The 144,179-nt window shown below is 39.9% G+C and overlaps 2 protein-coding genes and 1 long non-coding RNA gene across 6 annotated transcripts; 1 reads left to right on the forward strand and 2 right to left on the reverse strand.

The window, feature by feature from the left end:
• Window positions 1-6,508: 6,508 nt before the first annotated feature.
• LOC121900244 (cadherin-2-like) lies at window positions 6,509-105,935 on the reverse strand. Of its 3 annotated transcripts, none has more exons than XM_042416388.1 (16): window positions 105,605-105,935; window positions 100,619-100,760; window positions 53,439-53,671; window positions 46,833-47,006; window positions 44,277-44,432; window positions 40,941-41,085; window positions 40,658-40,830; window positions 39,051-39,188; window positions 38,519-38,704; window positions 36,885-37,138; window positions 32,862-33,004; window positions 28,807-29,040; window positions 26,794-27,027; window positions 21,500-21,639; window positions 13,424-13,585; window positions 6,509-7,307 (listed from the first exon to the last, which is right to left on the reverse strand). In XM_042416388.1, the coding sequence occupies exons 1-16, from the start codon at window positions 105,644-105,646 to the stop codon at window positions 7,101-7,103; spliced, it is 2,763 nt and encodes a 920-aa protein (XP_042272322.1). In that variant the 5' UTR covers window positions 105,647-105,935; the 3' UTR covers window positions 6,509-7,100. The 3 variants fall into 3 exon arrangements, with proteins under 3 accessions (XP_042272322.1, XP_042272323.1, XP_042272324.1); XM_042416389.1 differs by lacking the exon at window positions 105,605-105,935 and adding an exon at window positions 103,857-103,880; XM_042416390.1 differs by lacking the exons at window positions 100,619-100,760; window positions 105,605-105,935 and adding an exon at window positions 99,689-99,707.
• A 17,409-nt stretch (window positions 105,936-123,344) lies between these two features.
• Window positions 123,345-134,845, forward strand: LOC121899929 (formin-like protein 6). Of its 2 annotated transcripts, none has more exons than XM_042415710.1 (2): window positions 123,345-123,669; window positions 134,114-134,845. In XM_042415710.1, the coding sequence occupies exon 2, from the start codon at window positions 134,119-134,121 to the stop codon at window positions 134,563-134,565; it is 447 nt and encodes a 148-aa protein (XP_042271644.1). In that variant the 5' UTR covers window positions 123,345-123,669; window positions 134,114-134,118; the 3' UTR covers window positions 134,566-134,845. The 2 variants fall into 2 exon arrangements, with proteins under 2 accessions (XP_042271644.1, XP_042271643.1); XM_042415709.1 differs by lacking the exon at window positions 123,345-123,669 and adding an exon at window positions 128,980-129,139.
• Window positions 129,440-131,279, reverse strand: LOC121899930. The gene is made up of 2 exons (XR_006096826.1): window positions 130,561-131,279; window positions 129,440-129,809 (listed from the first exon to the last, which is right to left on the reverse strand). It is a non-coding gene; the product is annotated as an uncharacterized LOC121899930 (long non-coding RNA).
• Window positions 134,846-144,179: the final 9,334 nt, after the last annotated feature.

Below are 144,179 nucleotides of genomic sequence, written 5' to 3' on the forward strand. Positions count from 1 at the left end.
TGTTCTTGCTCCCACCTTAGACACAACTAACCAATGAGCTGAGTTCTCTCATGGCTTTTAGTGATGCACTTTGGTTAATTTGTATTTTTCCTGTATGAAAAGTGAGAGTAATGAATAAGTCATCAGTTTTTGTATTGCTTGACCTGTCTGCTGCATTCGGCATAGTGAATCACCAGGTCCTCCTGTCCACTCTCTCCAGCCTAAGCATCATGGAGAGTGTGCTCAGCTGGTTTTGAGTCCTGCCTCTCTGGGAGATATCTGAGCCTAAAATGTCTGGTATACCAAAGTACAAGGAGACAGCCAGATGTCTTTTTCATTACTTTTTAAATTGCTCCAAACCATCATATTGTTAACAGAGATCATGGCTGTTAGGGTATCTGGGTAGTGTAGTTGACACAGATGCATATAACCAATATATTCACATCAAGTCCTCATTGTAAACTATAAATACTACAAAAAACGGTAATGACTCATTTAGTAAACTGAAGGCTGAAGGTCTCTGCTCTGTCTGTACGTTTATACTGCTGTAAGCTGTTTGCATAAATAGAGAGAGGTATTTCATACTAAACAGACAACATTCTAAAAGTATTTTCAACCACCTGAAATGAATGATGACAATCCACAGGCAGATCTAAATGTTTCTGGGTCTTTTGGGCTCTAGAATGACATCATACAGTGTATACTGAGTGCTCTGTCCTCTGTGTGAGGGCCAAATGTATTGATTAGGGCTGTCAATCGATTAAAAATATGTATTATTATTAATATAATATTTAATATATTATTAATATTTATCATGATTAATAACACATTTTTTATTGGTTCAAAATTTACTGTAAAGGGAAATTTTTTAAGTGTTAATACTCTTATATGCTTGCTTTATGCAAATATATGCATTTATTTTTGGAAATCAATTAACAACACAAAACAATGACAAAGATTGTCAGAAACTCTCACAGGTACAGCATTTAGCTTTTTAAAAATAGGCTCAAATCATATCTTATGGCACACTCCAGCTCAACAGGCAACAGATGGGCACATTGGCCAGCGAAATTTTGCATTACTTGAGTATTGATCAAACATCACTCCCTGGATCCCTCACTTCAAAAGCAAATCACACCATGTAATGGGAAAAATAAAGGCTAACGAAAACATCCCCTTGTGCTATGGGATACAAAATAAACAAACAAATAAAATCTATTGTTTCTTGCTAGTTGCCATCTGACTTAATGCTAGAGGCCTAAACTACAAGTGAGGCAAGGGATCATCATAACCATAGACTGTAAAAAATATGGACGTAGTCACAGTGACGTCACCCATTAGTTTGCGAACTGCCATTGAGCCTGGAGTTTAGCGATTTGACCATGGCCATCTTAGATTTGATCGTCACCATGTTTGATATTTGAAGCCAGAAATGACCATATTTGGACAAGAGGGTGGAGCTGACCATAGCGCTAGCTGAAAGCTTGGTTAGCACGTTGCTAATGCTAATTTCTGCGCAAAATAGATAATAAAATATAAAATAATAAAACCATTAAAACAAAATGTACTCACCAAAAAAACTGAACATCAGACTCCTTAGAGGATATTTTATCACAACCAAACTTCACACTGTGAAATAGCAGCAGCTACACCTATACTCTGTGAATCTGGGGTTACACCATGGTTACATTACGTAATCAACGTTGTTGCCGTGGTATCAACTTGTCAATCACAACATAGCCATGCCCTAAAGCGTATGCTGCTTTATTGTCTATTTCAGTCTGCCATAATTTACAAAATGAACATCATGATGCACTGAAGAAGACTTGAAACTAGCGATTGAGACCATAAACTCATCAGGAAAGTTACTGGGATCATAAATCAAGTGAGAAGTAGGGTCATTTTCTCATAGACTTCCATACAATCAAACTTCTTTTTGCAGCCAGTGGAGTCGCCCTCTGCGAGCCATTAGAAAGAATGCAGGTTTAAGGCACTTCCGTATTGGTTTCACTTTTCAAACCCGCTTGATCATAACAGAACCTTCTTTTTCTTTTTGTTTCACAATGGTATCCAGCTTATTGGTACATTGCTGCCACCGTCTGCTCCGGAGTGTGGATTAGACAACAGCCTTACAATCTAATTCCCCACAACAGAACCTGCATCAATGGCATCAACAGAATGAGTTGCATTAAAACAAATTTGTTTTAACGTTATTATCATGTTAACTGATTTTACATACCAAGATCAGTTTACTCTTCACGAGTGTAAACACTCATCCTGTAAAAACAGTTGTAAATGTCATCTGAGAAAAAAAACATGATGATGTCTTAGTGTCATACAAATTTATAAAAGAAAGCCTGCAATCTGGATGCATCAATTCACAAGAAGTGTCCAGGCAGGGAGTGCCAAATGAAAGAAGCTATGGGGTTGCATTATGGGAAATGTTGGATCCAATGTTTTTTGAGTTTGACTCATTCTTGGACTACAAGTCAGGATTTCTCTGCAGTTTTGATTACAACAATTATTTCTTTAATGTCTCCCACAAATCCCCAAACATTATAGAAGTGCAATGCTAAATTAATTGAATACTTGTGAATTACTTTACTGACACTGTTTTCCTTACCTCAGTGATGACAATGTTGGTTTTTAAAGCAGCACTAATCAATATTTTTATATGAACAATGGGTTAAATTACTACATTTAAATGTGAAAGGGGTCACTTGTACTGACGAACCCAAGGAGGAAAATCACCAACTCTGCAGTTCCCCTCAGCTCTATAGAGCGTTTTAGCCTCTTTCAGTTCTTCACTGTTTTGTTTTCTTGGCCTGCAAATTCACTGTTTTGGCTCAGTCTCACAGCTCTCATCAACGTGGTTTTCAGTGAAAAAGCTCCGATAAACCTACTGCACACTACCTGCCCCGCACCAAACAGCAGACAGACACAGTTAGAGACTAGCTGATAAACATAGTGGAGCATTTAGTAGCTAAAGAGACATAGACATTTTTTGCAGGAGTTGGTGGAGACCAAAGCAGAGGTAAAAGGAGAGTGAATATTCAACTTATAATCAAGTTTATAAGGTGTTAATATATCACTGTTGTGTTTACAGCTTGTTCTGCTGACCCTACGTGGATAAGGTCCCTAAGTGGAATGAAGGCCAAGCGATCTCTGTGAGCTTCTAACACATTCTGAACCAGGGTCAAGCTTTGGATCTTCTACTGTGTGTGTTAGAGTGTCTGACTGGTATTTAATGTGCCTGCAAAACATCCGAAAAATACTGTTTTCCCATAATGAAAAGATAAAAACATGCAAAAAATGTTTAATTTGTAATCCAAATTACACATATACAAGGATTCAGAATATTAGCATGTCATTTTCAGAGACCACAGCCAAAAGAACAACAAGAGAAAAAAATACAATCTGTACATATTTCAGTTTACAGTGAGTAGCCAGCTGGAGAGTACCAGAGAACACTAAGGCAAATCATCAGCAGACAGAAGAAACATTGCCTTTTTTGTATTTAATCCACCACAGCAGAGTATCAAGAAGTATCTTTGCTACAAAACAAGGACTGATGACTCCCTTTATTAGCAATCAGCTGCATAAGTTACATTGTGATAAAAGCAAAACAAAAAACAGAAGGTATCTATCTAGAGTCTAGCATTACTGTACATGTCTTCTCAATAGCTTTGGAATACCAAACTGGCAAAAATATGCAGCTCTTTTGTACAGCTCTGGGTATGACCAGTGTCTGCTCTTCATGAATAGAAACCCACAACAGGTTCAAAGGTTGTGATTCAACAGGAAAAAATGCTATTCATACATATGTAACATTGGTCCTGAGAGTTGTGTTGGGCTCATTAAAATGAAAAGGGTTTATCCCCTTTGGAGCATGAAGGTGCTCAGTAAATTAAATGACAATCTGCTCATTAGATTTTAAAGGTAAAGGACACTCAAAATAGTGAATTTGTAAATAAATAGGCGTTGATTATGTTTGTGGTCTTTTTTTTCCCTTAGGGGTCGTATTATATTCACAATAGCAGATGTTCTCATTGAATAGAGAGAGTACCAGCTCCTATAGAGCCTGTTACATTAAGAGAGTGTTGCATTATAGGTTGTCTGTCAGCCTTAATGTTGCTACACTACCAAGTTTCTCATTTACCATTTTTACTGTGTGTCTTTAAGAGTTAGTCAGCCCTAAAAGTGTTTTGTTATACAAGTTCAACCTACAGAAGTTTCTGACAGCTCATGTAGCGTGCTTTGTTGCCATGGAGGAAATAAATTAATGACAAATGAAAACAAGTGGAAAGCATCTCTGTACGTCTTTATCGCAGAAACAGACTGGGGACCAAATTATTTGTAAAGTTTCCAAAAATCACGACTGTCACAGAATGTCATGATGAGGAGTCTGGAAAATGATAACAGCCAGACACAATCATTCTGATGCTTCCTGACTGTAGAAAATGTGACTGATAAACAGAATGAACAACTAACTGTGCCTGAAAAAATATTTAAACAAGCTACACGCACTTGTGATTTGTGTTATTGGAATGATTTGATGTGGAATGATGTTTCACAGAGGGAAAGGCTAATAGAGAAGAGAGAAGCTAATAGTATCTCAGCAAAACTTTCCCCTGCATAACGAGTGTCTCATAAGTGTCTCAACATAAGTGTCTCATATATTCATGTATGTATGTATGTATATGTGTGTGTGTGTGTGTGTGTACACAAACACACGTACATATATACATACATATATAGGTACGAAAGATATGGAAAAATTCCAAATCAGGTTACCTGTACCATTAATATTACATCAATATATATCTCAAATTTCATGTACATCTAGCCAGAAATTGTCAGAATGAAACTGTTGGATTAATGGATTTTTTTGCTAGCATTGCTAAAATATCTCCAGATGGTTCCAAATTTTAAAAAGCAATAAAGAAATGCTGCAACATATGCAACTGTTCCAGTGCAATAAGCAAATTCAGTGAACTTACATCAACTCCATTTCTGAATTTTCTGTTTGTCAGGCATAGTTGTTTGAAAGATGTATTAGCAGTTCATTATCTGATATCAGACAGCTTGTTGTTTCACATTCTGGTCTACCACAATACTGTATAACTGGACATTATGGGGCGGCTGTGGCTCAGGAAGTAGAGCGGGTTTTCCATTTATCGGAAGGTTGGTGGTTTGATCCCCGGCTCATTCATATCATGTCGAAGTGTCCTTGGTCAAGATATTGAACCCAAACAGTGTGTGTGTGAGAATACTTAGAATTCCTCCTGATGAAGAGGTTGGTACCTTGCATGGCAGCATGCGTGAGTGTGCCATGTAGTGTAAAGCACTTTGAGTGGTCGGAAGAGTGGAATGGCGCTATATGAATGCAGCCTGTTTACCATTACAGACTAAAGGTGTTGGATATTCTGTTCACAAGATGGTCACCAAACACACATATGCATCTGTAAAAGAAATCGATCCACAATGCGTCAAACCTACACAAATCCACTCTTGCTCTCGCTGTCATACTCATTACTCACTTCACTCTGTTCATGATGGGAACTGTAATTTGTCATTTCAGAGATCTTGCTGTTTGCCTCCAGTTTCACAGATTGAGTTTTCTTTGCTTGTCCCCTTGAAACTCTGCTGCTGTTTTTGCTTTCTGTTTTCTTTCATCTGCACAAACACATACATGGAAATTATGTTTCACCACTTTGCTTCTGTATTTTGTCATCCTCCAAATAAGCTAAACTACATCTCATTTAAAGTTCCCATTTGTGAAAGCGCAGCAGGGACATAGCCGCAATATTTCAACCACACTACAAATAACATTTCTGCTTGTAGGAACCTCCCGGATTGAGAAACAAAGCTATTTAAATTCATTGTGGCACTAAATGTTCTCGACTATGTAGGAATGTTGAAAGCCAGCAATTCTTTATAGCAATTCAATCAAAGCTTTGATGTGATGTGGTGTTGAATGATCAGAGTAAAATCAGTGTGGGAGAGCGGAGAGGAAATTAAAACTTCTGATCTCTGCAGGCTTTGTTAACACAGGCAGTCAGTCACATTAATACCAGACCAGTGAAGTGAAATGAACTTGCTGTTTATGCATACAGACATGTGCTTCAAAAACCACACAGATGATGTAACACATATATCTGCACTACTGCAGAGAAAGGTGCTCCGTTGTGTCTTCCATGTAAAAACAGCAGCTATAAAGAAGGTCCGGTGAGTGGATCGTTTCACTTCAGGGATTATTCTCATGAAAATACAAAACTTGGTTAGCTCAAATCTAAATAAGTGTATTTGATCCTGCTAATCTCTGTAAAACATATTTTGGGTATCAGATGGAAAAAAAAAGACCCAGAGCTGTACAGTGAAGCCATGTTTTTGCTGGTAATATCATCCAAAGCTCCTCAAGATAGGCTTTGCCCTTTAGAGTGTCCATCCAGTGTGTCTCTGTGGAAATGACTATCTCTCTCTCACACACACACACACACACACACACACACACACACACACACACACACACACACACACACACACACACACACACACACGCATACAGGTAATGAGGTGGAACCCAAAAACACACACACTCATTATCATGGCGAAGCGCTCCTCCAGTTGCTGTTGCAAAACACTGGGAGCTTTAAAGCAATGTACAGAATCAAGACTGAACACAATCAAAAGAATGTACAAAAAGGCACATTTGACCCCAGTGCTCCTGTACTGTGAGATTCAAGTGTAAATGAGCGTCTGTAGCATGGCTGTCGTAGCTCTTAACCATCATAGTGACAACATCCCCCACTGAGCGCACTGTTCTGGCTGCTAATGCTCCCGATGATAATGTCCATCAGCCTGTGGATGCTAGCCGCTGCCAGGCCTTTCTCAGCCAGGAGTCAGCATGGTCCCTAGTGTCATCAACTGTCCTGAAGAGGCAGCGAGTCTCTTTACAAGCTGTCCCGTGGTAATACAGAAGTGCCGCTTGCGTATCCCAATTCAAATCCCCGTGTTTACCCCATAATATCCTCTTTCCTTATCCCCACCCCACCACCTGAGCATTCTAGCACGGGTGGGGGGGCAAGGGGTGGGTGATGTCGGTGGGGGGGTCGAGGGTGCTAGTCGTCCCCTCCGCCGTACAGGTCGGCCAGCTTGCGGAAGCGTGGCCCCCAGTCGCCGAGGTAGTCGTAGTCCTGGTCTCCGCAGCTTGAGGACGAGTGCAGGGAGCTGAGGGAGCCAGCGGTGGAGCCGCTGCCCTCGTAGTCGAACACCAGCAGGGAGTCGTAGGGGGGAGCGGTGGGGTCGTTGTCTGCTGCCTTCAGGCCCTGGAAATAAAAAACGGAGGAGACGGGGAGGTGAGCAAAGAGCATCGCAGCGGCAAATGATAGTGGCAAGAAAGGGCAACCTTGTCCTGCTGAAGATGAAAGTACTACTTCTGGACTTCCAGAACGTGGAGGAGTGAACACGCAACTGAAATTAACGGTCGATCCGGGGATGTAAGTCAATAATCAGCTCCTTTGTTTTACTGATATTTAGGTTTAGATAATTAGCTTTGCATCATTTTATAAAAGAGTTGATTTCCTCTCTGTAAACTAAATCATTTCCTTTTGATATCCTATGACTATGCATACAATCAGCTGTACAAAAATAAAAATGGAACACTGCAAGGATCAGTTTTATCTCCCTTTTTATTCACTGAATATTGGCCTGATATCAAAAGGAAATGATTTAGCTTATAGTGAGGGTGTCACCTCTTTTATTAAATGATGGAAAGCTAATTATTTAAACCTAAATATCAGTACAAGAAATGAGCTGATTATTGATTTTAAGAAGAAGAGGGAGGAAGTTACTCCTGTTTTTATTGATGGTCAAGAGGTGGATTCTTTTCTTATTCTTACAAATATGTGGGTGTACATTTGGATAAAACTCTAAACTTGATGGAAAATACCAACATCAGTTCAGATTGTTTTTTCTGAGGAAACTAAGGTCCTTTGATGTAAATAGAGAACTACTTCTTGTTTTTTTCTTTCTTATTTTTTTTCTAACTGCTCTTATTTACAAAAAAAAAAAAAATCAGTGGAATTTTCACTGAGAGCAATACTCTCTTTTTCAGGAGAGAGTTGGTCACATTCACTCAGTTAGACATTCATACTTGGAAGCTTCCCAGTACAACCACAGTCTGATCTACTGGCCCCTGAGCAGCTCCACTGGTTAAGGCTCAACAAGGGCACCTCAGTGGTGGTAATGAGGGAGGGGAAAGCTCTGCTTCTTTTAAAAAAACAGTTGAGGACCATTCTAAAATATGAAGAATACCCACTCAATAGTGTCTTTAGTGGACTGAACAGTTCCTTTAGTGCATGGCTGCTCATGCCCCAGTGTTCACCAGAAAGACTGAGAAGGTCCTTTGTTCCTGCTGCGGTGAAGCTTTTCAGTGACAATGAGTATTAAGAGGCCTTTATGATCATTTATTACTGCTGGCTGGTTTTTAAAAAAAAAATTAAATAACTTTTTCTGGCTTTTATGCCTTTATTTGATTTGATTTTATAGGGACCATTAGACAGTGTAGGGAGACGGGACACATAGGGAGATAAAGAGAGAGGTATGACATGCAACAAGAGTCCCCTGGTTTATGTGGATTATGTGCTACGCGCTTTAACCATCAGGCCACCGGTGCGCCTGCTGTGAGTGAAAAAGGTAAAAATGGATCAGAAAAGGATTTTTCATTTTCTATTTTAACTAGGCTGTATCATTCTCATATTTTTTTTTTCATAAATTCACTGTGACTTTTCAAGGACTCCAGTCTACTGTCGATGACCACACATCCATTGCTGGATCAGCTCTATTGAGGTGCTCTATGACATCTCAATAGTACTTGCTGAGGCTTTGCAGTTATATTACTGATAAAAAACCTTCACATACAGAGCCTGCGTTTGATGTGGGATAATGACCGTGCACCGTCATATCAGTCTGATGTCACAGGTTAATCCCTGGAGTTCCGTGCTCATCACTTCTACACCAGAGAATTCAAAAATTGTATTAAAATATTTGCTAAGCAGAGCTGTCAACCTTCAGTTCATTAAAAATGAACATTGCCGCGTTTGCATCGGAGATTTAGCGCATGACGGTAAAACAAGGCACAGATTGAGAGAAGCTGAATTTATGGTTGAGAGAGCAACAAGACTCAGACTATATCTAATGCAGGATTACAGTAATCCTATAATACTTGTATAGTAACTGTATAGTAAGGTAGTATAGAAAGCTGTGTTCACACTTTCATACCAAAGCAGAGCAGTGTAAGACCCACGTTAAACCCCTGAAACCAGATCTGATTGCCCATGTTGAACCATTCAGAGCATCTCAGAGGAGCAGAATTCACTTTCACGACTAGGATTCAAAATGTCAAACTTCCCATCAAAAGCCAGAATCTCTAACCTCCAAATTACCCTCCTTTACGTCAGTCCCTAGAGGACAGGCACCAGAGTGGGAGATGGAGGAGATCAGAGTGTGTATGTGTGCTACGTTTGGGTGATTGTTTCCTTTTTTCATATCATCCAATCGTGGTTACTTGAGATTACCGATAGGCGACCCGACCGCCAGGGGCCGGTGGTAGTAGGGGGGGGAGTCGGGAGAGTTATATCACAGCATCCGTCCTTGTGTCTGTGCTTGGTGCAACAATATCACAGCATCATGTTCCAAATCAATCAATCCAAATCATATCTATAATGTTAACTGCTCTTATGTTTTTTAACCTTTATTAATTCAGGGGAGTTTCTCTGAGAGCAATGCTCTCTTTTTTCAAGAACATCCTGATCACACCTGGAAGCTGCCCAGTACAACCACTGTCTGATCTGGCAGCCACTGAGCAGCTCCACTGGAGCAGTTGGGGTTAAGGGTCTTACTCAATGGTGGCAATGAGGGAGGGTGTGGTTGGCAAGTGCTGCTTCGTCACCTTCCCCACCCAGATTTACCCTGCCAGTCAATGGGATTGAACTGATGACCCTCCGGTCACAAGCTCGCTTCTCTAACCTTCAAGCCACCATTGTCCCGATGGGATGGCAAAGTTTTGGTGAGCAGGCATATGGAGAACAGAGAAATTCGCTCGTCACTCTTGCTGATTAATGGGGCTCAGCGGGCGGACACGCCGCTCCACCAAAAACATCTCTAAATGCACAGTAAGGCTCAGATTCTAGAGTTTATATTTATAACATTTTATTTATGTAAGTTAGTTAAAATTTCCTTAATATCAGCGTAAGAAAAAACAATTGTCAATCATCCCTTCAAACGTGGGTATACGCCTAGTGTGTGCATGTGTGTGTGTGTGGGGGCGTTGAGATGGACAGTAGGGAGTGCTGGGGGAGAAGGAGAGAAGGAGGGATTATAGAGGAGCGTAGAAGAGAGGAGGATTTGGGTCAGGCTGGACAGATGCTGCCTCTATCTCTAGGAGGAGATTCAGCAGATTACCCAGCGTAGCCTGAACTTAAAACCACCCACCCTTCCCACGCATACAAACGCACACATACGTAGTCACGTGCACAATTTCTAATGACCTCACTCTAAGAATTTCAACCTGTTCCAGTGCCATCTACAATTAACATCTAAACATTTTTTTTTTTTCCAAAACTAGCAGTCCAGAAAATGGGTGTTTCTTTTCCCCCTTCCTCACCACTCAGAGTGGTTGGAAATGAAAGCAATAAATCTGATAAGCTGTGGAAATGTTTTGTGGGCCGCGTCTGTCGTCTGACTGAAGACGCTCCTGTCACTCGGAAACTCAATGGGAGGAGAGAATTAACGCGGAGAGGGAGAGGGAGAGGCAGGGCGAGAAGCATCGGCTTGTCATGTCTGCCGGATTAAGCTGTCTAGATCAGCTTGCCATGTCTGACAGCTCCCGCTCATTATTCATAGCTCCGCTTGGCAGATGTCTTTATGCAGCCCCGACCAAAAGACACACACACGCACACACACACACACACACACGCTTGTGCACACAAACAATATGGAAGCAGATAGCGCACAGAGAATGCCGTGCGTCAGCTCACGTTGACAATGATGACTCTTCACGCCTCGGAGGTGCCTCTCCGCCGTGGAGCCATGCACTCCAGATGTGAAGACGGTTCTCGGCCCTGTTACAGGAAGAGTTCGGTCTCTTCAAGAAGCCTATGTGATTAACTGTGAGAGTCATGTTCATCCAGCTAAGTGTCACACTCAGAACTGATGAAAACACATTTTCAAATTCAGGATGTTCACCTTCTCTCTAGAGCTGCACCAACGTATGTACGGAGTCAGCGCTCAACTTTTATGAATTATCTTTTACAGTCCAGTCAGTCTAGTGTTGGATGATAAAGGTATGCTTCAAACAAAGTGCTTGTCTAACGGCGTCTGCCACAATCTCTGTATTCCTCCACACAATCCAACAACCACACCCAACCTTCTCTCTCGGGCTCTCTCTTTGTTTGTTCTCTCTGCAGCTACTTTTGTCACTTTTCATGACTATAAACAAGTGAAACACCATGAATGGCTTCGAGGAGAGACTGTCCAAAAGCGTGTGCGCCTTTATCCCCATTTGAACACTTCATTGTGTTGAGACTACAAAGACAGAGAATTCTTGGAGCGAGACGGAGAGGCAGTGGCCAGGAGGAAGCTATGATGGCAGGCTTTTTTTGCTTTGCCTTTGAGTGTGGCCTGGATTCATCATATAGAGATGAATCTGGGTTGTAGGTGGTAAACAGACAAATCGCTATCACTGTGGTGGCACCTCACTTATACACCCGTGTGTAACACTGTAAACACTTTTGCTAAAAACTGTCAAAGAGATCCTGTAGAACATATAGACGTAGTCAAACAACACATCATACTAACTAGTTTGAAGCTTACGGAGGCCTGAAGGTTCTTTCCTGAACACTCACACATCTAAACAGAGACATAATACTAGAACGTTATCAGCAGATTTTACTCAGCAGTATCTGGTTTTGGTTGCTTTAGTCCCATAATATCTGAATTGGCCTTCAAACGCCCATATGGACAGATCATAACCAAAGCACCACACAAATCCTTTAATGGCACCAGTAGTTTGTTCTAATGCCTAAACATCATGTTTACATTTCACTGACAAGGAAACTCTGTGAAGTTGTTATAGTCCCACAAAAGTGGAAGATCCTGTTTTTTCTTCTTCCTGCTCATTTTCAATTGTGGAATTTGTATTATGTCGTTACAAATGGTAGCTTACATATAAAAAGTGTGCACTGCTGCTTCAGCAGTCTGAGTTAGCTACATCGAGTCGTATCTTCTAAGTTACAGTCTAAATTTTTGCCTGATTTTGGCTTCAGCTGAACTTTGGGCTGGATTAAGGGCAGTGGATTTTTGCCCCCATTTCTTACAGTGTAGCTAGGGTAGTTAGAGAGAGCAGTTTCAGGGTCAGTATGGAGAGTAGGAATTGTTACACCAAGACCCATTTACATAATGACATGTCAGTACTGTATTAAGACAGTAAATAGTAAAAAAGTGGGACACTCTAAAAGACTTCCCCAAACTGTCCCTTTAAGGGGCTGAAGATGACCTATAACCAGTCTGTGGGATTAACTAAACTCAATGGATTTACCTCCAATTAGGTGTCCAGGCTGTGGCCATGTCTGAGGCCAGCTAATCCTGACCACTAGCAAAGCTAATTAAGAATTACAGACACTGTTCTGTGTGCCACTCTCTCTAGCTACAGTATGTCTGTTTCTTAAACAAACTTGAGTTTGCATATAGTGTCCTTCTGCCAACCATCATCACCGTCATCACTGACACTTGTGTATTGTTTCATACCAGTGAGGCAGACAATGTATTACTGAGCTTAACACTGAATACATTTGAAATCTGCATCGTTTTTATGATTTCTGTGTTTGAATATGAGCATTTCATTCTGTTTTAATTAAGTGCAATCAAAGTCTTTGAATGTTACAGTGGGTTGGCTCCAAATAGCTGTGAGGAGCAACTGTTTGAAAAAACTGTCTGAACTACAATATCCCTAAATCCTGTAAGGTGATGAGGTAAACTACACACATCCCGGCCAGTCTTTGATGCTTTACAACAAAGGATACAAAAGGGATGAGATGAGCAAAAGATCCAAAGAAGATTGGCAAATCCAGCTTATTCTGAACAATGTTCACCAACTGGCCAACAGACTGTTTGTATTTCACTCGAGTTGTGATTCAATACTTCTGGTGAGCAAGTACATGTGCCCGACACCTGAATTTAACTTGGGTGAACAGAGTGAATCTCAGTCAGTGAGGATGGGACACCCTCCTCTGCTGTGGTCACACTTGCTGGTTTAGACTGACAAGAACACTGAATTTTTACACAAAGATGTTGCCTGGAGAGGTTTAACTTGACAAAAGACAGACCTCTCCAAACACACACACACACACACACACACACACATACACAGCCTGTGTTGTCCTACCTCGTGGATGAAGTCTCCTATGTCTCCTGGGTGGGGGGCAGCAGAGCGGAGGGGGTACTGGTGGTCATGATGGAGGGGTCTCTCATCCAGACGTCTAATCCCCACCTTGACACACTCCGGCTCCAGAGCATCAGGCTGCTGCAGCTGACTCAGATCATAGTCCTAAACATACACACACAAAGCCACACATATAATTGTTTATGAAGACATTCAACTGACTTCAAACTCACAACATAACGTTTAAAACACACTACTACTAGGATTACCTCATCTCTGATTCCATGACCTTTTCAAAACTGTACATGATGCTTTTATGAACCAGAACTGTTAAACCTTCCTTTGTTGTTTTTCAGCCCGGTTTCCAGTCCAGTGAGGCTTAAAACCATGTCATGACTGTAAGACAGAAATGATTGCTGGAAAATCCATGTGAACCTTCCTCGAAAAAGGCCCTGAAATTTCCATATGAAATGTACAAAATTATTTGCTGTGTGCTTTCCTGTCTTAACTTTAGGGTTACTCCAGAAATCATGACCACTAGGAAAACAGGTATTGTTTAGGAGCTGCTGGACCAGGAGTTGTTCTGTTTATGTTGATTGGGTAAGGAAAGTTATGGAAGTGTTTGCTAACCTGTTCGCAATTTGAAGTTTAGCTCGACTAATGCTGGATGTTTGAGGACAATGCCATACTTGATTTTGGATTTTTGAATTGATAAAAATATGTTACCTTGTGAGGCAGCTGGATTCACAAGATCACAACATCATTACATCATGTGAGAATCCATCATGTCAGGCTTCAAGTTATGCGTTTGTGTCCAAACCACCCATGGTTCGGTAAATAAGCATTCCTTATATATTTGGTGACCTAGCTATGTTATGTAGTGAGTGGGACATAAACTTGTCAGTGCTCTCTTGTGGACTAACTATATATACTGGAGACACTGTTTCTAAATAACCTGAAACATATCTTTGACATCACTGTAATGACATTTGTTACTGTATGTCTGACATTTACATTGACACCAGCAGCTTGGGTGTTGGGCATTAATACAATGTTGGTCGATGATAAGTCTGCTTTAAGAAAAAAAAAGAGAGATCAAAATAGATACAGCAGAACAAGAGATGTTCTTTTTTATTCCACACATTCTTCTTCCTTGTATCTGAGTGATTACCGCAATGGGGGGAGAGTGACAGTAGGAGGATTTTGCCTGACAATCTATCACACACAACAACTGACCACATTTTGTGCCATCAAAAGCACTTCATACAATGCTGTACCCTCTTTTGTTTCCCTGTTGAGCATCAGTGGAGGGATATGGAGGGAAATTTATACTAAAAAAGACAGTTACTTTGGAAGATATACACTTGATTTAACTAAATCTGAAGCCTCATATTATTTCAGATAAACTTTTGAATACATTTTTGCACAAAACGAGGACCATGGAATATGTCCCCCATCACTCACATTGAAAAGGCATTGGGAAGGGACTTAAAGAATTGTGAACCTATCCTACTTTCCTGTTTAAATTCCGTAAAGATTTCTTATGCAGACACAGTGAGTTCTGGATCATCCTGAAACATGAATTCAACTCTCCAACACTTCTGCTTAAAAAGAGACATAATCTCTCCTTGGCAGCATATTTGGGTTGCTGTACATTCGTACCTCAAACTAAATGAGAAAAATCTGCTTCTTGGCTTCAGCTTCATTACCAAACTCCAACAAATCTACCTATAATTGCATAATAATGTATTCTTCATAACTGCAACACTAATGGCAGTATTTTTGCAGGCTCTGGTTGTGCCAGCACTCATAAGAGACTTAACTGCTTCATGGAAATAACAATCTTCATCAGGACAGATTTGGAGGAACATACACACATACACTTACAGTAAATGGAGCTATAACTTGACACTAACTACCTTTATGTTCCTGCTGTATTTAACAGTTGATGTAGTGAGAATTTCAATGACTCAAAGGGGCAGCATGAGCTCCTCTGATGCAACGTCTACCATCTCGCCTGCATCATCCGTCCTCAGGGAGGAGTCAACCCCATTCTAATGCGATCTAATTAGCATCCACAGTCCATCTCTCACCTTCTCTTACACCACATCAGCACAGTCAGCCGGGCAGAGGGGGAGTGTGTGTCACGGCCTCTGATCTGTTCATGTTAAATGGTAGTGTCTAAATCACTACAGCAACCATCCAGAAACCATTTCATGCTCTCTGGTCTTCAGGGAAATCGACTAAAGCAGTCTTTTCAGGACAATAACAGCATGCTGTGGACTGACCTTGGGCTTTATTCACAATAATGGCCGACCAACAGAAAACTTTTCACTGAAGAGCTGCTGAGAGCCCTGCTATAACCTGACAGGATTTGTCAAGGACTCTATATTTAATATTTTGAATGAATGGTATTGTCCTACAGTAGGCTACCTGCCATTAGTTTTTGTTGATATCTGTCTATTCTTTTCTTGTTCGTGGTCGCACAATTGTACATGCAGACCAAAGTGAGAGCCCCAGACTGCATTACCACACTATTATAAGGTAACACTGATACACATAAAAGCAGATACAGTGTCTGAGGTGAACGATTAAACTCAAGGTCAAGTTTAAAGTGTTTGTAAGTTTTATATACTTGTATGGAAATGAATAGGAAACTGACTTCTTAGACGGTAGGAAAGGCATCCAAAATTGAAAACACAATGGTGTGTTTTAGTTGGCAGTAATATAAAGTGTATAAAGTTTTACAATATGGGTTAAATTATGCAAGAACACAGGCATTGCTCTTCAGTGGATTTTTTTGGCCTGTTACACAGCAGATGCTTTTTCACCACTTGACTTTCAAGACATTTCCACTGTAGAAGTATGGCCACCAAAAGTTATTTTAGAGCTTTCGAGACCAAATACTGGCTGTTTCAAAATTTTAACAATTTAGGCTCAGGAGGTAGAGCGGGTCGTCCACTAATCGGAAGATCGGAGGTTCGATTCCCGGCTCCTCCAGTCTGCATGTCGATGTGTCCTTGGGCAAGATACTTAACCCCTAATTGCTCCTGATGGCTGTGCCATCAGTGTATGAATGTGTGTGAATGATTAGATGTCTTCTGATGGGCAGGTTGGGACCTTGCATGGTAGCCCCTGTAGCCATTCAGTGTGTGAATGTGATTCGTAGTGTAAAAGTGCTTTGAGTGGTCGGAAGACTAGAAAGGCGCTATACAAGTACAGTCCATTTACCATTTTAACATGAAATGACACATATTGAGAGTCCCTATCGACACATACACACATATACCACCTTGGTGTGTTTATATCTATGCTAAGCAGCATTTTTGAATTAAGTTTAACCAAAAATAAAAAGATGCTAGTGTTATGGTCAAACATTGTCTTTTGCTGCATTTTCAAAACATGAGGGTAATGAGTTGAGATTGCATTAGACTTTTATTATTATGTTACTAGCCCTTTCTCACACATGAGCCTGTAAGATTGCTGTTACGGCAGTGACAGCGCATAGGGCCCTCAGGTTAGATGACCTTTAAACAGCAAGAACACAACCTCAACATGCTGAACGGCAGCAGTCTGTGGTGAAAAGTGTCCAGGGGTTCTTTACTTTGTTTGACTCTCTGCTAATCAGAAACCTCTGCTGATATTTACCAGTCATATTCTGCTCCAGGAGAACAGACATTTCCATTCCATTTTATTATGTAATCTTTAATAAAAGGTTTGAGGTGAAAGTGGTATTTAAGGTTATAGGTAAGGATTAGAGGTGAGCGAACAACTGCAGTGAATGAAGGTCTAATAAGGCGTATTTGTGAGTGTGTTCCTGGGAACTGAGTCTGCTTTTTATCTGAGGCTTAAATCCAGACAAATAAAGACCCAGCCTGTCAGTGGATGAAAAAACCCACCAACATGAAAATCTAATCAAATAAAATAGATCCCCGACACTATCCAAGGCCTGTGTTACTGTAAGCAAACCAAGATTTCCTTTCACTAATTTTATTTATTATATTTACTGCAGAGAGATTACATGAAGGTTGGTTCCTGGTATTTACTTTCATGTACTGAACTGTGTACACAGTCTGAACACAGAAAATAAACTATTAACTCAAACCCACCACTGAATTATGCAGTCATTTTATGTGTAACACTTATTTTAAAGTGTTATATAGCAGATTATGATTTGATCTTTCTGCATGTAGACTGTTGCCATTAATTTGGTTTAATGTCAGAACAAGTTGACATTGCCTAAGAGACATTAGCCTTACTTGTTTCTCCACACCCTTACTGGCTGCTCCACAACAATGCTCTATGAGATACACGTCACCACTGCTATTGGTCCAGAGAATAAACACACAGCCAGTGTGTGTAGTGTTAATTCTGTCAATTATTCTCAGATTAAGTCTTAGTCCTGAGATCAAAAGTCCATGTAAATTTTAGTTTTATTTGTTCATCCTTCTTATTTTAGTCAGTTATCAACAGAAAAGTGACATTTTTATCTAGTTTTAGTCTAGACCAAGTAGCCTAGACTCCAACAGTAATTGTAGTGCTCAGTTTCTGTTATGACCCGTTAAACATATACATTAATTTCACAACGTTTTGTGTGTTGTTCTTACATAGTGTCACAGTGCATGCCCATGCCCTCTAGAGAGTAATGACCCCGGATGACTAGACAAGCTGGCCATTTGCCAGGAGCGTAATTCTTTGGCTGACTGGTTAGCATAGCTGTCTGTGGTCTGGGAGACCTGATGTGGGAACCCTCCTTCACTACACATAGATTTATTGATATTTTTCTCACTTTACTTAAAGCACCCAATGACCACTTAGAGTAACTTATAATCACATTATAATACATTATAACAGTGATTATAATGCATTATAACATGATTATAATGCATTATAACATGATTATAATGTATTATAACTACAATACACTTACAATACACTATGATCCTTGTAAAAAAATGTCAGTGAGTGACCACCAACTATTAGTATTATGATACTTGACATTATAAGTCATTATAAAATGCTTTATCATGTGTTATGATTATTGTTATAAATCATTATGAATATTAATAAATACATTTAAATGAACTTAGAGCCTGTCATGTCACAGCAGTCATACCTATTAATCAAATATGATTAATATCCCAAGTCATATTTGAGGAGTTGTGAAAGTTTCACTATAACCATTATTTGTTTAAGTCTGGTGTATCTACATTTTAATGAGAGAGCCGCTTGTTTCTGGATAAATTAGTGTGAGGAAAGCAGTGCTTCTGTTGATCAGTATATCAGACAGTGATGGGTGCAGTCTGGTCAGGATCAGCCAACACAACGCAGACTATGTTTAAAGTTTATTTAAATGTATGTTTTTCTTGGCTACTGAGGCCTCAGGGGGGGGCATCCTTCTGTACACAACACATTTGATGAACAATCCTGCTCCCAAGTTGCAGACCTACACAAATAATGTCAAGATTCCACATAATTCTGATAGAGTAACAAGTCTCAGTGAACTTTTAAAGCTATTTTATAGACATGGAACATCTCTCCTGACACTATGTCACACTCTTTCTTTCTGTGGCAACAGCTGCTCCAAATATTGATTGAAATATTGCTTCTTTTTTTTTTTTTTTTTTTAAATCTCTGCCTAATACTTCTGTTGATTTTTTCCCATCACCTTCTCACTACCAGGAAGATGCTCAGAATAAGAGGTCATGGAAAGTTTTGTGTAATTTTGTATTCTCTTTATGCTCTTTAAAAGAATTATATTTTCAAATATTTCAAGCAAGTTTTTTTTTTAACATATAAAGATTTAGTCACACTTTTGTTTCATAGTCAGTTTGGCCTTGTCAACATTTCATCTACATGGGAAAAAAAGGTTATTAATGAATGTATTTAGTCACAGTTTTTGTAGACAAAATATTGATTTTGTGATGTTGGACTTACTGAATTCAATATGATTCAAACTTACAATTCCTCATCTCTGATCATGTGTGTATTTGAAAGAAAACTCAACTGGCGAATTCTGATATGAAAAAAAGTGATATTTTTATGTCATCCTGATCTTGACATTAAAGAAAGGCATGTGTGAAATGGCCATTTTTTGGTACATAATGTTCTGATTTATGTTTTCAAATTTTAGTTTTAGGATGAACTCACTGACATTCAGAGGCATTTTGGGTGCTTTTTAGTTCCACATGGTTTGTATCAAAACATATTAGCTCATCCTCTTCCCTTAACCAAAAGCTAATGCTGAGTCAGTCACTACCAGTTCCAGGTACGCCCCTAAATTAATCATCCCTCTTTCAGAGGAACAAGCTCAGTAGCCAGCAACAGAAGCTGCTCATATCAGCCAAGTGTGACACCATCTTGGAGGTACAGTGAAGAACTGGCTGTCCTCGAATTATGTCTAAATATAAAAACAAGTATAATATATCAAGGAAAGTGGTGGAAAAAAGTGTTTGTGTGGGTGTAGATTAAACCAGAAACAATATCAGATTCACTCTTCAAGTGACCCACATGAGCAAAAGAGCAATAACACAGATGTTCCACCCAGATGAAATACATTATTTAACAAAGCTGAAACTGTTATGACAGAACAGTGACTGTAATGGGAGGTGCCTCCTATAGATGACATGAATCTTCAGTCAAGAAGCCCCTCCCCCCCGAGCACAACAACAGCACAGCGGGTTATACACCTTTACAAACCCAGTCTTATATCAAAATCACGTCAGTAGATAACAAACAGTGATGGAAACAGAGAGCAGAGCAACTCATTTCTGTTCACTGCTCTGATGCTCTCAGCTCTGGTGCAGAATGCTAGTCATGTCAGCAAAACTGAGGATGCTTATTTTGTCGCTATTGTCTTTATAGCATCTTTTTGTCGATTCTGAACCTGTCACTACACTGGTTTCAGAACATTTTTACTAAAGGACTGCTGCTGAACATTAGCCATCTGGCTAACACTGACACATTTACACAAGTTTTGATAAATGTGTGTTGTCCTTACAAATAAATCAATGAAAATGCAATTAAATGAACTAGACGCTGATTTTCCTGCTCTCTCTCATAATCCTAGGTAAGGAGTATTAACCAGGATTTATCTATAAAGCAGCCCAAATGTAACAATGTCAAATATAGTGTGATTGTCTCAGTTCACACACATAATCTTACCTCAGTTTGCTGATGAAGACTGTGAGATGTGGTTGAAAAGCTCTGGAAAAAGCTAGTAAGTGACCCATGAGTAAAAAAAAAACAATTTTGGCAGTCTGAATGTTGCCTTAGGAACACAATCTCAGTCTTTGTTCCCTTAAAGCTGAGAAAGTCTACATCTGCCAAACACTGCTTTATGTGAGCGTCAGTACAGAAGTGTAGGTGTAACAGCACTTCAGGTGTGTATATGTTCACACATATACAATAGAAAGTCTGCAGCCTCTCAATTGAGCCTCTGCTATAAAAACATGCTCTTAGTGGAGTCGGCTGGTTAAACCAGAGTTAAACATCTTTCCAGCAGAAGTGCGGAGCAGCTTATGTGCTTGGCACCAGCAAGAGGAGCTGCGTGGAGGGACACAGGATTGTTCTCCAACAGAAAGCAATTAATCCTGTTTTGAGGTCCTCTTTTGTAGTACACTTAATCTTAGCTGGAGGACAGATGATTGAAAACTGTAGAGAAGGGGAGTGTGTGTCTGTGTGGCAACATTATGTGTCTTTTATGGTTGTTTTCTGAGAATATATGTTTGTGTGTGTGTGTGTGTGTGTGTGTGTGTGTGGGTGTGATAGGGGGAGGAGAGCGTTAGCATGAATTGTTAAAAGGATGTTTGTTTATTTAGCAGTGATAAACGTAAGTGCAGCTTGAGGCAGATTTCTGTCACAACCGTCAGTGGCGTTAAAGATAAGCTTCGACACAAAGCCACCGATCAGATATAACCTAATACTAACCTATAGTCAACTCAGCTAATCAGGAGTGACACACCAATTAAATAACTGTAAAGACTGCACAGCAGGAGTGATCAGTTTGGATGGCTTCCTGGGCGTTTTTATTGTCTTGTTATTTTTCTAGTGTGTGTGTGTGTGTGTGTGTGTTTGTACCTGATCTTCCTCTCCGCCTCCCTCTTCGTCATATTTGAGGATGTTGTCTCGGACGTCGTCCTCTGGGTCGATGAGGAGCTGCTTGGCCTGACGCTCCTTATCCCTCCTCTTTATCCACATCACAAACAGCAGCACAAGCACTGCAGGATGAAAGAAGATGAAGATGCTGTTTAATACAGGGGACAACTCATGTTTTCACTGTACATCACTGAGCTTCCATAGCAGGTCTTCTGAGACCATCCAGTGGTTAATGAGAGGACCTCCAGGGGTCCAACATCCTGCAGTCTTTTGCTAGACACCCCAAAAAGCTGAAACGTTTGATACATTTCACAAATAAGAAGGAAACAACACTGTACTGACAATTATTATGTGAAAAAAAAGTGTGTGACCTCAGCATGGCACTACAAAACAGCCTATGGAATCATGTAATTCAAAACAGTTCCTCTTCAGGGGAGCATGAATGTGCTTGGCAAATATATTGGAAATCTGTTATGTGATACTCGAGGCTGGTTAAGCTTGCAGAATCATCTAAATCAGTAGAGTCATTCTTCTGGGAAGCACATATTTCTACAGCAAAGTTCATGCCCTTCTCTCCATTAGTGATTTTAAACACAAAACTGAAAATTAGGCCCGACAGTGGTGCTTAAGAACAATTAGGAGTGATCCTCTGCATAGCATGAAAGTTTTTATTAAATATTATAGTAATGCTGTTAAGTAGGGATGTCTTAATCAGGTTTTTTATCTATAGACACAGCTACCCATGCTTACATGAAGTACAATCCGAAAATGAGAAAATATAGTTATTATAGTTAATTCATACAGCAAAGAAAGGATCAGCATTTTATCAAGTTTGAATGGGTTTAACTTTACAATACAGCTCAGGACTTCCCTACTGTTACACAGTATATATGTTCTAGAACTATTTCCACAGTTTTCATTCAGTTTTACTACTGAATCTAACACTTGACATTAAGAAAACCACGTCAATATGTTTTTTCTTCCAACAGTCGTCCCTTGCCAGAAGCCAAAATGAAAGATTAATGGACAATGTGTGGAGCAGGTCTTGGGGGGTGAAATATCTCAGTATTATATTATATTACCATCTAAAATGAGAAAACATGTACAAATAGTCAGTAGGGTTGCAAATACCAACTAACATGCATTTCAACGCATTGGAAGTTGTTTATACATGACAAATATAAATGTAAATATGCATTCCATGATCTTTTCACATTTAAGTGTTTGTGCAACATTGCGGTCAAAAATGGCCTCAACAACAATCAACCCTTATAAGATGACATATAATCTTTAAAGTGAAAGTTTGCATAGCACACTAAGAGAATGTCGTCACTGTCTTGTTCTTCAAAAGCTTCATATGTTGCTAAATGTATTAATATTGAACTTATCCATGAATTCCTTCATACCCAGCTCCTCAGCTGCTCAGTGACATGGCGAGACCTCTCAGGGTTTCTGGCTCAGTAACTCAGGGTGTGTTTGTGGGGGAGCTGTAGTTCTCTGCTCGGGGATCAATGTGTGCAACTAAACACAACTCAAAATGGATCATTTTAAACTCAATTCAAAACAGTTTTTAAAGAGGGATCAGCCACTTAGTGCTGAATCATCTGTTGGTTTTTACGATGTTTGTTATGGTATTTTTATTGTTAGGGCTGCTTGATTATGGCAAATATCATAATAACGATTGTTTTGGTCAATATTGAGATCACGATTATTTAACATGATTATACTCACTGACTCATGGAACAGAAATGCTTCCATTTTATGAAATATATCAATCCACACAGACTCCGAGACACGCCTGAGTGACGGCCGTCTTTTTTTAAGCTCCCAGTCTATTTCTGTCGCATTTAATGAAGAGTAATCTGCACAGACAGCTGTTTAAATCACACAAATATCCTGCTGTATATGTGTTTTCAACTTATTAATGGTATCTACATTGATTGGTCAAGGCTCCCAGTCTGTGAGCCGCCTGTTTCACTACAGGAAGATTCCCCTCACTCACTACGGTGGGCAGGGAAATAACATCAATGTGTCAATAAATACAGACACTGTCGATTTCTTCCTGTGGAGCCCACATGAAAACTATTTTGGTTCAGTAAATTTCTGCTGTCAGTCAGCCTGGTGAAGGCAGTTTGTCCCCAGGAGCTGCAGCTGACAGACGGCAGTTTCTGTGGATAGAGACCCTGAACACAGGTCAGAATCGGTGCCGACAGGCTGCTCACATCTTGCTTACTATGTGGATTCCCAGTGAGAGAGGGTTTGGGTTTTTAGGGAGGGGTTAAAGTGCACTGCTGTAAAGGAAAAGGGTGCGCTGGATTTCTTACACCACAAGACAAATCGAGAGCATCATTGCGAAACGGAATGTGGTACAATAACCATTTTAGATGATTATCTTGTTTTCATAATTGTTGGAAGCCAAAATTGTAACTGAAAATAAAATTGGATTAATCGCCCAGCCCTACTGTTTGTGTTTAGTATTTTCTTGTATGTTGACTTGTGTGTAACTCTTGAAAGGTCCATCAGGGGACAGGCATCAGAGAACATCAGAAATCTTCAACCATCATTTCCAATTTTACATGATCTAAAACTCTAATTGTCAGATGATTTATGTATTTAATGTTTATTCTTGAGACAGTAAATGCTATTGCGAGGACCAACATCATTTATAGGCTAAGCGGTGTTAAGCAGTGTACTGTGTGACAGCAAACATCTCTCAACATTTGGAAACACTCATGAAATTCTAATATTACTGACTTCTATACCCACAATGCAACACTCTTATCTTACACATCTTACAGTATTTGTGTTTTTCTTGACTAGCTCTGTGTTCAGACACTATCAACTAACTCCACCAGGAGATGGTGCTCCAGGAGACCTTGTTCACCATCATTAATGCAAGATTTGTATCACAACTGCAAAGCCTCTCTTATGTCTTCAAGAAGGTTGTAAACAGTTGCAGTTCAACACCAGACAACAGCTGAAATCCCCTCATAGGGACTAAGTATTTTAAAGAATGACAGTAACACACAGCTCTATTTAGTATTTTAAGACAACTGGTGGTTTTTAAAACTCAATGTGAATCTCTCTTTTTGATCATATTAATCTGCATTGATTTATGAGGCAGGAGAGCTCAGGCTGTGTGCACGTGTTTGTAAGCCCACACTGCTATACCTGCAAGGGCCAAAATACATTAGGACACTGAGTGAAATTCTAAGTGAAGACAATTTAAACCCTAGAGAGGCGATTTGAAAAATGGCTTGTCACCATTAGTAACATTCCTCTGTGAAACCAACAGGGAAGGCTGGCTGCTAGCAGCCTCACAGCCTTTCAACCAGACAACAGACAACACATCTAGTCTATTTAAAATAACAAGACTGCTGCTTGTGCCAGACTCCACAATTGGCCTCATTCTATAATGTGCTCAGTGTGCCACAAAACATGCTCATGTGATTTTATTCATCCATACTATTGTGAAATAAATGAATGCATAATAATCATGAAACTGTGGTTTTTACTATAATATACCATCAAAATCTATAATCATTGCATCCCTAACAGGTACTTGAACAGTCTTTGCAAAGCCTTTCAAAAAAAGTTCATGATCTGATGCACTTTATATTTAATGTCTGATACAGTAAATCCCAGTACAGTAAAAGCCATTACTTGTTCATAATCATTCATCATGGTCCCAGCTGAGCACTCAGTAAGTGAGTTCCTTTGTTTGTCCACTCCTGGTGATGTAGTATTATTATGAGGAAGCAGCTCATAAGGGGCCCAGTGTCCAAGCACATGAAGTGCTACTTGTTAACAAGCACATAATTCATGAAAAACTGCAACCAGTTTGACACTCACACTTGGGATTAGAGCCTGGGATCTCTGCCATGGCAAACCTATGCTTTACCAAACAAGCTCCACTCACAGTGACTGATGCTACTGTAGCTGCTGGCTGCCACATTTGGGGGAAAGTTGTGATTTATTTTTCTTTAAATTTAAATAATAGAGTAAAATGATACCTTCGCTTCCTCTTCAAGGCTGGGTTAAGGTATCAATCTGCAAAAAAAAAGCTGCTTGGCCGCTACTGAACAAGTACAGTTGAACATTGAAGCAGGAAGTAGGTCTGTAATATGTGAGTGTTGATTACAGCAGATAGTTTGGGTAGTAATTTTACTGTTCACCTTTGTTTTCTCTTCCAAGTAAGTCTGACTAACCTTTAGGCTGGCTTACAACCTACATGATCATCATTTGTTACCATGTTGGACCTATTTTTTACAATGTTACCACATTCCCAAAATCTCAGCCATTACTTTGGTCAGTACAGTGTTCCTGTTTTAGGCCCTTATTGGACAACAACAGTGGAGACATAAAGGAAATGAGTGGAAAGAGAGATGGGGAGGGACATGCAACAAACTAGGGATGTTGTGGTTCACGTGAGGGGCCTTAACCCTGAAGTTATCTTAACTGATAGACCCAAGCTTTGAAATTATGGTACTTTTTTAATTGACTTAAAACTAGGTTTTGACACAGGCTCCCTCTACAATACAGGGCTGAGACATAACTTAATAATTCAGGACTCATGTTAGTTCAAATTTATCCCTAACCAATATGCAAATAATCAAATGGTGAAAAAATGAATAGACCCAGCGTGAACCTGGAGCTTTTGGGGACCCTGACGGTGTGGGACCTCTAGTTGCCCACTCTGCCCAGTTGGTAATCCAGCCAGTTGGGTTTAGGGTTAGCAGTACTGGTGTTAGAGGTGTTTCTATTGTTTTTTTCAACAATAGTTACTCTTTCAGTCAAGTTTCAACCCAGTGGAATCACTCTTCACCGGCTATGTTCCAGATTTAGCAGGGACTGATTGAAATAAACTGCAGGCTTTCATACAGCCTTCCACAACAGCTATAGATTTAATATGATTGTACTTCTTACCGCTGGAAACAGCAACAGAATGTTGAAAGCTTTATATCTAAGCTTGATTTTCATTCACATTCATTTCTTTCTTTCATGGTTTGTAAAGTCACAGCAGAAAATACTGTTACAAAACACTGTAATAATTTTTTCACACTCTCATACAATTCAAAATGTTTCACTGCTGTTGAAATTGTTGTGTTGTTATGTTTGAATACCTTCTTTCGATTCTACTCTGAGTCAGGTTCAACATTATGCAGCTCTATCCTACTAATTGCCTCTACAACAACCCACCTCCCCACATTACCTAGTCTGCTTGTATGTGTGTGTGTGTGTGTGTGTGTGTGTGTGTGTGTGCATGTGAGGCTCACCTAGCAGTATGATGATACAGATAAGGATGGCAATGATGGCTCCGGTGCCCAGTCCAGCAGCGATGATTCGCTCCATGTCCACACAGTCTCCATGGTGATCACACTGGCAGACCTTGACCCGCAGGTAGGATGTGTTGGACATGGGCAGGTTGCCAGAGTCTGTGATCATGATGGGAACCTCGTAGATTCCACTGGCCAGGGAGCTGATCCGCAGACGAAGCTGGGCATACTCGCCTGAGAGTGCCAGAAGATGGAAGAGTAGAGAGATGGAGAAATTGAAAGATACAGACTTCATCGTGCTTCACCCTTCCATTCAATTACACTGGGAGCTGCACAGTATGGCTAAAGTCTGCTGATGATGGTCACTGGAGCAGCTGGGCCTTCTTTGCTTTGCCAAAAACATTTCAACAGTAGATGCTGATGAAGAGAGGAGTTCTACAGATTTTCAAAAATACTAACTAAAATAGAAACATACTTTACCCAAACCTTACGCCAAGCCCGAACCCACAAAAATCCATTAGTTACTGTGAGGTAACCTGCACAAACTATTTAAGTGAAAAGTAGAGTAATTGATTCAATAGGGTCCAATGGGCCCAGATTTACCTTGTTATGTAGCTCTTACCTAAGAGAAGAAATTGGTTAATTTCTCTTTCTTGTATAGTGTTCTGAATGGAAACAAGGAAATGGGCTGGAAACAATAGCCAGTAATAGAGAAAACAGTTTCCGGTCTAAATTTGGAAGTATACTTGGAACTAAATCAAACACAAAACGGTCACATTGGCTTCAGTCTTTGCATGCTAGTTGGCTCAACCAGTTGAGGTTCTTACACCATCACCTGTAGTTTCTCTGGTTTATCACATTCTGTGCATATTCTTCTTCCCCCCAATTAATTCAGAGTCTCAGACCACATGCCATCTATGATTTGCAAGTTCCTGTCAGGCTCAGGTCACATTCCGTGTACAGCAGTCCAGCAGATGTTATCATCTGCTTCTGCTTTATTGTTCTGGCTGACATGCTACACAAATAACAGATACAATCAGAGCTCTTTTGAAGTCTTTCGTGACAGATATGAGTCGAGTCTCAAGTCATTAAGACTAGAGATACATTCTTGACCTTGGGAACACATATCTGTGGTTAATATTGTGAACTCAAGGTGCACTTGATAGCTTTTTCCAGAGTTTTGGACCAAAAGCCTTTCTCAGCAAATGGTATTTGCTCAAGTGTCATCATGTGACTTAAGTACATAACTTTGGTGAAGAGGAGAGGGAAAGTGAGGTGCAGCAGATCCGGGGGGCTCTCCAGGCCAAGGGGTACAAGGAGTGAATGGTGACAACCCATCATGACTTTAGACCAAAATGGACTGCTAACTCAGTGGGGGCCACCAGAAGCATCCCAATGGGAACCCTTATGTGGAACCCTAGGACATCAAGTCACAGGGAGTCAGCACTTAGCACAAACCATCCAACACCTTAAGATCTCTGCCGGTACACCCTAAAGACAGAACTCCCCCCTGACAGGGACTGTGGAGAGCTGTGGGAAACACTACATCAGTGAAACAGCAAGAATCCTGGACAAGAGATTGTATCAAAAGTGGAAACAGCCAATATCAGCTGTCTGTGAACACCAGACCAAAATCACTACAGCTTCTATTGGAAATATGTCAAAGGTCATGGACCAGGAGTCAATGGACAACCGAAAAAAGTTCAAGGAGGACATTCCCATCCGACATCAGAGAGCAATTTTAACAGAGACAGTGGTTACCATATACAACCACCTGTTATCATGTGACCGAAATTCCACATGATGACAACGGCCCAATTGCATCTTGCGACGCTGAAGTTGAGTGAAGTCAAACTACTGTTTAATAGGTAAAGAAAGTACTTTCATGCTCAACCACATGACTAAATTTCCTTCACAAGGAGGATTTTGATATTTTACTCTTCCCTTTAAGCAGCTACAAAAAATGAAGTCAGGGAAAACTGACTTGGCACAGACACATTATCTCATACTGACCACTGAGGCGACTAAGTGTCCAGTTGCGGCGTACGTCTAATGGACGATTGGCCAGCTCGAAGGCGAAGGGCCCAGCATTAGGGTTCAGGTCAGGGTCGCTGGCTGTGATGTTGATGGCGTTGGGGTCTGGCCTCTCACACATTTCCACCTCAGGAGGGAAGACGTGTGGTGCATTGTCGTTTATGTCCATCAGGTACATCTGAAGGGTGCCTGTCCCGCTGGCAGGTGGGATACCTGGACATGCAGAATGAAAACATGTTCAATATGTCTCCATTTCATACCAACACCTTCTACTTGTTTCCCCTTCGCTCATATCTTTGGCATTACTAAGGAAGATGGTGGAAAATGTTTCTCTCTATTGGCCTGAAAAAAGAGTAAAACTCTAAAAAGATAGGTAAATGCTGTTCATTACAACTCATAATGAACCACATAATAACTTAGTATTGAGTATTGTGGTAGAGAAAAAGGTAATGGGGTCATTATAACCAAAGGTGTTTATTCCCATGGTTTGACAACAGGTCCTATTAACTGCCCTATTAAACTTAAAGCTATCGTATGTGTAAAGTTATTTTGGCCTGAGAGAGGCACAATAGCTCATGGAGTTTCCACAATGACAAAACTTCATTATCTGAGGAAGATGCCTATACCCAGGACATTTCATAGCAATCTGCCCATTAGATTTTAATGTTTTTTATGTCCAAATGGAAATTTCGGCCTGATGGGGATCCCAGAGAATAAGTCAGACCACCAAAATTATTAGTATTCATCCTCTGGGGCTTATGGACATCAGTAGAAAATTTCAGGGAAAACCGGCCAGCAGTTTAAGAAAAGGTTATGAAAGAAAAGTACTGCCCAAAGGGTATATTTGGCCTCACTGTGGAGCTACCAAATAGGTCAGGTGGTCACCAAACTCATTCAACACCATATATTTCTTACAGTCAACAACTCCCATGAGCAGACCCAAATCAACAGCGAATTGTTCTACTAACAAGTATTGCGTGTGTATCAAAGCCTGATATATGTTATTCCTCTGTGTCACTGAGCTCCGTTGTTGTTCAAAAACTATTAAAAACACATCAATGAGCCAAACCGTTGCACTGGCTGACAATATTCCTTCATTACCATGAACACACACACTAGTTTATTTTAACTCAATCCCACACACACTGTCCTGCTGTCAGAAATACTCACTAGAACACCAAATGTGGATTATTCTGACTCTGAAAATAGTCCCCAACAAATGCACCATTTCCTCCTGTTTGAGCAACGTTTTCTAAAAACTACAGTCACCAGCTGTTTTAGCAAATTACTGAGCCCTTTTTAAAAATGGAACTATATATTTGTGAGCTGTTTTCAAGGATGCACTCACTCAGTAGGAACCCAAGGGCTTGGGGCTGAAAGCCACAGACAGAGTAGAGAAGTCAGACAGTATTGAGAGACAGACTGACACATTGTGGTTTTGGTCTCTTCATGGGATTTGTTGACAATAAATTTACAATATCACCAGCCTTATTTTTTCAGTGAATGTCTACTTTCATAACGCTAAACGTCAGAATACACAACTAAGACAACCAAATCATCCCCAGTAGATTTTTGGACACAGCATATGGGAGATAATCAACAATGTAGTTATTGAAAAATAATGTATGCAAGCTTGGCTGCTACTGCAGAATATGCACAGCCTTCCAGCTATGCATATTATTATTACCAATGACAAGACCACTACATCAGTTTTCTGAAATTAATGCATGCCCTCCAGCAAATCAAAAATGTATTCTTCATGGACACAGTATAAACTACAGCATGCTCAGTAATAGTGGGTGACTGGTGAGCATATGGTGACTGCTGAAAAACTGCAGACATGTAACCTCTTGCATGAGCTTGCGTGTGTTTGTCCTTGTGTCTGAGTGTGCGTTTGTATCAGTGAGCTCCTTACAGTGTGTGTGTGCTCAAAAAGGGCAGGGAATTTACTAAGACAGTTAGCAGGAAGCTCAAAGCACAGCGGGGTCTCTGTATGGAGAGGGTGCAGGGTAGAGTGGATGGGCTGGGTGGAATTGCTGCTGAATGACATTCCTCTTCAACAATTTTCCACTTTGAACAGAGAATGCTCGTTTCTGTGGCTATAAAGCACATTTGTGATCTGAACAAAAGGGAGACTCTGGGAATGATGCACCAAATAGGCAGGAAAACATCTCCATTAGAAATGAATGGGAGTACTGTGTCCAAAACACTGTCTAATCCTACAAACCTGCCTTAGGAAATCTCATCCCTGATCAGGACATTTGATTGAGGGAATAAAGTATTGAAATGTAATTAAAGATGGACAGTACAAACTGTTGTCTACAGGAAGAAGTCTTCCTCTTCCCATTATGTGGAATAAGAACTTGACTTCAACATAGTGTCATGATGTGCAGGATCCCAAATTAAGAGTTTCCTGTATTCAACTTGAATGGGCCATCATGGCAAAAAAGCCTGAATAAAAGAAAAAACCATATATATTCATTCCATCAGAAAGACAAATGAAGTTGTGTTTAGTGTCACTTATGCATTTGTTAGGCAAATACTAATGTGGCATCCTACTGAACGTTAGTGTGGTGTCATATTATTGTTCAAACTATTTTAATGATACCTGGAATCAAATTTAAGGCAAATTTAAGGCAAACAAATAAACACAGCCAAACAGTTTTTTACTGAACATTAATTAAATTTGACAAGGACAAATAAACACCACTCCACAAAGTCAGCTCTTCTAGTGAAAAATCCTATCAATGTAATCTTCAAAATGATTGTGTAAATGCTTTGTTATTCAAAGGAAGAAAAAAAAAAATGTCCTGGAGATGCATCTGAAACGCTCCTTTACCCTCCAAGAGTCTGAGTGGTGGGCTGAATGTGTTTGATTAAAGAAAGTGTTCATGTTTGTAGATGAGAAGCAGACATAAGCTAAAAAAACTCATGTTGATTGTTGTCTGAGGATCTTGTTGTGTTCCGTCTCTGTCTGGCTATTAGTTGTTGTCACTGTTGGCTAATCATAGAACAGTGCTTTACATTCTGACTGGTTATTACTTAGATAGAGGGCTCAGAACATGCAACTTATTGACCAGATCTGTTATGCTATAGCAGGAAAAATGTGATTTAATTCCAGCTGAAAGGCTAAACTGGGAGTCTATCTGCTGGTTATTTGTAGGTCTCAACTGGTGACCAAATGTGAGCGGGCCTTTGCTGTTAGAGCACCCAAACTGTGGAGCAGTCTGCCTATGAGGTCATCCTTAGTGTCTTTTAAATGTTTCCTTAAAACATTATTTTACTGGAAAGCATTTATGGATGTTTGACATGTTGCTGTTTTATGATCCCACTTCTGACAATTTATATTTTTGTGTAACTTCATTTTATTCCTTTGTTTTATGATCTGTTTTTCTTTTGTTTTAATTGCTGTTTTTAATTCCTTTTTTCTTCCATCTGTTAAGCTCTTTGTAACTTGGTTAAGAAAAGTACTATATAAATCAAGTGTATTATATTACTATTATTATTTAAGATGCTTCTAGACTTCTCAGGGTCTTGTAGATACCCAGCGTACATTGCTGCAAGTTTGACTTCATTTCCTTGTAGTCTTTACACAACATAGCATTCAAGGTAGTGTATCTATTTTTTTTTTTTAGCAATTTTATTCCACTAAATAAAATTTCATTTTCATTTGAGGGGAAAAAAGTCTGCTTATCATTTGGTTATTTTAGTGCAATAACAATAATATCTGTAATAATATGTCATTTTGTTCATGTTTCTTGATGTGAAATAGCTTCAGTATGGTAAGCTGTCTTTTCTAGTAGTTCAACAGAAGTGAAGTGTTGCTGTAGTTTAACTATAGCCAATGGTGAAGAGCTCCGCAGCTATTTCCTACCTAACACTGCAGATATTCTGCAGAAGCTGGACTGACGCTTCAGTGTAACCAGCACTACTGCAATTCTTGCAAGAGCACTGAGGCGCAGTGAACACAATCCACCTCTGTATGTGGGGGGATGGGGTTACTGCAGGACACCAGTGCAGCCGTTGTGTCTCACCGTTATCAGAAGCCATAAAGGTAACGTTGTAGAGGTTGTTCTTGACGTAGGGAGACTCTCGGTCAAGGATGGCGATGGTGGAAATCCGACCGTTAACCGGGTCAATCTCCAGCCAGTTGGCAGGGTCGTACATCTTGGCGTACCTGGATTTAGTCAGAGAGACAGCATGAGAAACCACCACAGAGAGGCTTCTTTATCTGCCTCCCTGGCTGCAGCCCAAACAGCTACTGGGGGAGCTGATATATGGAGGCTGCAGTACTCTCACGAGGCAGCCACAACTCATTCATTTACATTTCGTCTCACTACAAATGATTTTTCTTTTACCAGCTTTGACAATTATATAAAACATATATATTTGTCACTGAAAATGTGTTTTCTTAAAATCTGTCTCATTTATTTTCTAGACTTGGAAACATACCCATAAAACAGAGTGAAGCTTTGCAAATCACTGTGACTTGCCATGTATTTCAGAAACGACTGCATTGCTGTAACAGCAGAAATAGTCATGTATCAAATATGGCACACGGTTGAGAAATAATGTGAATAAACAGGGAACTAGCACAGCTTCCAACAGATGCTAGCAGGGCTGCCATAAAGCCACCATGAACCACCCATCAATGAGGAATATTGTCAAGTTTGTATATTTTTAATTGGTGAGATAAAGAGTAGAAAGGCACAGTTATGAATAAATGTAGGACAGACACCAACTAAAAGACACAAAGCAACTAAAAAGAAAAAATCACAAAACCAAAATGCTCTCCCTGGCCTGCTCTATAGTACACAATACAGTCGCTTAATGTCTGTGTGCGTGTGCGCTCGCATGTTTTTTGTGAACACAGTGTGAGTCCACCATTGGCTGTTGCTAGGCTACAAAGACTTCAGGACTACATTTAGAAACAAATAGTGGGATGTAAAAGAAAGAAAGATGGGGACAAAAAGCAGCAGTCCTGCAGGCTCTCTGCACTCTGGTCTGGTTGTTGTTGTCGTAAGCTCACTGCTGCAGGATCTGGAAAGACACATTTTCTGCTAGACAAGATGTTTATAGAAAACTCAGCCATCTTATCAGCTTTTATCTCACAATGGGGGCTGCAACATAGAGCCACATGCCACCCTCACTAATTGAGAAGGCAAATGTTCACCCTATTGCTCAAATTAAATTGTGCTATTCAGTACGGTCACTGGAGGGAAATCTCAACACGGGAAAAAAGACTAATCCCAACTCCTGCTTATTGGGAGAGAAACCACACACTGAATATTTCTAGAAAAATAGAGTGCAGTTAAAATCTATTAGGACAGTGATGTTTTTCACTGTGTAAGCTCTGTACTCCAGCATTCAGCAATCAAACAGTAACTACAGTATGGGGTTGACGTGCTGACTTTCAGTTTAAAAGGGAACTCTACAGATTGTAAACATCAGTGTGTGTTTCTAGGTATTGGGGAGTACTACTGCATATGTGGAAAAAAAAAGTAGTACAAAGCCTTTTGTGTCTCCAGAGGGAGCTGTGTGAAATTTGATAAACTCCCTCTAGTGATGTCCCTTGAGTCAGCGTGGGTTGGGGCTGAAGACTACAAGTTGGAAAATAAAAAAAAAAAATCTGGGGGTTATAAAGAAGTGAGGTCAACAGTCTCTCTGTATCTCCTCATCTCTGCTGGAGAGTGAATCAAGTCAAGATGTATTATTGGTAATGAAAGTTATCCTTTTTTTAAAAAACTGTCCATCGTGATTCTGGAAGTGTTATAGGAGGCAATTCTAAATTTGTGGAGTACTCTTTAAAGCGTATTGAGGGTGTTCACATCCCTACTGAGGGAACAGTGTACAACTTGTAGTCCTATAGGAACATATATCCCATTTTATCAGCCAGCCATCTATTTATTCTTGGCAGGGAGAAGAGGAGCCTTTCCCAGCTAACACTAAGCAGGACAATTCAGCAATACAGCAATCCTAAACATACAGCAGTGTTTCCCCCTATACTCATAGTATGAGTATGAGTAATTTCACACAATCATTAACATCAACAAGCTACACTCGCACATTGCGCAAGCACAATAACAACCCCAGTTACCGGAATTGTGTTGAGTCATCGACTAGCGCATCAAATCCCAGAATCCTCCCTCTCCTCATTCCTCAAATGGTATCTACGTGTAAGGTACTGTTATAAGAGTAATGTAGCTGTGGTTGTGTGTGTGGTTGAGCGATTGGAGAGGGCAAGTGGCAGAAAAGTGACGGTGATGTGAGCGGAGTAGAGGAAAAGGTTAGCAGTAAGTTGTCAGTCTGACAGTAGATGTACAGTACAGACTACAGCGTGTCAGTTAATAAATGCTGCAGCTTCTCAAGACCAAGAAAAGTCACATCTGTTGTTTCCCCAAAAGTCTCATCTGGAAAAGTGAAGGGGGTTAGCTCTGAAGTTAGTCACAATTGGTTAGCCTAACCTGACCAGGCTCACTTAAGGTGGATTGACCTTTAAGGTGGACCAGCTATTGTCATTTTAGTTATAATCTCTGCCGCTCCTACTGTAAACAAAGAACGGACAAGTGTCTGGCTGCTGAGTCTCTTCCGAGTCAACCTAGGGCAAACACTGTACAGACAACCCAATCAATAGGATTTTATGGCAAAATGGTGGAACATTCCTGATCAGTCACCTGACCTCAACCAATCATGTGCTTCACTGCTGAATACCAGACTGAAATCACAAAGTAAAACTAGCAAAAAGAGAAAATGGTTGCAATGCAGTCGTGGCAGAGCATCAAGCAAAGTGTCTGCTGATGTGTGGGGGTCATAGCCAATTGGCGTGTTGGTGACCAAGATGATGAGTGTCCTTAAACATGCTTTTCCAGTGAAGACAGAAATAAGTTAATTATTTAAAAATATAACTGACCAATCACTGTTAAATTTGATAAACAAATCTAGCTAGGTTTAAAGTAACAATTTTGCACACTTGAGGTTTTTTTCTTATTTTTCTTATATTGGTTCTGCATGCAATTCCAAGTCTTACTTTTTATGCTGTCCATTTGCTTTATTTCTCTCATTTTTATTAGTTTAATTCATATCACGCATCTCTTTAAACCCTTGAGGGGTCATTATGGAGTACATCATTGCCTCTGTAACTGAAGGTTTTTGGGGCATAACAGTTGGTCTTTTCTGATGTTTTTCACACACAGGAAACTTGAAATGATCATTAGTAAAGTGGATATGATAGCTGAGCAGGTAGAGGCAATTATTTTACTCTGACTATTTTCACTTTTAACTCCTAAATAAAGTTGTTGGATGTTTTTTTTTCTCATTTTGTATTTCTTCAACATCATTCATTTGGGGATAAACTCAGATTCCACTGCTCTTTTTTTGTGAAATGCTACATTAAAACAAGTTTACAAAGGGTAAAGATGTGCAATATATTTAATTGGCTTGTTAGCAGCACCGCTAATTGCTCCTGTAGCGCAGTTAGCTAATGTTCCCAGACTGGCATGCCAAGAATGAGCCATATCACCACTCCTGCAGTCGCGGGAAAGTTTTAACGAGCTAAATGATCACTGCCATGTTCACAACCTCATACATCACATACAACACTCAGGTGTCACCACCATATGAAAAATACCTCTTTAAACTAGCAGGAGAATGGTGCATCTTCCCCTACATGCTAATTCTGCCTTTAATCTAATCACAGTGTTTCAGCTACATGAAGCTCCACTGTATGAATAGATAAAACATATTATAACTGTGTCCAAGGTTGTATTAAATACATACTAATAAGCTAATTTGGTTTCAACTGTACCTTGTCAATGACAGTGTCTTCTGAATTAATTTTAATAAATGCAAGGCTAATTTAAAATATGATAAACTGAAAAGGCCTTCAGGTATTTTAAGGATCTATATCAAATGACATTGAAAGATATTTTGATCTCTACTTGAACCACCTCAACATGTCATAATTGAATTATTTATTTTAATCACAAAATATTTATTTATTTATATATATATATATATATATATATGAAATGGCTTCCAAGGTGCAATGGGTGCTTTACCGGATGGTTTGTCTCATGAAGCGGTCGGGGTCCTGGGCAGTGAAGGTGGTGAGCAGAGACCCAGCAGGTAGACCCTCCTCCAGTTTAATGGGCTTTGGGTTGGGGCTGAACTCCGGACTCTCGTTGATGTCCAGGATTCGTACGGAGACGGTTGCTGTAGACTGGCGAGGCAAGTGGATACCGCGGGCCAGCAGGGCCTCGTTCTCTGCCTCCACAGTCAGCATGAAAGAGCGGGTCAGTTCAAAATCTATGGGCTAGACAGAAAAGGGAAGGGAAAAGAGGTGACACATTGTTATACTGAGTTTTGGGCTATGTTAGTAGTTTCCCCTACTGCCAGATTTTGTGCTAGCTGGGGTAAATTACACACATAGCGCAGAGGTTAAACAGCAAGTTGTCCTTTGGTATCCATTAAGCAATGGTTTTATGATTTTCAGATCAAAGACATCTTACATATCTAGACTAAAATTGATCAGTAACATTTTAATTTGTCTTAACATTTTAGTATTAGTCATATCTTCTATCTAAGACCTACTTCACAAATTAGCTGTTTCAAATCCTGTAGTCACTTAGTGCCTTGAACCAACAAAAAATCTGGGAAGGATCAGAAGCTTATTTGTAAAAATGTTGAAATGTTCCTTTAGAGTTATAATCTTTAAGATTTTTACGATATCAAACCGAATTTTGATACTGTTCTGCAATAGCCATTCATTGCATTTGTATTCCATAAATACCTCTCCATATAGTGCTGTAGTGTTCATTGTTACCGTTCATGCACATGATTCAAACTACCTGCACAAGAGATTCACACCTATTCCAAAATGAATGTTCACATTAGGCTGTTTGAAGCTTCCCTCCCTCTCCTACAGCTGTGTCAGTGCTGCATTTGTTACTGCTAATGCAAACCCAACATTTCCCACTGCTGTTGCTTCACATTAATAGCATTCAACTGACAAACCACAGGGTGGCTTTTATTGTGAAGCAATCACAGCAAACGCAATGTATTTGTCATTGAGGTTAGCTCTTGATCCATCTACAAAACATCTTTGCAAATTTTTGCATATTTTTGTTTCTTTTTTTTTTTTTCCAACATGTCATCGAGGCAAACCAGTCATTGTACTATGGCATGCTGTTGTATGGAAACTACTAGCACTGTGCCTGCAGCATGATATCAGATTGCAGTGGCTCACAGTATGATGGTAAAAATTCAATTATTGACTTTCTTCTTTATTAAAACAAAGTGGAGCGATGAAGCATTGTGTAGTTTGTTTGACAGTGCTGTAAACAGAAACACCAGCTGTTCCAGCTTCTTCTGTTGCCTTTGGGACAGAGAAGCCACTCCAGGTATTGATACACCTTCCAGTGGCCAATACACATGTCTTGTCCAATGGAACTCTGGGAACTGTAGTTTTAAAACACACTTGCTGTTACCCACAGGTGCTGCCAAATAAACCAGGAATGAAATCTTAAGTACTAGAACTTTACTGGAAGACAACAAAAAAAAAAAACCCAAACATGGACAAAATGGAGAACAGCACGCACAAGACATGCACATCAAATAGGATAAATCAGTATAAACATGCTTTTGCACTTTTATTGGTTTAATTCCATTGTATGTGTGAGTGCGTTGTGCCCACCTTGACCACAGTGAGCAGGCCCTCGTTGGAAGTGGGGTCAGTGGGGATGGAGAAGCGTCCAGTGGGGTCTCCAGCGATGATGCGGTACACAGCGCTCCAGGCTGGAGTGTGAGGCTGGTCTTTATCTGTCACAGTCAGGTTAGCGACGATCACATTCACCCTGTTCTCATGGACCTCCCCAAAGAACTGACACACAAGACACAAAGAGAAATTTGTTATTAATGACTGCTGCTGAGCATCAATAGGTGACTGTAAAATGAACAGCAATAAATGAACACTGTGGTAAAAAATTACTGCCATTACCACATTTCCTACAAACACTGCCGCTTCCTGCCCAACCTGTTAGATTTTACTGAGGAAGACAAACATATTGGACGTTTCATTGGCTTTTCACTCCTCCACCATCTGCCACTGCCAATAAAAGCTGCGAGAGCTTTAGTGCTGTTTAGAAGAACAGTGCCTTGCCCCTGTTTGCTGTTTAAGAGCCATTAGAGTTCCTCTGTGCATGTGTGTGTGTGTGCGTGGACATTACTGTGTCTGTGGTGAATTCCGGGGGATTGTCGTTGACATCGGTGATCCTGATGACAGTGGTGGCAGTGTTGGACAGGCCATAGGTGGGGTTTCCCTCCATGTCTGTAGCCTGGATGATCAGGGTGTACTGGGTGACTTTCTAGAAACAGACAGAGAACAAAGAGGCTGAACAGTTGGAAACATGGACTTTTAATTCTTCCTCTTCTTCTTCTTCTCCAGAGAGCGGGGCCAAGTACAGACAGATGAAGAGAGGAAGTAAAGATCAAGCATCCCACCATCCATTTTTCACATTCGCACAACTTTCACAGGAGCTAATGAAGTGATTTTTTATATATATGATATAAAATATATTTTCAAACAAGCCTGAATTAAAATATCAATATCAAAGATCATAGTTAGATATAAGTGTAATTAAAGCCATTTGACAATTGTAAAATGCCTTTTTTGTCAGAACACCATTATAGCTGGTGAGTCAATCAGTTCTGCTGTGTGTTCAGAGCACTAATGACTGCTAGATTTAACAGGTTCTGCACACTCCCTTCACAAATGTAGTTACCTTTTCAAGACCTCAAAAAGGATAATTATATTGTTTCAATGGAAAAAAAAAATCAACAAGGACGCACAATGTCAAGTAAGGCAAATTAACTCAAATACGTCATGCTACAACTTCTGGTGTGCTCTGGTGAAGGGGTGCACTTCTTCAATTGATCTGATAATGATCACTGCCTGTTTTGGTTGTTTGATAAACTGATCAAGTGCACCCCTTCACCAGAGCACACTGATTGTTGTGCATGCAGAGTCTGTGTATCACCTGCCTGTAAACATGCACATGACGCAGCTGCTGTCACAGATAATGTCGTCTGGACGCCAGAGGCAGGCGTTCAGTTTGAGAGGCAGCTTTTGAGCGTGTTTATTCCTGTTATCAGTGGCATCTTGTCCCGTTGCTGGTTAAAAGTTAAACAGTTACTGTCACAGGGCTGGTCCATGCCCTAATGTTAGCAGCATAGCTGTGAACGTAGCAGTGCAGTGTATGTACAGTCTAGTTTATTTGTCAGTGAATAAATGCTACAACTATGTAAGACCCGAGCCAAGATCCCATGTCTTGCTTGCCATCTGCTGATTAAAGTGAAGCCCCGAAGGTGACAAGCAAAGTTAGCCTCTTGTGACGGAGCATAAATGAGCTACACTGGTGCCCATTGGAAACTGACCAAGCTCACTTAAGGTGGACCGACCTTTAAGGTGGACCAGCTATTCTCATTTTAGTGACAATATCAGCCGCTCCTAAACAGAGAACAGAGAAATGTCTGGTTGCCTAGTCCCCACCTACTCCAAACACAATATATATCACAGAAAAAAAGGATATGCCAGTTTCTTCCAATATCGTGCAGCCCTAGTACAAATAGTGTGCCCTCAGAACAGAGTAAGGACGTTTTGTAGGATCTACTGATGTCAGAATATACTAAAATGAGACACAATCTGTCTTAACACTGTAGGAAACACTGCAGGCTTGAAAGATATTCACAGGCTGAGAAGCAGCTGCTCCATATGGATTTGGGGATGAGCTTTTACAAAATGTCCAGCCAAACACATACACACACATACACACACCTCCCGATCGAGGCCTGCTGCCACAGTGATGATGTCACCAGTCTTGTTGTTAATTGTGAACATGTTGGAGGAAGGGCTCTGGGGATTCTGGGATAGGATCTTGTATCGCAGCATCCCATTAGCTGTTTTTGGATCATCCTTGTCCACTGCTGTCACTGTCATCACAAAGGATCCTGCAGGGAAACAACACAAGTCAGTACAGACATGTCAGTGAAGCAAAGACTAAATCGACAAGGTGTGTGTGTGTGTGTGTGTGTGTGTGTGTGTGTGTGTGTGTTGGTACCAGGCTTGGATCCCTCTGGTACAGAGCCATTGAAGGTGGTGTGCGTGAACTCTGGTCTGTTGTCGTTTTGGTCAATGACGTTGATGACGATGTCAATGGGGTTCTCCACCTGATTCCCATTCAGGTCCACAGCATGGGCCCGCAACTGTACACACACACAAATACACTCCCTATCAGGTCAAGCAGTAGGGTTAGGGCCACTTTTAACTCAAATGGCAAAAGTATGAAATCTCCATCCATGCTAGCGGCTCTGTGAAGCTGCGCTCAGGCACAGCGGTTCTTGCTAACACCAACATGCTAACATGCTCACAATGGCAATGCTAACATGCTGATGTTTAGCAGGCATACTGTTTACTATACCATCCTAGTTGTTAGCTTTCTAACATTTGCTAATCAGCACTAAACAGAAAGTACAGCTGAGGCTGATAGGAATGTGATTTGTTTTTGTGGGTATTTGCTCATAGAGTTGTTTGATCTGTTGGCAGCACTAGAAGAATGGGAATGTTGACATAATTCATTGCAATCCATCCAATAGTTAGCAATCACCAAAGTCATTAGGATTCATACAACAGGGAGCATGAATGTCTGTAATTCATTCCATAGTAATACAAAAGACCGACCAACCAGTATTGCCATCCCTAGAGCCACGCCATTAATGTTTCTAAAAGTATTGTAATCAATATTAGGTGGCAAACACATTTAAATACTTAAGAAGCTGGTGTTTCTAAAATAAGGTGCCTTCTTCGAAGTATATGACTCATTATTAAGTGCTTCTGCTTCTCTGTCAACTTATTATACGTGTTTGCTTCCAATGTTCATCAGGAAGTATTGTGTAGTAGCGCAGTGATTCCCAGCAAGGGGTCCATGCTGGTGCCCAAGAGGAAAACTTGGACATATTGTGTTGTGCCTCAGCTAATAAGAGAAAAAAAAAGTGATTTGCAAAAAAAATAGATATAAAGTATATCCACATATTTGTGTTTAGGGGAAGAATCAACACAAATAGGATTAAAAAATGGTGTGCAGCTGATATTTAACCTTTGATAAGTCATTGAAACATCCAGCTTCTGCTACATAAATGTTAGTAATACAACTCCAAACTTGACCAAACCTACTGAATAAAAGAGAGAGACCGAGCCTAAATATCGATAATTCCAGACTCGTCTTGTCTTGTACGGGTTCCATGCAGGCACTTCCATCTATTGAAGAGATACAGTAAAGGAGTACTTGACCCCAACTAATTGGGCTGTGGGGGTACATCAAACAAAAAAAGGTTGTGTGCAGCAGAGCATGACCCCTGCAGGTCTGACAGTTATCTACACAATAGAATACATTATAATCACGATTGGCCTTTAAAATCAGCTGATGTGCATACAATGTATAATATGAAATATCAAATTAATGAAAACTACTGAAAAATGCAAAAAAAGCAATCTCCATAGAGCAGTGAAAATCTATCTAAGAACAAAAGATTTCCAGTTTTTATGTAACTTCAGTTAACATAATTCAGTCATTCAGTCTTTGATGCTCCCAATTAAGATGGCAGAATAACAAGATTTATTTATTTAGCATAACATGGTCAAAGATGCTGAATATAGCTATTGATTGGCCTCGGACCCTCGATAAGTCATTCCTTTACAGTGTATGTAGCATCTGTATGAGGCTCTCAAAGAGCCAAAGCCTCCCTCATGCATAAACATGTCGGCCAATCCCAGCTCCTAGCTCTGACAACTACATCCAATCACATGAATATTCATCAGACGGCTTAAATGCAAATCACCCTGCTGCGACTCCAGATTTCCACTCCCCTGTGTGAGTTGTGTGTGTGCATTCCTTCAGATCAAAAGGTTAGACTCGGCTCTCTGAGGTGTATGTGACTGTATTAGATATAGTGAGCAAACACCAAGAGTCTTTTTTTTTTTTTTTTAATTTCTTCTTCATCTCTGTGCATGAGAGAGAATATCTCCAGGAGAGAGTGACAGCAAAGATGAAAATAAAAACAGAGGGGGGGGTAGGGGGGGCTGACATGTGAGCGAAGGGGTGAGGCAGACTGGAAGAAGATTCACCCATCAAGTGAAACAGGAAGCCCAGAGGTAAATCATCTGAACTGTAAATATGTGTGTTTTGGTTGTGTTTCAGTTGAATTTTTATATCATCTGAATCTTGTTTCTGTTTCCTTATCAAACATGTTGGTTTGGCTGTCAACATTTGTGAGTCACCAAAGTTACATTCAATTAAGATCAAATTCTGTTGAATCAAAAGGAAGAATTACTAAAGTTTTGACTTTAAGGCTAATTAATGTTCACAAACTCTGTTAAATTAAACAGAGATGAGACACATAATACAGAACTACTTACTTCTGAAGGCCACATTTTTCATGACTTGCTCCAAATACTGTTGATCCTGATGCAGAACTATTAAGATTAATTCATGAGAATCTGGCTAAAGAAAGTGATGCAATCAGCTGGATTATTTTAGTAGAGAAGACTCACCACTCTAATGTTAAACTGCAAAAAACACAGTTCACTCTTGATCATTGTTTCTTTTACCTCCAAAGGATCTTGTCTGACCTGCTTGCAGAGTGCACACTATAGACAACAGCCAAGCTCCATTCTGGCCTTCTGGCGATGGAATTCACTTATTTAACTTATTTGTTACTAAATTTAGCATTTAAACCCCCAAAAGCAACGGTCTGCGCCAGCTAAAGAATAAATGCCTGCTATGTGAATGTTTTGTATTTCTCTTTGGTTATGTAAAAAGAACAAAGAGAGAAACCTACAAATGAATATGGAATAAATAAACAGGATGTTGTTTGTTAATTAGTGAGCTTCAGCTGTTTGGACAGAGCCGGGCTTGCTGTGTTCCCCCTGCTTCTTTATGCTAAGCTAGGCTAATCGCCTCCTGGCTCCAGCTTTGTGTTTAACAAACAGATGTGAGTGTGGTATCGATCCATGGAAAGAAAGTGTAATTTCCCAAAATGTTGAGCTGTTTTGTGTCTTTACAACACTCCAAGGTCCCTGTGGTTCTCTAACAAGGATATCTTAGTTTCTGGAAATAAACTGTGAGCACACTCACTTCAGCTTTGCTCATTTTTAGACCCAATTTGAGGGCTCAATTGTTATTTCTATATGTTTTCTAGATTTTCTACTTCTTTTTCACAATTTGGACTTGTTTATTTTCCCATCGTCTTCACCAAAACACTGTGAGGTGCTTGGCAACATAGTACTCTGTGTTTAAGGTGCAGTAGAGGTAAGATGATTCAGCAGTAAGAACAAACAGTATATATCCAAACATACAGTGAGCAGTGTTAGCTTTGCCACCTAGCTATCACAGTCTTACATGGAAGTTGGAGATGTGCTCTCTGTCCAGAGGCTTGGTGACGGACAGCTGGCCCGAGATGGGGTTGATGATGAAGATGCCCGTTGGAGGCTGATCGGCCCCGGGGCCCGTCACACTGTAACGCAGCATCCGGTTCTTATCCCGGTCTGAGCGGATCTGATGCACAGAGAGGGGAGGAGAGAGAAAGGGCGTGGCAGGGAAGTATTTACAGTTAATTTACTATACACAGGCAAAGTAGAAGATCGAGCTGAAACATCAATTAATGTGGTTTAATGTGGAGTAATTGAATAAAAAGCATGTCCTATGTGAAAGTACCTGCACAAGATAAACAGCATTTTTTTTCACTTTTTTGTGTCATCTGTTGCATCTACTTCTGTCTGTGTATTTTGGGAAATATCTCCTCCCAGTCAGCACAGCTGCCTATTTAAAAGGTAAGAATATGATAAAATACAAGTGAAGCTAAACTTTCTGAGTTTGACCTGGATGTGTCTCATATGTCAGTATGACTTTAGGCTTGCACAGGCAACACTCAGCAAATGCTTGAGGCTGCTGCTACGTAACTACAGAAAACCTGATTTGAGCTGAAGTCAAAATAAACTGTGATGCCTGGTGCACCGTTAACATCCTGCATGCTGTCCATAAGATTAATACAGAAGAAAAGAGAGGCAGCACTGTGAGGACAGGTCTTGACAAACACACAGACATGTTTGCACAACAGGAAAAAAAAAGAAAGAAAATGGAGAAAAGTGTAAAATCCAATCCAGCACCTTTTAACTAGAATCGTCATTTAAGTTTTAACTGCAACTATATAATTGACTTATCCTCTTAAAGAGAAAACAGTAACCAAAGTTATCAGCGGGCTTTTGTATGGAATTGGGAGGGGGAGGGTATATGTGGAAGTACTGCTCATACCTGTGTTCATGCTAATAGAAGTACTGTAACTTGCGTGAGTATGCACACACTAATTGTTGCAAACCATGCGCACACATCCACAGGAGATGGTGTGTGGCTTAACAGGTACTGCCAGAGCTTCTTCTGTAAGAGATTTGAGAGGTGGGTAGATGGGCCTGTCTGTGTCAGTGTTGTGTTTACATCCTACCTGGCAATATATATTTCTGCATCTGTTCTCTATGTCTGGAAAGTTAGACATTATAGACGGGGTCCCCCAGGGGTCTATTCTTGGTCCACTGCTGTTTAGTTGATTTTTTGTCTTGTGTTGGTTGAACATGTTACTGTTCCATGACAGAGTTTCTTCAGTGTTCACCAAATTAAATTAATTAATACTAGTTTTTGCAAAAATCAACACTTCCTAGCTACTGTAGCTACTGAAACTCCACAAAAAACTATCAAGCAGCTTCCTGCAGCACAATTCACTGTTGCATCAGTCTCACTTATAGTTTATAGAAGTAGAATGTCTCCCAACAGCCCGCAAAAACACATACAAAAAAAGTTATAATTAATGTTGCTGTCTACAGCAGGAAAGACACAATATTCAGCACCATTGTAAATGAAATGTAAGACTTTTTAATACCTTCTAAGGCATTTTTTGAGGGAACTGAATTCAGTGTTTTTCTAGACCTTTCAAGACCTGCAGATACCCTACATGACTCATGTTAAGTTGTTAATTGAGTGCATTCAAGACAAATAAATGGATGTCCCGCAATGTCCTGCAACTTAACAATTACACAGAAATTCTTGTTGTTGGTGCCAAGCCTTACTGGCAAGAGATATGTTCATGTTTGGCCTCCATGTCCTTTATACGTACCAGTCAGAAATCTGTGTAATTGCTGATGGTGATCTTACTTTTCAGGCTGTGTCAGTGACTATAAACTGCCTTTACATGTATCTAAGGTGAGACTTGTCAATAGTGGATGCACAAAAAAAAACCTTGCATTTATCTATATTCAGCTTGCCTACTGCAATGCCCTTCTCAGTGGTGCACCTAAGAAACTGTGCCAACTACAATTTATTTAGAATGCTGCTTCCAGAATTTTACCAAGAAAGAGAAAATTTCATCACATAAGTTCTCAGATCTCTACATCAGTTTTGTAGAATTAATAATACAATTTCACATCTTGCCTCCGAAGCTCTGCACAGCCTTGCTTCGCAGAACATCTCTGACATGCGTGTCAGAAATCAGACCTCTAAGGTCATCTGGTACATGCCCTTTGGCTGTTGCAAGGGTTAAATGCAAAGTTGGTGAAGCTGCTTTTAGTTTTTATGCTCCCAGCTGCTGGAATACTCTGTCAGATTGAATTAAATCTGCTTCACTGTTAGCATTTAAAAGAAGACTAAAAAACATTCCGTTTTTCCTGTGCATTTGATTTGTTTCATTTTGTTGTGGTTGTATTTTTAAATTGCATTTAATTGTTTTAATTACAGTTCGGCTTATATGTGCCTTTAATGTTCTTGGCTTTCCTGTTAAACTCAATTTATTTCCCTTAAAATGAAATGTACTTATTTCCTTGCTTTAGGGTTAGTCAGTGAAGGGTCCTCACAGCTACAGTAAGAAAGGCTATGTGTGTGTGTGTGTGTGTGTATGTATGTGTGTCTTACTCTGACTAGGTCCTCGGGGAACTGTCCGCGTGAGTTCTCGGGGACGTTGATAGGCGGAATGACCCAGTCCCTCTTCACCCGCCTTAGAGTGCCATCACCCTTGACAACCACGCTGTGCCATGGAAACAAGATCTCTGGTACCCGCTGAGTCAGTGTTGCATCACTGGGCTTTACCTGCAGAGACAGTAAACAACCGTTGTATATTGGGATACACACACACACACACACACACACACACACACACACGTACATACACACAGCACACGGCTGAGTTGCGGAGACATCGTACTGGGACGGCTTGATGACTTGGGGTATTTCTGACCTCATTCCAGTGGCTTGGATTAATGATCTCATTATAGTCCGTCTGATAAATGACCACCACCTGTCACTGTGTGTGTGAGTGTGTGTGTGTGTGTGTGTGCGTATATGTGTGTCCTATGCAACCACAGATCTGCATGACTGCCACTGAGCAGTACAGTACACTGCAGGATTCACAGAAAGAAAAAAAGAAGAGAGCTGCTCATTCACTCTCATAGAATTCACCTGCAGCTCAAGGAAAATGAAGCCCTGACCTCGGAGGTAGGGATGGATATTTTCAACAGTTTTATAAGTCGTTCATTCAATTAAATGCTATTTATGAAATAAACAAAATCTGATACCATCCACCCTTTATGTAAAGAATAAATAATCTGTAGTACACTTTGTAAAAAGCATGTACAAAACAAGAATAATTGAGAGATCAGGGTCATTATATGCGAGGTAATCCTGTTACCAACTACATCAACTAAAAACAAAACAAATTAAACAAAAAAACATGATCAATCCAATCAGCAGAGCAAAGAAATTATCTAATGTCAAAGAGTGAAAGAATTGATTTTTTTTCTGTAGTTTTATTAACAGATAAAATGATCTGACACCACTGGAAAAACATAACTGCACACAACTAAAGAGAGGATGACTTGAACAGGCTTTGTCTCACATGAATGTATGTTAGCTCGGTTCAAAATGAATGTAGGGCAGTCAAAGTGATATGACCCAGATCATTCACTGCATATCTGTTTAGTGTTGCTGTTGTTATTGTTTCTATTCCTTACTGTTACTCTTCTCGTCATTTTTAATTCCTCCCCCTAATATCTCTTTCTTTCTTTGATTTTTCTTCTTCTTTATCTTCATTGACCTGTGAGCCAGGAACGCTGAGGGAAATGTATACTTTTTTTTTCTTTTCTCATGTGCTTGCCTGAATATCCCACTGATCTTCCACTGATGAGTTGATTCTTTCTTCTATTTCTCTGCTGTGTAACTGAGATATTTAGTTTCTGTTATTCTGTTATTTTTTGTTTCAGGGTTGTGTGGTGGGGGTGTGGGTGTGTTTATTTGTGCTTTAGAACGTAACCACCATGGAAACAATAAGAATATAATGTTTTATTTATCTGAGTCACAGCTTTGTTTTCGTCGGCGCTGCTCGCTCTCTTCATTCGCTCTCTATCTTGCTCGACCACTGCTGTTCTCTCTCTCTCTCTCTGTCTCTTTGAGCGCATGCGTGAGCATGGAGTGAGTCGGTCTACGGAGTGAGCGGGTTTTCCATCTTTTCTGTCTTTTTCAGTCATGTGCTTTAATTTAACATAATTTTTGTGTGGTGATTAGTTTATTTAGTTGATTGTTGGTGTATTTTGTTGTGTTTAGTTGGGTTGGGGAGGTTGTGCTTGTGCCAGTGTCTTGGCTGGTCCGCTGGTTGGCTGGTTCGATATGTGTGTCCCCTAACCTTAACCTGCACCCAACCTTATCCATAACCAGTCGTCTTCTGAGGTACTTCACCTGACCCCAGGCTTACCTTAACCCTAACCACTTATCTCTGCTACGCCTAACCATAACCATAACCATAACCTAAGAAGTCCTAACCCTAACTGTGGAGATGGTGCTACATTAGGGGAACGTTATTCGAGGGGGGAACAGACTGCTTTCCATGGAGCATGAAGTTGTGTTGACTGTTAGGGAGGTGGTCAAACTCAGCATGAAATCCTTTTCCTGGACCAGGCAGAGAAGGTGAACCAGGTCATAGAGACAGGTATTCCCATCAATGGTATGTTTGTGTTGGTGCTGCCACTGACGCAGCCCACGACCAAGATCACTATGTCAAACGTCCCTCGAATTGTAATTGTGAGTTCCTTAGCAGAGAGCTCTCCCAACACAGGGAAGTTGTTTCTCTTATTAATAAGATTCTTTCTGGCTGTAAATCTCTTATATTGAAACATGGAGTGTCTGCCAAGAGACAATTTTACATATCTTAAACGATCGGGATGAGGAGCTGAATCTCACTTTCATTTGAAGGTTGAGAACATTATCTTTGCTACCTCGTCTGTTATGAAATGTTTGGGTTGCGGTGAGTGAGGGGAGCTCGGGTGGAGTGACTGGTGGTGGCGAGTGGTCCGGTACTGCGCCCGGTTCTGCAGAGCATTTCTGCTGTGGCACAGATGGAAATGGTGTGTGTGAGACACAGGTAGGCCTAGGTACGACAGGTGAAAGTATGGTGCGAACAGGTCGAGGATGCTGAGATGGTAGAAGAGGAGGCAGCATGGAAACCTATTCCATGTCTGCGTAATCGTAGGAGTAAAGTTGTAAATGTTTGTTGTGAGGCAAAAGCAAGCAGAGTGGGTGCAGACAAACAGACTGCAGGTGCAGTCAGACAGCAGTGATAGTGAGGAGGAGTGTGTGTCTGACAGCAGTGATGTGTCCTTTGTTAAACTGAGTGGTAACCAGGACAGAACGTCTTATGCGTCCAAAATGTTAAAATCTTTTCTCCTAGAAACAAAAAACTAATATTTTCCTGATGGCGACGTTACTTATACCTCAGTCAGATTCCACATGACCTCACTGATCAGGAAGTCTTTAGACTGAAGAAACTTGTACTCAGCTGATCAGTGATGATGAGAAAGGCTTCACTTTGCACGTTACCTTACTGGTTATTTTGTTTTTCATTGAATGGATATTTTTAGAGTGGGAAGTCTGAATGTAAATTGAACCAGAAAAGGGCCAAAATATATGAAACAGCAACAATTAAACACAAGAAATGCAAAATGATGTAAGCAATAAGGCAGACTGGACTAGAGAAAGGGAGGGGGAAGTGATTTTACACCATAAGACAACACTCAGTGGAGGACTGGCTTTCCTCTTTTCCAGAACTTTCACTCCAGCTTCTTCAGTAACGTAGTAGAGCTGAGGTTTCTTTTAACCAAAGCTCATTTTGATCGTTGTTTTTATCAACATCTACGCTCCAACCAACAGCGCAGAGAAGAAGCTGTTATTAGGTTAGTGACAAATTGAATGGCTGTGGCTCAGAGGATTTTTTATTTTTGGGTTGGGATTTTAACTGTAATGAAAATGAATTTTTAGACCATAACCATGCAGAGCCTCATCCGGCTTCCCAGAATGCTCTGAGGCAAGTGGTCTACTCTCATGGCCTGGTGGATGTGTGGAGAAGGATGCATGCGGAATCCAGACAGTACAAATGGTCCTACCTACGGGAGGATAAGATCTCCTTAGCCTGACCTGACCGGTTTTATTGTTTTTAAAACATCATTTAAATATATTTAAAAGGTGTAAAATCATGCCAGTTGGCTTTACAGATCATTTCCCTGCTTTTATGTAATGTTTTTACTACAAACGTTTTACCTAAAAGTGCATACTGGCATTTTAATTCAGTGTTAACGCTTAGTAAAAAGTTTAGGAATGCTCTTGGTTATTTCTGGACTGCTTTTAGACAGAGGTAGAGTAATGTTACCTGTCTTAGACAGTGGTGGGACCATGGAAAGACTGAAATTAAACACACACTCAATGTTACATGAGACATCACCAGATCTATAAAAGATTTGGAGACTGATATCGTAGGACTAGAGACAATGAGTGAATCCACAGGATATCAAGGACGCATTCAAATCCTCAAATCTAAAAATTGGCTTTAGCCGACCTGCTGGACACTAAAGGGCACTGAGGGCCTGACTGTTGAGTTTTACAAAGCCTTCAGGGATATTTTAGCAAATTACCTTTTAGATGTTTTTTATGAAAGTCTGGTCTCAGGTTCACCGCCACTGTCCTGCCGTAGGGCTGTTTTAACCTGCAGGATATCAAGAACTGGTGCCCTGTGTCTCTCCTCTGTACAGAGTACAAAATCCTGTCCAAAGCCTTAGCCAGCAGGTTAGAGAGAAGCTGTGGAGCAGGTTATCCATTGGGAACAGACATACTGTGTGCCCGGCAGGTCTACGATAGACAATATTTTTAGTCTTTGCCATATTCTATAATATGGGAAAGACTCAACACTTCATATAACTAAGGTGTTCTTACAATGTGGCCATTTCTGTCAACCAAAGAATGATTTTACTGACATTTGGAGCTTAGTGGGCTGTAAATGTGATGCCTGTTTGTCTCAGTCTTCAGTTTCATTTGATAATAACCCTGGTCCTGGCTCTCAGTTGAAGGACACAGTGCTGACACTGCTCCCCTGGCAAATGACTGGCTGTTAACCGCCATGGCTGCCCCTCACCAGTTTTCCTTATGAAGGATTGTTGACAGCTTCTTTCACTCTCTGTGATTCGCCTCCTCACCGACTGCAGCGAGCGATGCTGATAGCAGCTAAAGCATATGGCAGCCAGCTATTTCTGGCCTGTGTTTAGAAGAACAGCCAATCAAGGCCAGTGTCTTGTCTAAATACATGCAGAGGGCCTTATTATCGCTGTTGTACATGAAACAAACTAACAGATGGCCCGTTTGACTCGCTTTGTCTCTGCAATCAGCACTTGGCCAACCTCAGACGCCTGCTGGGCTAGAAAAGCTGTGATTTTATATCTGTACATAGTTCATCCAACATTACTGAGGCCTTCGGGGGAGATAACAGTCCATCATTCTCAGACTGTTTAATGATTCTGCCTGTCAAAAATCACAGTTCTCTCTCTGAAAGGGTTCACACACACACACACTGGCATTTTCAGACTCAGATCCAGGTATGTGTTAACACTGTCACTTTCTGTATGTGTTAATGAACTGGTGATTCACGTATCTAATTACTCAGTGACAGGTGATTTGTGTGCACTGTGTTTTCACCTGGAGACAGTGATGGTTGTGTTCTCACAGTGGATGATTAACATTTACTTTAGACTTAACAAAATATGATAAATAAATACAATAAGCGCTTAAGGTGCCCAATGCCCTGCCTTAAATACTATCATACATAACCATGGGTATATTAAACAAGTTAATCAATGCATTAATAAGCAAATTAACACTCAAAATAATCATTTTATTAATTGATTGTTGCTTGTTTTCTCTATCAATTATTTTTTCCATGAACTGGTTCATCTAAATGTTCTCAAAAAAGTTTAAGATGCTTTTTTTGCCAAAACTGATAAACAGAGAAAAGCAGTAATTTGTCACATTTTAGAGGCTGGAGCCATACAATGTTGGATTTTTATTTTTGATAAATGACTCAAAACAATCAGTTATTAGGGGTCTAAGCAGCAAAGCTTCACTGCAGGAACACTGTTGTTTTTGTTTTCATTCTTCTTATTATTATTATTATTATTATTGTTCTCTGCTAAAAGTGTTCAAGCAGCAAAAACCCTAAGACAGAGAAATACCAAGATTGGCAGGTGGGTTGCAAACTTCATCCACTAAAAGTTTATGTCTGGCCTAGAGTCAGATTCATTTCATCATTTTAATCTCTCAAGTCATCTGGTCTTCTCTAAAAATATCAGATTGTATGATTTTTTTCTAAATTTTCTCAAAATCCTATTTTAAACATCTCATCAGAAACCACTGGGCTAATTGTCCCCAAACATAGACAGATCATCTACAGACTTCACTGATCTTAAGTTGTTAAAGAAATCTTGATACATCAATCTGTTTCAATTAAACAAGCCAATCAATTTTTTTTTTATCAAAACAGCAATAAATGTAGTCATGTGAAATGTGTCTTCACTGAAGATCATAAACTACATCAAATGTTTTTGAAAGTAGATTTATAAACCTCAACAGAGCATCAGCATAGGGTGACGACCACAATGAATTATTTTAAGAAAGTCAAGCACAAAGACTGGAAGCAGTTTTTGTGCAAAGACTGCAGTGTCTCTAGTGGTCAAAGAAATCCTGGATAACAGCCAACAAGAGTACATTTCCACATTAAAAATCAGCATTCAAATAGTGTCAAATAATAGCTTGAGGTGTGCTCAGGTCGTACTGCTGCTCCCAGTTTCTCTTTTAAAGTGACATACTTTATTCTTTCAACAGTTGTATTTTTAATTGCTCTGTTTCTGTAAAGCTATAGTCAAGGAAAGTCAACACTTCCTGAAGAATTTTCACAATAAAAGAATATCAGGAAATGGTGGGATTATGATCTTAGAGATGCTTTATGAATAAAAACAATATTTTTGTTAAATATGTTGTACTGATGGAATTAGTTCTGTGGAAATGTATGTTATACTGAAAACCAAATGCTTGATTGAAAGGCTTTGTCCTTGTTATTCACAATATAAACGTTTGTACACTCCATGTATCATTATGAAAATTACAAATGGAACTAAATGGGTACTATTTTCTATACCTCTGCTACTCTTTTACCTGTTCAGATCCCGCTCTGTTACCATCTGGTCGGAGAAGAAGGTGCACTCTGGTTTTCCAGATCTGTTTGGACTGCAGGTCTCGAGCGTAGACGACCACCACCACCTCTTTTTCCTTTCCCGCTAGGCTGAGGCGCCGCAGGGCGTAGACCACACCGTCCTCACTCATCCTGAAATCAGACGCATCTCCGACCTCAAACCACAACTTCCCTCCACCGCAGTTCATGAAGCTCACTGTGGAAGACAGAGACACAGAGACAGAAGTCAGCCTGAGTAGAAAAACACATCAATCACCTGCGCGATGTGCTATGCGCTGTGTTTGTGATAAGGTTAGATGTCTAAATACACCCAGCAGCAAGTTCACAGGGTGTTTAACTTTTCCATTCCTGCTGAGCCCACCAGTGGGTTCATGTTTACATATTGTATTTTATTTAAAGATGTTGTCAAGACTTCAGACAGATACCACACATGTCAGGTTGAATTTCAGGAATGTGTATGTTACAGGATGTACAAGACATCTGGGATATTCCCATCTGTGCCATAAAAACATGCTCTCTTTGGTGTGAATTATTCAACCCATCAAGGAAAAGCAGATACACAATATCTGCACTACATTGCCAAAAGTTTGTGGACATAACCATGGGTATTAATCTGCTGCTGTAATAGCCTCCACTCTTCTGGTTTCAGGCTTTCCACCAGATGCTGGAACCTGGCTGCAGAGATTTGTTCCCATTCAGCTAAAAGCATTAGTGAGGTCCAACACTGATGTTGGGTGATAAGGCCTGGCTGGCAGTCAAAGGTGTTGGATGAGGTTGAGGTCAGAGCTCTGTGTAGGCCAGTCAAGTTCTTCCACACCAAACTGGGTAAAGCATTTCTTTATGGAGCTGGCTTTGTGTATGGGGGATAATGTCATGTTGAACCAGGAAAGGGACAAAAACAAATTGTTAACACAAAGCTATTATATACACTGTGATCTAAAATATTATTGTATGCTGTAGCATTAAGATTTTTATTGATTTGAACAGCCCCAGACCAAAAGTATCTAGAGTATTGAACATTCATCCAAATTCATTTTCCACCACTCCTGCCAGGTTGCTGTAGCACGAAGCTAAGCAAGGTTGCCCTTCTCCCTATCCACGTTCTCCAACTGGGAAATATGGTCTACCACAGTTCTCCTCCCAGTTGGACTTGCCCAGAATACCTCCTGATTAAATGCCCAAACCACCTTAACCAGCTGTGTTTCTCAATTCTACTTCAACAGACTAACTCTAGCTAGGTCTGCTTGATAATGGCAAAAATCATACTCGTGATTATTTTGGTCAATATTGAGATCATGATTATTTGACATGATTATACTCACTGACTCATGGAACAGAAATGCTTCCATTTTTTGAGATATATCAATCCACACAGACTACACAGAAAGAATCTGCTGTATATGTGTTTTGAACTTATTGACGGTATCTACATTGATTGATCGAGGCTCCCAGTCCATGAGAACTGACAGAACATGCTCACGTCTTGCTTACTATGTGGATTCCCAGAGAGTTTGGGCTGTTAGGGAGGGGTGGAAGCACACTGCTGTAAAGGAAAGGGGCACGCTGGATTTCTCATAACACAAGACAAAACAAGAGCATCACTGTGAAACGGAATGGCACGATAGTCGTTATAGCGCGATTATCTTGTTTTAATACTTGTTGGAAGCCAAAATTGTAATTGAAGATAAAATTCGATTAATTGCCCAGCCCTAACTCTAGTCCCCCATTAGCACATACTGAATTACAAAACAGAGGGCCAGATGATGCAAGTTAAGGGATCACCAAAGTTATTACAATTCATCCCAAGGGGGCCATGAATGTGTGAACAAAATTTCATGACAATCCATCCAACAGATGTTAAGATAATTCAGTCGTAACCTCAAATGCCTTTAACAACTGTTTGTTACCTCAAACCTCAATGGATCCTGGAAGTCATTAGGATTTATCCTCTGGGCACCCTGAATATCTGTAGTGGTGGTGCATGGGAACATCTTACTAGAGGAACTGACTGGTACAGTTGCAACTGGAGAAAATAACTTCCCAATCAGAGCTGAGTATGTAAATTACAACATGCCTACAAGTGTGAGGTGTGAACATGTGAACTGGTGGTAAAAGGGTGATCCCAGCCATCCTACGAAGGAAACGTTTTGTCAAGACCTAAAAATGTCCCAAGATACCAAATATGTCAAAGTGAATTTAGAGCATGCAAGATTTCTCCAATATTTCCATCTGACCCATAAAAAGACATGCTGTCTTGGGTTTGAATTATTCACTCATCATAGAACAGATACAGATACAGAATGTACAGTGTATGTGGAGCTGCCATACAGTGCAGGAAAAGTGAGTTCTTTCCTTCTCTAAAGCTGCTTAAGGGGACATTTAAGGGATAGAATTGGTTTTAAGAGGTTGAAGGAGAAAAAACTGGATGCTGGAGTATCAGAGTGAAGAAAAAAAGTCATGTAAAACCTGACTTGCTTTTAGATGAGCATTAGAGGAAAGATCCATGGACCTGGCCAGAGAGAGTTTAGCCTGCCTGTAAATCCCAAAGCTGAAGACGGGATTTGCAGAAGTAAAACCATAAACGGGCAGAAACGGGAACAGCTTTCAGCAGAAGCAGCAGGGTTGTACTCTCCCTGCAATTTTCTCCTCTTTATTTGTTTGCCAAGTATAGCCTACCTTCAGAGAGGAAATAGCTTTTGTGAAGCCTGGGGGGAGGTACGCGGCGCTGTGACTGCATTTTGCCGGAAATCATCGCAAGTTTGTCTCCGGTGTGATATGAGCCGGCACAGCACACTCATGCAGAACAAAGCTGTCAATGGCAAATGTCAGCTCATCACAGTCGGCACATTAACGACAAGTCAGTGCATCCAGAATGTCTTCTACCTCCTCTTCAGCTGGGAAAGAGAAGAGGAAGGACGAAGGCTGCAGCTTGGTTTCTGTCCAAGTACTTCTTTGACAAGATGGAGTATCAAATCAGAAAAAGAGAATGGAAACAAGACATCTGATAAAATTTATACAGTAATACAAAATGCTTTGATGCTCAGTTCCAGCAGGAACTGCATAAAAAAGCTTTTATTTTCTCAGATGTCTTCAGAATGTCTGTCCAACGCAGCCTCCGAAATGTCTCTGTTAACGTGTAAGTCTGCAGTTGTATGCAGGGCTGCAGTTTAGGATTGATGCCATTTATACATTCATCTTTTGATTACTTTTTCAAAGAACCAATTTATTTACTTGGTCTTATTTAAGTTTAGTCTTATTTAATTTGGTCTATAAAATGTCAAAACATAATGAAATGTGCTCGTAACAATTGTGCAGAGCTCAAGGCGATGTCTTTGAATAGCTTGTTCTAACCTCAATATTTTCAATTTACAGTCAGATAAAATAGAGAAAATCAGCAAATCCTGCCATTTTAGAAGCTGGAACAGGAGAATGTTTGGCATGTTTGCTTGATAAATGACTTAACAAGTAATCATTTCATCATTTTTCTGTCAGTGGACTAAAGGCCTAAACGTACTGGAAGCGTCTGACGCAGGCGTTTTGAAGTACACCCATTGTTTTTAATGGCCGAACACTCAGTAAAAGCGTTATGAGGCGCGTCAAACTGCCTCGACGCTCCAACTCCGACCTTGTTTCGATTTTAGAGCGTCAAATGAGGACCAAGCGACCAAAACAGTTTTTTCTCTGCAGCCGAAAAAGAGAGAGAGATAGCGCAAATCAGCCGTGAACGGGCGAGCGAGAGAGAGAGAGACAGTGCGGCGTTGGTCGAGTAAGGAGAGCGAGCGGCAGTGAGAACAAAACCTCTGAATGAGAGAAATAAAACGTTATATTCTGGTTATTTCATGGCAGTCACATTTTAAAGCACAAATACATAAGCATCAAACAGTCAACAGATGATTTACTTTGGACATAAAGACTCTTAGTTTCAGTTTCATTTCCCTCCTCTGAATTTCTCCTTTTCATTCATTCATTACATCCAACTACTGCAGCGGTTCATACAAAGAACAAAATGACAAACCTGAGTTGGAATTTCAAATCTGATGCCTGCAGTGCACCATGGGAGCATCGATTCACGCTTCCAGTGTGCTCGGGCCTTAACTGATTAACCGACTGAATCTGTGTAACAATTTTGAAGCCTTTTGAATTTCTTATGAAATCTAATTAGGTTTGGCTTTTAACATTAGGAAGTAACTAAAGCCATAAATAACTTGACCTACTAGTGAGATACTGCAGTTTCCACTGTTAGTCTTATTAAAGTTCACAAACATAAGCTACAACCTGGAACTAAGATGAACAGCAGAGGATAGAAAACGTTGATTACCTGACAGATTTAGTCAAGTAACTTTGTACAACTTATGTTTCACAGACTACATCATCCAAATACTTGAGCTCCCAATTTAAAACTCTTGGAGTTACAGTAAAAATAGTTACAATAATGATATGATGATGCATAAAAGTTGAACTGGGAGATTCTGAAGGTGATGTGATGTGTTAGATTGTTTCAGTAACTCTTCACTCTGTTGGTCTTGTTGAACTACAAAAACACTCATAGTCATACGCGCTGGTGTTACGGAGTGATGTTTCTTTTTCCTCACAAGCAATCTTTGACAAGTGCAGACACCATCTTGCAGAGAACACACTAGACATCAGGCAATAGTTTCTGTTTGGCCTTTGATCAAGTTACTTATGACATTAACGTGAAACAGCTACAGCTGACTGCTGATGTTTGTGACTGGAACAGCTGAAAATGAGAAGCCTGCTAACATTACCGGAATTAAAAAAAGGAGCGAACAAAAAAACAGTAAAAAGATTTGATAAAGATGTGTTACTTAGCAACTACAGCTATTTTGCCAGCTAGGAATAACAGGCTCTAAAATGGAACCTGCTGTTGGAACACATCCCTTAATCAGCACTAATGAATCACCATTAATTAGTTCAAAATATACAGAATACCTTACAAATACATTGGTTGATTGGATCATCAGTACCTATTTTTGTATTACCTTATTTTCACATTCAGGATGCTAATTTATTCCCTTCTCCTCAGCTGATAGAAACACACCTAATTCACAGTTTATTTTTAGTGGTATTATAAAACCTGATTTGAAACGTGCTTGATGGTTGGATGGAAATAGCACTTACCAGACAGAGGAAAGAACGTCAGGAGGAGAGAGAGACAGAAAACTAAGAGATGGTGATGCTGGAAAACATTGTGGTGAGCAGCGATAAGAGCTGCTGAGATTCAGTCATTGTGTATATGTGTGTGTGTGTGTGTGGATATAACTGCATTGTTTATTGTAATTATTAAGGTGTCGGACCATGCACACAATGTGACTTAAGTTCAGTTTCCACCACATGATAATGTAGCTTGTGTTCACATGATATGAGCCTGATGACACATATATAGAATGCTTTGGTCACTGTTTCATCCACAGAAAATGTTTCAATAAATGACAAAAAGATTGATTGTGTAGCATCCTGTTTGACCAAGAATTGACAGAATTGTACTGCTGTGCAAGAGTTTTCATATTAAAATGTTTAGTTCAGCCATGAAAAATATGTTTTTGAAGGAAGATACTATGAAGTATATACTTATAAAGTACTAGATCAATGCTATGGCCCAGTTAAGGGAGCGTATAAATCCATACCACTCCCCCCATTAAGCACGGCAGATCACAACATCTTATTCCAATGTATGGCACCTGCCTACAGAGAGGGAAAGTTCTCACCAGAAAGGTGAAACTCTGGACAGAGGAAGCTACACACTGGTGTTGTGAGGCTGTCTGGAGGAGTTCACTGAATCATCCCGGGACTTGGATGAAATCACAGATGTTGTCAGCTCATGGATATCATACTGTGAGGACACTGTTTGTCCTGACAAGATAGTTAAGATCTACCCTTACAGCAAACCCTGGGTGAACAAACATCTTAAATTATTATTGAACAAGGAAAAAAACATGCTTTTAAGATGGGCAATCTCTCTGTACTAAACTCTTTACAGGAGATTAAACATGAAATAAGGAGGGACAAACTGTGGTACAAATAAACAAGCAATAAAAAGGCTCCAAGCTTTGTACAGTGTCAGAACAACGGTTGGCTAAATGACAAAGCAAAGAAAAGGTTAGTTTTAGAAGGCCTCACGTCTTCTCATCTGCTTTCAACACCATACAGCCCCAACTGCTGGTGCATCTATATGGACTGTCTCCCCCCAGGCTCTGTCCTCTCCCCCCTCCCCCACATATATTATGTACACCAATGACTGTCATAGTGAGTTTGACAACCAGCACATTATGAAGTTTGCAGACGATACATTTACAGTGAGCCCGCTGAACAATGCTGAAATGTCTCATGGTCCTGTTTTCAACTAGTTTTGAATTGGTATAATTAAGCCTTTTTAGAATCGAATGTGACAAATACCGAGGATATGTGCATTGATTTCAGATGTCACCACCCAACTACTGAAAACACTATCATTAACGGACAAGATGTTGAGATTAAGTAATAAAAGGCAGCAGCATCTTTTTTGTCTGAGGAAGCTAGTCATATTCCAGGTTGACAGATCCCTGATGACATTGTTTTATAGAGTCAGTTTTCTTTCATTTGCTGGTATACATCTCTCAACCTCAAACAGAAAAACTCATTAACAAGGGTGATGAAAGTTATTGGCACTCAGTAGAAAAGTCCATTTGAATTGTACAAGAAAGAGTTGTTAAAGAAAGCAAGAATCCATTATATCTAGGGTTGGGCATCGAGAACCGGTTCCAAATTAGAACTGGTTCCAAAATTCCAATTCCAAAGGAATCGTTAAAAAATTCTAATTTTGATTCTGCTTATCGGTTCCTAAACGTGCTACATATCTGCCAGGACCTGTCTCCATCCTGCTTCAACACAACAGTGTGTCGGTTTGTTTACATACGAGCATGCATGGCTAGCACAAGCGGCAACCTCCGTGGCTGAAAAATGAAGCCAATGTGGGAGTGCCAAAAACTGCAGTTCCTTGAATGGCCACTTGAGGCTGGCTCCAAAAGCGAGTCAAGCTAATTAGCTGTAAGTCAGGTTGCACATCAAATCTTACCAAACATTTAAAGCAGCACGGCGTTTGTCTCCTAGCCTGAGTGAGAGAGAGACAGCAGCTGTGGTTGAGTGAGCTAGAGGGTGAATGAAAAGAGGGAGTGCTGGTAGTGAGGAAGCCGGTGAATCAGATCAATAAAGGTTACTTTCTGATTGTTTCACAGTGCTTACGTTCTAAAGCACAAACACCCTCAAACACCTCCGCTCAACCCTGCAGCTGTACGCCACACCGCCTGATAACACAAAAGCGTCAGCTCCCTGTCCTGCTGTGCTCGCTGTCCCATTTACACACACAGTCGCTCCAGCTCTGACTACCTCCATAGCCGGCTTATTGGTGGAGCAACTCTGCCCCTCAACTCCGTGTCCGTACCTTTTATACAGACGAGTGAGGCGGATTCAAGGCACAGTATTCCTGCCTTCAATGGGCTGTGTAAAGGGGACTCTACATACTGTTTCCTGTTGTCATTAAACCGTCGCTTTTCTTTTTCAACTTTTTCTCGTTGTTCAGCAACATACAGAACTCCTCAGCTGCATTCAGACTAAAGACAGCGCTGTGTAAAACAGCTGTGTATTAAATCAATTAATCAATTAGTTGTTTGGACCATAAAATGTCAGAAAATGGTGAAAAATGTCGATCACTGTTTCCCAAAGCCCAAGATGTCGTCCACAAATGTCTTGTTTTGTCCCGACTAACAGACCACAACCCAAAGATATTCAGTTTATTATCATAGAGGACTAAAGAAACCAGAAAACATTCACATTTGAGAAGCTGGAATCGAAGTATTTGGAAATGTTCTTCCTAAAAAATGACTCCAAGGATTTTCTGATTATCAAAATAGTTAATTTGATAGTTGGCAACTTATCAATTAATCGACTAATCGTTGCAGCTCTACATTTGACATTCCACCATCATCAGGCTAAAACACTGAGAAGTTGGAATTACAGTGATCAGACCTTTTAAAATCCTGTCTCATTACAATATCATAACATATCACATTTGAAATACTTTGAACACACTTTTATTCTCATCAAAGTCCCTGCAACACAGTTTAGGTCATGGTTGACTTGTTCTCAGTCTGAGTCTTGAGTCTGTGAGATACTGTATGAGATAGAAAAACAATTTTATAAATTCACATCATGCCGCTTTTTTCTGTTTTTTCCATGTTCTTTTGAAATATTCAAGAGTTTTCAGCCTCCAGGCCTCCTGTGATGATGAATCAAATCAAACAAGCTGAAAAGGCAAAATCATTTTCTGGCTGAGTTGTTCACCATATGCACACCCTGACAGGGTGGAAATTACTTTGTTTTAAGGCGTCACGAGCCCAAAAAGTTTGAAAACCAATAGCACACATAGCAGAGTTCTGCTGCAAAAATCTATCAAATTGTATCATAGCCATCGGAACAAAGTACATTAGATGTCATTTAAATATGATTCTTGTTTGATGGTCTCACTGTGACTGTGTGGCTGCGGGGTCAGGAGGGTCGTATTGTCATTTGGAAATATTAGGAGGAAAACTATTGGTTTTATCTCATATTTGATCTCACATATAAACAAAAAAAATGATAATTTGCTGTTTATTTCAGCCTATAAACTAGGGTTTATCTAACCTGCTAACCTGCTGCAAGTACAAGAGAAGTCTGAAGTCTTGGTGGCTGTCAAGAGACACTGAAAATAACTCCAGTTCCATGCCAGTGCCTTCGTCTTGAGGGTGGCACTTCAAGAATGGATGAATGGGTTAAAATCAAAAGGGTTGATGACTTGGGAGCATGAATGTGATCCGAACATTACATAGCAATCTTATGCTATCAGATTTTATGTATTAAGTTGACCTTAAATTGCCCTGAAGGTGATGTAAACACAAGAAACAATGTGGAAAAAGTTCATCCTCTGGGGAGCATGAATGTGCTCAGTAAATTTCATGATTAAGAGCCAGTTAGAATTTCTTTCTTTATGGTGATGATGGTCACAGGGTCACCAAAAACAATAGGAGCCATCATCTGGGGACCATGAAAATCCATACCAAACCTCATGAAAACAAATCTTATCATAAACTGTCATTTTTGTTGAGGGGTAACTGTGACCAGGAAGTGGGACTAGAAAGTCAAGGTACAAAACCATCAGGAATCATCCTAGTATTGCACTTTCCTGAATGGATAAAATGGATGCAGCAGAAGCAGAGATCCATTTCCCATGATGCAGCTGCAAATAGGTAGAGTAGTACTCCTGACGACAAGTAAACTGATCTTCACGTGTAAAATCAGTGGTAAAACCAGTGCTTACCCGCCAACCCCTCCCCTCACACATCCCCTAACATCCTCCACTCTCTCTGATGCTCTCTACCTGCTCACTGTACTGTAAGTGCTCATACATTATCTATGGTCATGTTCAAAAACACTCATGCTGCTACATGATGTTAGAGCTGTCTGGTTTAACACCCCCCCTCCTGTCCGCCACAGAGGGGGGAACTGGGGCAGAACTAAGCACAGGGCTTTCAGATGTTGCTGGGCAGCAGTGGGAGGTTCCCAGTTCATCCTCTCATATCCAGGCAGCTCAACGCAACCATCAAAACACCACACATCACAGAGTGAGATAAACACAACCAGGATCATGTGGAACAACATCAACAAGACAGAAATGTAACCCGAAGCTGCTGCAGAGAAGACGAAGTTCACTCAGTTTTTCTTCTATCCTATCGTGACAACTATGTCCCCTAGAAATTACATTTACAGACGATTCAATTGTTTCTCTCAATTATGTTGCATTACCAAAATTAATTGCTGCCTGGATTATGTTCACAGGCTTATGTAACACTGAAGTCATAGAGAGGTGGTCGGGGTGGATGTGAGTGCAGAGGATCCTGAAAGTTAGTGAGAGAAGATGGTTTCACTTAAATGTTAATTAACATGTAGCGCTTCAAGTCATTGCAGACAGTTTTAAACCAACACCATGATATTTCCCTAACCTCAACCAAGTGCTGCAAGTGCCTAAATATCCATAAAAAAATGAAGATCTGACATTTAGGTAAAAAAAAAAGATGTTAATTAACAACCTTTTCTCATTACGTAGACAGGAAGCATAATTTGGGCGGCATTAAGCTTCTTTCTAAACATAGGTGCGCTTGTAGTTTAGTAGCATACTGTACGAATGTAATTGTTTGGAGACAGGGTTGATTACTATTTGCTGCTTAAATAACTTTCACACTTTCATTACAATTTCTATTCTAATGTGTTATTTAATCATTTCTACACAACCCGACCAATAATGGATATTGGAAGCTGGTGCTGATATTGATACTTGAGATTAATACTAGGGTTATACTAACCCTAATCCTAACCCTAACCCTAACCCTAACCCTAACCCTAACCCTGGCCCTAACCCTAACCCTGGCCCTAACCATAATAACATTATAATAATGTCTTCTTCTTTTTACCTAAACATAGCATAAATAATGAAGAGAAACATCAAGATAACATGAATATTTCATGATTAAGATATGTCTGAGTAAAGTTATTTTACAGTTGAACAGTAAACTATTTTATCAAAGTGACACTAACAATAAATTCAAGATGATAATTGTGTGTTAGTGTTAGGTTTCATTGACTAAACAGCATTTTTTTAAAATGACACACTGATACTGATGGAAGTAGTGCAGCGGTAATGTTCTGTACATTATACTAAATGTATCAGGATAACAGGCAACCATGGAGGAGGTATTGAGTTTGTATTACCAGTTAATTAAAACAGAAGGAGACCAAAGAATTCTTACTTAAGTAAGATTTAATTAAGTATATTCTTTTAAAACGGGGAAAGCCTTTAATATAAGCCTGTTTCAAATGGTACTGATACCAGCATATTTGTGAAAGCCAGATATCGGCTCATAATATTGGCCTCTCAACACATCAGTGAGCCTTTACTTTTTTATTTGCTATCTAAAATAGTGGCTGATAACAGAAAAAGGCTATTATCAAATTTTCAAGTCTTGTGAATTGTGAAAGAACTTTTGATATTTTTGAGACAAAGTACTGGCAGGAGAAGGGCGGTGAGATAAATTAGTATAATCAACTGAATGGAGGCCCTGCGTCTAATCACAAAGAGCTGCTCGGTAATGACGGAGGCATATTTCCCAAGAACCCTCCCCAATCTTCAATGTGCCACACGAGCAGCTTGATCAATGCGCTACCGGGATCTGATCAATAACCTTGCTAGGAAAAAAGGCTCAATAACAGTTCTCCTCTGAAAAGAACAGCACACACACACACATACACACACTTCCTCACTACAAGCCTTACATTATGATGGGGAAGACGGAGGAAGCAAGTGTTTACCATAAAGATACAGCAGTAGAGAACAAGACAGAGCAATAGATAAAAGCAGGTGATACAGGTGCTCCAAACCAAGATTTTAATTATAACCAGTCAACTGGAAATGGTTTGAATATTCAAATTTGACAATAATGATCTCTGTGTCACATTATGCAAATTTCCAAGAGTTTCCCTGTTCTCTACATGCACTGACAACTTGAGAAGCCAAGTGCTAACAAGTTGAGTTGAATTTTTCAAGGTGAGGAAAGAATAAGGTGAGACTGAACAGAAAATTCACAGTCCTCTACATTCTGATTTGAAATGATATCTGTGTCATCCATTAAAAAAAAACAAACAAAGTTTGCCAGGTTGTCTCATCAAGCAAGTTCCACTTCTTTTGTGTGTAGTACGGTGGCTCAGTGGTTAGCACTGCTGAATCACCGCCAGATCAATCTCTCTGTATTTCACAGTATACAGAGTTTTTAAATCTCATGTTGGGTGCAACCTTCCCTCGCTGGCGGCTCTTCTAGACTTTCCAAAAGTTATAGGACTGAATGAATCTGATTCTGATAGTGAGACGAGTCATTTCACGGGGGTTGTGTCACACTCAAAACCATTTTTGACAATTCCACCGTTTTACAGCCACAACAGTAGGTGTAGTTACTGGCCATTGGGCATAATGGGGCGAATCCTATGTTTTTGGGCCAGTGGACCATCAAAACATATCGGTGTTTACTGGCCCTCTCTGTGTACCTGTCGTTTGAGGTGCACATGACAGCGTGCTGCATACCTGTGTCAGGTCATCACAGCTGAGCCCCCCCTTACTCTCACTGCCAGAAGGGGGAGACAAAAGTGCCACAATCCAGCTTTAAGGAATCTGGATTCACTAAACCCAAGATTAGTGATCTTGAATATTGTGGTTACACCGGACTGGTTACCAACTGGCTCCGTTAGCCCTAGCATTACCAGTTACCAGTCCATTTATGAGCCCGGGTACAGGTCTTTACAATCAAATTGTATTTTGAGTTAAAAATTTTCAATGGGTAAAAGTTCCAGACTCTCATGTAAACTACAACTTTACTGTTTGTTTTACCTCAAAACAAAATGACTTAGAACATATTTTCCTATTATTCATGTCGCTCTTGTGGGAGGTTTTTGAGACTCAAAACCAAAAATATCAACCTGCTGGTGGCATTAGATGAAAAGTTGGGATCACCAAAGTCAGTAGGATTCACTTCTGGGGACCATGAAAGTTCAGATACGTAAGTCTGGACTGGAAGTCTGCTTACAAACTGTCCAAAATGCTGCTGCGGGGCTCTTAACACGATCCAACAGATGGTCACGTATTACACCTATTTTCACCTCACTGCACTGGCTTCCTGTTCATTTTAGAATTCATTTTAAAATTTTGGTGCTCACTGATGGAGCCCAACATGGCCAGGCTCCACAGTATATTACGAACCTTCTGCACCCCCACAGCAAGAGCCGGGGTTTTCTTAGTGTACCTCGGACACATTTTAAGACTCAGGAGATTGTGCTTTCCAGTCAGCAGCCACTAAGCTTTGGAATAGTCTCCCACTAAGCTTGAGGTCCTTGGACACGGTGGACTCTTTTAAAAAGCAGCTAAAAACTCATCTGTTCAGACAGGCATTTGGGTGGCATGTGATATTTTATGTTTTAATTTGTCTCTTATCTCTGTTCCCCTTGTATATTTCATCTGATGTCTTTGTTCATTTATTTGATTTGATTTAATTGTATTTGATTTGATCTCTTTGATTGTGAAGCACTTTGTGACTGGTGTCTGTGAAAGGTGATATATAAATAATCTTTGCTTGCTCGCTTAGTACCACATGTATGGCTACAATCTAATTGCTACTAGCCTTTATGTTTTTAGAAAACTCTTATCAGGATCAAATTCAAGTGCTTTAATGCTTTAATGGAGCTAGCTGGCTGCTTATATTAAGCAATGATTAACATCAGCACTGGTGATAATTATTAAAATTAGCTCATATAAATATAAAGACATAAATATAAAATCATCATCACCAGTACTGATGTGGGGCTAATCTTCCACACACACACACTGACAAACATTAACTAATGCCATGAGAATAAAGCAAACAGTGTGTTGATCTTGTGTCTGCTGTGAGGGTCAGCTTGAGGTGATTGAACTGGGATGGACGTAGACTTTGACCTGAGGGGATTTACCATCTAATCTGATGGATTCAGGAAGGACTCGGACTGCTGATCAAGAAAACACATGAATCACCGAACCTGCCGCGGCTCACCGTGTGACCTTTGTGTGATGATTGGCACATTTGAGAACGTATTATATAGCTGAATATTAAGTCATGAACGGGACATTTTGACAGAGACAGTCAAACCCACAATCCTGTGACACGGTGTGGAGGCCCGGCTGTGGCAGTGCTGTGACAGGCTTAGTCCAAATGCTGATAAAAGGACACACACATTTACATAAATGAACCCGCACATGCACACACACACACACACACCAACTCCAGCAAAGATTAAAAGACAACAAAGAGAACTGAACGAGATTAAAGCCTCACTAGTGAATCTTCCAAAACAATTTTCTGTGTGTTAAACGCTCACAAACACTGCTGAACTTCGAGGCTTGCGGCATTCTTGATACGTGTGTGTGTGTCTGTGTGTGTGTGTGTCTCATAGTGACAGCTGGGTGTTGCTAGATAAACTCTGTTTTGAAGCCAAGCCAGAGGCCAAGTTCCATCTCCTCTCTGTCAACCCAACCCATACACACAGAATTCAGAGAATATAATATTTCATGAATTTAAATTAAATTAAGATGCTCTTGCCAGGCCGTGTCATTTATAATGACAACTTATCTGAAACACTGGAGCTGACATTTCACACAGCATGTGCTTGTAGCAGTATGCCTATAGAGATGATGGAGCTGACCGCAATGTACACTCATGGCCAGCTGCAAAGAATCATTTTAACAAAATGTTGCTGGTCATCACTAAGTCATTAGACTTCATATTATCTTATAATAACTGAATATCTTATGCCACATTCACGACATATGAGAAGGATGGTGGAGACCAACACAACTCCAATATTTATGATTTGTGAGGGTTATTAAAGGGTATTAAATTGGGGTATAACTGCATTGGACTGGCATACATGTATGTTTGCTCTACACGCACCTCCCTATTATTAAGCAGTAGTATATAACCCATCTTTCAGAAAAAATTCAGTCTCATCAATTCTTTGACTGGCAGTTACAGTAACTCTGATATATTGTAGGGATGCAACTAACAATTATTTTCATTATCAATGAATCTGTAGATTATTATTTTCTCATTTAATCAGTTAGTTATTGGTCCATAAAATATCTGAAAATGGTGAAAAATGTCACCGTTTCTCAAAGCAACCTAAACCAAACCTAAGCAAAGATGCAACCTAAAATGTCTTGTTTTGTCCAGACCAACAGCCCACAACACAAACATATTCAGTTCACTATAGAGGACGAAAGAAAGGAGAACATTTCACATTTGAGAGGCTGGAATGAGAAAATTTCTTCTTCAACAATGACTCAAAACAATAAATCAATTATCAAAAGTTGGCGATTAATTTAATAGTTGGCAACTCATTGATTAATTCCTAAAATTAATTAGTTGCAGCTCTAATATAATATGAAAGACAAATTACTATTCCAAGACTCTAAATTTAAAAGAAACCTACAGTTAAAGAAATACACAAATAATATATCATTTCATCTGAGTCCAGTATATAGATATGAATGGAATGTGTTAGCTAGCTTAGAACAATAGCTAGAAGCAAGAAAGCTAGCATAGATGAAACAAAAGTCAAAGAAAAAAATACATTGCCTTAAATGTTGTAATTTCTTAGCATGCAAGATGCTGCTACGCTAAGAGCTGAAAAAAAACACAAAGTCTCATTTTTATTCTTCTATTTTTACATATTAAATAAGCAACGGAACAAGACCCACCTGAGCACAATTACACTGGTTTACAGTTACACCCATAAAGACCTCTCCTTCCTGCTAAGCTAGGCTAAACATGCCCCAGGCTACAAGTCTGACCTGAACTTACGCAGCTAATGAAACATGCTAATCTACATCTATCATTTATTGTCCAGCTATGTAGCTTAAATAAACCTTTTATTAACTAATAATTGAGCTCTAAATCACATTTAGAGACTTCAGAAGAACCTGCAGATTGCTACTCTCTGATAGTACTACCAGATCTCACTTCACTCCTCCATGTTTGTCTTATTTTTCTTTTTGATTTGCAAATTCACTTCATTACAAGCATTCAAATTACATGATCTAAAAGGTGAAATATGTGGTATCCCCCGCCCTGAGTTTAAAACCTCTCAAAAACAATACTCCCTCACTAGTGGAATGTACAGTACACGGTTTCTTAGCGCCACCCTGGTTTCCCCTGGCAATTGCCCCAGTTTCTCCTAGCAACTGCCCCTGCTCAGGCAGCCGGTGTTTTTCTCTAGCCTCGGTGGGCGGGGCTGCATCCCTCACCGCCACCCCTCCTGAGAGAGAAACCGGGAAGCATGCAAAATCAATCAGCTACGGCCCTGAAAGGCCAATATGGTGCTAATAAACACACACACACACACACAGACGGAGCAAGGCTGAGCTGGTGGTAGACAAAAAGAGTCAGAGCTCCCATACCTGCATTACACACTCTGTCAGGGTATTACCATGTGAAGAGAGCACAGGGCTGATAGATGAATCACAGGCAATAAGAGCTAGCGGCCTCTGAGAGGTCCACGGCTCAACCGCTATCATCACCTGCTGTTCACAGGTCCATCCATTTACTGACCAACCATGCCTTCCTGCTCAACAGTTGGCAGCCTCAATGCGCTTGGATATGTGTTGAAAGGAAAAATCTATCCTTAAACACACTTCACACATGGCTGCAGTCCAGCAGAGAGGCAGCTTTACAAAGAAACTGGGTTGTTTTCTGCTGCTGGTATTCATGCATTTTTAATCATTTCAGAAACAGTATTACGACAGCAGTATGTTTAATTTAAAGAAACATTGTGGCTGTAGGTTTCTTTTTGGCACAGTTGAATCAAAGATTTACATTATTCATTGTTTTTTTACCCGTTGCTTTAAATAGTGAGAGATGCATGTTGACATGTCACAGTATTGTAACTGATCATAAATACAAATGATGAATATTATCATACTTCCTTGGAATGTGTAATGTGTAATGCATATACATATGATCATAGATTGCTGACTGTGTTGTTCCTGCCTCTCAGCCACTGCTTTACATTCACTGCAGGTTAAAAATGTACTTGAAGACACTTCAAATGTTCTTGATAAAATTAATTCATCACAGTGAACATTAAGTCTGCTTTCATTTTTGTCAAAATCATCTTTGTGTATTCACATTGTTATAATTGTATAGTACAGTAGTGTCCTGTAGTAATACAGTAAGATGTTTGCTTCTGAAAGTGTTACTATGAAGAAGAATCTCAGTGTATATATGATGCTTTTATTATCTAAAGCACATTTTTTAAATGTTCTCAGAATGAAAATGAAAATGAAATGAATGGAAACCAACGGCTGCATGACAAATAGGAAAAGACTATTCATTGTTATAATTATGTACTATTCATTTGCAGCAGAAAATATGGTTGTTGTGATGGCAGCCTTCCTCCACAACTCCTACTCTTGAAGAGCAAAGTTCTCATCTGGATTATAACTGTTTGGACTGAGGCAAAGTTGTATATGACAATGGATTATTTTGAGAAGTTACTGTGTTACGTACTAGTATACTAGTAATTGACTGCAATGTGTGTATTGCTACTGAAGCTTTAGCTTACTGGCTAGTAGAAGCTATAATGCTATGTGCTGGTCAGCTGCCAGGCCATACTCTGTGTTGTTCTGTTGCCCTTGTCAGAATAACCATCTTTTATTGTTAAAGCATTTCCAAAGCAAGCATATAACTTTGAAATAAACAAAAGCCTCTGGTCTCAGGTTGAGTTCTGGTCTCAAATCCTACCAGGTAGGTACGAGATGGGTTCAGGTCTAGGTTTTAGACCCTTTCAGACCAGGCACTATAACCCAGTACTTTGCTGGAATTTGAAGATGACAAGGAGCATAAACAACACACAGAGGGGTCTCTATGTTGTGTTTTGCATCATGCAGTGTGTTGGGTTACAGTGTATTGTATCGTACTGCTTGGTGTTGTGGTGCATCAGCATAAATTAACACAATCACACTGAATCGCTGACTTGCTCAGAGATATAAATCTGCTTTATGAATGTGATATAAATCTGCTTTACGGTGGATTTTCCATTTAACACACAGACGCGCACACACACACACACACACACACACACAGTGAGATCAGGAGTGCTGGTGAGCTTGCAGGCAGAGTACATAGTGAAGTGGTTTAAGGAAAGCCTCATCTTAAACAGAGCTCCCATCTGTTATTCCTACAGTCCTGGACAGACAATCGATATCTGTAGCGCAGATCTGTGACAACTGCTGATAGTCTTGGTGGACTCTCACAGCTAAATGAGATTTACTTCATTATACTTCTTTATTTAATTGTAGCAGCGCCAGTACGGAACCACAAAATAGCCCCCAGAGAAATCTAACTGACCACTAGACCTGCAGTCACTAAGTGTGTTTCCAATCCATTTTTAATAGAGCAATTCCAGAAACTGTCCATTTACTCTCAAGGTGAATAATATATTTGATCTATATTGTTTCCTTCACTTCTGCACTCTTGAATTAAGTTTCAGACTCTCAATGTTTTGTCCATCAGAGCTTTTTTCATCGACATTCAGGACAGCAGTTATTTAGTTAAAAAGCCACATTCTTCATCATGAATGTGAGAGAATGAGAACCTGGCTACTTTCCACGGTATACAATCTTTCCACTCAGCAAACAGCCCTACAACAATCACTGAGCATATCCACTCATTATCAATTCTTAATGTTATGTTTGTAAAGGCTCTGATCAATCCTCGCATTGATCTGCCACTAATCACACTACACACACACATTAGACATGCAAACAGACTGATGGATTAGCTGAGTGGCTTAGAGGAGCACACAGCAGCCATGTTAAAGGCTGATCCATCCACCCAGCCTCCTGTCTGGTCAGCTGGAGCAGGGGAGGAAAATGTAGTGGGGAACGAGAAATTTGAGTGTGCAAAGGCATCATTTTTATCATGCTACTAAATATGTGTAAATATGTTTTAGTCTATTAGTCTAGTCTTTTATTTATTTGTTACCATGAAGGCAGTTATTGACTGTATATTAAAACACAACTAGAGCTGCAGCCAACATTTATATTCATTATCAGTTCATCTATTGCTTTCTTTCTTAATTCCAGAATCATTTAACCGACAGTATGTCAGAAGATGTCCATCACAAGTTCCCACAGCTCAGTGATGTCTTCAAATCGCTAATCAACAATCCAAAAGACAAAGGCTCCTATTTTAACCATCTAAAGTGCACAGTCTGAAGCGCATAGCGCAAGTGCATTTAGGGTGTGTCCAAATCCACTTCTGCTATTTTAATGGCGGAAAAATGGTCACAGCGCCAGGCCCATGGTTCAAAAGGGTTGTCCTTAGTCTCCTAATTAATCATGAGTGTGTTTTGGGCGTAACATGCAATAAACCAATCAGAGTGTCACCTGATGTGGATTGCTTGGTGGATTGCTGTTATAATGGCGCATTTGCCAAGTAGCAAGAAGGAAACGGATCTGCTCATACGATCCATAACGAGCACACTGGCCCCTGCTGCTCCTGGACCCTCCCGTGGCCCCAGATCACCAGTTTAAGATCCTGTTCATTCATTTATTGCAAATGTATTTTCATTTGGTTTTTGAAAAGGTTTATTTTTTAATGACAGCTTTGGTTTCTTTAAAATCATTTTGTTCAGTAATAGAGTAACAGTTCAAATCAGCAGGGTTTTAATTACTGAAAGTATGGAAACTTGATCACTGTACTCTCAAAAATGTTAAAGAATATTTGTTCAATATTGTTCACAAATTAAATCATAATTTTAATCATGTGAAGAATCATCATACACAGTTATCAGGACTTGATCAGCTCACCAAGGTTCTGATCCTGCTGCTGGCAGCAGCTAGAAGCTGTGCAGATTTATTTCCTTCTTTAGTTGAATCATTGTTTTCACCTCATTTATTTCCTCATATCATCATGTATTGATGCAGCAGGAAAGTTGATCTGTGTCTGATCCGTCTGTTTAAATACTGACATGTTTTTCCGCGATTTGGTCAAAAAATTAGACAATTTTATCCGTCATTACTGCAATTAGTTAATTCTAATAAAACCATTATGACATGTATTTTTTAAAACAAGTTAATGTACACAATAATAATCTTTCACATTGTAATCCTTTTATTTGTAATCTTTTGCACATCCGTGTGTAACAAGCAGAGTTACGCGTGTTGTTCAGCCGTCTGTGTAGGCACATATTACTGTCCTGATAATGCGCCCTTAAAACAACAGTGAAACACTGCACCATTGACTTCACACCAGGGTTTTGTTGGTCAATAGCGCAGTCACTCTCTGTTGCCTCAAGATAGCAATGCACCAACAACGCGCCTGACCACACCTCATTTAAAGACCAAACACCATGGACGCTCTGACGGGCGCAAGTGCATTTACTATTTAAACAACGTGGGTGCTGGAGGGGAAAATGACAACTGCGTCGGTCTTCAACTAGTAAAGACACTTTTGTCGCGCTTGGCGCCGCTTTGCACCGGGCGTAAGATAGAGCCCACAATAATTTAACATAAAATATGCTGGAACCAGCTAGTTTTAAACATGTTTTGCTTGATAAATGATTGATCTTAATTACTGAAATTGGTGATATTTTCTGTCATTGTTTCAGCACTAAATGTATTAATAACAGAACAGTTTGCTCATTTTGCACATCAGTTAGCCCTGCTGAAGAAAACTGTGGATAGGACTGGATGACAATTACATTTATATCAGTATGTCACAATATAAATCAATTCAATATGTCTATTGTGCTTAAAGATCATATAAAAATACACAGAAATCTTCAACTCATCTTAGGTGAGACACACAGAGGTTATTCTTTACATTGAAGTTTTTTGTGACTGATGAACTCATGCTGTCTTTGTTGTATTCATGTCCATTCTACTGCCCAACCCTAACCATGGAGTACATTTCATGCTAATATTAAAAAGTCCGACTATGTGAAACTGTAACATTCCTACAAAAAAAAAAAATCTATTCTTCCATCTCTGCACAGCCCATGCTTCAAGTCCCAGTACCTGTTTAAATTCGGCACACAAGTCAGTCTATCCCATCAGAGATAGAAAGAAGGTCGGACACAGGAGAGCACCAGAGACGCAGAGAAAAAAGGCAGGAAAAAAAAAATGAAAGAAAAGAGAAGAGACAGAGACACACACACAGACAGCCACGGGGGAATCTGGGATCTCAAAGCCAATGAGACAGTGAAGATCTCCACTTTTAGATCTGTGCCTCGGCAAACATGAGACTACTACCAATTATCACCTCCTGCACCTGCCAACACACAAACACACACACACTCACTCACACACGCGCACGCACACACACACACACACACACACGTAGCACTCCTTGTTCCTCCCTAGTCTACCAGTGGGGCTCCCCTTGTCAGCAGGGCTGCTGGGTGTTAATGAACCTCCTCCGTGTTAATGAAGCCATTCACAGGTCTTCTCCCTCCTCTGTTCCCCCCCCTCAAAATCCTCCACAACCACCTCTTGAATTTCTACATGGCCCTGGAAACAGAGCACCAATCTGTCGACTAAAAAGGAGTTTCATGTGAAATAAACCTTTTATCCACCCCAGGAACAGGCATTTAGATTCACCGTGAGCACACACACACACCCTCTCTCCTCTCTACTCCGTTTGCCTCTGGGCACTGCAGCATGTACCACACAGATCCCAGAGGAAAACGCTTCAGGGAAATCTTTGAGGTAGAAATGAGTCTGGTATCAGGTTGTATGATGCAAACAGTATGAGTGTGTATGACCTCAGAGTAAGTGACATAAGTCTAGTTTCTGGAGGAAATCGATTGCAGCGCTGGAAGGAGCTGACACACCACGAATCATCACAGTGATAAACACAGCGTGTCTGCACCTCAGGGGCTGACGTGCTTTAGGCAGTGGATAATACAGCTGGGAAATATGACCTGAAATCCATACTGCTATTAATTGTCACATTTATCTCAAGGATATGAAGGGATAAAACGATAACTTTTTGAAATGCAGTTCTGCAAATGATTCTCCATCTTCACAGTGGACCTAATGCTAATTCTTTGTACTGAACAGTAAGCTGAAAATCACCGATTATGAATCTGAGTAGCATTTATTTAACATAATCGGTAGTTAACGCTGCATTTATTGATTTTTTTCGCCGCTCGAGAGCAGCGGAACCAGCTGTAAACAAAACACACACATACACATTTATATAGACATATCATGATCCTAAAAACACACAACTTTAGCGTTCATTTCAATGTCGATTTTTGGACGATTCTGCAAAACTGTGGATTACATTCAATGACAACATTTTTAACATTCTCTCTTCCTACAGTTACTGCACATGGCAACTATGGTGTTGTTAAGATTATGGACAGATCTTAATAAAAAAAAGCCAAATACTTATTGCAATTCGGTAACAGGAGGCGAATTCCAGTCCTCTGCATTAAAGTCAGACATGGTACATGCCAATCTAATTCCCAATTTCCACACACATATGGACATAATTATTCAGAATACTGGGTACTTTGGAGTCATGTCCCTGATGCCTGACAGATGTAAGTTGTCAAAAGTATGGACGCACTATCTTATTCGAGGGAATAGTTGTGTCCAAAGGTTTGTCCAAACTTTTGACTGGTACTGTATATATCATAGTATCAATATAAGTGTGCCTGGTTTAGCTAACCAGCTAATTTGCTCTGCTTTGGTCTCCACCAACCTCCTCTCTTCAGCTGCTAAATGCTCCACTATGGTCACCAGCTAGTCATTAAATGTGTCTGTCTGCTGTTTGGTGCTGAGCAGGTAGTTTGACAAATGAGCTTAATTCAAATAAATAGATTTAATATCACATACATATATGGTCTCTATATGGAGTAATATAAGTTAATAATGCTTGTGTAATAGACTGCTGCATCTGAAATGTTCCCTGGTCCAGTGTCCAATTTTCTGTCAACACTTTTTTTTTTTGGCCATGTATTCATCATGTTATGTGACATCAGTGTTTCCCCTATGTTCATAATTCTGCAGTGTCGCTGCTGAAATTTCACACGATCATGAATATCATTGGGCTACTTAACACCCTACGTTACCCTGGAATTGTTTTGAGTCATCCTCCCTCTCCTCCTTCTTCAAAGGACATCTACCTGAAAAGTACTGTTAGAACAGTAGCGTAGCTCTGTTAAGGAATAGGGCAGTGCGTAATGTGTGTGTGTAGAGAGTCTGTGGTTGAGCGAGTGGCAGAAAAGTGACAGTGAATGTGAGATTAGCAGAGGAAAAGGTTAGCGGTAAGTTCTCAATCTGGCAGTAAATGTACAGTACAGGCTACAGAGCTGCAGCTTCTCAAGACCAAGAAAAGTCACGTCTGTTGTTTCCTCAACTGCTGGAAAAGTGAAGGGGGTTAGCCCCGAAGCTAGTGACAATGGGTTAGCCTAACCTGACCAGGCTCACTTAAGGTGGACTGACCTTTATGATGGACCAGCTATTGTCATTTTAGTGTCAATCTCAGCTGCTCTTCAACAAAGAATGGAGAAATGTTGCCCCAAAACAGTCAACCTAGGGGAAACACTGGACATGGTTGTTTGTCAGGTGATGGAACAAATTCCTCAAGTTTCCTCTCAAAGCCGCAACTTTTCAGACAGTGTTTACATTTCACTTCATCTTGTTCTGTTTTGTATTGACTGATGCCAAACTGTGCTCGCACAGCCAACCAACTCTACTCATCCACATCCACAGTTGTCAGATATTCTATTTGGGAGCTATATTTTTTTGGTTTATTGTCTGTCCCTAGCATTTTTTTTTTTTTTTTTTACTTTTAACAATGAGAGATTTCGTACAGCCTGTGTACATGTGAATGTCCTATAGGCTCCTTGATGACTGGAGAGTCACGTTTTAATTAATAATGCCTCACAAAGACATAGCTGACAATGCCTGAAGTGGCATGAATGCAGAAGAGCTTCTAAATCTCTTCTTTACACAGCTTTTGTTGCTGATGTTTCAGATTTGTGCTGTGATAAATGATAATAATGTGCACAAAAAAAACCCAAAAAAACATTCTGGTAAAATGATGTCATCCCCCATCAGAAGCAGCCCAGCCTAGTCTACATCTACTGCCAGTTTACTGCAAAACCATTTAACAATGCTAAAATTACCATTTGTCCTAGCCAAAATGACTTCCATTGTGTTTGAATATTTTTTATATATTAAGTAAATCCTCTATTCTTTTACTAAACTCCAGTTGTTTTGCTCTTTTATAACCAGACAAAAAGTAATCGCTGCTATGTGAATCATTTGGAATAAATTACAACACTCTGCTTGTGTTTTGTTTAACTTTTAACATCACATTTATTTTCTGTCAGAGACATAATCCATAATCCATCATAATCCATGCTTCAGTTTTTAGACCCTTACTAAATCAAATCCTTCATTGTTTTGCTTTTTTTTTTATTCACTGGTAAGTGTGCAAACCACAGGTCACATCATGCTCATTTATTATCAATCTACAAACAAGAAAAACAATCACTCCCATCCCAGAATATCATAGCAGACTTTTGAACTCACTGGTCATCTTCCTACAGAATTTTGATCTGATCTGATTTTTGGTTTGTAGTTTCTGTTGGCTTAAGTCAAAGTGAATAGTCTGCTAAGGCAGATTTAATTCCAAATGTAGGTTAGTGTGACACGCTGTCTTCAGTTCTCATGCTAAACTCTCTGAGCTGGAGCTCCAGCAGACTGAGCTCAGTCATCCTCTACAAACTTCACATGCAAACTAGCCAACAAGTCTATTTCGCAATCAGCCAGTTTTAATTTAGGGCGACTGGCAACTGTCATGACACACTGTCAGCCATTGTCTCATGCTCTCACACTACAATGAACATCTCTTTGTTGTATACCTCAATATTTTTGGGTGATTTCTATTACAGCTTGATAGAAATGAGACAACGTGAACAACACATGGAAAAACCTTAGCAGGCTTAGCTTACTGCAGACTGAATCCCTGGATTTTGTCTTGCAGGGAGCATTTCTACATTTACCTCAAGTTTTGGAACTTTGACCATGCTTAGCATAGATATTGGATGTTATAACAGGATATAAATAACAGAAAATCACAAAAATCATTAAGGGTTCACAAGTCAAAAAAGGTTGGAAACTACTGCATGAAGTGTTTCATGCTTACAGTCCAACAGTACATTGGACATGCAATGTAAGGAAACATCCCAGATGCTTGCAGAGTGCACCACTGGCACCATACACCATGCATTTACCAGTGATTTCTACCTGTCAAGCAATCTCAAGAAAACACATTTATACAAGTATTAATTTTGGCAGGTATTAAAGAGCATGCCAAATTTTCAAAGGTTTCCTCAACAGACGAAGACAGACTGCAGACATAACAACAGAGTACAGTGTTTCCTCTATAATTGCGGTCAACCTAGGGGGAATAACTGGAGTGCACTCCAGTTAGTAATGCTTTACAATACAGTATGTTGTGAACATAGCTTCAGCCGAAAGCTTCATTTTTAAAACCATCTAAACATGTCTAAAAACATGCATTTAAGACCTCTATACCTCACTGTGCTGCTATAGAAAGACTCGGATTTGATGTTTTTACTGGAGGCTATTTCTATGTTTAGAGCTATAGTTTTGCTTTAATGACAGGTTATATGAGTCACACTTTATAGCTACACTGAAGACTGTAAGACTGAAGGTTAAGGATAAACATTTGAGTGCATGTAAGTAATTATGACTGAAATCTGGAGGCCAAGATTAGAGAGTCAGCCTGTTGTCTGTTTGTCTGTCTATGAGGAGCAGACTAAACTCAGAGCGACAGGACATGCACACTATAGACACACACAGCTAATCCTCATAGGACAGCTGTCGCCCCGTCCTCATTGATCTGATACACACACACACACACACACACATACAGAGACTTCACACAAACAATGTGGGTGAGGGCTGTTTCCAGCCATATACCACACAGTTGGATTATGGATGTAATGAATGCTGGCTTTGAAATTGCATCATCATAAAATCAACAACCCCCCCCCTCCCCTTCTCTCCATGCCCCTCCTCTTCAAGCACAATCCCGTAATCCTCCCTGAGCCAGGCCTTCCCTGCAGACATGGGACCACACCCCGCTTAGCTTTGGACTCTGGTACAAAATATTTGGGTATTGGATGCTACGTCCAAGACTGAAACCTCCACCAGCAAGCATCACATCACATTCTAGAAATGAATCCCATGTCTTTGCTTTTAGGATACACTGGATATCTCTGTTTATGTCTGATTCTCAGAAACCTCTTTCAGGTTGGTAGAAGCAGTGAATTGGATGCAGCTTAACTCTAACACTGACAAGTCCAAGGTTGCTGCTGATATTGATTTTCCAACATGTAGGGCGGATGAACTGTGACAGAGGTGAGAACAAGAATTTTCCTCAGAACCTAGAAAATGAAACCGGTCTCATTTGTGTGTGTGTGTGTGTGTGTGTGTGTGTGTGTGTGTGTGTGTGTGTGTGTGTGTGTGTGTGTGTGTGTTGGAAAAGATAGAGGGAAGGGTCTGACTCGTTTTAAGGTTAGGTTTAGGATTTTTGGGGGGTCTTGTGAAGTCCTGCCCACCTCAATTGATGTCTCCAGCAGTTAATACAGGACCACACATAGGGCACAGGCTGGCGCTTGTCAGCTGACTAGCGAGGCCTGTGGGGAAACCAGTTGCCCATTGAAGCAGATAAATATTGAACAAAGGAAGATAGAGAGGGCTTCTAAATCCCAGCAGAAAAGATGATGTAATCAGACGGTCAGAGACATAAAACTCTGAGGTAGGGCTGTGCGATATGATATGATATGTATCATGTGATGATAGCAAAATATCTACTGTTTCATATCATGCTCTATCGTTTATTTCGTGTTGCAAATCACTCTCTTTACCGCAATATTTTTCATCATTTGGAATCTGTTGACCTTTTGCACTGATTACATTAATTCATTCAGCTTGAAACCTCCAGAACAACTAAGTCACTGGACCTTGAGGTGAGATTGTTTTGTTAACTGCTGTTTCCAAGGTCAAGAATTAACTGTCAGATAGAACTGCAACAATTAGTCAATTAATCGATTAGTTACCATCTATTAAATTAATCTCCAACTATTTTGCTGATTGATTAATCATTTTGAATCATTTTTTAAAAAGAAAAATTACAAATTCTCTGTTTGCAGCTTGTCAAATGTTAATATTTTCTGGTTTCTTCAGTCCTCAGTGACAATAAACTGAATATCTTTGGGCTGTGGACTGTTGGTCGGTACAAAACAAGACATTTGAGGATGTCATCTTGGGCTTTTGGAAACAGTGATCGACATTTTTCACCATTTTCTGACATTTTAGAGACCAAACAACTAATCAATTAATCAAGAAAATAATCAGAAAAATAACAGATGTCCAATGGGGTCATTGTCTGAGTGTGCGATTACTTCGTTTCACTTCTTTTAAATTGGCAATAAAAACCATTAATGGCAAAGACATCAGTTCCTATTCCCATCTTGAAGGGCGTGGAATTGTCTGACTGGGAATTCCTTAATGTTAATTATGCTATATACCCGTGTGTGTGTGTGTGTGTGTGTGTGTGTGTGTGTGTGCGCTAACGTGTTTCCAGAGTCTAAGGTAGGACAATGACAAGGACGGTGGCAGCAGAGCTCTAATAGACCATGACAGGCCCTACAGATTATATTACCTCACTATTAGACAAAAACATACTAGCATACTCACAGGAGCACACACTCACAGACAGACAGCTGAGTTCTCTCGGGTTTACAAGGGAGCACACGATGCATTACACACACATGGGTACGACAGAGCTGCTGTCAGTCACAGGGCAGACACAGACCTGTCTGAATCAAATAAACACATCAGAGTGGACTGATGGAGTTTGTCTCTTTCTGTCTCTAATACACTGCACCACATAAAGCCATGCCACTAAATGATCATGACTTCCAGGTTAATAGCTGAGTCCATTACAACATCTTTATCAAAGATGAGTTCAAATCTAATCTCATACTTGCTTGTAAGGCTGGGTATGTTTGAATTCCTTGACACAAGGGCCGATGCAACACCTGTGCATCAGTACAAATACCAAATATTTTTTTCAATACCTTATTTTAGGGAATATAAACATGGTCAATAAGGTTGTCTAAAAATAAGCAGCTATACAAGGACTTTGCCTAAAAACAATAGTGTAAGATTGGCTAAAATTTTTATGTAAATATGCAAAAAAAAAAAAAAATTGAATCTGATCAGATCATGTGAGGTAGAGAGGTGAAATGGTGAGGTTGTGGAACCACCTTATTCAGTTGCCAGAACGACTGACTGAAAAGATTTTTAATTGGGATCGATAACACAATTATCCTTGGTCGAGAGAGGTCGCTGCAATATTTTCTCTTTCTGACTTGAATTTTATTTTCAGGAATAACTTACTGCATAAATACAGTCAAAAAAAATGATGAAGATGTATAAGGAACAATAGGAGGACATTTGTAAGAAGTCAAAGCTTAGAAACTACATTCAAATGTTTATATACTGTTTTGTGTTATACGTTATATATGTTTTTTATACACTGTGTTTTTAACGGTACCATGCTCATCATTTCGTTCTGCTTTGCATCACTGATGTTTTGCTGAATAACAATAAAAGGATCTTGAATCTTGAATCAAATCAAAGACGATTACTATACAGAACCACATATAAAATGAAATTTACAGAGAAGGCAAAGGTCCTCAGTTAAGAACTGGTACTTTACCACTGGCTGTTGAGGTAGGCTGATATAAAGGTATTCCTGAAGAGCAACGTTTATGTGTGTTGGTGTTGTTGAGGATAATGTCATTTTGTATTTCATTGCCCTTTTACAGTGACTTGAGGATTTGTTTGTTTGAAAAGATCCAATTGATATTGTCTGGGCACCAGAAAGGTGCAGGACACTTGAATAAACAAATCAATCAACCAAATCAGAAATTCAATGCCAACATTGGGTACTAGACAGTTTTTGAACAGACATATTTAGTCAGTATCAAAAAAGTAGCTGCAATCAAACTAATCTAGACCTAATATTCCCAGGATGGGGATGAGGTCTGGTCCAGGCATTTCTGATGGAACGTGTAGACTACATAAAAAACTATCTGTTTCCAGTCCTGTTGTTTGTTTGTTTCAGGTACACTAGCTGACAGAAGTGGCTATACGGACCAAATATAAACACTTTTGCATTCAGACATTTTTCAGACAACATGCAAACTAGTTCTTAGCATAACCCAACCTTAGGCTTTAAGAGGAACAACCACACAATCTGTCATTGACATACAGTAACACTGGATTTAATCATGTTAATGTTATACTATTTATATAAAAAAAATAGTATGCATAAAAAAGTAGGAGACACATTGTGTCAAGCAGTTCAACTTCTAAAATGAAATACATTTGCATATTCATAAATTCAGGAATTTGTAATGAGGGAGAAGTAATAAATGTCATTTTAAGGATTTTAAATTGGTAATGATGCTTTTTTGTGTAAAAACCATATCAGACTCACATTATTGTTCTGAACAGACTATTTTTATATATTTTAACACACGCCTGAGGGGACTTTTAACAAACACAAAACTCCCTGTCTTTCTGGTAGTACTACATAAACGGATCAACAGTCTCCCAGAGTAAGATAAGCTAGACTCCATTGATTTCTCTGCATGCTTTTACCCTTTTAATACATGTATCATTACACTGTTCCAGACTGCACCATCAGATTGACTCCTGTCTGCTCCTGTACCTGGTATCAACTTTGCTGCACTGCAATGTAAGTGCATTTAAAGAGCATGTTTTTATCAGGGAATATATTACAGACCTTTTTAGTATGTGACTGGCCAGCTCTGTTGGAGGTGAAGGATAGGAGCACAGAGGGAGACCACAGTACTAAAAGTTAGCTCTGTGATGGATGGGCTCATGGTGAGCCTAATCCTTAAATATGTGCAAAACTGGGTTTCTCTTTGTCTCATAAATCATCCAGGAGAGCTGAGAGACAATTGGTGGAACACGCAGTCACCTGCAGTGGTTTAAGAAATTCAGAAGAGGATGACTGTGTGGGGCCAGTTCTTAATTGATTTATTATTAATTGATTAATGAAAAAAAATCGTTAGTTGCAGCCCTAAATTCTATGATTTCACTCTACATCAGTTTAAGCTGTGGAAAAGTACATCTTCTCTGCAAAACATCAAACAGCAGATGAACAGCAATTTTTCCCGTCATGCTAACACTGAGGTACCCACACAACCATGAGCTCCACTCATACATGCACACACACACACACACACACACACACACACACACACACACACACACACACACACACACATTCATTAGTCAGATGTGAGGTCAGGCATGCAGCCATCATTCATTTAACAGAAAATGGCTGAGAGACAGAGGGAGATGGGAGGGAGGCAGAGAAAGACAAATGGGAGGACAGGATTTAGTAGAACATGAACAACCACAACTGGAAGAGCACCCGTGGGAGTACACACACTTACACACACACGCAGCGCTCACATTCCAGCCATATCTGTGGAGTGGAGAGTGGCACTGCCTGGGTTTTGTCAATTCAACATACAGACATTATAATGAGAACCAGACCCGGAATCTCCACACGCACACACACAAACACACACACACACACACACATACAGTACATAGACACACACAACGCAAGTTCTGGAGAAAGCGGGCCTCTTTCTGTCTACACTATGTGGTCAGTCTGTGGTCCATAACTGTCTCTAGCTGGGTCTTGAGTATTTTTACGTGAGTTATGATAAATAGAATTAGAAAAGCAGAGCGAAAAAAGATAAACCTCAACCTCAGCGAAACCATTTTTACAACAAGTAAATTGGATTTATCATTGAAGAAATGTTAATTTATGCCATTTGTCAAGTATGGTTTAGTCCCCTGGGAAAAAGTTAGAGTAGCTTCAGACTGTCTGAGATGTCAGTGAAATCTATGACCTCTAGAAATATCTCCGCTGTGGCTGTAAGACTAATTGTTGGCCTGGCAGCTACCACCAGGTTTTTTTTTCTGTTGTTTTTACCTTAAGATGGAAGCATCAATTATGGTTTACATTAGAGCTGCATTACTAAATGCTCCACTGTGTTCATCAGCTAGTCTCTAACTGTGTCTGTCTGCTGTTTGGTGCTGGGCAGGTAGTGTACAGTGGGTTTATCAGAGCTTTGCTGTCTAGACAACCAAAACAATGAGCTAAAAGAGACTAAAAAGCTTATTATAGCTGAGGGGAACCAAATTCTCAGTAGATTGGTCACGGAAAGAAAAGCTTTTCAAATTGCAAATAGTCATTTGTGCTAGGCTTGGGCAGTATCAAGGTACAGTGGAAACTGCTTATAGTGATCACGACTACAGTGATCAACCGCTTATATGGATCAAAAAGCTCAAGACTGAATCATTCCTATACAAATTAAATAATTTGCTTATAGTAATCATGTAGTCCCTTGACAGTGTTCATTTTTGGTCTTTTCATACATGATTGTTACATGGAAAAAAATTTGGAAACAACAGTAATTCTATTTTACTCCCATGATTCACATATAAAACGCAATTAGCGGCTGCAGCAGCAGCATCAGGTGTTGTGGTACACCTCCGCAGGGTTGTGTGGAGGTGCGGGGTGTGGTTGTGAGCATGTTTATTTGTAACCCGCCATGAAACAATCAGAAAATAATGTTTTATTCCTCTTATTCACCAGCTTTTGCGACACCACTGCTCGCTCTTCTCATCCACTCTCTAGCTCGCTTGGCCACTGCTTCTCTCTCTTTCTCTCTCTCCACTGTATTATGGTATATAAGGGTATTTAGACATCCTGAGGGTATGATTTTCAAAACGGTCAAAAATTCAGATGCTCTTCTTTCTGTTAACTGATACAGAGATGTTGTATTGAGGTGATATACTGTAGTTCTGGTGGAACAGGCAGCTAAGCTGAGAAAGATGGCGACTGCGAGTGGTATGAAGTCATGAAAATATCAGCACATATAACATTATCTTGAGATGACTTCTTCCAACTACAAAAGCAGTTTATTAGCCATATGATTTTATTCAACTGCCAGTCTGCCACCACCACCCGAACATCATCTCCGTTCAGCCCACTAATGTGTTGGCATCCACCGTGACAACAAGTGTCAATGGGTCCTCCAGCAATAATCTATGGAAGAAAGGCGCTTATTTCCCATCTATTCATTATTCTATGGGCCATAAGTATTTAAACCCAGCAAGACTTGTCTAAGTAGGCTAATTGCATATTAGACACACAGCATTGTAGGCTAGACAATGTCATACATGCTACGATGACTTCATCCACCAGCAGCTCAGCTTTTATGTTTTTTTGGGGGGGTTTTTTAACACATTTTTTTCCTCCTTTTGTTTTATCGTGCAGGTAGGTGCTGGTGTTTGTTTTAACAGGGTGTCTGCATTAACATTTTCTGACAAGAGGTAGCTCATAGGTCACTATATTCCCAGAAATCAATACAAATATAGGCCTTACACAGACTGCTCATGACAGACAGACTCGCAGACAGACCACAAACCGATAGACTGTTTGCAGCACACACCAGTAAAACACCAGCCACAACTAGCTAAGTAGCTATCAGCTAACCAACTAAACCAACCTGTTATCATCAGCCTATAGGCCCATATCCCTATCTTTAACGTCAACACACACGATAAATGTATTCAATAACTTCCCTTCCAGCTAACTAAGTTTTACATACATACACAACCATCTGTTTTAAGCGAGAAGTTAGCACCATGCAGCTATTCTGCCTGTAACCATAAGTCTGTGGCCTACTTCTAAGCCGGGCAACATACAGCTTTTCCCGAGCTGAATTCAACTCAGTTGGGCCTCTTCTCTCAAACAGAATGCTTGGATGTAACTCACTAACTAAAGTCTAATTGCTAAACTGGTTTTATCAAACATTAATAGCTATTGATCTTCAAATATATCCCAGACAAGCCTCCAAATTATATTACAGACTAGTCAAGTCTAGGAGTTAAGGGCTAAGTATCAATAATAGTCCTAACCTGGAGTGTGTAAAAAAGGGGAAAACGAGGGAGGAAACAGAAATAGATGGACTGATTTCCAAGACCAGAGAAATAGCCGGGAGGTGGTTTAGCTTATCGAGTTCGTGGGCCTGTTAGCAGGTTAGCAGTTAGTCGGTCCCTCAGACACCTCACCAATGCTGGTCTTTGCTCTCAAGAGCGGCAAGCTCTGTCTGGGCCTTTCAGTTCAGTTTAGATTATTGGAGGATGGATCCCCAAAATGAAACAGCTGGTTTTCCACCAAAGTCCATGAGCAGGAAAGGTATTAAGCTGTAGTGTGTCCTGAGTAGCACTTCCAAAAACTGGCGTCTCTCATGTTGACTCAATTTGCACCACTCATTCAACTGTCGCACTCCCCCAGCTGAGCCTCATCACGTCATTAGATAATGATGCGCGTCCTTTTTATCAACACACAGCTTAACCACACCTCATTAGTATTTCTCAATGAAAACCAGTAGAAAGTTTTTAGGAAAAGGAAAAAGGAAAAAGAGGAACCACAACCTCCCCATCACTCCAAACACTAATTTGTGCCATTGTTAATATAAAAATATTGATTAGTGCTGCTTTAAATAGCTACAACTTTGACCATCATCACTACAGATGAAGAGGTATTGTAAAACTTTCACAAATTCCTGGAAGATATATTTTCTGTAAGTATTAATGCTATTTTTAAATTCAAATGTGAAGAAGAAAAAATCGACTTCATTTAGAATCACTGAGAGGAAGAACTCCAGTACTTCTGTTATTCTCCTTCATATCCCTCTCTTGCTTTCCTTTGTATGTTCATGAATTGTAGTCATAAGACCTCAGGCTATGCTCAAATTTTGCGCTCAAGTTTAAACATTTTCAACGCAGACTTGTCATAGCTTCAATTTGTATAGCCCAGGATGAGTCCACTTGCATCTTTGCATTCACTTGTGCCACCTCTAAAATTTCTCTCATTTATTTTGAGCACATCATTATAGCACAAAGCGAGCTTTCACAGATTTCTCTAAAGGCAGATGGTAGGACTAAAACTAGGCAGATGGCAAAATTACTTCCAACAAGTTTGTCCTCTTCAAGTGGGTAGAAGTAACATGGTTCAAGTTCATTTGGACTATGGTCTCATTTGTTTATGGTAACTTTATCTGTCTATTGGCCCGAATGGTTGCATGGCAACACGGCTTAGCTCCCCTTGCTCCAACACACAGACACACTCCTCCAGTTTTACCACATACATACACGTTCTGCTTCATTGAACTAGAGTGACCTCCCATTCACTCCTCACACTGTAGTTTCTAACAGCCTAACTCAGCCAGGGAGACTTTTCACTCATTCAGAGCTGGACTTTAATTTCATCATTCTTTGGCAGAAACCATTCATTGTAGCACCATAAATCTTCACATTTAGCTGTGATTTCAGTCTCTCATCCGTCGCATGCACAGGAATTAAGAAACGGTGTAGTGATGAGCATAAAACAAGAAAAACTATGGCTGCATTCCATTCAGATTAAATGTCACTAACTCCTGGATGCTAGGCTGTAATTACAACCTCTGCATACCAGTGGTCCAACTCGGACACCACACGGAGGAAACACTCACTGAGGAGAATACTGTAGGCCTACAGGAAAAAACTCTTCCTCATTTACATGCTTCTATTATGTCAGTGATGATAACATCATTTGGCAGCATTTTCAATGAAACTACCTTCTTGTGCTCAGACACAGCCACCCAAAAATTCACATACAATCAATATGCATTAGAAATGATGCTGTCTATATGTTTTCAATTACAGTGTGCATTACAGATCATATTAACATATTCCAGGGTTTATCTGGAGGCTGATGGATCTCAGTGGTGAGATGAAATTGTACAGATAATGTGTTAAACTGTGATGAGGTTCATGATCTCCCCATCTTTTCAGTCTAGCACCAGCATTGCTCATACGGCTACTGCCATACCACATCGCTGGGAAACTAGAGAACAATATGGAACATTTTTAAATGACAGTGCAGAACAGTGGGTCTGAGAAAGAGAAACTGACAGCTGACTGACAGCATTCTCCAATTTGCTGTGAGAACATCCAGCGACAGGAAAAGCAAAAAAACCCCAACAAGACCGAGACTGAGACAAGCTCAAGATAACAGAGAGGACGTGTTTAGACCAAACTCGAGACTGTTCAATGTCAACGTGAAATGTTTATACAGAATATATATGCTAAGTTTTCCTATAATATCTGCTCCTGACAACCAAAGAATGATTAACATTTTCCTACTTATGTTTAACTAACTCAAAGCAGTTACCAAGGTATGTTTAAATATGACTCCCATTCAGAAAACCTCAACTTCTCTCTAGAAATACCAAGTCAATCATTTTTTTCAGCGAGTCATTATGGTCTCAATCTCTAAATTCAGACCCTCTAATAAGTGTGCTGGTGAAAGTAAATTATTGCTCCGTTAATAAGATTTGAAGACTTATAGTAGCTTTTATGTCTGCTGTGTAGGTGTTTATCAGGGAGTAGGTGTGATTGACAGCTGTGATTGACAGTTGGCTCACCTGCTGCTCTCCCCAGCTCCGGGCTTCACACTGAGTCAGATTATTGTCACAATATTTCACCAAATTACTTGATTATGATACCTGCCCTGTTAGCATAATTTATCTAAAGCAACTAATGTTAGTCCAAGTGTGCACCGCTCGGTGTTTCCAGGAAGCTATTGTTAGCCTGGGTCCAAGTTAGCGGGGTGTGTTTCCTGAGCGTGAAAGGCACCCCACACTCCTTATTTGGAAGTTCCTGGCTCCAAAGGGAAAAGATGGCGCTGACCATAAGCAGCAACTCTGGCCTTCAAACGGGTGATGTCACACTCTCTACGTCCATCTTTATATACAGGGTGTGCTTTGAACAAGTGTTTTAGTGCTTTGTAGGCCTCACCATCCACCAGACCTTCTCCCTACTACCTCTGAGCAATATAAGGATGTAAATCACTTTCTAAAAATTTGTGAAGAGCATATTCCTTACATTGATGGGACCATGACCTTAATGTTGCCTAGGCCACATCCTGTTTGCCACCATAAAAAATCTCAGCCAACCACAGCCACTCTCCTGGCACCTCGAAACAGGAGGCATCACACTCACATTCACGTAGACTGAGGGCGTGGAGTTGTTCCACCTGTTTATGGTTCACTGACTGTAAGTGTTTTTTTTATTGATGATGATAATGATGATATGATGAAAGAGGATAGTTTTGGTTTTAGCCAGTGAGGACATGAATGAACCCCTGATTGGCTATGACAGGAGGGGCCCTGCCTGCTGACCACTGGCAGTAAAATAAAAGGCCACTGTTCCTGATTGGTGGTGACAGAAGCCTCCCACCTCTCTGACAGCAGTCCCCTTTACTACATTTATTAATTTCTCTCTCTCTGTCTGTCTCTGATCCAGCAGTATTTCCAGTGAGTGCACTGGTAAAATAAGTTTCTAGATCACTGGATAAAAAATGTGCAAAATTGTATGTAAAGGTCAGTTAGTACTTCATTTTAAAGACAATTCTTTACATGGCAGAAATGATAATATACAGATATTTTTACTCAGGTAAGCTTGATAGGTGTAACTGATATACTGTATACCTTCTTTCTTCTTTGCTCCTGATTGATGTAAGCTACCATCAACTCAACACTTCCTGATATTTATTCACATTAAAAGCCTTCCTATCAAGGGGAGGCTAGAACACTTTTAATGCAGAAATTCTGGAGGAAGTGTTGAGTTTCAGTCATGGTAGCTTAACATTGTTTGGGGAAAAAGTCAAAAGTTGGACGTCTGACAGGACTCTTGCTGCACTGATGGTTTTAGTGTTGTGAAAATGAACATTATACTAAATTTATCAAGACAACAGTTGGGTTTGCAATAACAAGGGAACAGGGGAAATTAGAAATAAAAGCCTGACACTTTACAGTAACACGTGTACAAGGCTTTGCTATTCTTAAAGCCTTATTCTGAGTGGGGCCAAAACCAATCTTTGTTCTGACAGTGGTGCTAGAGGAAAGGTCATGAGGTTATTCAACTGAAAAGGGTTTACTGTCTTGGGAGCATTAATATGCTCAGCAAATTTGATGTCACTCTTCCTTTTATTATTATTCTGTTATTCCAACACGTTTTCCCATATTAATATCCTATATTGACTCATTCTAATGTGTTACATATAGAGCTGCAACAATTAGTCGATTAATAAAACAGTAAGAGAAAATTAATCACCAACTATTTTTATAATCAATTAATCACAGAATCATTTTTTAAGTAAAAATGCCAAAATTCTGTGGTTCCATCTTCGTAAATGTGAATATTTTCTTGTCTCTTTAATCCTCTATGACAGTAAACTGAATGTCTTTGAGTTGTGGACTGTTGGTTGGGACAAAACAAGACATTTTAGGTTGCATCTTGGGCTTTGGGAAACAGTGATCAACATTTTACTCCATTTTACTCCATTTTCTGACATTTTGTAAACCAAATGACTGATCCATTAATCAAGAAAATAATATATTAATCATTAATGGAAATAATCGTTAGTTGCAGCCCTAGTTAAATATACAGTAGCATTTTGTTAACATGTGAAACCAGACACAAATAAAAAGTATACAGTTCATTTTGAGTTAGCTGAATTGACTGAATAGTACATCATTTTACTAAGATGTAACTGTCAGTGATGGAGGCTTTACAGCCATTTGGTCCCCAATTTGTTAACACTTTTGTAGTTCACTACATGGGAGATATTGTAGCTGTCTGACATTCCCAGTATCACCATTATAAGTATGAGGCTGACTCAAACTGTTTTTCCCACTCAGCTGCTCGCAATTACAATCTGAACAATATGATGCAAGCACAGCATTAGTCTGTCCAGTAAATTTCACTTCAATCCAGCAGTTAAGATTTTGACATTTTGTGTGTACTGTGGGTGAACATGTTTGCTTCATGATGGCACAAAAGCCAAATGTCAGGGGATTGCCAATAACACTAAAGACATCTAGATCAATTTTAACAGCCATCTGGCTGGCAGCAGGGGCCGGGTGACATGACAATATACACAGACAAATGACAGAGATTTGTCAAAGATTTATTCCATTTCTACCGAATAGCTATCCCTTTAATATCTTTTAGACCATTGCAGACAATGTCACAAATCAGTGAGCTGGCCTGTATGGCATTGGATTTACAGCATCAATGTGATAAAGTACTTTGATTTATCACATATTTAACTCTTTCCCCACCAGAGTAATTTTTAAAAGTTGCCAGCCACCGCTAGCACCACAGACTATTCAGTTCTATGATTACGTAAACAGGGAATCTTCTAGTTTTAGTCACAAATAACAATTTTGTTCTAGATTCATTCATTCATTTTTTATATTTTTTTTTTACAAACACTTGAATGTTGGTCATTTTCAGCAACTATTTTCAAGCAGAATATCAATTTCAATAGTTCCCAGGCTTGATCAGCCATAAACCTTTTGCTGGGCATTTTTCTAGGTGGGCTGGTGCAAAATGTTCTCCATGCGTTAGGCTACAAGTAGCATTAGCCGTACATAAAAGACCTCTTCTTCCTCTTCCACTGCATTCCGGTGGTCCTTTTCTTGTCCGGGTGACCTATTCTTGTCAGATGCTAACCCTAACAGTGCCCCCTATGGTGTAGCAGTGAAAACGTCAAATCTCTTCAATGGCGGGGAAGTGCTCTGTCATAAATGACGGGATATATCAATATCAATAGCAGGAAAAGAGTTACTTAAGCAGATATTCTAATCAGGTTAAACGTGAAGATTTTTTGTCAAAATCTGTATCACTATGTATATCAGTATCATACATATTATATATATATTTATATATAGCTTGTTGGAAGATTTTATCTTACAACTTGACATGGTACAAACAACAAGTTTTAAGTAACAGACACTACGTTACATTAGATACAGAAGTGAAAACATTTAGGAGCAGTGAGCATCCCGTTGCTAAGACGTTAACAAGCCTCTGAGAAAAAAACGACGGCAGGAGCAGGAATCAATTGCGAGGGGAAAAAAGGAGAGTGGGACTGATTCAAATGAGTGAGAAAAGGGGAAAAGAGAGAAAAAGAGAGAGAGCTCTCATTCTGTATCACGGCTGCCCTTCCCGAATCCGGCTGTGAGGGGAGACAGTGATATATGAGGCTAGAATAAAGTAGGGTAATCCCCTGCATGACAAGAGAAAAGAAAGAAATGGGAGAAGAAAGGGAAGAGAACAGAAAAAGAGGGGGATTTAGAGGGAGGATGTGGGGAGATGAATGTGTTTGGTGTGTACTGGCTCATGGGATGGGGGGTTTTTCCACGGCTGTGTATGGCAGCGCTGACCAGCAGCCGGCTGAATGAGGCCGTATCACTGACTAACACTCACTGCCTTAATAGGAAGGATGGATGGGAAAATGGGAAGGTCAGAGCAGTCGGCCCTGCCGCACTCCACAGGAAGTACAGGATAGCAACTGACCTCAGCTTGACTCATACACACACACACACACACACACAGATACTGTACACACATGCAAACACAGCAAAAGTATTGCAGCTCAAATGTTCACACCCACGTACTGTATCTGGAGAAATAAAAACACACACAAATACGTACACATACTGAAGATGACAAACAGGATGAGGACCCACACACACACACACTTCCATGGTAGCTATGAAAGTAAACAAAAACCATCATCTCTTTCTCAACAGATAGATAGTCATTATAAACACACACACACACATAGGGAGGGACTATCCACTGACTAAAACACTGACAACAGCTGAATCAACTTTCCATTCCCGGATTTATTTTTGTTCCTTTTGCACGGAAACAGAAACCTGACTAAGTCACGAATACTTTCAGGCAGTTTCCTGTAAGTGTTGAATGAAAAATTCAACTGCTTTTTTTTTTGTTTTGTTTTAATTTTAATTTCGCTGATACTAGTGCCAGGAAGATAGCTGAGTTTTGAGCTGATACCAAAACAATTTCACTTTTTTTACTCTACATTGAGGAATAACATCTTCCTCTACAAACCCATTTTTTCGTTTAGCAAAAGAAGCTAAACTTCTCAAATTTTAAATGTCTTAAAAACAAGCAGCTGTACAAACAATTAATCTAAAATTGGCAACATTTTGACCTGAATCAGGAGGAATCTGTGTTGAGGTTCAATACCCAGCTTGACATTTTATCTGTAATAATATAAAAAAAAAACCCCCAAAGATCAGGATTGGACCATTTTTTTTGATGGATCACTGTAAGCTTTTTATAAAATTAGAGAACTCCAGAAAAACGCCAGAGGACAGATTTCCAAACAATGGACTTTATCATATAACCTTCAGTGTTACTTCCTGTTTCCTCCTACTCTTATCAGTCTGATAGAGGCTGATCTCACCTCTAACCTCCTTTCCCTCACAACCCATCCCCCAGACACTCTGTCTGTCTGTTTTTAATTATGTCTCTCCCCTCCATCCTCTCATTAATAATTCAGTTTTCCTCTGCTCCAATTAAATAATTAACAGCACCCAGAGCCATCAGATTGTAACCCAGCAAAGACACCATGCACATGCCCCCAAATTATCTTCAAACAGCTCAGTGAGTCCCTTACATCCTGCTACAAACAGAGCAAGGTTATCATCCATCATCATCCAGTCTTACTGTGTTTTTGAAATTATGGTGAAGCAGAGAAAAATTCTATTTAGTTTGAAAACATACAAAAAAGAAAAAGAAATGGAGCAAAAAGCTAGGTTTCTGAAGTTGGTCTAATAGCTAATTGAACTTATACTGTAACTATTGGACACACTCACTTCTGATTGGCAGGTAGCTGTCCATTAAAGTTAAATAGTGGGACACCTAAAGCGAAGTTTGGGTCAACAGTTTAAACACTACAGTACTTTTTTCTAAGAAAGATGAGTTCACCAGCTAATTTTACCGAACAGAATTTAGCTACAGTACATCTGTAAGACAATACGCTTAAAATGAAAATTTGTTAGACTCCAGTCAAGTTTTTCATCACACCAAAACTTTATTTCCTGATTGTTTCATGGCAAACAAAGAGAAACGTCCTCCCCGCTCCCTAAACTGGTCCTAAATTGGTACTAGAGTACTTCCTTGTTTTGTGAATGAAGCGGTATACAAGACAATACAAGACCATCATTGCGAATCAGATGTAGCACAATAATCATTTTATCTCAATTATTTTGTTTTCATAATCACTGGAAGACAAAATTGTGATTGAAAAGAAAATTTGATTTTGAAAAATTTGAAATTGATTAACTGTTTACACGAGAACAAAATGCTAACCTGATAAATGCTAAAGTGCAGGCTAGCGTGACTATCTGTAACATAACAACTTACAGAAAAACGTTACTAAGGCTAATGCTTTCGTCAGATCTAAAAGGCTAACTGACAGGCTAACGTAACTTATGCTAACCTGAGAATTACGAGAACTCTCATGCAGGCCAGTAAGTTGTTATCATGACAACACAGCATTGTTAACTCTGCATTACCTATTAATATTTTACATGACATTAATTATTATAGTACAACATATACATTTAGCCACATTTAAAGTCAGTGGCCAAGATTCAACTAGTGTTCTTCATATTGGTGAGCTAACAATGATTCCCTCTATATGCATATTTAAGTATAAATGGTGAGCAATGTGAGACACAGGAAGTCAGACTGATGGATTGAAAATGACAGACAACATCATTTCTTGGTGTTTCTAGCATCCTGACTGCATATGATGTAGCAATTAGTGTTTGTTACATTGAATAAACAACATGGCCTTGTAATTTGTTGCTTAGCCAGCTCACCTACACACACACACACACACACACACACACACACACACACACTGACAAACACACTGAAACACTCTCTCTTCTTGTATCTGTAGCCGCTCTGTCAGCTTCAGTCACTGTTGCCTTGTTACACTTCACAGAGCCCATACAAGCCCACTGAAGCACACAAACGGGATCACACACACACACACACCATCTCAGCTATGTATTATTGTAGGATTTTTGCCTGGTCCTTGCTTTGTTTACGTATACATATTCGCTGTGGTTAGAAGACTGGCTGGTCAGCATTGTTTCATACATTCCTTCAGAATAAAATCACAAAATCACAACAAAAACAGATGAATTCCAGCAGAGGAAAGTCACTTTCTGACCTTAATTTCTCCAGGGAAACTTAACAGCATAACCCTGCTTCATATTCATACAGGGTTACATACATGTTCACACCGGGAGCTGCCCTGTCCTCTTTTAAAGAGTTTCTCAGCTGTAGAGGTTGTGAGACATTTTTACAGTCAAGGGATAAAAACTGGCAACCTTCCAGTCAACATAACCCTCATCTGAGCAGACTGAAGCTAAACTATCTGTGTTTGGTGCTGCAGTGAGTCTACTAACACAATCAAGCTCCAACACAATAACTACAATTCCCATTCAACGATATTAAAAGGCAGAATGCTCTCGACAGTGACAATTTACAGACATCAAGGCATTTCTTGTATGGAGAGAATAAGCAGAGGCAGCTGCAGGCCAAGACATTTGTGTGGAGATATTGATTATCATCACACATCTCCTAATACAGACACGTGTAGACACAAGGCTGAGAAAAACAAGTTTTTGTCCAATTAAAGTCGGGTTTCCATGGGATGTCATCAGTAAAATATGGGGAAGTAGAAACCAAACCAGAATGTATGAGAGCATATATGAGGATCAACACATGAAGTTGTTTTTGTGCCTTAAACTGCAAGAATTGCAAATGTAATAGTTGGAAAATGTTTATTATCCCAAGAAGAAAAGCTCCAGGTTAGCTCAGAGTGCATGTTTAGCTATTAACTTCAGCAATCTGAAGAGCTTGCCGCGGTTACCAGATTACCACGGTAACGCAATCACGTCAAGCCGACCACAGAAGTCAATCTGATCACCTCTTCACTGCTGAGTGAGTGGCTCAAGTGATGAGACATTAGTTATTCTGTCAGGCTTGACATAAAGAATGACGGCCTGTTAATGACAACACTGGAATTAAGACAGACATTAAAACTATAGAAGCTATAAAGAATAGACTACTACAAGAATAAATGCATTCGAAAAGTTCACCGTATTGGTCCAAATATAAGATTTTTTATAAATTTTATATAAAATATAAGATGTTATATGAATTTTTTTCCTGGCAATACATCTGAAAAAGTGGGGTCATCTATATTCTAGACAATTATGTGTTCATAACATCAGATATTCTTTTTGAATGGATAAAGTAGCGGTGTAAAACCAACTCCCACACAGTGTTGCATTATAGGCTGTTTGTAGCCTTAATGTTGCTAGGCTAGTACGTGTCTTAAAGTCTGTTTATAGTGAGTGTGTTAGTCAGTCAGCCCTAAAGAGTTTCGTTAGTCCAGTTTAACCTGCAGGATTTTCTGAAGGCTTGTGTAACGTATTTTTTCTGCCACAGAGGAAATAAATTCATGACGAGTGAAAACGAGTCCAAAGAGTCTTCTGATGTTTCTACTGCAGAAATGGAATATGTCAAGCTGCCAAATACCACTGTCACAGATGATAAGGAGCTCAAAAAGACAAACAGGCAGTCTTATGAATTCTCACTGCTGGAGAAAATCATTTCCAAGAGCCTGGTAGGAGAGTGTGTGAGTCTGTAACTATACTATGATGTAAGTTATGTTCATGGACGACCCGCTCTACCTCCTGAGCCACAGCCGCCCCAATGTGCACTCATTTCATTTCAGCTCAGAGCGTCGACTGCATTTTGTTGTCATTTATGTTCGTGCAAAGTTTCTCTCCTCTCCTGTTTCACCGTGGGCGGGGCTGAGCGCTCCATGCATGTTTGAGTGTGTGTCCTCTGAGCGGAGCAGAGGAGAGACAGTGAACCAGATCAACTTGACGACACCTAACTACACTTGTTGCATTACTGTAAGTGCAATAAAAGCTTTGTGAGTAAAAAGCCAATAAGAGTAATGTAATCCACGCAAAAGATGAACAGAAGACGACGGAGAGCTTTTAAATCATGATGTTACGATGGTAGAGCTTCAGTGGTTGAGGACTGTCATTCATCAGCGATGGATAATGGCATCGCCCATTGGCCCAACCCTACTTAACGCTTTGCAGTCTTTCTTCTTAGAGTTTCATTTCTGGAGCTCTCAGGGAAACCACCACTTAGGTTTGGCTGTCTTGATATGATCTTTTATATCCGCATTATATCTGCATTTTTGCAGTGTGTGTGCAGAACACAGCTTTTTGGTTGCTGAGTAATTTACAGAGGAAGGAGTAAACCTCCTGGAGCTCTTTAGAAAAGACCGACTTTCTCTTCAGCATGACAGCTAACCATTAGCATACTGTCATAAAGAGCTGCAAGTGTCATAGGTTAGCGACAGCCTTGACAATGACACATTAAATGACTGACACACATACAGACAAATCAGTGTTGAATTCAGATGCGTGGTGCACTTTTTCTGTTTTTATATTGGGTTAGGTAATAATGAGTGGGACAAAACATGATAAATGTCTATGTAAGCGCTGAAAACAGGTATAATATTATAATTATTATTTTAATTATGGTGGAAACCAAGACAATTTGGTAGTGAATGCTGAAAACCGGAACATTTCAGTGTTTTACAGATATTTGTTGGGATTCAGGACACTCAGCTTGAAACTGGGACAATCCGGGACAAACCAGGACGTCTGGTCACTGCTCATTAAATCCTATATCAACATAGTTTCTTATGATTAAAGCTTTGCTGGTATACACTGCAGTGAAGTGTCTAGTATATTTTGTGGAAACAGCAGGATTTTCATACATGCTGATCTTACAAACATAACCAGAACTTGTAAAGAAGTCGAACATTAGGAATTTCATGCTAACGTTAGTTTCTTTTTTTTTTTGTGCTAACGGTATTTGTGTTAGGGGGCTTCAGTGCTTTCACTCGTGCTATCAGTTGATGGTTTGGGACACTCACTTCATTTCTCACTACATGTAGAGCTAACTTCCACGAGGTTTGTTAAAAACAAACGCAGATGTAAGATTCAAATCAGCATCTTCACCAGTGGGAAAGCCAACACCATTCAGGTTCAGCAGAGCTGTCTCTCATCCTATCTACAAATATACACTGCTTATTGATCAGGCTGCTGCTAATACCCCGAGGTCCAGTCAATGATACTGATCACTCCAACCCCTCTGACACACACAGCATACAGAAATATCACGCTCATTGATTCTGGTTCATCGGGTAAACAACAACTGGCTGTGTAATCCATGTTAACATATTACTGCAGACTAGGGTTTGACCTATATGGGTCTAAGTCTATTTTACAGTGAGACTACATAACATTTGAAAGAAGACATAACACAGTCTTCCTCTAGCAAATGAAAAGTTTCATTCATGAGCAATAAAATGTCCGTTCAATTCAGTACACTCAAGGATTTGGTGCTACAGACTTACTTTATCTGGTAAGACCAGTGGCCTATGGTGGCTAACGTTAGCTAACGTTACCTAACTTTAGATAGCCTAGATATTGCTGTATAACTGATATCAATGAGTCAGTTCCCTTACATTATGATTCTTCTCTGCTTGCACTTCAATTTACCAATGTCTTGTAGTTGCCACACTGGCCACTGTTCAGCAGGAGTTACATAGTCTTTCAGAAAACATTTATAACAACTTGAGTTTACAGTTTTGGGACAACCAGACCGTAACGGACAGTTTTATTATGTGAACCACTTTTTTTAGATGTACGTTTTTCCCCCCAACCTATCTGATTATCTGACTGCTCATATTTGTTGCCCCATCTGACGTACTTTTAGCAAAGTTGCCGCAAACCAACATCTCCGCTATTACTCTGGGGAGTAAAAAGTTATCATAACTGGAAGCTGCAATGAGAAAAATACCATAGCATCTATATAACCTTCTCAAACAACTCCTGCAGCATAATCCTCTTCTCCACTGTCCGTTTGTGTGCTCATTATATTTCTAACATGTCACCATTGGAATCCGTTTTAACCAACAAGAATTCAAGCTGACCACAGCAGCAGTTCTCCACAAATGAAGAAACTACAACCTTTTTGCAGCAACCTTTCAATCATGGAGTTTGAAATTCCAAAGACAGATTTTAGGTGGATTATTGCTTTAATCTTGTGCCAGACCATGTAGTTCCTTCTTTTTGTGTTCTTGGTATTAGGACTGTCACTTTTTTTTTTTAACAAAATCAAGTTTGAATGAATGAGATCTAACATGGAACTCATTCAATTTTGTTCGAATTCAACCCACCTTATCCTAATCCTAAACTACTTTGTAAAATTGACACGGTTCCGTTCATCCTTTCCTTCATGCTGCTTCACTTGAGTGTCTAACAGTTGACTTCAGGTTTGTTGTTATGGTAATGTTAAGGAAATTGCATTTTTTAAAAAGGCAGCAAACAGCCTTACCTTAATCTAAAATTTTTCCATCTGTTGTGTCAAATCTAAAACGCTTCCACACATTACTCTTCAGATGGTTTGGCGCCGAGATTATCTGTTCACGGCTCGCTAGTTTTCTCTGTTTTGCATTAACAAAGAGAACAACAATTGCTTAGTTTACTGATAGAGCAACAGGGCGTGGAGTAGATCAGACTGACATGCAATTAACGAACGCCCCCCGCTGGAGTACAAGGCATGGCCTGTTGCACTTACATACACTATGAATTTCTAATTCAGACAGTTCATTACAGATTGAATATTTTATTTTTCTCACACTCAAACATTAGTTAGAATAAAAACTACTTGGTACAGGCTAAAAAATAATCAGATTTAGCATTCAGATCATCAATCAAAAGCTCCACAAGAAAAACAAGAAGTTCTCCACAAGTTTACTTCTTAATACTCATGATGCTTACACCAATATAACATTATCTTTTCTTGGGTGTTGAAGTAATAGAGATTCCCCAAGAACTATGCACTTGTCAGGGGATAAAAACGCTCTAAAACCACCTCTAGACCACCATCCAACATCTAAACCTTCCAGGAGAAGAACAAGAAAACACTCAGCCATGCTTTAACAAGACAATGAGAAGAAGCTTGATACACCAGTCACAGTTGTGTTTCATCACAGTATTTAAATTATAGTAAGGACAACGCAGACTAGACCACATTTATTTTAACAGAGGGACAGTATCGGCTCAGTGTATCAATCTAATCCTACTCCACACTCAGTCTTTGCAAAGGTCAGTCCTCTTGAAGCTCCATTATGGTTCAAATATCAGCGGGACTCTTAAACAACCCCCACCCAACAGCAGGGGATTATTACTGGAGCTGTCCTCTCTTCAAGTCTGTGTGCGCGTGTGTGTGTGTGTGTGTGTGTGTGTGTGTGTGTGCACGTACACTGACTGTTGAAGACGGCCTGTCCCTCTGCCAGCTCTTGGTCCATTTCGATGATGTATTCCTCCTGTGTGAAGCCCCTCATGCATGGCAATGACCCCCGCTTGCTAGACGAGCCCTCAGCCTCTCCACCCAGAACAACAACCTGAAAGGAAAAGACAGGAAGATGAAAGAGAATGAGAAACAAATTCAGATATCTGCACGCACATTAGACAACTGAATCTCGATGCCCTCACAACCTTTTGTAACTTTTTGTCTTCTTCAAACAGAAGGGTGATTCAGAAACCTCATTCAAAACTCACATTTGTAATCTGGAAACATGTACAGCTGATAATAAAACAAGTTTGCAAATCATAAATTCTTCATAAAATATCTACTTTATAAAAGCTGAGTTCTGACTGAAGCAACATGAGCTCTCTGCCGTTGTTAAGGTTGAAGGTAAATATGGCAAAAAAAATAAATAAATAACGAGGAGAGAAGCAATTAGCACAAACCAATGATTTAAATTTTCCACATTTTTTAAATTGTATCTTTCAAGAGTGAAGCAGAAGGAAAATGGTCTCTGTCAAGGGGAAAATAAAATCCAGTTCAGCACCAGTCCAAACCAAGAGACCAGTATTAATCACCATGAAGAGCAGGAGACAACTGGGTCAATTAATTTTGATGATAATTAGCGTCTAGACTTTTGTCTCTCCTGTTGTTCGAACACAGACCACCACTCCCCTCCCCTCCACCTCCTGTGCCACATACACACACACACACACACATATCCCCGCTCCTCGGCTCCACAGTGCAGCAGAAAAGCATCTGCTGTAGTTTGCTAGCGTGTGTCAGTGTGTGTTAGTGTGTGTTAGTGTGTGTTAGTGTGTGTTAGTGTGTGGCGGTGTTCCTCTGTGATTAAAGCAATGAAGCCAAGAGGGGTGCCGTGATTTGCTTCCACTTAACCCAAAAACTTTAAACCCTCACGTCCTCGCTGCCCATCCTGACATGTTTGGAAAAGGTGGGGGAGGGGAGGGGGGGGGGATTTAGCACGGCTGGCTTTCATCTCTTCCCCTATTAGCAGAAGGAAGGAGGAAGTAAATACACATAGCAAGACTCTGGTGTGATGCTGTGTTTCTGCATAACGCTGCACAGGTTTCAGTGCTGACATTTAGAGGGCGGGCAAAAGTGAAATGGGGAAGAAAACGGGAAGAGGACCCAGAGGTCATGCGAGGGCTGTTTCTACTCCAGCTCAAAAATGTATCCATTCAGAGTAGTTAGTTAGTTACTTTTAGGTTTCAGACTGCTGGTCAAACAAAACAAGATATGTGAAGAATCTGTTCTTTGGGAAATGTGATGGACATTTTCTAATAGGCAGATTAATCAGTCATAAAAATACATTTAGTTTCAGCCCTAGTTTATTAAAAATGAAACTGTATATTGCATACATACACTTATTGCTGTACTTTTATGTTTCAGGTCCTGATGTCTCATCAAGTATTACAGAATCTGCCATAATCATATCTACATCTACACATACAGATAAGAATGCTTTAACTAGGATCATTAATGAGGACACTAATAATCTTTTTAGCTACAAATGCTGATTTCATCTGACAAATAAAGTGCTTGTTGTTGCCTTCTTGGTCTTCATTATGTATGGATGTGGACCCTCTAAAGCTTTGCTTGGAGTGAAAACCTCCACAACCCACCTGACCTCTTTATTAGAGGCAGGGCTGCCATCAGCACATGCTTTAAGTAAGAGAGGTAACAGGCTTGGGATTGAGCATCAGCTTCATATGCATGGTGATCTGTTGGGTTATGTCCTACAGCATCATGTCATGAAGTTGCACCTGCTTCATGCGGGAGACAGATTGCACAGTACTAATGGAGAACGGGTTATCAAAAGAGCACAAACAAAGAAAGCCATGAAGAAAAGAAAGACATATTGTGAACTAGACCCTGAATCAACTATGCTTCCCATACACAACCCTATACTGAAGACAACTAGAGAATTTCATTTGTAAGGTTCCACCTGTCACACAGGTCGCCCATTGAGAAAAGAAGATGAGTTGAACAATAGCTGTTCTCCCTTGCTATTGGCACAAAGAATGACTCTCGTACTATTATTAGTGCTGTGACTAAAGATTATTCTCATTATTTCTGAATCACTGATTGATCACTTAGTCCAATAAATGTCAGACAATAGTGAAAAATTCCCATCACAAGCTCACAGAGCTGAAGGTGACATCTTCAGGTTGTTTGTTTTGTCCCAACAAAAAGACTTGAACAATTCATTATAATTGTGAGATTAACTGACTGTTGATTGGCTAATCCAGGGATGGCCATGGAGAGCCAACAGTTTTGCAGATTTTCATTCAAACCAATGACTCCACCCACTGATGAGCTTCCAGAGGGGAGGAACTCCTCATGGAAAGCACCCGCTGATGTGATCAGTTAAAATGAGGAAGTAGACTCTCTGCTGGTTCTCCTGGAATAATCCATTAACTGACTAACATGTCTTATGTCCTGGAACCTACAGTAGTTTGGCAAAATTTGTGCAAAACACAAATGAACTGAATTCACTATTTACAGGCACAAACAACAGAGTCTTATTTATGTTACCTATGTGCCTAACATTTTGGAAACATGTCCTTGCTTATTTGCTTAGTTCATGTGTTTTTTTCAATAATTGATTAATCTTCTGGTCAATAAAATCTCATCATAGTGCATTATATTTTCCCAGACCCAAGAAGATATTTTGAAAATTCCTTGTTTTGTCTGATCAACAGTCCAAAACTCAAAAGATATTCAATTAACTCAACTGAAGCTACAGGCTACTTCAACATTTCTGCTTTCAAAAATATTTTAAGAATTCATCAGTTATCAAAATGACTGCCAATTTATTTTCTGTTAAATGAGTAGAAGATTAATCGACTTGTTTCATCTCCATAATCAGCTAATTATTTCAGCCCCACAGTAAACTATGAGCAACCTATGTGTCAGGATGTGTTCCATGCAGTCTCATAAAGCTGGACTCCTGCTGCTTCTTTTTGTTGTCTGGATCAGTTAATCATGTTTCTTAAAAGTATATTATTTAAAATGTAATCATACACCGCAACCATACATATTCCACATTAGTAAGTGTATTCAGGAGAGATACCTGTCTTACATAACATTATTAATCTGGCACAGTTGGCAATGGAATTAAAAGGCGTACATAAGAATATTATCCATGATGCAGACAGAAAACTAAACACACCTGGACTTATATTCCATCCGGTCCAGCTCATGTCCCAGACCTCATCTGTTTGTTGATTACATGTGTTATCTCTTGTAGCAGGACTGGGTCAACACACAAAAGGTACATTCATACAACACTACTCTATATACTCAGTGAGTGGATTGAATAACTGTCCAGCATGTGCGTAGAATTCTGTACGGTCAAAGTCTACTTTCCAATCAATGGCTGGCTATAAGGTCTTTGCATCCATGCGGTCGATTATACACTGGCACTGAGGAGGAAGTCTTTCTGAGTGTAGGAGAGAAGAATGGAGGAGCTGATTGGCTGTAAATTATTTTGCTATAACATTTTATGACTGACAAGCTTAGGGCAAATGAAATCTGCACCAATATACAGTCATTCTTAAGGATTCATAAATCCTCACACATGAAAACAACAGTGCTGATGATTCGCCAAAAGCAGAGTACCAGTCTTTACCCATCATACACCACAGGTTTTCATGCCTTTCATGCAGCCATTGGTGTCTGGTGTGTTGCTAAAATGACTGGAAATGTATGAAAACACATCTGAAATGAATGGTAGACTGAGGAAAACGGTCAGCAGTAATAGAAGTCGCATGTTGCTTGTAAATGAAACAGACCATAAAAATGTTGGTATGGTCCTTTAAAAGTTATATTCTTACTTCTGGGAATGTGCTGAACAGCTTTGATACAAACATCATCACTGTCTTGACTGTCAGCCAAACACACACTCAACTCTGTTTGAAAATGGGGGGAATTCTTCTTGCTTCACGCCAAACCTCCAAGTAATGAGATTTCAGACCTTATGAAAATAGTCTTCTTTAATTCAAACATATCAGCCTAATGTCTACTTTCACCAAGTGGCAGCAGGGGAAATATTTAAACGTTGGCTCAGAACAGCAACATGATAGAAGCAGGGTGTTTTTTTTTAACATTTAATGGATTTGGTTAAGAGCACAGGATGAGGAGGCTTGAGAATCAGTATTAAAATAGATGCAGTGCTGAATAGACTGCTTAATTGAGGACCAGACACGACTCGTAAAACGTCTTAAACCTTGTCCCATCACGTCTACCCGGTTATAAGAGGACACATAAAACTGCCATCTTTTAAATGGAGATCGGTTTATGCTCGCCACAAGATTTAAAAAAAAAAAAAAAAAAAAAACGATGTATCGGGGTCTCGATTCACTCAGGCTAAACTGGATTACAGCCCAACAAAAGTCAACCATCTGATTTCAGCTGAAAGCAACATGAATTGTGTCATAAATGAGATGCTGGAAAAGGCGACAGCAGCAGCCGGTCATCCAGGATGGATGGATGTGTGTTCAACAACACACACACACACCTCGTTTATGCCTTTTTTTCTCTGCTTCTACAGCCGCCGTTTCATGTGAAACTCTCAGAAGCACACGGTTACACATGCATTTGTCTTGTTAGTTTGATAAATGACTCGGAGCAGGTCTGGGGATCAGCAGCGTTTTACTGCCACTGTGTGAATATAAGCAGCTATTGTCGGCCCCCGTATAGTCGACAAATGCAAAGATTTAAAAAATTAAACTCAGCTGAAGCGAGTAAAAGCAGCACAGATGCAGAGTCAATAATAATTTCATTGTCCTCCTCCCCTCCCCTGCAGCGCTCCTCTCTTGTCTCCTCTAACGGGCATCAGTCTCTGTTTGTTCTGCTCTAGCCTACCGCAGCATCCGCCAATCGGAGCTGACTCTGTGCAAAATTGGAAATATTTTTTACCTGCAGAGCCGCCATCAGCATCCAAATCCCAAAAAGATGCATTTTGTTGAGTTATAAATTCCTCCTTTCCAGAACCGACAGAGTCCTTCGCGCAGCGCTGGACGTCAGATATTTAATTCCCGGTAAACCCCGGCGGCATGAGGCAGCCTTCCTTCCTCCACCAGCCCTCCTCTGTGTCTGCCTGATCTGCCCGGCACAGCGGTACTCCAGCCTGCCTGCGACTGACTTAACGCCGGCCCCTTCGCGCCTCAGTGCCGCCCTCTAACGGACACCAGGAACACTGAGCCCGGCTGCAGAGACGGACAGTCCACACAGGCTATAGGTGGTTGCTTGGGTAGTTTACTGAGACTGAATATGTGAAACATATCTGATATGATCACTGCTTGAAGGGATACACCAGCAAGTTTGTGATTAATTAATCAGTCAGTTTAGCAATTAAGTGATATTAAGCAAACGATTTGTCAATGGTTGGCTCCTGCTACACTTAATACATATTTTTCCATCCAAAGTGGAAAAACATGCAACACAACCACCGAGTTTCAAAGGAGATACTGTCAATTACTGGAGCCAGAAAACTCCACTTGTGGCACCAGTAAGGAAACCTGATGGCACCTGAAGATGCCTGTAGTTGGCAGAGACACCTGACAATCAAGCAAACGCTTCTCTTTAAACGGGCAGTCCAGCGATTTAGTATCACAGTTTCATAATGTTTGGGAACTTTCCAGAGGCAGGTTTTAAAAGAAAAATGAAGTGAAAATGAAAGCAGCAGAGGCTGAGATCTATTGACTCATGGGTGAAGTCCAAAAACAGCGGATACTACACTTCCCTGAATGCCACTCAGTAATAGCTTTGTTTCGTTGGACCATAGACCACTGACTGTCTGGTACAGTTGATCTGTTTCAGTCCTCACTGGTACTGAAGTGAGTAGTTTCACATAAAAAGAGACATTGTGTAAATACTCTGTACTTTCGTTTAATCCTAATATTTCCTTAAAGGTCAACCTCACCAATTTTACACATAAAAGTTAGTTGACTAGTTAGTTGACAGTTGTTTAATGTCTCCGGTGACTCTGGATTTTTCAAATCTGAGATAATTACAGCCGTTTTATAACAAAAATCCCTATGTTCTAAACTGGAAGTATGGAGCTGAAGAATCATGGGTGCTTAAAAGCAAAGGACGGATGAACAGAAAGATGTTATCAGATGCATTTTGGGAATTGTAGGATCCAGCATTTTTGGAGCTTGACCCAGACTATGGGCTAAGACCCCATTTCTCTGTCTGTCACATGACCCTTGCCTTGTACATTGTAGTGGTCCCTTGAGAATGTACCGCATTGCTTCTCTTTAATGTTTGCCAGCTCTGCCTACATCATTTGCATATTGAGAAATGATCACAATTCGGGCAGAATCAAGATAACAAGAATGCTCATTAATACCAGGTGAAAACACAAATCAAGGGTATTAAAAGGATATTTCAGGATATTTCTGCAGGATATGCTGCATTCATTTTGACCATTCTTTTTTGTCTCTTTTTCTTTTTTTCTTGAGATTCTATACCCATTTAATGGAGGAACAATTCCCAAAAATGTCAGAAGTCATTTTGAGAATGTAACTTCTTGTGAAATAAATGATTACACTTGTATTTCTACATCAAATGGGAACACCTTTAAAATAATTACAGCTCCAGTGTTGCTGTTATGACTCACTCTTGATTTCAGCAGTTTTACATGGTTGAATATGGTAGAAAATCTCTTGATAGCTCACTGTTTGACTTGGTGTTGATTCAGGGTGCAACAATTTGATTGGACAATCATTTTAGTACCTTGCCCTTTTTTGCATATTGTATGACCACATTTACAATGACACAGTCATTAATATCAATGATTTAAAAAATGTCTGATGAGTTTTCTTGCATTATTATTACTGACAGAGCAGAAGTGAGGCTGGTGATTTGGAATGGGTTTTGAAAGGCACCGACAAATGATATCATCCCTCTGATATCATAAAATCAGATCAGAGAATGCTTCTGTGTCACAGTAACAAATTATGCACTCTGTGGTTTCAGTTGGAGGAATTGTTTAGACTGATTTCCCCTCTACATACTGAAATGTGATCATGTGTGTCTTTGGTAGAGCACATAGCACACTGGTGACAATGGTTAAATAAACTTAACAATATCAAGGAGCAGAATGACTCCCACTGTCTAACATCACGTTCAGTCAGTACTCTCCTTCCCCCTGTTAAACAAATATGACCTCATCCTCTCCACTTTCACTGTTACATGAGAGCAGGCTACCTATCCACTCCTAAAACCAGAACTCATGGTGTCCCCCAGGGGAGTGTCCTGGGGCCATTATTCTTCTCCCATTCTACTTATTAATGATCTAAAATGTGATAACTTTTTTATGTGAACAATGCTTTGCTCTGCATTGATGATGTCACATATAAGAAGAGAATATTTTTGATCACTACTAGCAACAGAATAGGCCATTTAAAAAAAAAAATCAAGCTCAAAAAAATACCCAGAAATTTTAATTAAGGTAGACAATTTGCTACCACTGTCTGGTGCAGCATTTTCTCACAACTCAATTAATTAAAAAAAAAAAAGCTTCAGACTGTTCATAAAATAACCTTATTAGGGTTATATCCAAATAATCCCCAAGCACATCCGGACCTGGCACACTTTCAAAATCTCAGTTTTATTTAATTAGTGCTAGTTGAAGAGACAGAAGTCAGAGTCTTCACTAGAAATTCAGAAATTTTGACAGGAGATGAAACTTTACTGTTCCCTGTAAGTTCAAGTTTAGGTTTATTTTTCATTTGATGAGTAAAAACAAAAGAATGTAACATCTTAAGTGTTAATATGGACAGAGGGAACAATTACAATGACCAATAATAATCTTTCATAAGCATGTGAGTATTTTATTGAGATGGATGTTACCCATAATGCAGTTTTAAGGAGTTGTTGTACTCAAGACACTCAATTTGGTCAACATTAATATTATAATGCTAAGCTAGAACAATCATTGTTAAAATTTTATTCAGTCGACACATTCAAAGTGTTGCCAAGTGGGAGTGCAGTTTTAACCATGACCTCACAGAACTGGAATAAAAACAGATTTACTGTGTGGCTCTTAACACCGACTTTACACATATTTGACGAGCATGCAGCAGAATAAATCAGGCATGAACTGCATGTTCACCTAATCTGATGTGGCCACTGAAGGAAGTCAGCTGAAAGTCTTGTTATGTGTGATAATGATACATTGTTTTGCAAAGGGCAACATATTGATTTGTTCATATCCTTAGATAACCCTGTTGGTTCCATTTGTTGAGGAACATTCACTGTTAGCTTCACAATGATAATGTGATGACATCTAACATCTGTGATACTCAAAAACAGATTTTTGCTGATAGTAGAACCCTAGGGATGAGTGGCCATCGGGTGCACTGCAGGGTTTTCCAGAGTGCCACTACACAAATTGGTGCATTGGCTCATAGAAAAATAAAACTAAAACACAACAGAGAGAGAGAGAGAGAGAGAGGCCCAGCCAAGCAGGCTGCATGGCCCAAATGTGTGACGGTCATCTCCCTCTCATCTGTCTCCCTCCCCCCCAGCCAACTAAGTTTGGTTCAGTTGGGTCCCTTGGCCCCGCCCACCCCTTTACAGTTCTGTGGAAGTATCTTTTATTATTGTTTTTGTCACACTGACCCACTGGCTCACTTCACATGAAAAACGTTATGGTGGTGCTGAAGAGGTCCAAGAAAAGAAATTAAATCATGAAAAACAGACGCATCCAAATGCTTCAAATAGTTCTGTGCTGAGTAGTAGTAACTCTGCACCCAGCAGCGCGTCAGAGAGGAGGAGCAGAGTGGCAGAGTGGATTCAGGGCCACAGCCCACTGAGTGCGGTGAAAACACCAGTCAGAGTTTAACATCTGAAGCTGGAAAGCAGGAATAAACTCATCTGTGTTGGCAGGATAATGTTATTTAGCTCAGTTTACTGCTCTATGCACTTAACTCAAAGCTAACAGAACTACATTACAGAAAGATTCAATAGAGGAAGAAAACCACTGAAATTAAGTTTGTTCGCTGTGTTTACTGCTGCACATTACACTAATAGTTGTAGTTAGTACAGAGAGAGCGGAACATGAAAAATACAAAACACCTGTACAATGTAATACAATGCTAATGGAACAGCAGTAAATACCAGTTACCTTACTTACCAAGTTGTTTGCGTGTTGACTCAGCTATATGGTCATTTTTGAGGCTGCATTAATAGGTTGTGGTGGTGGTGGTGGTGTTGTAGTGGACTGTATTATATGGCAAACTGTGTCTGATATTTCATCCACCTCCCAACTATATACAATTATACAATTATATAAATAGATCATTATAAGTATATTACATCATACAGGGGTTTCTATTTCATGTATCCTTCTACAAATGATTATACAGTGGAAAACGTCTTACCATATGATTGACACTCGTATATTTATTACATGAATATCAAGTAATGAAAAGGACAGCATCGCAACAGCTGTTCCAAACGCTTGTTGTTTTGCTGTTGCATCTCATTGGCTTGTTTTTGGACGTTTGTCATAAGCTTCAGGTAGACTACATTTTTCATTGAGAGAAAATTACTTTCTTTTTCCTGTCATGATTTCAATGTGCATGCAGCACCAGCCTCAGTTAACCAGCCGGAAAGAAGTTCACTCATCCTCTGTTATCTGTTATAACGATGGAATCAATGTGTTAGCAAACCTATTCACACATTCAGCAGAAACATTTAAGTCCCCCTCCACTCAAAAATATGTTTTTCTCCTTCTTCATTGTTGTTGTTCAGTTGTTCTCTTGTCTGTGCAGAATGTAATTTACAGTGAAGTAGAAGACATCTTCTACTATCTTCTCAGTGAAACTTGAAATGAAATATATTAACATATTCTTAGATTCTGGATTTTTAATAGGGGCAAAAGAGTTGATGTCATTTTAAGGATTTGAACAAGGTAATTGAACTTTTTGTGGAATAGCTAGTGGTGGAAAGTAACCAAGTACATTTACTCAAGTTCTGTAATTAAGTGCTATTATTTCAAGGTACTTTTACTTTGCTTGAGTATTTCCATTTGATGCTTCTTTATGTTTCTACTCCACTACATTTATTTGACAGCTTTAGTTACTTTTCAGATGAAGATTTGACATTAAACACTACACTAAGTTCACCAGCTAGTCTCCAGTTTGTAATTTGTCTGTTTGTCATTGGATGCTGAGCAAGTAGTGTACAGTGGGTTTATTAGAGCTGTTTTCTGCTTTGTGGCGGCTAACAGCACCGTGAATTGCGCAGCATCTGTTCCTGCAGTCTGCCCTGTTTTAAGGTCCTATTGTGGCCTATATGTGGCAATTAGCGCTGGTCTTTGTGAATTAGACTGCTTTTGCAACTAGGCTTATTTGCATTTTTGCACCAAATATATGAATATTACCTAATTTAAATACATGCCAATGGCACAAGTGCATCATGACGATATTTACTTTTCAGCGCAGTTTGTGGTGCTTTTCACTCTTTGCTGGTGCTGTGAATTACACGCCATCTTTTTGTCTTATTTGCAGGTTACAGGTTTAGCGGTCGCAAAAGCCACACAATCCTTTTGTGGATGTGGCCCATAGTTATTTGATTCATCATTATTATTAAAACATTGATTAAAGCAGCCTTAATTAAACCCAATTTAGTAGATATAGAGCTATATGGTTTATACGCAGTGTTTATAACCATCACACAACCAACTCAGCACTCATATAAACCATAAATTTAAATCCCTCCATACATAAACTCTGGGTCTGTTCATCATTATACAGTGTTTGGAGTGAGATATTTTCAACAGTAACAAGTTTCAAATGTGCTCCTATGCCCATTGAAATGTTCTCACTTTCTCAGAGTCAATCCCAAAGAGTCCTACCACTTTTGTGGCCTTTGTAACTTTGTTGGAGTAGAGTTGTACTGTACTATCAAGGTGGAAGGCTCTTGCCCCTACAGCCTGACTCTCTGAGGATTAAAAATGGCCTTCATTACAGTAAGTCACCCCCGAATTCCATGTGCTCTTCAATACTTGACTGAAACTGGTAAGCTGCTTTCACTTTAGTGAAGAGCTCCTTTTTTACCACTCCTGAATAACATTGTGCTGAGATGCAGGGTGTGCAGACTTCATACAAAGCACAGGTTCTATTGATGTAGAGCATTCTGGTTTATTTTCATTTTAGTTAGCCAGTCAGCTCAACACAGCCTCTCTGTAATTACAAGTTAATCTCAGTTTTTCACCGTTTGTTTATCTGTTTATTCATGTTTCAAGCATGTCTTTCTTCCTTCCTTCAGGTATATGCTATTTTTTTGTTTTTGATTTGTTGATTTGGTCAGAGAGCAAGGTCTGACCAAGGCCTAAATCAAGATAAGGGGCTGAAAGTGGATAGATGGATGTGGTAACAATGAGATCAGTGGTAAACCATTGATCTGATTCTTGGTCTTTTCAAAAACATTTTTTAAATAGATTTTTGTCAAAAGAAAAGTCATGTGACCCAGGTGGACATGTGCTGGTGATGAGGAACTAGAGGAACAGGCACTGTAGACATGAAATAAAAGGAACAGGAACCAATGTGCATGTGGGATTTGACTGATATGGGGAGATGATGGGTTTTTATTAACAGGTTCAAAGCTCCAGTAGAGACTGTGATGTTCATTACAGCCCAAAGAACAAAACTGTTGGACAGACCTAACAACATCCTGATGATTTTGCTATTAGCATTGTGGGGCTGAAATTGAGGAAAGAGCATCAATGTCTGATATCAAGAGTTTATCCCCACCTATTCCCCTGCTCTGCTGACTGTCTCACAGAACTGCTGACCTGGAAAGGGTCGACGTCACCAGTCACTTAATTTGTCTGCAAGCAATAAGCTTGACCAAGGGGTTGCAAAACAGATGCAAATATTCCCCCTAGATGCCAAAATACATGATCCCTCACCAGCTTGCCACCCACAAACACTACCAACATTTTTCAGATGTGTTCCAATCATGGATACACCAGATACACTCTTTCAAGAAGCCTGAAAACCACAATTGACTGTCACTCAAAGGCAACTTTAGGTGTGGAAAGTGTTCCCACTGCCAGAACAACAGATTGTACATACTTAAAGCATCCTGACTGGTCAAAATTTTCATCATAGACAGTAGACTCCACCAACATTGTTTACATGTTGTACTGCCCTTGTTCAAAAATGTATGTTGGCCAGATGAAAAGAATACCAAAGCTGCTAATTTATGAACACAAAACTGCAATTAGAACCAAAAACTCAGACTATGCTATGGCCAAACACTTAATGGAAGCAATGGCTCATCTTCTCTTTACAGTTTGTTGGCCTTGAACAGTTGTCATTGATGCGTGGTGACCTCCTGAAACTTCTGTTTCAAAAAGAAAAGTTCTGTATAGATAAATTAATGCAGTGGTCCCACATGTTCTAAATGACTCGTTCAGCTTTAAACCTTTTTTTGTAATGTCTTGTGTATGTTTTTCAAAAGTACTGAATAATGTTTTTCAAAAGTATTTAATTATTTTTTTCCACACTGTCAGCTCCTAACTCGACCTCATTGTTTTTGGATATGGTTATAGTGGTTGGGGGTGTTGTTTATTTTGGGTGGGGATGGAAGTAGATGTACAGGTCTAACCGTTTCCTGTTGAGTGGCTGTGACTATTGGAGTGCATGACGAAGTCAGAGGTACTCATGCTGGATAGAACTGCACTGTAGTGGGCAAATATTTTGGCTTCTGCTACTCATGTTAAGTCCCAGTCACACCAGTAAGTGGCACAGCAAAGGATGGATGTCAGAGATCCTGCCTGATCTGAATGTTGTGATATGACTGAGTTATGACTCTGACATTTGTTGTGTGTTTGTATCCATTCAGAGAGTTCAGCGCATTATCTGCTCATATCAAAATATGTATTCATATTTGTTTACATCCTTACTAAAAAAACATGTCTCTTTTGTGGAGCAGTTCATACTCTGACAGAGGGGAGGGTTAAATAGAAGTAAACAGAGCAACACAACTGTAAGCTTCAATAGCTTCCTGCATTTTGGACTCCATTTTCCATTCCTTAAATGGTCACTGCAGAGAAGACTGTTTGCTATTGGTCATTTGCGCAAATTTGCATGTCAGAGATCACCAGTGTTTAACTTGATGCAAAAGATTGGCATAGATTTACCTTTCTCCCATCAGCAAATATACAGATAGTGTTGATTCCACTGACATGAATTGACTTTGCCACAAAAACTCACCCTTTTAAAGGACAAGTTCACAATTTTTCAAGTGTGTCTTAAAAGTCAGGTGTCCATAGGAACAGTGAAAGAGGTTTTCCTCGCGGTAATCATTCCTCCTGTCCGTACTGACTATTAAAAGATCCCCTTCAAATGTGCTTTCAATGTAAATGATAGAGGCTAAAACAGTGTATCCACACAGTCATAGTGGTCAGTACGAACAAGAGGAATGATTACAGCAAGAAAAACCTGTCTCAGTGTTCATTTGGGTTCCTGGTGAACCATCTTTTAACTCATCCTTTTACTGGTGTGACTGAGCCTTAACGTGCATATCAACAGAGTATACAGTAACAACTGTAAGTGCTACATGCTGGGCACATCAGTCAGCAGTGAATTCTCTTCATGATATCAACATATCATGTAGTTTATGTGACATTTGTTTAGAAGAATGATGGTTATAAATTCTGCCTGGTGTCATTTTTCTGTAGAGACTGTAGGGATTTTGACTTGACTAAACATAGAAAGTGCTGCACCTTACCCAGCTATTGCCTGCAGTGTACTTTAAAGCACAAAGCAGCTTCACATACTGGCATACTGGCAAATGGCAGAGCACTAACAGAATTGTAAAGACTTCAATGACCATACCTCCTGAAAGGTAACATCAGAAAACTGCCACAGCTCTGGCACTTTTCTATATTGACTCATCAGCTTTGGGAACATACTACAATAGCAGGATTTCATTTGGGTGTAGGAGGAATGTGTGGTGTCTCTGTGAGTGGAGATGGGATGGAGCCTGATGTTATGATTTGGCCTGATAAGAAAGCTGGGATTTCATCCAAAAATCTTGCCTGCACGGCTTTAAACTGTGTTGTGATGTGAAAAGGTGTATGTGTGTGTGTGTGTGTGACTGTATTGAAGTAAGCATCAGTCACAGAGCGTGTGTGTGTGTGAGTGTATGTGGTAGCAGGCGCACTGCCAGCAGGCTGCTGAAGTGGAAAGCTTTCAGCCTGGTCACTAAGTGGGGTCGCAGCCCAGCACTGATCACTGCACTCCTCCATCCTCCACTTCACTCGCTCCTCTCATCTCTCTCCTCCTCTTTACTTTCTCCCTTTCTCTTCACCCCCCTCTGCTGCTCTTTCATACTGTCTATCTGTCCATCTCTCCCCTCGCTTGCTCTTTATCTCAGACATCCTCTCCCCCATCTCTCCTGTCCTTTCCATTTCTTCAGCCTTCATTCTCTTAAAGCCTTTTTCTTCCCCATCGTTCCATTTCCCCTCAGGCGTCTCTTTCTCTTCATCTCACCACATCTATTTTCTCTCGACTGCTCTGCCTCTCTGTTTTTTTTCCACTCGCTCTCTAATGTCTTCTCCTCACCCTGCGTTCATACCATCAGCCGCAAACACACTGGATGCTGTGCTGCTTCAATGCAATGCGAGTTAGATATACAGTACCAGTCAAAAGTTTGGACACACTTTCTCATTGAAGTGAATGGGAAGGTGTGTCTAAACTTTTGACTGGTACTTATATATTTTAAGTTACATGGCATGATGGTGATATGATACACAGCTATAGAATACACGTACAGGCTAATGCTGTTTTTATTTTTATTAACTATTCTCTTCAGACCACTTTGGTTCCTGGAAATTCTGTTTACATCATAGACTGTATATAAAGCAGGACGTAGCATTGTCTGACGTCACCCACTGGTTTGCATTGGAGCCGGTTTGAAGCCCAGAGTTGCAGCTTATATCTTTTCCGTTTGGAGCGCTGCACACTGGGGCTAACATTAGCTACTCTAGCTAAATTGTGCTAACAGGGTAGGTATCGTTATCAAGTAACATTAAACTTAGTGAAATATTGCAACAATATTCCAACACCCACACAGCAGACATCAAAGCTACTATAAGTCTTCAAATCTTATGAATGGGGCAATAATTTCCAAAATGACCACCAGCACACTTATTATAAGACCATAATGACTCACTGAAGAGAAGTTGAGACTTTTTGAACAGGAGGCTGTTGGTGGTATTGCACTTTAAGTATTTCTGCATTGGCCTCTGCTTCAAGCCGTGGTGGCCATATGGTTTACATACTTGCAACAGCAGATATGTTTTGAAAGAAGCTCAACGCTACTACATTTACATTACTGTTACATTTTTTAAAATCAACATAAAGATGCAAAATGTCGATACCGAATATATATCTGCAAAATTTTCACTGACTTTCATTTAGTTTCCTACAATATTCATTCATTGCAAGTAAAGCATGATTTAACTTTGTAATGGTTATATTTAACTAACTCAAAGCCCTCGGTTAATATTGGGAAAAGATTGTGTTCTTTGATTAATATTTAAAAAGTCAACAGTAACTTGAAGTATGAGGGTTAGGACTCAAGACTTGAACCCTGCTCTCTGCTGTCTCAGTGCTGCCAACTGTACTCCTCTACAAAAACAAAGCACTGCCTTGAATAACAATTATGTTGCCAGTAAACCTAATCCAGGTAACTATTACATTTTCCATTGAAATTTTAACTGGGAAAACACATTGATAGTATATAAATGTAGCTTTTAGGAGACAGGGTTGGGACTGAAAACAAAGGGTCCCTCCCAGTATCAACTCATGCAGGACTTGCAAGTAGTCATGTGTTCATTGTGTGACATATATCCTGTAACTGCCACAGTGCCCAAGTGCCCGTAAAGATCACAGCATGTGGAGGCTTATCAGAGCATACTGGACTGGGACACGCTTGATTAAGGAGGACATCAAGTAGCTTGTGCAAATACAAATACAGCTCAGTCAAACTCACGGTCTTTATTGCTCTTATTTAATTTCTACATGAAGAACAAATAAACAACAAGAATTATGGTTACAGTCAGCTGACTGTAAGAAATACACACTCAGGAGCTGAGAGGCAGTAATAGAATTATTAAATCAATTAAACAGAGTTATCTAGAAGCACTTAGGTCTACTGTACAAAGAAGAGACATGACATTTTTTTAGGAAATCATTCATTCAATCAATAAAATGACATATTTTATATTTAATCTTGCAGTGCCAAATTCTTATCAGTCTCATTAAGAAGGACTGATTTTGATACAAAAGTGATAACCATCTATCAAGGTTGTGTAAGTGTTTGAACAGAATTAATAACATTCAGGCTGTATCCAACACTTAATAAGCTACGAGGCTTTTTTCCTATCTTTATTCAAGAGCATGGTCTTTCAATCTGAGAGCATGATTTGTTGATTTCATGTTCAGATTTTGTAATTCTTCCCCTCAAAACCCTGCCTTCACACTCAAATGGCCCCTGCTTGCATGCAGATTCGCTCTGCTTCTGCTTCAAACTGTATTCTTGCACAGCAGATATATTGTTGCTAGCACAGATTTGAAACATTTTTCTGTGCAACAACCCTGTCAGAAGGACTGGGCAGGCAAAACAGAAGCTGGCTGAGCGGAGAGGAGCAAACTTGACGGAACAGAACACAGAACAATGATCCAATAAAACTCAACTGAAAACCAGACCCTAAATACAAACTAATCAGACAACGAGGAAGAGGTGAGAAGACACAGGGGCAGGCTGAGAGCTGATAGGCTGAGAAGACAAAGGGTACATCTCAGGTCTCTTATTTGATCTTTCGTTGCTCCTCGCCTGAACTGGAAGTTGTTCTCGGTGCGCCATTTTCACAGACATCTCTAATTTCTGCTCCGAGGAGTAAGGATTGAGGAGCGAAGAGGAAGTCTTTCACCGGTGGACACGCCCCCTTACTGGATATCAGTTATTGATTGGACGCTGCAGCTGATCAGCCTGATCTGATACATCACTGCAGTTTCATACTGAATTGGAAAGATTACAGATTAAATTTACATGTATCACTCCCAAGTTTTATGTTTTATTTTTCTGATTCATCATCTAGTTAAAAAATCTGTTAATTGTCGGTCTGAGAACCATTATTAAAAAGATTTTTCTTTTCATGATGTTATTTCCTCCATTAAACTGTTTCTTGTTGACAGACAGACTCGTCCTGACTTTAATTTTATCCATAATAACAGTTAAACACATTTATATTTTACATCATTTATCGTCATTTCCATTCAGTCACATGTGAGGCTGAAAATTCCTGAGCGTCAGGTTTGATATGAGTTACATAATCTCCTGAAACATTTAGCCAAATACAGTTTTTCCAGTGTTCAAAAGACACCCTGATCATATTCTGGGTTATTAAATAATGATTTCACAGTCAAAATATCAAAAAAATAGGCTATAGATGCAAAGAATCAATAAATAGTATAAACGCGTCCTACCAGTAGAAATGGTTCTGTGCCTCTGAGCAGGACACAGTACATAATGCAGGTTGTTATTCATGTTTGTTTTATTTAGGTGTTTGTTAAACAGGTAACAGGCTGCAGAGAGGAAACAGCTGCTGGCAGTGATAACTGTGCACCTTTTATTAGTATTAACAAAGTGCACATGTGTGCAGACACAAACTCCATCAGAGGTTTCTACAGCTGTTAAAGCTGATGACAGATGATCCAGCTGTCATCAGCTGGCGCCGTCATCAGAAAGGACCAGAATGACTTGACAACAGAAGAAAGAACTCAAAAAGTCCAAAAAAACAAACAGAAAGTCCAGGCAGGATGTGACAGGAGACTTTTTGTGGTGAGAAATGTTTAGAATATCATATCTTTGATAGAAAACCTTAACATGTGAATTGACAGTGAGGAAAATACTTCCAGGTGGTGAGTCCTCCCACCCTCAGTTCTCCAATGGGACTGATGCTCAAAGCATCTCATCTCTTAGCAAATGACTGAAACTGAACCGAGTGCTGACTACAACAGAGTACGTCTTCTCATGCTGTTACTATAACGTGAGTTACTCTCAGCGTGACAGCAGGTCAGCAGTGTGTGCAGCGCTCTGCTTCTACTCCCTGCAGGTATAGTGGGTGTGCCAACAGCATGCTGCCGCTTTCATGGTGATAGAACGAGAGACACGGCTGCAAGCACAAGCGCTGTTGCCGACTGTCCACGGCTTGTCAACAAACCATGGAAGATTGGCAAATTGTTCCTGCTAATACTCCTACTAATAATCCACTTTCTGATTACGTCTTTTCTTTTCTGTAACTGTAAAAGAATACAGAGACCTTTTTTGTATCCTTATTACATAATGCTGTTACATGGATTCCATTAATACCCAAGCCTGCCACTAGGTAGGAGGCCACATCTGAAAAATGCCAACATGAAGCACACTTAATCCACACTTGGTAGAGCTGAACTAGTAACTACACTGTATCTGGATGATCTCTGTTGAGAAAAAGTAAATATGTTGATTTATTTCAGATATTTTAGCCAAAACAGGAGTCGAACATGCCAAATCTGCCCACAACGCACGAGCCATGTCATCCAAAAATCTTAGTTATAAATGACAAACTAAACATCATATACATTACATCACTTATACCGTACATATACATTATACCAAGATTATGAAAATGAAATGCATATCTCTCACTAGAAATTTAACAAAATGCATTGTAACTACTAGTAGGTTCAGTTAGGTAAAGTTGTTGTTGCATCTCTGAAGCAGTGACACAACCCACACACACACACACACACACACACACACACACACACACACAAATACACACACTGCAGCATGGTTCTTTTAGTTTTTGGCAAATTAAGTGCTTCTAATTCTGTTCCAACCTCTCTCTTCCATCTCTTAAATCCGACTCAGATTCTGTCGAGTTAAATGTCTTCCTTCCTCTACTTTCATGTTTTATAGTTTGCCCTCTCTCTCTCTCTCTCTCTCTCTGCACTTACCTCCTCCTCTCTCTCTCTCCCTCTTGCTCCCTCGTCTGTCTCCTTGATTACTCGTTGCTCTCATCCCGACTCCTATCTGCCAACTTGAATTAGACCACAATCTCAGCTGATGGGCTGGGTTTGTACACCCTGATGGAGAGAGTGTGTGTGTGTATGTGTGTGTGTGTTTGCATGGTAAGGACACATGGCACTTGAGGCTGGAAAGAGTTTTATCACATAATGTTTTTCCACTTTCATGAGAAAAGTTAAAACACAAACCATCTTTAAAGCAAAACAGAAGCATAAAAGAATAGAAGCCCAACACTCACCTCTACACACAGCCACTAATGAAGTACCCTTCAGCGAGTCACTTAACTCCAAACTGCAGAGATACTGATGCATCAGTCATGCTTTATTGTATTAATGATGTAGAACAGCACTATAACAGCTGGTTGCTGAAAAGCACCGTTTTAACTGCATGGAATAGTCAAATTAGCAATTTGTTTGCTTATTCTGTATTGTCTGACTGTGATTTCCTCCATCTCAGTCTTTTCTGAATTATAAGTGCATGAATCTACTCTGCATTAGTGATGGGTAAACATATTTTGGGTAAACATAACACTGGCCAGAACAGTCATAGAAGTGAAAAATAACATAATAATATGAGTGCTACCGCATATGAAGATACTTTGTAAAAGGCACAGTAGTTTTCCTTTTTAAACCATTTTAAAAGCTCCCTTAATATTGTCAGACTCATAATGGACAGTTTTTTCTAAGCAAAATTGGTGCAGCAGCCTTGTCAAAACCTGGACGACAGCAGTTCAGTCAGAGATTGGTGTGTGTTAAGTAGCAGCTAATGTAGCCTGGAGCTGCTAGCCTCCATCAGAGATGAGGAGCTACAGACGTCTGCTAACCTCACTACTTTCTAACTCCACACAAGCAGATTTTTTTTACTTTTCAAACTTGTGGTCTTCAACCCCAACTGATGCTGACTCCAGTGACATCACTTGAGATTTCACACAGCTCCCTCTGAAGGCACAAAAGGCTTTATACTGCTTTTTACACTTATGCAGTAGTACTCCCCAACACCTGGAAACACAAGCTAATGTTTACGTTAGCAGTGCAGTTCCCCTTTAAGACTGCAACATACAGCAGTTTGGTATGTGAAGAAAAGCAAGGCTTCCTAATACAAATAACACACATTTGTGCTTGTTCTAATACTGGGTTTAAATGACAAACAACCTCTGATCAGAGTCTCAGTGCTCCAGGTAACTGGTGGAAACAGCAGGGCAACCAGGAGAGTTAGCTTGTTTGTCTTTGTTGCTAATGATATCAGACTGTTTAACCAGCAGCCACAAAATTCTGTTATTTAACAAACAAGTTGACCAACAGCCACAATTGGACATTATGACATGAATACTTCATCTTCATGAAAGAAAGAAGAAGACGTCAGATAACGTGAGTCAGATACAGCTTCTCTCTCTCTGTCTCTTTGGTTGCTAATTTCTTCTCTGATGGTTAAATGTCTCTGTGTGGCTGTTGCGTGAATTTATCTCAAGAATGCAGCAGAGATCATATAATGTGCTGTAGGTAGTTTGCTTGGTGAAGTTACAGTGAGCTGTCTGGACTCACTCATTCATGTGGAATTGATATTTTGTATGTTGTGCACATAGATAAAAGTGTGTAAGTCATGTATTTGATCAATGCATTAATACTCTCTGATGTGAACCTACACTTTTAGATCTGTGAATGTTTTTAGTGTTCAGTCTTTCTAGTATTCAGCACTGATCTGAACCTGTTTCACATTATAAACTTTGTGATACTTAATATATTTCTGTACACTAAGAAAATACACAGGAAACACGTGTAAATCATGTGATATGTTGTCTGTCATCTCATGATGTAAATCATCTACTTTGGCCTTTAAGGGATCAGATCTCAACCCAAATGAGCATTTGTGCCAGAATTTGGAGTAAAGCCATGACCAGTGTTTTCCACCATCATGAAACACATTGTTTTCATCCCTTTAGGAGAATGAATGTGTCTGGATATGTTGTGTGTTGGTCCATACATGGATTTCAAGTCCTGTGACTTTATGAAAAACGCCTTTACTTTTCTGAAGTCATGCTACAGGATTTTTTTATACTGACATACTGATATTTTACATCTGGCAATGTGGAATTCAAGCTACAAAATTACACATTTATATGTTGAGCTGTCACAATTTTCTGCTGTTTACCAGACACGGCTACAATGATGTTGTGGCTGTGTGAGAGGAAAGTGTTGATAGTCCACTCCCTCTCCATGTGAAGATGATCATTACACTACTGGTTCTCTTATCTGAGCACTAAGTGAAAATGAAAGCCCACTGCTCCTCTGTGTAAAGCAACCCATGTTCATTGGTTCATGGGTAAAGATTATTTGATATGTTCTATGAGGTATCTTTCATAATCAATGCATCAAAAATAGTGTAAAACAGTGCTTTTACAGAGTATGTTATTCAATAGCCAGAAGTAAACATTATAGGAGCTATTGAGCTGTAACATGCCACTCATGTCTGCAGCTCAACAACATCATCACACAATCACAACAGGGATTGTATTTCTACAATCTCTACAATAAATACCCTTCCTTTAAAAAAGATTAAACTGTACATGTATCATTATAGGATAGATTGATGGTGTCCCACATGGTGCTGCTGGGATTCAACACAGTATTTGCAGGAAAGTAATAGTGCGTCATCATAGTTTTAAGTCTGCGCAAAGCAATAATAAATATGTGTTCTAAGGTTGTCACACCACAGAAAAGTGTGATATTAATCACCCAGCCAAATTTGAATGATTAAAAAATTTGCCAAGTATATAAAATAAGGTTTCAAAATTGTGAGAAAATAAGCAGTATTCTCCTCTCTGAAACACTGGGGGCTTCTGGCAAACTCCCTTATAAAAGTACACAATTTAAAATAAACCTTGTTTGTAAGTGTGAGACGAGCAACATGGATGATATTTTTAAAATAAAGTGATTAATAAAATGATTAATTTGGCACTTATTTTGTAGGTAAATGTGGACTTATTTCAGTAAAAATGTAACTTAAATTACTAGTTGACAAGCAATCCATCACCAATCATTGTTATGTTAAATTGTAATTTTTTTCAATGGAATTTGGTGTTAACATTACTCACTTCTCTGCTGAAATACGCAGGTTACTTACCAGGTAGTTTTCACAAACTTTCATCAGAGACAACTGGGATTGACGGTTAATCCACTGTTACTGGTGAATGGGGCCATGAGTTATTTTAAACCCAGCTGAAGTGTCCGTTGACTACTTGTGCTTAGCTGTGGGTGGGTCTAGGTGAGCCCACGCAGCACTCAGGCCCATCCACTCAGAAGGCTTCCTTATTTGCGGGATCATTCGGTGAATAGCAGTCAATCAGTATTGTTTCAATTATCTGACTATGTGATCAATAAAAATAAAACAATTCTTGTTTCTTGCTTCTTGTTTATCATATGATGATGTTGATAGATCAGATATTGCACATTGCACAGAGGAACAGAAGACTACTGTCCACAAGTTAACTGCTTTTAATGTAAGTTAAGATAAAAAAAAAACCATGGAGAAACAAAGCAGTCACAAAAAGAAGCTGTGAGGAGAATAAAGAAGACAATTCAGCTCAAGTTCAGCCATCATTCTCAACCCAGACTCCTATTCCTGTGCCAGTTTCTCCTCAATAAGTGCCCTGTAGTAACGACATGTACGTGACTGCTAATTCAGCAGCAACAAGCTGTACTGTTGAAAGACTCTTTTCAACTGTCAGTCAGATAAAAAACTGGCATCAGGGCATCAATGATGACATACAGACTGAACTCTATCTCCCTGCTCTCCTTTGAAAGAGAACTGACTGAATCCTTCACTATACTGAAATCATTTCAGTGTTCAACACCAAGTCCCATCGTCTCCTGCTGTGATCATCAAAAGTAAGCTAATTTACAATTTTGGACTGTAGTAGCCTGTTGCCTAATTCAAGATTATTGTTAATTAGGTGTAGTTTTTGTTGGGTATACAATTGGATTTTATGCTGATGTTGCTGCGACTGCCATCTGTGTGTGTGTGTGTGTGTGTGGGGTTTATGAGGCCGCTGTGCCAGGCTATGTTCAGGTGTCATTTTTAACGTTACTGAGCATGTTGGTGCCGGTGTATCTCTATCCATATGCTTGATTAATGATGCTGTTGTGTCTGTCAGCTGTGTGTGTGTGTGTGTGTGTGAATATGTGAACACCGTGCCAGGTTATGCGATGCTGTTAATGCTTGTCTTGGTGCCTGTAACATTACCTCCAATGATGCATAAGGCTTGTATGATTAAACTGTGGTGCATTGAGGCACGTATAGTTGTAGTGGCCTATTTTAGTTAACATATGCATTTCAGAACTTTGGGCTTCTACCTCTGGGTGCTGTGGCCCCTCACAATCTATGAGGTTCCAGTCTCAACAGTAGAGAAACAGGAAGGAGGAATCACAGGCTACATCAAGAAATGGCTCAGAGTTCCATGGTGCCTTACCTGTCTCACGGAGGAGTTCAAGTGTGCAAAAGCAAGACTCCAGATGACACTGAATGAATCCCGAAATTTAGCGGTGAGCAACAATGCGCTAACCTTTGCATCTGGATGTATACGGAGACCAGCCAAAGCAGTGGAACAGGCAACGGCAGCTTTGAGACATGTGGACATTGTGGAACATGTTCAGCAAGGAAGAGGAGGCCTTGGGCTAACAACTAGCTGTCCAGCTTGGAATAAAGCCACAGCACTAGAACAGAGAAAGATGGTGGTGGAGGAAGTATGCCATCAGGAGGAGGGTGCAACGCAGGCTCATCAACGAAACGTCAAAGAAGAAGTGTGCCTACTTAAAACTCCTCTGTGTCAACCTGCCATTGTCAATAACTTCATTGTTACATTCACCATTAACAAGAAGACTCTCTTGTAAGTGCTTGCACAAAGGATATTGAAATCTAATCCCGTGTTTTTGAAATCTATTTGTGTTATTTCTATCAGTCTCATTCTGTGATGGCCAGACACAACTAACTGTATAATCAGTTTTGAAGCAGGCGTTACTGTTAATTAATTATTTCTACATATTGATAGTTGACAGTTGAGAAGCTGTGTGTCATGAATAGTTAGAGGTATGACGCTGGAGTGAGCAAGGATCATCAATCTTTGTGTCTCTTCCTTGGATAACCCTCTCGCAATCCTTGCTGGGAATAGCTAAGACGCGAGGATGAGATGCAAGCGCGGGAAGCGAGGAGACACGTTAGCTAAGTGGCTGCCACTGACTTTGAAAAAGGATATATTCCTACTTGCAGGATGTGCTTTGCCGGGGGGGATGGTTGGGATCCCCCCCCTCCTCCCTCTGGTCTGTATATCCCTGCCTCTACTGAATTATTTTTTATCCCTGGTGGGGACAAAAAATTATCCCCCTCATAGTGATTTATGCTGCTTCACAAGGGTGTTTCTAAGAGTTGACAAGGTCTGGGGCTAAGCCCAGACCATCTGGTGCTGTGGTCAGAGTATGTGCACACACAGAGCACACGCTGAATTTTTTTTTTTTTTTTTTGGGTGGTCCCTGCTGTTCTGCCTGGAACACTACTGCTATTTAATTTACTGCATTGTATTACTACTTCAAACATAACATTTCATTTGAAATTCTAATAGTGCTGTTAAGACAATTGCTCTGGACAAAATGGACATCTGTAGAGAAGCTGTGAATTCTCAAACCCATGGCACCAGTGTTTATTTTTTATTCTGTTTTTACATTTTTATTTGACTGCTGTAATGTTTAGCACTTTGTGATGTACAAATGAAATAAACCAGCAACCTGATGACAGTAGATTGAATTCAAACAACCATTAAGGAAATATCAGGTGTTTTGACCATTTTGCTTTTCTCCAAATTGTGTTACCAACTCCCCAAGTGTCCTATATCCTTATACATACATAGAAAAAAATATAGTGTAGTGGCCTTTATGCAATGGGTGCGTACACTGCAAAACAAAAATCTAGTTGTGTTTTACATGGTAGTGTTTTCTTGGGAAGATTAAAATAGGTCCCCAAATCATCTGGATGCATGATGTGAAGCCAAAGCTCTTTCAAGTCCACTGAAAAATAGACATGTTGAATAAAACACTGTGAGCTGGTGGTTCAGCGGTCTAAAAGCAGGATAAATGTTGTCTCATTAACCTACACAATAATTTGCCAAATCAGTTTGGGATCAAAAAAAACATTTGTGAAAATGTGTGTGCCCAGGGGGAAAAAGTGTGAAAACTGATCTACAGGCAGTGAAACAGCAACAGCAATTTGAAAAATAACCAAACAAAGTCTTTCTTCAGATGGAAATCTAACTAACTATTAACTAACGACACACTACAGATAAGATAATTACAGTATAGGCAGACCAAAGATGAGTTAGTTACCAATCAAAACTGTCTATGCTCATCTGTTGACAAACAGGGAGATGCACGAATGATGACACACACCCAGGACACCACAAAACTGGTATTTACCATGGAGCTGTTAGTGGTTTCTATGGAATCCACAGAATCTCTAGTTTGAGGAGATGCCTCGAACTTCCCTCCAACAAACTGAACCGGTTAGAACCTCAGCGACAGACAGTATTATTTTTAGTCCCTTTTTATTCTATGTTTCTTTTACACTGGACAGTGTTCTTGAGTTTGTGAAAGGCACTTTATTTCAAATGTATTATTATTACTGTCAAAGTTTACCTGTGTTCTTTCTTCCTCTTGCTAGTCTGCTCTCTCCCTTTACAGAAAAAAAATCTGTATATCCATCTATAAAACAAAATACATTGAAATTGAATGGCCTGCACATGATGACCATTGACCAACTATCAAACAAAGGTAGCATAATGTTATAAACTCTTACATAGCAGGAGCTGAATGATTCAGCAGCTTATATTAGCTAGCTGGCTAATAATCAGCTATATCCAGGCAATGCCGTTACCCTATGCTAATTAGCCTGTTGCCATGTACCAGTAACATTAGCTTAGCCACGTTCTCCGGAAAAATGATATGTAGCTAGGGTTAGCTTAGCTACAATAGTGAATAAACCAGTGGTTGTCAAATCTAGGTGGCAGCACTGTTGGTAGTGGGACCTTTGTGTGTACCTTACCTTTTCGGTGTAGTGTTTGATACTGCTGTGTGAGCCCGACAGCATGAAGCGTCCATACCATGGTGCAGGTGAGGACATGGGCACACACACACAGCACCCGAGACAAAGAGGGCTGCAGATGGACTGAGCTTGTATACAAGAGGACGTTACCCAGCACCACCCACTCCCTCAGTCTCTACTACATCTACACACAGGCAGCAGCAAGTGTCGGTAGTGGTCGGGAATTAGATTAATTACACATCCTGATGATTATAGATTATTTTCCTCTGTCAGAAAGATTTGGGGCTAGTCAAAAAACATTCCCAGCTTAAGCCCCAGAGGCCTGGTGTTGATGACACCGATGCTGCTTCACTCATAGACCAAATAAAATATCTCAAATAAAAATAGGCTATTTAAAAACATCTTAAAACATCTGCTGCAATGTGAGAACAGTCTATAGTGCAAACAACAATCAAATCAGAAATGGACTTTCACTCTCAGAAGTGTGACAGTAGAGATGACATGGTGTCTAGGCTACGTGATGATGCAGTAAATAGACCAGGGGTCTCCTTCTTCCCTGCTCTGAGATTTGCAGAGATGTGGGTAAAAGAGGGGCAACACACTGCAGATAACTTCTCCACAGGAAAACATAAAATAAAGACAGAGGTCAGTCATCAAAGCAGACTTTCTAAGTCTGACAGATAGGCTTATACTGTAGCATGTTGTGATTATGTTCTGTTCCATATTGAAGTTTACTGCGTGCTGCCCTTAGGGCTGAATTAAACAGTGACTTGCTAGAATGACATTATGTGTATTGACATCTGGCTGAGGGGTGCAGTCTGCAGTAGTGAAGGGGAGCGTTGGTGGGGGATTTAATTCTGGCATGTTAAGTTAGCATTTAACCTTTTATTTTGTTGTATATGATCACATCTCCTATGTGTCCATGAACTTGACATCACATCGCTAAGAGTGAAAATATCACGCTACTTGATGAACTAAATTTTAAAAAAATGGATTTAAATATTCCTGCAAACGCAGGTCAAGTTCAAGTTTTGTAATTGTTTTCTTATCATCATAATTGTTTTATAAATGTTACTGTAACAGCTGAAATAGCCCAATATTCTTCATAATCTATATAGACCCACTATAGCTTGTGATTTATTTTTATGAATAAAAATGTTTCCAAAAACATTTCTTCACATTTTGTTAATTGTGTACAACAGAAAGAGCATTTCTCATGCTTTGTTACTATTTCTAAATGTTTTGGCACATTTAGTACAGTTGTCTACAATGTGAACAATGATTGGTTGTATATGTCTTTGTGATCAAAACAGATTATGATTCTTCTCAGTTGAATCGTTTTACCCTCTGAAATATGTTAGAATTCTTTCATTGTGTAAGTCATCACATGCAGAATAGTCCAACTAATTGCAAAAAATCTGCTGAGCCCATGTTTCATAAATGTTATTGATATGGAGTGGTTGTAAAGTCTGCTAAACTGATGGATTTGTTGTCAGGTGAAACTGAGGACTTTGGCACATCTTATATCAGCCAATGGCACATGCTGTCCAGTTAGCTTACCGGTGTAAGTCATGAGTATGGGTATAGTAAAACACATTTATAAAGCTTGAGGGTGACAGAGTTACTAATTTGTGAACATGGAGGAGGCTGCTCATTGGACGGGGGGCACCAGAGGTGTATAAAGTGGAGGTATAAAGCGTACGATCATCGACCACAAAATCAAATGTCTTGGCTCGCTGCAGTGGATGCTGCTTGTGGTGACATAACAGTGGAAGTGTGCAGAGGATGGTTGCGGCATATAAGACGATTCTTCCCCTGCTGCATTGAAGGGAGAGCATTAGGCGTGAGGTGGATGAGAATCAACCAAACAGACAGGAGTGACAGGATGTCTCCTGATTCCCAGTACTGTAACTGTATTCTGTTACTATGTAGTAGGCTCTGTGTTATACTGTGGGTTGTGTGACCATTGCAGGAACTCTTTTACTTTACAAAGTGGAATGTGAAACCTTGCACTGTTGAAATCAGTGTCTGAAGAGTTTGATACACAATAGCAGTCGGTTAGCTTCAGAAAAATAACAGTCTGGTACAGCAGGCATTCAGTGTCAGTGAAAACATGACACACAAGACTGGAACTTAAGAGATGAGGAACACAAGAGTCCACTGTCATTCTGACAAAACATCTCAACATTTTGACCATCTTGGTTTGACACAGTGTCAAAGGATTGTGTCATTTTGGTGGCTTCATTATGAAACATAAATGAAAGGTTTTGGGTGAGTTACAGCCTTTTTGCAGGTTAACTATAGTGTTTTGCAGCATGTATGAGCTGTTTTGGGAAATGCAACTTTAAAAATGTTCTGAGAAATGTGCCAAACAATTGAGAAAAACTGTATTTTCAGTGTTAATGTTTGTTTATTGTCTTTTTTACAATTCAAATGCGGTGGGCTAGTTATTTAATATCATATGTAATTGTAACACTGTTTACTCAACTGCTCATGTATGCATAGTCGAGTATGATCTTTTATGACACTTAGGCATCTAGGTTTGGACTCAGGAATGAGGGACACAACTAATTAGGGATTAAAGAAAATAACTCAATTTATTACAACACAACAAAAAAACAAGAAAATAAACTTTCAACTCAAATTGTCTCTTATAGCGAATTGCTGTTGTTTTAGTCTTTTTGTTTATTAGTCTGTAGAAAGAATCCACAGTTCAAAGTTCTTTTCAGTTCTCCTCAGTTCAGGTGTGTATGTGTGTATTGTTGTTGCTACCTGGGTAGTGTGTATGTTGAGATCTCATATGTTTATCTGTCCAGGAGTAAGGTTGTTGTCATTCCAGGTGAGTTGAGAAAGCAGGCCAGATACTCTCTGCCCCTGGTATGGATCCTGACTCGCAAAACCAGACCTCCTCCTCGGAAATAACCTCAGACTCAAAAACAACCTGCACACAGCGGGGAAAATATCTCTCATCACTATTGTTCAATAATTGTGTTCATTTCAATAACCCTATTTCTCTTACACTTTCTCTGTATGAATGGCTTAACTCAATTAATTAGTGAATCAACAATATTTAAACAGCACACAGAAAAAAACAACAAATCTTAGAGCCCTATTTGAACTTAAATGCAACATCTCACAGTAAACTGTGTATCCTCCGTGAAAACTAGCCACAGTAAAACCAGCTGCTCTCTTAATGTCATAACCTGCCGCGTTACCATACGAAGGAAAACAAAATGGCGTTTGCGGTGTCACTAGTCAAATACCGCTCATGTTTACATCCTCCTTTGTAGCACAACAGAAAAAATAACACTCAAAAAAACATTTCTTCACTCTTATATAAACATCTCCGATTGGTTTAAGGTACTCATGAGGTAAAGAACATAAAAAATAAACGCAGTGATCTAAAACAACAACGCAAAACGGATGTTTACACTAGGCTAACCGCTAGCTTAATATGCTAATTTAGCATGTCAACTCACCGGAGATTCATGGATTAAATCCAAACACAACAGAAAAAATAACACTCAAAAAACATTTCTTCACTCTTATATAAACATCTCCGATTGGTTTAAGGTACTCATAAGGTAAAGAACATAAAAAATAAACGCAGTGATCTAAAACAACAACGCAAAACGGATGTTTACACTGGGCTAACCGCTAGCTTAATATGCTAATTTAGCATGTCAACTCACCGGAGATTCATGGATTAAATCCAAAAGCAGGTACACCAACATCAAAATAATCCTTCGGCCTCACAATCAACAAAATGACAAAAAAAGAGAAATGAAATCCGAAATGTCTTGAGAAAGGTGCTCGTGTAACTCTTAAGATTTCTCTCTACTCGTTTATCTCAGCAGCAGCTGTGTGTTGTTTCTTTCGCCGTTGTTTTGCTTCTTGTTCTCTACGATAGTCTGAATCGATTGCACTACTACGCACTATAGCTCCCTCTAGCAACCACTTGTGGCATCGCCAGAGATAACTTCTGGTAATTTTTCTGTGGGTTACATAACTTTTGTAACACTAAGCATGGAACACACACAGAGTGGACCAACAGTGTTTTATTGTTGGTGCAGGAGGTGAAAACAGGACTTTCTATTATTTCCATAAACTAGTCTTACTAGCAACTACTGCTCTTTTCCACCGTGGCTGCTTGTTAACTGATACAGCATCATGCTGCTGCTGTTGTTCTCTCTCTGTCCTTCTTTCTGATCAGGTCTAACTATCCTGACTGTGCCCCAGTCCTCTGGGGATCAAGTCTCTCTTTTTTGAAAACGTATTTATGCATGTGAGGTTCGGTTAGATTTTCCATCGATCGGTTTTTGGATTGGAACTTTGGAACCATGCAGACCTCTAACACACAGTTAACATGGTGAGCTTTGGTGCAGGTCCATCAAAATGAAAATATGTCACATTCCCCAAACTTACCAAATGTTTTAGGCTGGTGTCTGAATTTCTTTCCAGTTTATTATAAACTTTCCATTGATGAATCATGTGAATTACAGATCACATTAATCACATCTCATAAATAATATACAAAACAACATTACCATCAGCTTTTAAAAAATAAATACAATCTGTTCAAAGTGGATACAGAAAAAGTATAAGAGAAATATAAATACATACAAGAAAAAAAGAAAAAATACCATTCAAAATACCATTACAGATGGTTCAGTTCCAGTGTAGCAGGAAGCCATAGCAGTGAGGCATCATGCAAAGTACCAGGACCACGGAACTGGCAAAGCAAATTGGATTAATTTTATTGTTATTTGTGTGCTACTGCTGCTGCTGACGTGAATGCTAAATGAATAAAAACATACATAAATACACACACACACACACACACACACACACACACACACACATTAATATTTTCATACATGATTACATCTTAATGTCCTCTGGGATAAAAAAAAAACAAACAAAAAATATATTCAATATATTATTGACTTAATTCAAATGTGGTCACCTCCATATTCTTCTGTTTCTATTATTTATGTTGTCGTATGTTTTCTATGTTGTTCTAAGGCATGCTTACCTCAACAACACACACACACAAACACTGATGCATTGTTAGTACTTCTGTATTTATCTGCACATACCTGAGCAGTATGGTGGAAACCAAAGCTGCAATATTAATAAGAGCATCTGGTAACATTATACAAAATACATGAGTCACTGTTAGTCAAAATGATGATATCATCATTTTGACTAACAGTGACTTTTCTCTCTCATGTTTTTGACTTACTATCTTATAATTGGGACTTAGTATAAGTGAACACCACTGATTTTACACATTAGCATGTGTTTCCAGTTGTTGGGGAGTACTGCATATATATAAAAAGTAGTATAAAGCCTTTTGTGCCTCAAGAGGCAGCTGATAAATTGCCTCAAGTGATGTCACTTGAGTCAGCATCAGGGTCTGAAGACTACAAGTTTGAAAATGAAGAAAATCTGTTGGTGTGGGACCTCTGAAGCCTTGCATTGTGGGTAAAGCAGGCTTTGGTTTTGACAAGAAATAAAAAGATGATATCTCTGGTTCTGCTGCATCAATTTGGATCCTTTTTTAAAAAAAACTGTCCATTGTGAGCCTAAAAGTGTTATAGCAGGGCAGCGCTGAATTGGTGGAGTACTCTTTTAATATACCATAATTTCACTCACTCACATAAGAGCTTTGTTATTTTGTCATTTGTCATATTTCATGGTCATTTCTTTATCTGGCAGAAATGGTCTTTCATAGATTGACCTATGACCACCACAACATCTTTCTCAGCTGTGTCTTTCTTTCTAATGGTTGTTACACATTTTGTGCACCACACACAACAACTGGGAGATTTGTGGCACTGAAATGTCTATACAAGTTGGCCTACTTTATCAGAGAGCCTTGCGGGGCTGCAGCGCTAAATGGTTAACCAGCCTTAAGAGATGAGAAGGCCATGACTAATCTTGCCTCCAGGCATGGTGCATTCATCTGCACCTTGGGGGGGGCGGGGGTTCTAGTCTCTGTGTGTGTGCTCGCCAAGCAGCTGAGCATTACATGTTGGACAAAGAGTCTGAGCTCAGTCTAAACCAATGCATAGATAGTTACTTTTTATTATCCTTCACTGTGCTTTGATTGAAGGTATAATACTTTGGATTCATGGCAGTTAGCTTCACTGCCAGCCCAGCTAGGAGCCCAGCTATAGAGAGCTTCACTTAATTTACTGTATGGTCTGCCTTCTCTGTAAGTGGCCAGAGCACATAAACTTGATCTGACACTGAATAGCTTCTAATGGGGTCTGGGGTATTGCTGTGCCGTTAAACTCTCATCCACAGCTTCCTCTGCTAGCAGCTCTCATCTGTAGCTGTTCCTCTGACTGAGCAGCGGCAGTTTGGAGCAGAGCAATAAAGACCGTCAGGTCAGCTTGTGTCAGCCTCCCAGTCAGCACTGTCATGTCCTTATAACAGGGGATCTATCTGCAGCTTTTAAGGACCACACTTTTATAACATTTTAAATGCTGCTTGGAATTCAATACCAATTTAAAAACTAAAAGTCCTCTTGCAAATCTTTTGTGCCAGCAGCCATAAATACCATGAACTGATTTAGGGATTGTCATAGTAATCACATTTCAAAGAGCCTACACACTCACTGGGGCTTTAAAAGTATCACACTAAAGTACCAGCAGGGGGCAATAATTTACTCAGTGACAACAACTTCCCACAGACAAAAAGAAGCATACAGTAACAGCTGAAATACACTGGGCATGGACACAATACGTCACATGGGTGAGGCGGAGCGGGGCTTTCTACCTGCTACACAGACTCCATCTCCATTACTGCATGCATATTGAGTTTTTCCAAGTGATAATACAGTTAGTCATACGGGGTTTGGAAGCATAGGCTTTATTAAATGGTACTGAATTAATTAACTAGATGATTTTAACTACAGGATCAGGGATACACATTGATTTGATTGATTCATTTTAATATGCAATGTAAAAAAGCCACAAGATTGCACTGCTGCGTTGCATTGCCTCTGGTACAATAAGTTATTGATTTTAATCATTTTTAAACAGTTTGTGCTCGTGTTTTTACACAGTTCTTTATAGTTTGTACCTGTTGGAGGGCCACATAGCTGTGTGTAAAGAAAAAAATAGACCAGCTGCGCAAAAAAAAGAGATGAGCTGCACAATGTGCGCGGCTTCCATATTCAGTGTCATGCTGCGTCTTTTAGCTGTACCATTATATTCCAATTTCCTCTCGCACCAGGTAAGATGAAGAGCAGCCCAACCTCCAGAGCAGCCCAGCCTTTGCCGCCGGCCTGCAGCCCGACCTCCAGATTGGCCTCCAGAGGGGTTCTGCCTTCGCCACCGGTCTGCAGCCCAGCCTCAAGAGGGGTTCCGCCTTTGCCACCAGCCCCCTGCCCGGCCTCCAGAGGGGTTCTGCCTTCACCACCGGCCTCCTGCTCGGCGTCTAGAGGGGTTCTTCCTTCACCACTGGCCTGCAGCCCAACTTCCAGAGGAGTTCTACCTTCGCTGCAAATGTCCAAAGGGGCTTCTGCCATCTGTCCTGTGCCCTGGTCACCCTCCCGAGTGACTTCTGCCGTCTGTCCTGCCTCCTGGTCATCCTTCAGAGCGGTGTCAAACGTTGCCCCTGCCCTCTGGTTGCCTACCAGAGGTCCTCAGCTTTCCCATGGTCCTGACCCCAAGCTTCTTGGCTAAGACTTTTTGCTGTGCTCCTGTTCCCCGAGCCATCCATCTGAGCACCACCTCCCTAGTTCCCAGTGTCCTGGTCAGCTGCCTGAGTGCCAGTCCCCTGGTTCCCCCATGCTCTCTGGCCCCCTGCCCAAGCACTGCTTCCTTGGATTCCTGCGCTCTAGTCACCCATCTGAGCGCTACCTGTGTTTTGTCCTGGCCATTGTACTGTCAGTTTTGGCCTCCTCCTCCCCCCGTCTTATGGCCATCTGTCCTGTGTCCCTTGGCAATGTTGTGGGATGTCTGGAATCCGTCCCTTGAGGTGAGGGAGGGTGGGTGGGGGGAGGGGGGGCTTTGTCACATCCTGCCAGGACATTCTGTTATGTTTGGACTCTTTGTGTTCTTGTTCTCTTGAATTCCTTGGTTGTCATTATCCATCAGATGCCCTCAGATTTTTTCTGTTTTGAGTTGAACTTTTTGAGGGACTTTCTGTCAGTCAGTCACACACCACTTGAGTTAGTGATGGGTCACTGGAATCATCAGAATCAAATGGGGACATGGTCATACAATCAAGGGCAGCATCTGCATAGGAGCTGTTATCCATGTAGTCTCCCAGGTGAGCTATTGTAATGAAACAATGTTTTAGGGCTTGCCTTGGGGGTGACTCTACTTCCAGCATCTAGATGCCACAACCAGTTAAAGAGGCTTAAAAATGTCATCCTGTCTTCATACTGATGATCATCACCATTTTCTCTGAATCTCTTGACTGCATTGACTAAATCTATAGCTATATCCAAACACCTATGGAAAAAGCACAGAACACACTGACATGCTGACATTTGGTCAAGGTTGTGTAACCTGAATTGAATTGAACATTGGGTTGTACAAACACTTAAGGGTATGCTAATGCCAGTGCTCCGACAGGCACATGTTAGGTGTTTTCAGATGAAGAGCTATGCAACATGTCTATCTGTTGAGTAGTACGACTTGTTATAACCAATCAGAATGTTCCAATAAATGGGTAGATTTTCCTGCTGAGTGCATAAAATTTGATTGAGTAAAATCTTACTCATTGCCTAAGACAACTCCTGTAACTGTTAAAGGTTTTTGTGTCCGCTTTCAAGTGTGAGAATAAAACTCAAAGACGTCTTCTCTCTTGTGAGTCTTTATTACAAAAGTGCCACCACAACACCTGTTGCCTCCACATATTCCATAGGTGATTTTAGTCTCCATCCTGAATTGATGGGCTCCGTGCTGAAATACTGCCAGGTGTGCTTTCCAGCACTTAGGAGGTGGTCTCCAGGTTGATTGAGTACCTGGAGATAACTTCCATTTTGTGGTATTCACACTTTCCAGGGAAGAGATTGGTTCTGAAGTACTGGAATGCCATGACACATTCCAGTCCCCACATAGTGATAGCTTCAGATATGGGGAGACCCAAAGTCACCCCCGAGCCCTGTATCCATAAGCTTGCATGGTCATTCTGACCACTACTACAACTCAACTAGTTTCATCCTCAAGGGCTAGTCTTTGTGGTTGACAAGCATGATGTTGTCAGGTTTTAGGTCTGTACGAAGGATGCCAATACCCTTCAGGGATTTGTATGCCACAAGTAATTGATGCGTGACAAGGCGAATTTCATTGAAAGTCAATGGAATCCACTCTCTCTCCTTCATCAGGTCCCAAAGGCTCCTATCTTGCATGTCAAAGGCGAGGAAAGAAAGGTCTTAGAACTTGAAATTATCTATGAAATAAAAACAGGAGCAGATCAGAAACAGGGAGACGTCATACTAAAATGTGATGAAATATTCATTATAAATAAATATTTGTAAGAAATGCCTATCTCTAATACAAGCCTGTTTCAGATGAAGGCACAATTCTCAGCAGTTGAAGTAAACAAAGGCCACAGGCAGTATTTTAGAGTTTTACCTTTTATAATTTGGATACAAATATGTTGTTCTTTCTCATCACTGACTCTAATATAATCAAAATATTTTTAACCTGAGAATCATCACTTATAGTTTAATTTCTCAGGATAAAGGTTTCCATCACAACCATCACACACACACACACACACTCCCTTTCTCTGTCTGTCTCTCACCCTGTAGCCCAGACACTCAGATCCTGTGTGATGTGTTTGCACAGAGCAGACATTTGAGAAGCCGCACAGGAAGCCCTGAACTATATAATCCACACTCCTCATCTTGCTCCTGCTAACCTAGACTTCAGTTTAGGAAGTGAGACCAGACACTGAGAGTGAAAAGACACAACCCATACATACACTCTCTGGAAGGTTCAAGCTAGGGACTAGAGTCATATATAAGGGGAAATGACAAACACTAAAAGCAGCTGTGAGCATTAAGTCTATCAGTATGAGTGTGCCCAACAGTCTACCTGTTTATTTATAGCCTTCCCCTTAAAGGTTAAAAGCAGATTTTGAACTCAATTACTGTGAGGACTTCTTTTTACAAGTAGGTCCCTGTTGTGTGGGCGGCTTGCCAACACAACATTCATGCTATTCAGCTGATCAACCATTTATTATGGTAATGCACCAAGAAACAAGTTAATCCAGGGTGCGTCCCTGTACCCACACTAATAGTCTTGAACACTTGAGTGCATGTTCACGCACCACCACGTAGTAGGCAAGTGTGTCCCAGTCAAAATTATATTGTAGTACGTCTCTTTTATGTAGCCTAAATATAACATACCTGTTCCTAGTAACTTGATTTAATTGCTTTGTATTTCTCCTGTCAGCTCCTGAATATGAGTCATTTGACCGTGACTGTAACAATGTTTGGTTGGTCCAAATCTTACTTCAACAAGTTATAGGAGCTTGATTGGGCCATGTACAGTAGGCTATTTGTATGTACGTCAATGATGGGAGGTCCTATTGATCAAGAGTGTCCCAGTGAGCTCTGATAAACCTCCACACTCTTGTGGTCTTAACAGGTACTTCTGTACTGTGACAGTTAGCCTCTGCCTAATCTGACCAGTGATGACATGTATAGCCGCATGTCATCATACAACCGCTGGCTGTCGAGGTGGTGTCCAGCAAACGATGTGGGCTTCATAGACAATAGGCAAGATGGCGTACATCCCACTTTGGGTGGAGCTGCTCTCATATCTAGAAATATAACTGAGTTTATTAGTAGACCAAAACCATGACAGCCCAGAGTTGAGACCAGGAGGCAGAGCTGCAGTCCTACACGCTTCTCTGTGCTTCCATTAGAGCAGTTACCCACCCAAAACCACATAAAAACTGTCTGTCCTCCGACCACTTAAATTAATTAAATCTAAAGTAAACAGAAGAGGATTCATTCTTAAAAATCTAATGAAAGTTAACACCAACACTGCAATAGTATAACAAAATAGGAGAATTAAATGTGGACTCTTAAAATTAAATCTCTGTCATCTAAAGCTGTATTAATAAACAATCTAATCTCAGATTATCATATTGATTTATGGCAGATGGCCGCCCACCTAGAGCCCGGTTCTGCTTGAAGTTTCTTCCTGTTAAAGAGGGCTCCTGGGGGAATGTTGGGTCTCTGTAAATTAAAGAATACGGTCTAGACCTGCTCTATGTGAAAAGTGCCCTGAGATAACTTTTGTTATGATTTGGCACTATACAAATAAAACTGAATTGAACTGAAATTGAATTAAATAAGCGTCTGAGCAGGACTGATCTCCACATACAGAATGGTGTTTGTCAGTTTAAGTGAACATACAGAGAATAAACAACACTGCTCTGGTGGCTGTGCGTCTTTATTATTTAGGGAGTGCATAAGTTGCAAACTAAATCAAAAGTCGCTACAGGGCTATTAAAGCCGACTGACAGCTGATCCTGCTGTGCCACCATCATCTGAAACAGACACTGCTTCAGAGGAAACGATATCTCTTTTCTCTAAAAGTCTGTTTCCTTGTTTCCTCTCTCCTCGCATCTCTCCTCATGTCTTCAGTGAGAAGGAAGCAAGATGCGAGGAAAAGACGCAAGTTAGGCAAACATGGACACAATTAAAGGGAACTGGCATGTACTCAACTAACCTAACTGTGTTATCTAATAATTATTGGAATGTCTGTTAATATTTGATATGGAAAAAAGTGAATGGTGGACCCATTTAAAGAATCCCACATTTCCCCGTAGTGAATTGGTTTCTGTCTTATTTCTTGTTTCAATACTGGATGCTCACTGCTTGTCATGTATTTGAGTGCCTTACCAGGTGCAATGCTAATTACCTTGAGGGGACTCACCTGTGTGTGTGTGTTGCATGTTACTGCATGTTTGTGGCACTGATGAAGGCTGGATGACCAAAAACGTTTTGTCTTTTGTAAATAAAGTGATCTCTTGTCATTGAGTGTGCTCCTCCACTGTCATCATTATTTAATATAATGAGGTGAATGCACCAATTCTTCTGAGCATGGTGGGAACTCTACATGTAAGTTAACAGTGCACTATTTAAAATATTTTTAAAAATTGGCTTTGCAAAAGTTTTATAAGGATGCACTCAAGGATCTTCAAGGACACACACAATGTGTTTTGTTGAGAAACATAATGCAAACTTAACTTTTGTTTGTAAGAAAACTCCACAGGGCCCCTTAAGTGTGTACTAATCTGCTTAGAGCCACACAGTCACCAGGCAGTTCTCTGTTCATTTTGTATTGAAGCAATATTATCTTGTCCAGTTGGAATATGTGCTGTACTTGTTTTTCTGTTTCCCATGTTATTTCAGCATATTTAGAGAGAAACGACATATAATGAAACAGCTGTGAGCATCAAGTCTTTCAGTATAAGTACATCTAATAGTTTACCTGGAAGACAGACTCATGTGGAGTCATACTTTGTGGTAGAGGGTAGTAAAAAGGAATCAGTCTCGGAAATCTCTGCTTACTCACCATCATTTCCCTCTATTTTCCCTCCACACACCTGCTCATACCAGATCCACTCCTGATTGGCCTATCTGACATCCAATCCCAGTCCACCACACCATATGTAAGAACACATGAAGCAAGAAGAGTCCTCTCTCTAGTCTTGGTTTGGCTTGTATGCCTGCTGTTAAAAGTGTTACTTAGTGAGGTTAAGTTCCATTTCCTGTTTTTTATCAGTCAGGCTATGTCCCAAATGGTTTTATGATGTATTTTGTCGTTTATTTCTCAGTGTATGTAATTTTTTGTTCTTAATGGTACTACATTTTTATGTGCACCTGTAAAGCACCTTGTAACTGTGGTTGTTGACAAGTGCCATAAAAATAAATGGTAACTTTTTTACAGGGAAAGCAGGGTGTCTCCCTCACCCAAAAAGTGCTGCACAAATTGAGGACGTCAATACCCATCAGTGCTAAACTTGCCGGCAATGCATTTTGGCTGGTGACAAGGTTTTTTATTTTTTTGTGCCACTCAGCACGACTTTCAAACTAATGTAATTCAATTGGAATATCTCTTGTGCCTGCACCGAAAAAAGTGGAAAATTCATGTCCATGTACACAAATTGATTGAAATCAATTGATTGATTGAAATTTTGTGACTATTTCACGAACTGCCGTGAGACTGGGTTGGAACACAATATGTCTCCTATTTAACTGTAAAGCCAATTATCAGACCTGGATTGGGTTTCAAACTAGTTGTGAGGTCACAAATCCTGCTCTTAGGCCCACCCCTAAAAATCAGATTTTTGATCAGAACAGACAAACTCTCCACTTTCAGCAGATAAATGTGAAAACAGCCTTCTAGTGTCAAAGTCTGCACATACATCATTCTGCACAGTGAAGCTCAGACAGCCAACCGTAGGAACAGGAAGAAAAACATTTGAGTGGAGGGGGACTTTAAGGTGGACTGGACTTATAAAGTCTTTTATCTTCTGTGAGTAGTCTTGTCATTGATTTTTTTTTTCGCCATTCCCCGTTGGGTCCTTGCATTACAGCTCTTAAGATATATTTTTCCCCCTGTAGGCAGAAGAATCACAGACACTAGCACTGGCTTAGAATATCTAGCTATTCCATAAGACAGTCTTTTGAGGCAAGTATAAATGCCTGATGACAAATAGTCCCACATCAGAGAGATTCTCTTTCTCCTCAGGCTCTTCTTTAACCAAACATGAGCTTCCTTTCAGACCATCTCGGTTTCACTATGCAGATTACGCCTCAAGGCCATTCCTTTGTTTCTCGGCTGTTGGGTTTGCCTAAATCAGTAAGTCGGTAATATGTTAGACACCATTGTTTCATATGAAGAATAACTGTCTTTATGTTTGGATTGATTACAGAACACTGTTATTAACTAAGTTCAACTCTTACTGACACTTTGGTTCATCTTTAAAAAAGAACCAGATGTCTTAATTTGCTTTTGGGCGGAATCATAGACTGTAAAAAATAATGGACTCAGCCACTGTGACGTCACCCATAGGTTTGTCCACTACTGTTTCGAAGCCTGGAGTTTGGCAATTTGGCATTGTTTGGCACAGTGCATTTACAGTCTATGGTTAACTGTGATATTTCTAATGCTAATGCTAATTTTGGCTTGCGATAGACAGGCTTAAAACAAATGTACTTACTGGAAAAACTGAACAGCTGACTCCTTAGAGGGTCTTTTAGTACAACCAAATGCTGAATGAGACTTTTTAGGTAAAAGTTACAATTAACATTCATGAAAACAGAGTAAAATAGCGATAGCTATGCCTATACTCATATTCTAATCTGGGGTTACATTACGTTAGGTAATGTAAGTAACCAGTGTTGTTGCCATGGTAGCGACTCATAAATCAGAAGGTAGCCACACCCTAAAGCATACCCTGCTTTATTGTCTGTTTTACTCTCAACTTTTGCTGCCCTGCTCCCTGTGTCTTCCCCAGCCAATCAGCTCCCAGCCTGCCCTTGTGTCTTGCAACCTGTTCCTTGTTGTTTCATTAGTTCAGTTTATATTGAAGTCCTGAGGCCTGTACTACAAAGCAGGATTTGGGGATAGTGAGGTAACTTCAGGTTTAACTCTGGGTTTTCAGTCCTACAACAGTGGTTCACTTCTTACCTGGGTTCATCACCATGGCAACTTGTGGTGAACAGCTAAACTACTCCGGAGTAGGTTAACTTCAGAGGATTGGATCACAACCTGTCAACAAACCAACCACTGACCAATCAGATCACTGTAAAAAAAAAAAAGAGTCATCACTCATACAGGATCCCGACATGGACAAAAGTCCTGAGGTACAATAAAGTGATAAGTAAAAAAGAGCAATATATATTTTTATAGGTCAGTGGAAACATGTTATTGTTCCAGGCTTTCTATTTCCACTAAAACAGAGCTTTCTACAAATGTCGAGATTGTTTATGACACTAAACACGTAATGAAGATTTTAGCTGCATTTTAATTGTGCAAAGTTTATTTATCTCCAGAGTGACAGATGACAGTGTGGATGATTTTACACTCTGATTCCATCACTGCAGCTCAGAATAACATGAGACAACTGTGTGATGATAAGTGGAAATAAAAACAAAAGATTGTCTTTTATTAGAAAAATAATCCACAAACTGTTAATTGGCTCCCATGATTATAGATGCAACATTTGGGTCAGATAGACCTCATCAGTCATTAACTTCTTTTCCACTCTTTGCTGCCGTAGCAGAAACAGTCTGGCGTTACTTTTAAAGGGGCCATATTATGAAAAACTCACTTTTTCAGTGCTTGTGTGTATGTATTTGGCTCTCTGATGTGCCTACTAACACACAAGCTGTGAAATAAGACTACCCAATCAGTTTGGTGTGGGCTGGCTTGCTCTGTACTCATGTGATTCAACAAACCACTCAGATTTGATGCCCCTTCTTACTTCTTTTCATTGGACGAAGCTAGGCTAAGGCTAGGCTCGGCTAAGCTAAGAGCGAAAAATTCGCCTGTATGGCGGGGCTGGACCCGGGGACAGAGCTGCTGCTTGCTGACAGATGGCTGCTGAGTACCGGTGAGCTCTGCAGGAGAGAGGCGGTCGGGGAGTAGAGCCGAAGAGTCCTGCGTCGCTACTGCTTCCTTGTCTTCTGGTGTAATAAACACCCAATTCTGCTCTGATCTGGAGCAGCTTGTTTTTTAAACTTTTGGGATTAAGTGGATTTATCTTCAATCTCCCCTCTCAACCTAGCTGGAGCTAAACTAACATCAGAGTCACACACCACCTCTGCTGCTGTCATCAGTAATAAACATCTTAAATGCTGGTGAGTTTATAGAATAAAGTTACACAGTATGTAGATATCTATGTGTATAAACAATAACATTGCTGCCGTATTTATGCCTTTAGATGATGTTATTTTGAGTGTGGAGGGAGCGATCTGAACTCCATACAGAAATTTTAACAGTTGTTTGCTTGTTTTCTTGCGGACAGACCTGACAAAGGATGAATTCAGGCTTTTTACAAATCAACATCATGATGTAGTTATTTCTGCATCCTTTTGATCTGTTGCAATTAACTCACAGCAAAAGTTTATTTACACAGATAGGATGAGAGGGCTGCAGTGGTGCTTGATCCTTGTGGTATTTTGACCAAAGCAGGTCAGATACATTTTATTAAGACTCCAGGGAACTGTGTTAACTTGTTGAAAAGGGGTATAATATGACCTCTTTCTTTTTTCAGAATGGTTTCTTCATCATCCAACTAAATAGCAAGAATACTCACTCTCCACTTAAGTCATATATAAAAATTCCTACATGTATTTTAAGCCTTAGACAACTTTTAATATGTGGAAATTATCTCTAGTGTTTCTACATCTTCTTATTCTGTTGTATGATTACAGGCTCATTTACATTTCACTTTGTTGAATATGACTTTTTGCTGTCACTAAAACAGAAGTTTTCCACAGGTACTTGGTATCACCGTTTCATCTCATATGAATCATATGAAGTACATCGTTCATGGTTCTGATGATGTCGCTCATAATTAACAACCCCGCCTTTTTCACATGAACACGTTTGTAGCTGGAAAACCCAGAGTTGACTGATCTAGTTGATAGCCAGCTTTGTAGTACTGGTTATCTGGATTGGCAATGTTAGGCTCAGTGAAGCCAGATAACGAAAAGATATCCTGGGTATGTTACACATGTTTCGTAGTTCAGGCCTCTGGTTTTCAGTTCAGTCTTGTTGGATCCTTTGCTCTGCTCTGTTTGTTCTGTGTTGATCAGTTCAGTTCAGTTTTACTTTGCCTGCACTTGAGCCAGAATAAAGACGTTATTCTTCATCTTTGCTCTGCCTGCAGTCTCCTGAGTTTGGGTCCACCTGCTCTGCTCCACATACCCTCATCTCCTGCTCTATCACTCTTTATCATAATAGCTCACCTTTTTGCAGATACGCACAAAATCTGGCAACTCTGCAGAGATCTTACCATTAACGTTAGGTGGAGTTAAAGCAGTTAGATTGTTTGAGATCAGTAAAAACATTGGTAGGAACAATCCAGCAACACCTTGATATTGGTAGGGATATGCCCCTACTGTCCATACCTAAATCTACGCCCATTTGTGAATGAATGGAGGTGTGGTTAGACCTTAACATCTGCCTCCAGGTCTGCTGTCCTGTCCCATCTGCTCCTCAGCTGTCTCATCCAACATTCAGGCAGTGATAAAAGATTAACATTCGCTTTCTCCTTGGTGCACAAAATAGTGTCAGTTCTGTCAGAAAGAAAG

This window comes from Thunnus maccoyii, chromosome 7, assembly GCF_910596095.1.
Source record: "Thunnus maccoyii chromosome 7, fThuMac1.1, whole genome shotgun sequence".
NCBI lineage: Eukaryota > Metazoa > Chordata > Actinopteri > Scombriformes > Scombridae > Thunnus > Thunnus maccoyii.

Excerpts from the sequence above, each read along its gene's own strand:
- LOC121900244 (XM_042416388.1), bottom strand. The coding sequence starts at position 105,646 with ATGCATCTTTTTGGGATTTGGATGCTGATGGCGGCTCTGCAG. Across the intron at positions 40,831-40,940 it reads ACCAGAGGGATCCAAGCCTG|GATCCTTTGTGATGACAGTG; the intron begins GTACCAACACAC and ends GTTTCCCTGCAG. Across the intron at positions 38,705-39,050 it reads CGGAATTCACCACAGACACA|TTCTTTGGGGAGGTCCATGA; the intron begins GTAATGTCCACG and ends CTTGTGTGTCAG.
- LOC121899929 (XM_042415710.1), top strand. The coding sequence starts at position 134,119 with ATGAAGAGCAGCCCAACCTCCAGAGCAGCCCAGCCTTTGCCGCCGGCC.